Source organism: Convolutriloba macropyga, chromosome 6 (assembly GCF_964194025.1).
Source record: "Convolutriloba macropyga chromosome 6, txConMacr16.3, whole genome shotgun sequence".
In the NCBI taxonomy this organism is placed as follows: domain Eukaryota; kingdom Metazoa; phylum Xenacoelomorpha; order Acoela; family Convolutidae; genus Convolutriloba; species Convolutriloba macropyga.
Window position 1 is genome coordinate 49,321,401 of NC_134473.1, and position 144,179 is coordinate 49,465,579.

Genomic DNA, 144,179 nt, shown 5'->3' on the forward strand with positions numbered 1-144,179 from the left:
CGAGATCAATTAATAAGATTTTGCATTAAAAGAGATTCTGAGCATAACCAAATAACGCCGGGCAGGTTTTGAAAAGAGCAAAGGAAAGTCATTCTTTCACATATTTAATGACCACGTGCTTTGCTACTTGACCCTACTTCTCTTAACGAAAAGTAGGATCGATTCCGTTTGTGCCCCTCCCCCCGTTACACATAACGTGCCATTACATAGTAAATCATTATGTTAAAATATAGCATATAACATTGAGGGCGCAAACAAAACGCACTTACCAAGCTGGGGGAGTAATGTGTATACTGTAGCTGCAGTGGTAAGAGAGGAGAGATCATCGAAAAAGTTATTTTTTTATACAATTTTAAAAATTTTGATATCAGAAATAAAACATGAATCATTGTTTTAAATATTCTTTCCCAAATCATTAAAACCAAAATTGAATGAGAGCAAATGAAAACGAAACAAGAAAGAATCACATAAAAAGAACAACAGGACCGAAAAAGTAACCAATTTTTTTTTTCAGATAAATCAACGAGAATTTGCAATAAAAATTATTCTGCGCATAACCAAATAACGCCGGTCAAGTTTTGGTAAGAGCAAACCAAGCTCATCCCTTCATAGACTTCGACAAGTGAAGTTCTCTCAGCAGTTCATAGCAATTTAATGACCACATGCTTTGCTACTTGACCCTACTTCTCTTAACGAAAAGTAGGATCGATTCCGTTTGTGCCCCTCCCCCCGTTACACATCACGTGCCATTAAATAGTAAATCAACATGTTAAAATATAGTACATGCTATTGAGGGCGCATATAAAACGCACATACCAAGCTGGGGGAGTAATGTGTATACTGTAGCTGCAGTGGTAAAAGAGGAGAGATCATCGGAAAAAATGTTAACTTTTTATACAATTTTAAAAATTTTGATATCAGAATTAAAACATGAGAATTATTGTTTTAACTATTCTTTCCCATATCAGTTAAACAAAAATTGTATGAGAGCAATTGAAAACGACAAAACAAAGAATCACATGAAAAGAAAAACAGGTCCAAAAAATGTAACCGAATTTTGTTTTGAGATCAATTAATAAGATTTTGCATTAAAAGAGATTCTGAGCATAACCAAATAACGCCGGGCAGGTTTTGAAAAGAGCAAAGGAAAGTCATTCTTTCACATATTTAATGACCACGTGCTTTGCTACTTGACCCTACTTCTCTTAACGAAAAGTAGGATCGATTCCGTTTGTGCCCCTCCCCCCGTTACACATAACGTGCCATTACATAGTAAATCATTATGTTAAAATATAGCATATAACATTGAGGGCGCAAACAAAACGCACTTACCAAGCTGGGGGAGTAATGTGTATACTGTAGCTGCAGTGGTAAGAGAGGAGAGATCATCGAAAAAGTTATTTTTTTATACAATTTTAAAAATTTTGATATCAGAAATAAAACATGAAACATTGTTTTAAATATTCTTTCCCAAATCATTAAAACCAAAACTGTATGAGAGCAATTGAAAACGACAAAACAAAGAATCACATAAAAAGAACAACAGGTCCAAAAAATGTAACCGAATTTTGTTTCGAGATCAATCAACAAGATTTTGCATTAAAAGAGATTCTGAGCATAACCAAATAACGCGGGGCAAGTTTTGGTAAGAGAAAAGGAAGGTCATTCCTTCACAGATTTGATGACCACATGCTTTGCTACTTGACCCACTTCTAAACGAAAAGTCGGATCGATTCCGTTTGTGCCCCCCGTTAAAGATCACGTGCCATTACATAGTAAATCATTATAAATCATTAAAATCAGTATAAATATAATGCATGCTATTGGGGGCGCAAATAAGATGCACATGCTAAGCTGGGTGGAGTAATATGTATACTGTAGCTGCAGTGGTAAGAGAGGAGAGATCATTGGAAAGTGTTTGAAAATTTTGATATCAAAAAAGAACATGCTAAAATCACTGTCTTAACGATTCTTTCGCATAACGTTAAAACAAACTTCGTATTAGAGCAATTTAAACCGATAATACAAAGGAATCACATGAAGCATATGAAGCACATCAAGTTCAGTAATTTAACGACCACATGCTTTGCTACTTGACCCTACTTCTCTCAACGAGAAGTCGGATCATATCCGTTTGAGACGCCCCGTTACAAATCACTTGCCATTACATAGTAAATCATTGTAAAAATATAGTGCTTGCCATTGGGGGCGCAAAAAATGCACATACTAGGCTAGGGGGATTAATGTAAATACTGTAGCTGCAGTGGTAACAGAGGAGAGATCATGGGAAAAAGCGTTTATTTTTGATACATCTCGCAAAATTTTGATATCAAAAATAAAACATGCTGAAATCAGTTTTAACGATTTGTTCTCATAAATTCAGAACAAAAACGAATATAGCCAGCCGATTGCCGACAAATAGCCGCGATATACGCTTGTGGCCTTCCATGAATTGAAACAACTAAAGAAATAAGACTGACAGATCGACCAACAGCTTTTTAATAGACCACTAGAGCTTTTGGGTTAGATTGAGATTGTCATTTTTATGAGACACAACTGCTCTACAAGGAAAAAGCCCTAATGGAGCTTTTTCAAAATTAATATTTGATAGTAAACTCAAGACTCTATTACTCGGGAATTAAGGCATATAAGTTTCGCACTACTTAGATGCACACTATTGACCTTTAATTAGTAAATGTTCATAAAATTTAAAGTTCCATAAGTGAGTTCAGAAGTCAATTTTTTGAGTGAGGTAAGTCACGCAATCAACGTAACAGAAATGACGTCACGCAGACAAATTTTAACTGCAAAGCAGTAGAAGTCACTAAAGTCATTGAAAAAGTGAAGAAGGCCCCAAACGGAAAAGATACAAAAAATCATTGCTTAGAAACAACTGGTTACGAAAACAATTACATTTAAAAGACTAGCAGGACTTAAAAATTGCTAGAAACTCGATTTTCTCCAGTAACTATACTTCCTTGAGTAGTTTCCCATGTTCCCATATTTGAGTTCGCCTCTTTCAATTCTCCAACTTCCACTTAAACAGCCAGAAAAAAATCGCAAGTCAAGATTCAATTTGCATTCGCACAACAATACACATAAATTACAGTTTCAACATCTCGATTGATTTTGTCAAATAAAAGCACCAACGAAAGACGACTTCAATTTACATCTGGAAATATCTACAAAAATTATCATATATTATGATGAAAATATAATTATGATCACATCTATCAATACGTACCACAAAGGAAAGAAACAAGGACTCGCAACTTGAATCTTCTGTTTCTGACAAGATTTTCAACTAAACTACTGTGATTTAAACAAACGAATCGCGGGCATTTTTGATATACAGGGAATTTAAAAACTTGAGGTTCAAAATTTTCAAAGATAGAATTTTGGAAATTTCTGCTGAATATCCCAAGGCCTTTCCTTGTTCCCGCAAATAAATAATTCGAATAAGTGACAAAAAATAGAATGGCTATAGTGAACCAACCAGCTGTGTTACACCTTTTTATCTGCCACATATATCTTGGTACTCAAGAAGTAGCTGCTCTCAATGAAATTTCTGTGACAATGAGTTGCACAGAGACAGACCCCTGACCAAAAGAATCAGATTGTATAAATGAGTTGAACAACTGTTCATATATGGAGGTGCTGTTCATTGATTAGCCTGGTAATTGTCGTGAATTAATAATAGGTGGGCACGTCTTGTCCCGTGAGCAGTCTGAACATAGGCAGAGGCATTGTCTTCATGTGTAGTTGACCAACACTAGTCGCTAACATCTCAACTATCCTGTCATGGGGAATCGCCACCACACTTTGCCTGAAAAAGAAACAGTCGTTACCAATAAAGGCAGTGCATAACGTCGAGATCGATTACGCCAGGTTATATTTTCAAATGGTGATTTTTTTTATAAAATACTCGGTCAGATAGTGTCCCCTGTGAGAACCAATATCTATCATACGTCAAAGTAAAATAAACTTCACCGACTCAAAAATTTCTGCGGCATCTTATGTCGGCCTTGCGAAACCATAACACCAACCCTAGCTAGATACGTGTTACCTGCTGGATAAGTGTTACCTGCTAGATAAGTGTTACCTGCTAGATAAGTGTTACCTGTTGATTTCGATGATTCTGTGACCCACTCTGATGCCCCCTCTCTCTGCAATGCCCCCTCGCATAAGACTGCAGATGGTGCCGTTCTGGACACTGAAGCCCAATTGATACCTTAGACTTGGCCTTTTAATCAGCACTGTGGTCGTGGGCGGGCACTGCACTATCGTCAACCTAAAAGCACCAATTCACCCTGAACGCTCAAATTTATGTTCCCTTTCCGGTTCCCCAGTAAGCTCTCTCGTTGCTACGCGGCACATAAAACTCAATTACATGAAACGAGAAAAGATACTCTAGTTTTTTCAATTATCAAACCATATCAAACTAAAGTTCGAGATTCAACCACACGTTACAAAAACTTACAAACATGGCAATTGATTTTTACCGAGAAATTTGGAGTCCAGAAGAGTTTTCAAAAGTTGACATTGTTTGCATTCAAGAGGAAGTCACCGTGTCGTTACCAAGAAAGAAAATTTAAAAACATACCCGGCAGACTGTCGTAAAACAGCCACCATTGATTCCCATAACACCGATTGGGACCGAACGCACAGAAAAGCAATGATAAAAACTGATTGTTGTACAAAAAGATTTTAAAAGTGCAATCTAATTTGATCAAATTTTGCAGTTATGCATACTCTGTTTCTTAATGAGAGGATTCCGGAGCAAGTAACAACGCTAAACTCATTAGAGATGCTAACTAAGACTTGTAAGAGAACAAAATTAAAGTACGGGCATCTAAAATTGGGCTCGTGTTGATCACGTGATTATCCCGGTTTATTTTGATTTCTTTTTTTCGATATTAAATCTGTTTATTTCAAATTGATTTGCTCAGCAACTGCTGTTTAAAAGCACTTTGAACAGAATGAGCGAAGAATAAAACTAGCCCAGAGAAAAAAAATCACGAAAAATGTTGAACAAGCTGTGAAATAAGGTAAAGCGAAAAAAAAATTCTGTTCGACCAAGTAAAAAACGTAGCTGGAAGAATTCCGGAAGCACCTCGAAGCGTCGGAAATTTACAAACAAAACCATAGTTGTACCGGAAGCCTTTATCTTTTGTATTCCTGCAATTATTCTGTACCTCTCCAGATTTGATTTCAAAAATGGTTTAAAATTTATACCCCTGTCAACGACCGATTGCAGCAGAGAAAAAGCCGACGTGAAAAAATTACAACATGATTTAAAAACATACAAAAAAATGCAAATATTTAAATAATATGACAAAAGAAATCACTGAAAAATTGATGAGTTAAAATTTCTTAGTATAAGAAACAACTCTGGTAACGTAAAAACATAGCCGGCAGATTGCCGGAAAACAGCCGCGATAGACGCTTGTGGCGTTACATGAAATGAATTAACTATAGAAATAAAATAGACAGATCGACCACCAGTTCTTTACAAGACCACTAGACTTTTTGGGTTAGCTTCGGACTGTCATTTTTATGAGACACAAAAGCTCTATAAGGAGAAAGACGTAATAGGGCTTTTCAAAATTAGGATCTTTTCCGTTTGTGCCTCCTCAGCTTAGTGGGCGCATAATATTTGCACCCCACATATGCACCTGCAATATTTGGGAGGGGGGCACAAACGGAAAAGATCCCAAAATAAATATTCGAAATCAAAAACTCAAGACTCTAATATTCAAGAATTAGGGCATATGATTGCACTACTTAGATGCACACTATTGACCTTTAATAAATAAAGGTTCATAAAATTTAAAGCTTCATGAGTGAGCTCAGAAATCATTTTTTTGAGTGAGGTAAGTCATTGAAAAAGTCATTTCCAAGAAGTCACGGTAAGACGAAACAAAAATCTGTTAGACGAAGTAAAAAAACATAGCAGGAGAAGTCCTGAAATACAATTCAAAGAATTGAATGAAAAACTCAGACGTACTCTATTTGACCAGCAGATCCATTGAACAACGCCAGCCAGAACGCAAAAATCATCAAAGAATTGAAAAACTAAAAGAATCAAAACTAACAAAAACAAACTCATTGCTAAAACTCTCGAAGCTTTTAAAGCTAATGCAAAATTTTTTCCCTTTAAAAACACCTATTACAAAAATATGTTCAAAACCAATTTTTGATCCTGAAATCGGTCCAGTATTATATCTGCAAGACCAGAAAAATATTCATTGGCCTTTGAAGATCGGTTAACTCGAAAATGACCAAAAATTTAAGAAAACGAAATCAATTGCAAATTATTGAAATGTTGGTGAAAATTGTGATATAAATATCTTCAGAATCATTTCTGTGTCTCTAGAGGCTATCCAGTTACCCAATTCCAAGCTTTAAAAAATTCATTGGCTCATAGATCGATAGGCAATAACTTCAAACATTTCAAACTTCAAAAAATAGAAATTCGTTCTATTAAAATGTTGAAAGCCATTCAATTGCCCCCTAGCAACTCTTTAATAACATACTGTCAAAAGCTGGATGCGGTTACCTGGCTACTGAGGCAAGAAATAATTAAAATACAAATGTTATAAAAAAAACTTGAAAAAAATTGCAAATTCTATCAAAAAATTTCTAAAAGTCGAAAGGTTAAATTGTTGAAAACAAATCCATGGCAACTAAAAACTATGCAATAACTTTTTATCAGAACGTGGAATAGGTTTTCTTGCAAATGAGAATGGACGAATATCAAAAACTGACAAAAACTTTAGAAACATTAAAAAAATTGCAGATCTTATCAAAAAATGCTAAAATTCGAGACATTAAAAAGTGAAAAAGCATTCCATTGTTACTAGAAAATATGCAGTGCCCTATTAACAAACCTCAAAGGAGATTGCCTGGTCCCTGAAACTGGAAAAACTGAAAAAAAATGATGAAAATTTTCAAAAACCTGAAAAAAAATGCAAATTTGTTCAAAAAATTTGCTAAAATTTGTGATATTCAAAAGTTGAAAACTATTCCATGGCGACTAAAAACTTTTCAGTACTTATTATCAAACCCCTAATGAGGTTTTGTTGCCCCTGGGACTCAACTAACTTGAATGATGACAAAAAATACGTCAAAAAATTGAAAAATTTGCAACTTTTGTCAAAAAATGCTAAAATTCATGATGTCAAAAAGTTGAAAACCGTTCCATTACCACTACAAACTGTGCAGTAAACTATCATCAAAGCCTTTATCAAACCCTAGAGGAGGTTTCGTGACACTTAGGGCTAAAAAACTCAAAAAATTTTCAAAAAACCTGAAAAAAATTGCAAAAATTAGTGTCATTTTGTGTGTGTGTGTGTTTGTAGTACCACAATATATAGCTCATAAAATGGTCATAACAAGCAGTTTTGTCTCACTAAAGGCCTTCATCAGCTTTTAAAAACTTCAACCTAAGATTAATCAAACAAAAATCTGAACAAAACAAACACAAACAAAACACAAAAAACATGAAAAATTGCACCATTTTGAGCCGAAAAACTCCTAAAAATGACCTTTTAACCTAAATTAAGGCAATCCCAGCAGCTGCACCACTATACACACTTGAAGGACTACTAAAGCCCTTTTGGGCCTCTAATGAAACTTAATGCCCGCTGGGCTTTACCTGTTTATCCCGTTTTGAAAGATCAAAGTCATTGAAAAATGTGTGAACACATCTTAAAAAAAAACACAGCGCACCAATACAATTCAAATCCTTTGAATTGTAAAAAATTAGGAGCGCTATAATAGCTGCCTAGAATTGAGGACGCGGCTTTTAATGACCAAAATTAAAGTACGAACAAATAAAGATCGACTCATAAAAATTACCAGGCTAGAAAGCGTCAGGAAGTAAACTATGATAATTATTTATAAAATAAGAACTCCGCACTTAACTCTGCCACCCAAAAGACATCTCGAAAGCATAAGGCATCTGATATTCTCAGAAAGTGAACCAATTAATTTAAAAAACTTAAAATTAGGACTCACGAGAAATATTTTTTTTGTTTGGACAGAAACCGCCAAAATCGGATTATGATGATTGCAATATTAAAAAAACAAAAATCTCTCACGTCAAAAATAGGCATTCAATGCATGAATTATCAATGGCGCAGTAACATATCAACTGGTGTTTTTGGAAAAACAAAATTATGGAAATGAAGGAAAAAGGCTAAAAATTGACAACAAAATTGGAAATATTTGCCATTTTTCTTCTTGACAACCATTATTAGACTTTCGAAAACACTTTATTATGAATTCCAGCGGTTTAAATATGAATTTTTATTTTATTTAAAAACCAAACGAATGAAAAAAATTAGCCAAACGGACGAACAAATAGCTGAAAACTTTTATCTAATTACGCCATTCTCTCAAAAACAATCTTCAAAGTCGAAAAAGCATTCACTTAACGCACTGCATGAAAATTCTCGCTCAGAAAAAAGTTAACACGGCAATTTCACTCCCTCTTGCAGCCGAAACTAATAAATTTGTCTTGAAACAGCCACTTTTCACCTCAACAGATTCGATCAAAGAACTTTAAAATTTACTCCGCCGTCATAACGAGCAAAAATTTGAGCATTCACATGGTTGCAACAAGATAAAAAACACTCATCACATTCAGTAGCAAAACAAAGTCCAATAGATTTATAATACGAATAAATGACTAAACTCATTGAAAACTTGATATCAGAAAATTTTCACATTACTAAACCATTTGGTAACATTGGTAAAATGGCCAAAAATTCTTAGGGTAGGCTAAAAAACCTGATACCTAAATATTGCCATGAAATAAATCATGATACTAGTCTAAAGAATTAGAACATAACCGACTAACGTCGGGCAAATTGCTCTCAAACGACCGGCGAGTGGTTGGCTTTGTCAACAGCTAGCCACGGTTTAGTGACCTCAGGGTACTACATCTTTATCCCGTTTCTGAAGACGAAAGTCAAATGGGTCGGACGAAAAATCGGCCGAGCGAAAAATTGCATAAAAGACAAACAGGTTGATAAATTTGCTACAAATTGCCTTTGAGAGCAATTAACAATGGTTTGCTAAAAAAGTGTTTGTTAGATCAGTTATGATAAAAAACATTTCAATTATAACTCATTGATAATAGGGATCAGAGATGATGACATTACGCAAAGAAGATGATGACATTACGGAAGACATTAATATCTTAAGAACCAATTCATTGTCTCAAGAGACTATCGGGTATCCCTGTTTAAAGCCAGAATTTGTTTTACAGGCTCATAAAGATCCATACACTTCAAACACGATAAAAATTTTCCAAAAATTTGAAAAAATAGTTAATTTTATCCAACAATTACCAAAACTGGAGTCATAAAAAATTCGATTACCATTCCGTTAACTCTAGAAACTATGCAGCAGCTTATTATCAAGCCTTGGAGGAGGTTCGAGGGCCTCTGTTGCCGGAAAAAAATAAAACAGGAAAAATTGCAAATCTTATAAAAAAATTGCTTAAATTCACGATTATAAAATTATACATTCCATTACATCTCTAAACTATGCAGTAATATATTATCAAACCCTAGAGGAAGTTCCGCGGTCCTTGAGGCTAGAGAAACCTAAGAAATGTCAAAAAAAATTTGAAAAAACTCAATAAAATTGCAAGTTTTATAAAAATAAATTGCTGTAACTTGTGATATTAAAAAGATGAAAATTAATCCATGACCAACAAAAATTTTCCAGTAACTTATTATCAAACCCTAACGGAGGCTTTCTGACCTTAAGGTTTCAAAAAATCTGAAAAATGAGCGTAAATGTCAAAAATTTGAAAAAAAATGGCTAAAAGTATCAAAAATATGCTGAAATTCGTGATGTTAAAATCTTGCAAGACTTTCCATTTAATCTAAAAATTCTTCAGTAACGTATTTTCAAACTCTAGAGGAGGTTCCTTGGCTCTTGAGGCTCAAAAAATCTAAATAAACAAAAAAAATCAAAAAAAAAACTTGAAAAAAAGCAAGTTTTATCAAAAAATTGCTAAAATTTGTGACATTAAAAAGTTGACAAACTATTCCATGGCCATTAAAAAATTTTCAATAACTTATTATCAACCCCTTTAGGATGTTTGCTGGCCCCTGGGTCTGAAAAGACCTGAATATAGAAATGTCAAAAAATTTGAAAAAATTGCACGTTTTGTCAAAAAATTGCTAAAATTCGTGATGTTAAAATGTTGAAACCATTCCATTACCACTAGAAACAATGCAGTAACCTATTATCGAACCCCAGAGGAGGTTCTTTGACAAACATTTTCAAAAAGCTTGAAAAAAAAGCAAAAAATAACAGTGGGGGTCAACAGTGGGGGTGTCTTCAACCTCTAAGAATCGCCCTTGACACCTTAAGTATAAGTATAAGTCTCCTAAACACTTTTTGAGCTGAAACAGAGCTGAAAGGTTCTAAGAGCACTTAATGCCCGTTGGGCGCTACCAGTTTATCCCGTTTTTGAGGACGAAAAGTCAAAAGCGTCAGACGAAAAATCGGTCAAGCGAAAAATCGCATAAAAAAAGACCGACAGGACTAATATAATTGCTACAAACTTCGTTTGAGAGCAATTAAACACCGCAATTAATTCTGCGCGCCAAAAGACATTGTGAAATCGAAGTGAAAGCAGACTATATGCTTCGAAACTAAACTGAAATTTTACGAACTCAAGAAACCCTTTGTTTTGGCGTCACAGGAAATAAAACAAAAATAAGATATAATTCTCTTGTTGGATATCTTGGATAAACTGAAACCAAACTAATGAAAAAAAAAACAAAATAAAAAAAAACAGAAAAAGACTAACACAAATACAAAAAATTGTTTGTTACAAAAACCAAGGCCCCAAAATTTTTCGCGAAAAGTAACAGTCAGTCAGAAATTTTAAACGGAATTCCAGCAAAAAATGAAATGCTGAAAAATTAATTGAAATAAATTGAAAACAAAACAAATGCAAAAGTTTAAGAAACAGGCTAAAATCATTTTGTTTTGCCTAAAACTACTGACGAAGCCAAAAACGATAGATATTTGGATAATGCTAGAATGATAGTTGCTACCAATTGGAGAATACAGCCACATAAATACAGGAACATAAATAAGACTTCTTGATTTTTGAAAGTAAAACATCTCAAAGGAAAAATATTGCAGCAGAAAGACAAATACATTTCATTTTTTAGCAATCGATGCTTAGAAAAATACATAGCCATCTTCCTGTACAGATCGAAGAAATGAAAACAGTTCAAAAATTGTAAACATTGTAAAAATTTACAAAAAAGCAAAAATATTTTTAAAAAGCACCTAGGAAAATATTTGTACCGAAATTCAAAGACAGCCTGAAAAAATGACTCTATTGGTAATGATTAAAAAAAACGAAATGAAAACCCCATAAGGTGCAACAAAGAAAAACAGCAAAATTGGACAAAAACCGCCATAATCAGAATATCATGTATAGAAAATAATTAAAAAACAAAGACCTCACGTCAAACAGTGGCATTCAATGAATGAAGTACAAAAAGAAGTTGCCATATGCCCTGACTTTTGGAAAGTCCTCATTTAGATTAAAAATTGAAAAAAAATCAATGAAAAACGCAGAAAAATAAGATTAAAAAAGAAATATGTACCCATTTTCTCTTGAAACGCATTGTTAGGCAGTCAAAAACACTGTGCTATCAATTTCAGGGGGTTAAATATTAAACAAACATCGACTAAAATAAAAATTTCCACAAAAACCAAAATTACAGGCAAAAATGGGTCAATTGAACAAAAAACGCTGAAACGATTATCTAAAAACCATTCACTGAACGCACCGCATGATGAAAAACTTCTTTCGCTTAGCAGAAATCTGCTCACCAAGGCAGCTTTTCTGACGTTCGCTTTTACGTCAAAAAGCCGTATGAACAAAACTACAACCAGTTTGCACAAAAAAAGTTTGCGACAGTGTCGCAAAAAAAATTCGACAACATTTAAAAAAAAATATCCACAAAATGTTGAAATGCTATTTCCCGTCAATCACTCCCCAAATAAATTTTATTACTGCTCCTGTTCAGGCACTGTTCAGACACTAAAAACCCAACGACAGTCAGCAAAGTATTAAACAACAACAAATGCAAAGAACGGGAAAAACCCAAAAAAGAATAAAATTTTTGTATCATTTGTGAAAAGTGCCCTCTGTGACCTTCGATGGAACCATTTAGGGGCAAAATCTACTGAACAGATCCAAAACAAAGATGGTAGCGAGAACCGTAAAATGAGCAAAAATATTTAAACAAAGCCGGCAGATTGTCCGAAAATAGCCGCCCTTGACGCGCTACATCGAAATTGAAGAAAAAAGAAGAGATTGAATTTGACAAAATTATTTCCTAAGTTTCAAAAATTGTTCTAATTCAGTGTGCAGTTTCAGTTAGATTCTAAACCTATAAATACTTCAGCTTCTAAACTGATGGTTATTAAGCTTAATACTAATATCAGCTAGCAACCGCTCTAATGAACTTTGATAACCTTGACTTGACTGTAATCACTGCATTGCATAATTCAATGCCTAAAACAATTTAAAATCCATTCAGTTGAAACAGTCAGTGAGATAAGTCAGAAGTCAAACGCGAAAATCGTGACTTATGTAAAACGAAAAACGTGATGAAAAGGTCAAGCAAATTTAAAAAAAGGAGAGCGCCTAAACAATAGCCGTTGGAGAGGCTGACGGCGGCTACTAAAACCCCTTTGAAAAAACGGAAATCGTCCAAACTTAAAAATCAATAACAGTTATTCGCACAGCCAACCGAAACCACTAAAACAGCAAAATTGAACAACAGTAATCTCCAAATTCTATATAAATTTGAAAAAGAATTCAAAAACTGCTGAAAAACCGTATAACATCGCAAAACGTTTAAAATAGCTCAAAATCTGAAAAATCATTTTTTGATTCAGATGATCAAAACTGTCAAACGCACTATTACTAATTTGGGTAAACAATACGAAAACCTTTGACTGAGAAAATTAGAGTAGCTAAAAAAACTGCTTGAAAAATGCAGAACGTTAAAAAAAAATTCGCTCGCTCATCGAAAATTTTTTTGCACGTACTTTTCGCTCTCTCTCAAAAATATAGCATAAACAGAAAACCACTCTCTCTTCTCTCTGCTCTTCAGCAATTCGACCTCAATAAATTTTTTCACGCATTTTAGTTCCCGTTTCAAATCCGAATAAAATCACCGATCAAAAAAACATAGCCGGAAAAATTCCGGAAACGACTCGAAGATGTCTTTGCCAAAAAGCAGCCTGTTGAATAACTAATTTCTGATGGCTGTGTGCATCGCAGAAGAGAGAAGACTATGCTAATTGTAATAAAAAATAACTAAAAAGTAGTTTAAACCAAAAAAATCGAAAATTCAACTACATTTTAAATTTCTAAAGTACAATTACAAAAGGAAAACAATATTTCAAACAATCGAGACAACTCACACACGAAATCGGACAAGCCATTATAAGCCAAAAATATCCCTGCTTTTGAAATAAAGCGAAGAACGTTGTTGTGAAAATTCAAAGAAGAAAACTTTTCGGTACCAAAGTACCTGTATTTAATTTTCAATAGAGACAAGTCCCGAGCATTAAGCTTAAATTCAGCAACATGTCAAAAGCAATAAAAAAAATAATGGGTCAAAAATTGCTAAAAATGCCTTAAAACAAGAAAATTAGTTAAAAACCTTTAAATTAAAACTCATTTAATTACCAAAGGCCTTCGAAACGCTATCAAAACAACCTGGAAAATATAACTTTAGTCTAAGATAACCTTTTAGACAACAGCAGAAATTTCAAAAACAAAAAAAAATACAGCCTGAAAAAACCGCACGTGAACAAAAAAAAATGCTGGCTTCGCAAAAAATTTTTCACACCTACATTTCTCGCTGTTTTAAAAGAAGGCATGAACAAAAGAACCACTCTTTTTTCTCCGCTCTTCGAATTTGATCACTGAAACAACTGTTTCAAACTTTATTCACTCCCTGAACTTCCGGTTTTCTTGCTCGCTCACATATAAAACAAAAAACCATAAAGCCTCCTCGAGTCATAAAAAGACGCTCCACCAATACTCCTCTACGAGTCGCAAAAAAAACCTCAAGAAAACCAATACTCCTCATCCGGTCTAAAACAGGCGCGACAATAGCCGAGTCTCCTCTTGGAGTCTATAATGAGATGAGGGCGCCTATTAATCAAAGCAGTCAGTTAAGCAATGCTCACCTTACAGCCTGTTCAGACTTGAGTGACTTCAACTTGGTCTGGATGTTTGCCAGACTCAAACCCACAACACTAGTGCCATCAATTGCTAGCAGTTGGTCTCCTACGTTCAGCAAACCTGATCTGGCGGCGGGCCCAGTAGGACTCAAGTTGGCGATAACAAATGTTGGCACCACGGAACCCCAACCTGATTCAATGACGACTACGCCTGAAGTAAATTAGATTAGAAAATACTGTTTTGTTGGATAATTAAATAATCTTGGGTGACGGAGAGGAAATTGGTAAAATTCTAGCCTCATTTCGCGGGAGGCTTGAATCTAGTCTCAATCGCCACAATTGTTAAGAGCCCGATAGCTTGATCGAGCCTTTAAAAGAGGAATTTGGTTGCCAAGGTTTGCTAGCTAATGCAATAATGAAGATTCTTACACCTTGACTAGCACTAACAAGTTACTCCAATGAATGAATTATGAGCACCTGTGATTTCTCCCTTTTGCTTAAAGATGGTGACATCTTTAGAGGCCTCTTTGTTGGCAAACAGCATCAGATCCTCGCCCTTGAGTTCCTGTGAGTTGAGGACATCCAAGTATTCTAGCTCCAAAGATGACTCATCTTCGATACCATTCTCCTAAACAGTCGTACATTCTCACAGAGACGTACAACAACCAAACGAGTAAATTTTTAAACACTACATATGTAAATTCTATGGTACTTCTGAAATTTGCGATGTGAATCAGTTATGGTCGATATTTGTTATCGATTAGATTATTTTATCTACTAATATAATCTACTAACAAAAATAATGTGTCCATATCATTATTCCTGAGAAAATAGTGTAACTATTTCATATTTCCTTTGATCTTCCTCTTGTTTTTTCACAACGAAATAAAATGCAATTCTTAGAAACGCTGATTAACACGACAGGCATGTTAAACTGCTCAAACTGATCCACATCGTGACTCAAACTAATTCAAAACAAATTCATATAAAAAGCCAAAAGGTGAGACAACGGTGTTCAAAGAGCTCCTGACCTTGAGGAAGTCCAGGTAGGCAAGGTGGAATGACTGGCCGATGCTCTGTGCAATCAGTTGGGCCTTGTCACACTCCAGAATATGGCAAACTATCTTGTTCGGCTTCAGCGAAAAGCCCTCGGCGTCCTGTCAAAGTAAACTAATGCATAATCAATCTCAATTTTTGCAGTGAAATGTAGCTTCCAGTCGCGAGCTAACCACAACTTAATCTGTACACATAAACCGACAAATGTCGGAAGAATTGCTCTTGAACGACCGGTGAGGCAAAATTCATGGTCTTTAGCATAGATCAATTCTTCTTTATGGGTGCAAAAAAACCCACCGGTATTCGAACCAATGACCTCCCGATCCATGGCCACCCTCACTACCCACTGCGCTACGAGTCACTTACTGTACCTATGCTGCAACGGATTTTATATTAGCAACAAGCTTTACTTCGGAGCAATAGAGATCACTCAAAAATGATGAACAAAAGCGTCAAAAAGTCACTTGAGAAGTCAAAGAATGTTCTAAAAGAAAAGCGCAAAATTGCCAAGCGAAAAATTTGCATAAAAAAGACACACGTTTACAATAATTGCTATGAACTGCGGTCAAGAGCAATTAATAATGAGAGTTTCAATTCAAGAAGCCCAGCAACTGGGTGAACCAATTCGTCAGCGTTGAAAAAGATGCAAGATAGGTATTAGTAGTAAAGGAAAGTGACTAGAACCTCAACGGGGGGGGGGGGGGACGGACAATTTTTGCAATGCACATCTACAACGGGGTAGGACACTTTATAGGTTGCAAAAATTGTCCCCCTCCTTTTTTGACCAAAAATGGAAAACTTTTCGGTTGATTTTAACTTTGTTCAATTTGTTTACAAGCTTGACCCAGTTTTTGTTACGACTAACTGTTTGCTGCGGGGTCTGTTTGTTTGTTTAGAACAGTGATATAAATTAAGCACTGCTATGGCTTGGACAATTTTTGGAACGCCCGTCTACTACGGGGTGGGACACTTCCAAAAATTTTATAGATTGCAAAAATTGGCCCCCCCTTTTTTTGACCGAAAATGGAAAACTTTTCGGTTGATTATAACTTTGTTCAATTTGTTTACAAGCTTGACCCAGTTTTTGTTACGACTAACTGTTTGCTGCGGGGTCTGTTTGCTGCGGGGTCTGTTTGTTTGTTTAGAACAGTGATATAAATTAAGCACTGCTATTGCTAGCATTGCGATTACATGTTTTGTTTATCATAAAAGTATTCAGATCCAGTTTTTCATATTTGAGAATTTACCGCTAATGGGCGTCGACACTTGCAAAAATTTTTGAAAAATGGGGTCGAAAAATTTTTTTGCGTTTTTTTGGCTTTAATCAATGTAAAAATGTGTGAAACATGTTTTTTGATTAAAAAAAGTTGTCGGAAAAAATTTTTCAAATTTTGAAATTTTTGCCCTATAGGGGGGACAAAAACTTGTAAAAATTTTTGAAAAATGGGGTCAAAAAAATTTTTTTTGTGTTTTTGGTTTGAACCAATGCAAATAGTTGTGAAACACGTTTTATGAGTGATAAAAGTGGTCAGAAAAGATTTTTTTGGAAATCGAATTTTTGTCCTATAGGAGGACAAGAACTTTTGTCGGAAAAATTTTTTTCAAATATTTTTTTCTATAGGAGGACAAGAAATTTTTTGAGAAATAGGGTCCAAAATCTTTGTTGATTTTTTGTCTCTATTAGATGTGATACGGTGTTAATCATGTTTTGTGCATCAACCACACCCCAACCAACACGCCCAACCCACCAACACCCGACCAAACCCCAACCAACACGCCCAACCCACCAACACCCAACCACACCCCAACCAACATTCCCAACCCACGAAAACACACGTCCAATCCACCAACACACATGTCCAACCCACACGCGCCACCCACCTACACCAACCACACCCAAACACAACCTCCGATTCAAGTAAAATATTTCAACTCCAGTACATATATGCATACAAAAAAAATCACGTAAAAAGATTGAGCAGGAGATAGTTTTGATCTACTGACCTCTGGGTTATGGGCCCAGCGCGCTCCCCCTGCGCCATCCTGCTTTAAATATATATATATATATATATATATATATATATATAAAACACTCATATATAGCAACTTGCATACATCATACAAAACTGCATATATGCATATACAACATGCATACACATATACATACATACATACATACATACATACATACATACATACATACATACATACATACATAGATACATACATACATACATACATACATACATACATACATGCATACATACATACATACATAAATACATACATACATATACATACATACATACATACATACATACATACATACATACATACATACATACATACATACATACACAATGATAAAAAACCCAGAGTTGTACAAGAAAACAAGTTTTTACCTAAGTATGTACACAATTATGGTCATAATCACTTATGTCCATAAATGCATACATAAATTGGTGAAAACAACAGTAAGACAACGAACCTGTTAGTAGATGTATAAAATCATTAATGATATATCAATTGGAGAGTCATCAGATCATGCCCAAACTTGTTCAGGGTCACAAAACTTTCCAAAATAAATCGACCAATCGCAGTGCTTGATTTATTGTTCAAGTTGACAACCAATCAGAATTGAAAGATTTATAAACAAAAACTCTAAACGCTCACGTTCAGTAAACAGTAAATAATGAACACAATAGGAACAAAAGACATCAAGCTCATTCATGAGAAAGTTTTATCACTGAGAGGTAACATAAATTATACACACATATCTTATCGACAATTATATTTCGTAGCTGCTTGTTCTTTGTTAGATCCAGAAGTTGACGGAGAAATAGCACTTAAATTTAGACCCTATGGTGGTTTCATTGGAATTGATAATTCAAGACTAGGTCCTTTATTGAAACGGAGCAAAGTGCTACGACTTCATGCTGCATTACATGACGCCGCTGGATTTATAAAAGATTGCCGAAACGAAGGCCCTGGATATGTTTACGCTTTCCGTTACTCACCAGTAAACAATTGTCTTTTTGGACACCTGACAGGAATATTATTCATTCTATCAGTGAAAATTTTTCTTTCACAATTGTTTCGTGAGTTGGAATGCTAGAAAATTTTGGCAGCAAAACCTCAAATATTATTGTCCTCGATCTCGAAGGTTTCAAACTCAAGTCACTTGGATTCATTATAAAAGAACTCAGTTTGTGTTCCAGTTACAACGATACAATATTTTTCAAACCGCCGCTTAAATTCGCTGATTTACCCACACACGATAGACAAACTGTTATTTGGCTGACCAATAACCTACACGGTCTTGATTGGGACGAAGGTGATATACCTTACTGTGATTTGAAAACAATCTGTCTGAGTGTCAGTTTCCGATTCACACTAAAAAATTTTTTGCCAAAGGCATTGAAAAGTGTGAGCTCCTCAGTAAGCTTTTACAAAAAACTGTTTATAATCTGGAGGATCTAAATTGTGCCCGAATCTCAGAGATAATATCAGAAGAACAAGTTCCTTCCTGTTATCATCATTCAAACTTTCGTTCAACAAACGATCAATTATCAAATCACTGCGCGGAACGTAAAGCAAGAATTTTTTCACAGTGGACACAAAGTGATGCACAGAGAAGACACGGCCACCTTAACAACTTATCTGTCAGACAACTTGAAGATATTCACTTGCTTGACTCCACTTGACGATCAGCCGATTGTAATATTCAACAGAGTTCAGGATCCCTCTCCACCAATACAGAATAATTTTTCAAGTGATCAACAGAACCGAACGAACTATCTCAACAATAAGCCAAACACAGCACAACAACCGCGTTACAACCCGCTTTATAGCGCAGCAGCAAAACGTTATTTTGCAACCATTACTCTTTCTCCCGACGAGCTAGACAGCTTTAGGGCTTTCCTGCCCGTGATAGATAATTTCTATCACTTCCAACTGTACGTAAAAAATAAACAGAGCTCGAGAACATCGGAATCAGTTCAATTATGGCTATGAACAAAACAAACCCGAAGCCTATGCAGTCCCCCAAAGAGCAGCGAATCCCACGTTGGAAGCAATGGGCGGACAAAAAAGTTTCTCAATTTAGATTGAAAAAATCACCACCAGAACGTGAGCTATCACTTAATGAGATGCCGAATGATTTGCGGTTATATGTCTTGGAGCACCCCGAAGTTGAAAAAGTTTTCAATCAACCATCGTTCGAGGAAAATGACTCATCAACAGTTTGTTATAAACTAGAGATAAAAAGTCATATTAAAGGTTTCAATTTATTTGAGTTCTGGTACATGAAACAGTTGCCCAGTGAATAATTCAAAAAATTAACATTTTATATCATTCTTGTTTCAATTCACTTTTCAATTGATTTTTTTTTCTCCAATGAATCAAAGAGACGAGGCTGACCCCGGTATCAGTAATTTAGTATTTGATGTGAACAACAAAGAGAGGCCCCCATGGCGTTGTTGTTCAAATTCAACAGTACCAAGGTCCGAAGTAATATTTTTTGTTCAAGTTAGTATCATTGTCTTAATGATCATTCTTTGCTTCTCTATGCTCTTTCTATTATCAGAAAGCTGTGAAGAGAAATCAATTGGGATTGCTCTCTTATCGAGTTTAGTTGTCTACATTTTACCTAATCCCAAACTATGAACAAAATTATTCTTAGACATGACAGGGTATTCATGTCTATTGTAGGACCAAGTGGTTGTGGTAAAACAGATCTCTTATTTCGAATGCTAAAAGGTTCGACCTTTTATCCACGCTTTGAAAAAATTTATTATTTTTACAAAGAGTTCCAACCACTTTTCAAAGATATGCAACGAGTTTTACCGGGGATTGAGTTTCTAAAATACTCAGGCTTTGATATAACAAAAAATCTATCGCATTGTCTACTTATCTATGACGATTCATGTGAAGAAATCTTCAACGATAAAGAATTTGTAAAAATAGCTACCTCAGGACGTCATCGCAAATTACATGTTATATACGTCAAGCATAATTTCTGCCATCAAAGCAAATGGTCCAGAACCATTGATCTGAATACAACACACATAATATTATTCAAGTCGCTTCGTGACATTCAACAAATTGATTATCTTGGAAAACAGTTGAATTGTCTCCAACTGATAAAAGAAGCATACAAACTAGCAACTGCGGAGCCCTTTGGACATTTGATGATTGATCTCGACCCAAAAACCAGTCAGGTTTTACGTTTTTCGTCGCAACTAATTGGACCGGATCCTTCTATTTTTTACATTTCGTCCCCTGAAGCAGTCATTACAACATTTACAAATGAAAAAGAAACATTTGCTTATGCTCAAGCAATGGGCAAATAAGAGGAATGAGAACACGGCTCAAATAGAAATATTACATCAGGGCGATTTCATTTGGTTCTTGAGTGACTGTGTGATGAACGTACTCTCTGGAGTTACACCAATCAATAAAGTTGAATTAAAAAAATTCGAGAAGCCACTACGTAAACTTGCAGACAGGCGAGTTGAAAAAAGTGAGAGAATCAAAATTTTTCGATCAGATTCTGGAATTCGTCTAATTAAACTGCGTTACCTTGTATTGCTTTTCTGGAGCAAAATGCACACTGAAGAGTTTGTGCTAATTCCTTGTCAAATGTATGCGAATGAACAACCTCAAATTGCTCAACTTGTCAACAATAAAAATGTCCGAGAGAAAGCAAAACAAATATCACTGTTGCAAAGAAGCAAGTCTCCACCAGCACCTACTACCACGCAACAAGACACGCAACAGCAGACCGATAATATTTTGGAGAATATCAAAGATGAGTTGAATGAGACTAGAGGTGACAAAATTGATAAAAATTTCAACTGAAATCAGGGAGAGAGTTTTGAGAGATATTAAACACCTTGACAGAAAAAAGTTTGAAAAAGCGAGCATAATATTGGAAAAAATAAAGAGTCAGAATCTCTATCGCTTGATCAGACATCAAGACTAATGGTTAATAAGTCAAGCACGGGAATTCTTGTCGCAGATTTTCTTTACGATCTACAACAAACATCATCTAAGCTTTCACTTGAACATTACAAAGTCCTGACCTTTCTAGATATCAGTTCACAATTAACTTGTAATACATACGCAAAAAAATTTCTTGCCTTATCACTAAACGAAAAGTTACAGTTGTTTGAGGATGAACCAGAAAACGAAGAATCAGGAGTCTCGAGAACAGAAGAATCAAAAGCTTCTGGCGACGATGAAGGAAGCTTTGAAGATGCAAAAGACGAAATCCAACCGTTTAGCTCGTGGACAAATTACTTCCTCTCACGTTAAACAATTGAACAAATTATACACAAAAGGTAGTGCAGCTTTTGGTAGCATAGCTAATTTGAAGAAAGCCAGTGGTTTACCAAGATCCAAAGTGGTTCAATACCTTCAGTCGAAAGCCCCATACACAAAATACAGACAATTCAGGAAAACTTTTCCGAGACTAAAAGCTGTTGCATACAGAATAAACGAAATCTGGTCTGTCGATGTGGCGTATATGGATAAAATTGCCCAACACAACAACGGAGTCAAATATTTACTGGTGGCTGTTGATATTTTATCGCGATACTCTAGAGTGCAACCAATGAAGGCTTTATATGCAAAAGACGCTGTTGAAGCGTTCAAAAAAATGATCAAACAGAAAAAACCAGAAAGAGTTTGGACAGACAAGGGATCCGAGTTTAAAGGTGAATTCAAAAAATTTTGTGGAAAGAGGAGATTCATTTATATACAACCGAAAACGAAACCAAGTCGGCATTTGCTGAGAGGAATATTCGATCGCTCAAAAACATTATTCACAAATACCTGGAGGAAAATTGGACTTGGACTTATATTAAGCAATTGCCCCAGTTTGTAAATACTATAAACAGTCGTGTTAATCGTGTTACCCAACTTGCGCCTAATAAAACTTTCAAAAAACATGAACCGTTTCTAATATCCCTAGCAGTTAGCACAAAAAAGTACAAGCCAAAATACGAAGAAGGAGACCTGGTTCGGATTGCAAAGCCAGACGAAACATTTAGGAAAGGTTGTAAACAAAATTACACAGACGAAGTCTTCACAGTATTCAAGGTTGCCACCCTTAGTCCACCAACATACAACCTTATAGACGCAAACAACGTTATAATTGAAGGTAAATTTTATGAACCAGAATTAGTCCAAGTGAACGTCCTTCCTGTCGAAGACTAAACATGAGTATTAATAAAGAATTTACTATTGATTTGATATCGAATGCATCAATGGGAATTTTTACCAATAATACTATGGCCAAGTTTCGAAATCAACTCGCCCAACCATTACAGTTAGATGGAGATTGGCAAGTTGCCCTTGCTTCAATATCATTTCCATCAAACATAAACAATATAAACTCAGCCGAAATAGTTGCATATGTCAGTTCTGGCGCTGAACTTGATGCTTCACATAACCGCACTGGACAACTTCGAAGAATTCGCAAAGGTATATACAACAGTTCAGAAGAGCTTCTGGAAGAAATTTTTCGAATCGCTCAATTGAAAAACTTTGACTATGATTTTGACACTGTAACGCAAAAGTTAGTTTTGAAATTTGGGCCTAACGAAGGTTTGTCATTTGAATATGAAGAAGTCCCCAGTATTCTTGGTTTTAAAGGAATAAGAGATACTTCGAATCCTGGTTTTATTCACATTGGTTACAAGTCAGAAAAAGCAGGCAACACTTTGAACAGACATGTTGAAGATTTTCCAGTTGATATCACTTGCGGAGCACAGCTAATATTTGTATACATTGATATAATTGAACATCAAAACGTTGGTGATGTGAGAGCTCCGGTAATAAAAATCATTGAGTCTGAAAGACGTTTGAGAAACGGTAGCATAATTACAGTGACACCCATACACCATAAGTCTTACACAAATTTGGATTACAAGCCAATATTATCAAACAATATTCAGAACATCCAGGTAGAGTTGAGAAACGAAACTGGAAAACTAATTCCTTTTACTGGAACCGGAAAAGTTATAGTCATTTTAAAATTTCAAAAAATTATTCGATATGGAGACATACTACAGCAATCAAGCATCTCAATCAATGCCGCATTTTTCCGGACACTACAGACAAAGAGGCAGTGGTTTTGGAGCGCTTGCTGCAGGTATTGGAAGAGTTGCTCTGCCATTAGCACGCAAATTTCTCTGGCCCGCAGTGAAAAAGATTGGTCGTGATTTATTGGTTCAGGGAGCACCAGAGTTAGTAGAAGTTGCAACCAAAAGAAAGTCAGCAAAACAAGCACTGAAAAGTACAGTAGCCAAAACAGCTCGCAAACAAATAGGTGGATCACTTCAATCACGTATTGCATCAGGTCGTAAAATAATTAGACGAAAAAGACGACAATACACGAGACCTCGCTCAAACCAAAAACGAAAAATCTCAACCAGAAGAATCATTTCTCAAAAACCCCGTCCAAAAAGGAGTCGTCTGGATTTTTTCTCGCGAGTGAAAAATGCGAACTAATATTGTAATACCATCTGAAGCTACTCACAGTTCTCTAGACTTATTTGAAAAACCACCTTTGCTGGTAACATTTGATCAATCATTCGAGCAAAAAACAGGACCGCTTTATTCGCCCTCAGGATCATCATTGGAGTTTGAAGTTGTTGGTGATCGCAACAATTTTATTGACTTGCAAAAAATTTACCTGGAGATCAAGTGTCGAATACTTCAAACAGATGGAACGGATTTGCGCTACACAGCTGGTGATGCTAATGCCAGTGATCTTCCATATTTTGCTAATAATATCCTTCATTCACTTTTCGCCGACTTTACTGTTTCTGCAAATGGTATCAAAATTTCAACAGCTAATGGACACTATGCACACAAAAGTTTCATAGAAACTGAATTCTCTCACGGTACAGACGCAAAGAAAACCTGGCTAAAATGTCAGGGTTACGAGTATGAGGAAAACCCGGGCACTATTCCAACAGCAATATCAGATATAAGAAAAAGAACAGTGCGACAATCCGCACGCATAACGTTATATGGAAAGTTGGCGGTTGATTTCTTTTCATGTGAGAAACATTTGGTTAGTGGAGTTACCTTACGCATTTCAATGAGAAGATCTCAAGATGACTTTGCCGTCATTAGTGAGGACCCCGCGAAACTCTACAAGGTTAAAATAGATGAGGCTAATGTATTTGTCAGGAAAATGACGGTATCAGATAATGTTGTAGGTGCAATTGAGAAGACATTATTGAAAACTCCGGCAATTTACCGATACAATGAAGTAATTACCAAAACATTTTTGGCTACAACAGGCCAACAAAGCTGGAAACATGAGGATATTTTCACTAAAGAGCCAATCAGAAGAGTCATTGTTGCATTATGCGTTGGTACAGCATTCATCGGTACCAACACCGCTAATCCATTCCATTATCAAAAATTTGGTTTAAGAGAGATAACCATTTATCGAAATGGTTTTGCCACGGCTGGAACTCCAATGTCAACAACTGACAACAAGAGGTTGTACTACAATTCAATGAGTGCATTAGCCTATGTAGAAAATGGCCATGGAATACCTCTGAGTGAGTTCGCAAACCATTATATAATGGTATTTGATCTGACCAGCACTCAAGAGGCAACTCATGACTTCATTCATCCAGAGCTCACAAATTCATCATTGTCTGTCGAACTCAAGTTCGATGCAGCGTTAGCTCATAACGCTGAAATATTTTTTCTCGGGGAAAAAGCCTCTACGATCTACATTGACTCTGCAAGAAACGCATCTAAAAACGCTCTTCCCATGATCACATACTAATGGACGAAGATCAAATTCATCTTCAAGTGAAAAAGTGTAAACACCTCAAATTCAAATTCAGAGGGGTTTATGCTGCTGATAATTATCCTCTGAACTTGCAGACCAACACATTTATTATTGTTAATGCATCACGATCCAACTCTATTGGAACCACTAGGTAGTGCTAGCTAAACGATATGCATACCCAATAATATATTTTGCGGATCCATTGGCTCTACCATTGACTACCTGCAAGGATATTTTCAACCGTTTACAACAGTGTGAAGACTTGGAGATAATGATGGATGTCATGGAACATAGAAGAGACATTCAGTCTCCATTGCAATCCTCAGACTCCCAGCTTTGTGGTTTATTTTGCATATACATTGTTCATTATTTTTATAGTGAGAAATTTCCATTTATACCTGATGTAAATGAATTAGAGTTGCTAGCTTTTGTAAAACATATGAAGTAAAATTTAATTTAAATTTCAAACAACAACACTATTTGAATATCAATTTTTACAAAATTGAAAGGTTATGAAAGAGTTTGAGGATTCTCGCACAAAACTCCCATGGCCACTAAGCAGAATATCCATTATCCGATAAAGAGTTGAGGAGTGTTCACCTAGCATAAGCTGGCAAAATCGTTTTATAGTTACATCAGGGACTGTAGAAGAACGTTTGTTGGCCGTAATAGTACTAAAAGATTTCGCTGTTGCCTCACTCAACGGTGCTGGAAGTGGTTTCTGGTTCTTGGTAACTGAAGAAGAAGTTGATTTTGAAAGGTACTCAACAGCAATATGTAGTCGTGAAATTATTGCACCGCGTTTAACAAAGTCTTTTTGCGTAGGCTGAATAAGTAATTTGAAACAGTTAACGAGTCACGGTATCACCGCAGGTACATAAAGAGAATCGAATAAATTATCATCCTGCGAACCAAATTCATACATAACATGATAATGATTGGAGCCAAATGTACAACCTTCGATAACTGTTGCAGATGAATGATAACCATATGCATAATTTTCAATTGTTGTGTGTTCAAGTTTTGGTTCCGTCTCACAAATATTGTACTTGAAACGTTTTTGAAATTTCTTGAAATATTCGGGACTGTTCTCATACATTGCCTCAACCATAACGAACAAAAAAGAAAAAGCTAATGAACTAACTATGAATGCATAAACAATGACAGGAAGCAAAAAGGTTTAATATAAATTATTCCGATTCCTCATTGACTATTACAGATGTTTTTGGTATCTTCTTTTGGCGCTGAGTCGGTGTTTTGACAGCCCGTTTTGCTGGACGCTTCGAGTCATCAGTTGAATCCGGTTTTAGAAGTGAGTCGATCAAGCCAACTGGTTGATCAAGCATTTGTTCTAGTTTTTCTATGTTCTGACATATCAACCGAAACTCTGGCGCCGAAAGTGTAATTTTTTGATTGAAATCCCAGTCGGACCTGTTCACTATCACGTTTGAACAATTTCAAGGATAATTAGGTGCCAGTGGTATGATAATTCTTAACAGCAGCCCTAACAAGCCGTTTTTTATTGAGCGAGAGATCCAAATGAAAGTCACTGTACTCAGCATCCTTCGACAAAACATTACCCATAATGTTGCATATATTGAGACAAACTGTATCAAAGTAATCTGAAATGATGAATGACTAATAAGTTACTGTTTATTGGAATGTAAACAATTTCAAACCCCACGCCAACATGTCTAGACAAGATAACAGCTGAGCAAACAAACCCACCCACCCTAGCGTGTAAACAAATTTATACTCCTCTATATCAGCTATGACGTTTATACGAAATATGAAATTCAAGAGATCGGAAAAAATATACCCTGCTGAATCAAGACCCATTCAATGTCACAATTGTCCAAAACAATTTAAAAATTTCCGTTCACTAATGCAACATCGCCGGGCCAAGCATTATAAAGGCCATAGCGGAAAACAGTTTTACAAGTCCCGACCTTGAAATTTAAAAACTGACAAATTTTCATTAGCAATGGATAAATTAGGTCGCCTCCTCGAGTCTATTTATATTTCCCGAGAGCACCCCAATTCAACTTAGGTCAATATGACATAATTCTATTTATAGACATGACGGAATAATGATGAAATGATTAAGTCAAATAAACAAATCGGTCTGCAACAATTTTTTCAATCTTTCCGCCATTGTTCTCTCTTGTTGTTCAATATAAGTTTTGTGAAAATTCTTTAGTTCTTTGGCTCCTTATTACATTACTGCAAGTCTTTTGTTACTTAACCTTGTTCTAGAATTTGCTTTCATCCTGCTTTTCCATTCAGTTCCATACCATATAAAAACAAGTTTTCATTTCTCTTGTTCTCAGAATTGGTTTTAGACTCTGCTGTTAAGTCTTTATAAAACTTTCTTTCGAAAGAAAAACTGTTTGCTTTGTTACCGCTTAAATCCGGAAAATCAGTAAAAAACATCAATTGTTTATCCATCAACTGCAATATGGCTGCTGAATATTTAGAAATTGCAAAAACAAGTGAGCGAGGTACTAGAACCCTTGTGCGAATGTGTCACAACTTCAAAAAATATTGTCCTTGTGAAGGAAAGCTTTGATGACAAGACTCAATTATGGCACACAAAAAACAGCTTTATTGTTCCAGTTAAATACATTGAACCAATACTTGAATACACAAAACAAAACGATTTATTTCATCTTACAAAAACGCCAGAAAAATCACCAAGACAAGAAGAGTCTCCATATGCTCATCGATATTATGGATGTATTACTCCCATTCAAACAAAAAAGCAGGATGTCAAAAAATTGACAAAGCGAACAAGAAAACTTTTTGCAGACTACGATCATGAGTGCATTGAAATTTGGGAAAATTAACTAGGACAGCTAGAAGAAGTTGAGCAGATATCAGATTTTTGGAGTTTCGATCAATCTCAATCGCCTAGTGACATGAAAACTCCGGAAAAAAGTCTCCCTTTACTTTCCAATAACTTTTCGGATGACGTTAGCATCGAGGAAACTCCTCCGTTAAATCAGTGTTACGCTCCAGTCAAGAAGGTGATCAAGTTATCTCGGCTCTAAACAAAACAAACTTTCGTCAAACTCATTGTACATATTGAACTTTTTGTTTTTGGCTGATTACTGTGTTTCAACGTATGAACTTTGTGTTTACTTCTTTAAACTAGTTCTTAATTTAATTTTCACTAATGATTCATCTCAGCATCAAACATAGCATGAGTGTTTGGAAGAAGGAATTAAGCGTTGCAGAAAAATTCAGACATTGAACAAACAAGTGGATGAAAGATTGTATTAAACAAATAAACAAAAGTAAAAAGGGTAGAATTAAAACCAGCTGAAGCTTGGGTATTTTCATATCATGACAAAAAATCAGTAAACAATTTTCAGCAGATACTAGTACGCGATACTAGTGATAAAACAAAACTGGGGTAAACAAATAACCCCGCAGACTGACCTACCTGCACTGAGCAAACAAAAAGCAGGAAAGCAGTTAAACAGTTGAATCTCTGTTATTGGCACAACGGTCTGCGAGACTAGAGGCCCACTGTTTGCTCAGAAGTAGCTTTCAGTTGCAAATGTAAACAAAACGTTTGCCGAGCAGTAGCTTTCAGTTGCAAAAGTAAATAAACAATACGCGCACTCTGATTGGGTTAGAGAGTTGTGAAAATGTGTGACAACCCAATACTCGATTTTGTTTGCTTTTTGCCTTAACTTTACAAACACAACTATTTTCTTTAGCTTCTGATTCAAATATCTAAAATCTTTTGAAAAGTCAGGCATTGTCCCAAAATTTTTAGCCTTTGGCTAGTTTTCTTTCCTTGTTCCACAAACGTTTAAGTTTGAACTAACGAAAATGAATAGTGTCGATTGTAAAATCTGTCATCTAACACTCTCGGATAAGCGCAACCGGATAAAGGTTCGACGAAAACGCCTGAAAAGCAGCTTCCCTTACTGTCGAACAATTTTTCTGATGAAGAAGAGACTCCACCTCTAAGCAATTGTTATGCTCCATCAAAGAAGGTAATCAAACTGTCTCGCCTATAAAAAATTGTTACTTGCTCTACATTCTGTTGTTTTAATTTTGTTTTAATTTTGTATCGCTTTAAAATTAATTATTTCTCATGTATGCTTTTCATTGATCAAGTTCGAACATGATCTTTAACCAATTACGAGAAAGCAATGACAGCAAACCTTTTAAAATACACATCACGATAACTTTGCTAGCCAACACAAATTGTTTCAAGTAAACATTTGATTTGACTTTTGTTGGAAATTCTTTTAATCTGGCAATCAATAATTTATCAATAAGATTCTATTTTCTTTAACAATAAGGTTTTCAAATAGCGGAAATACTATGTTGATTAAACAGACGCTAAAACTTATCGCTTTATCTCTTGTCTAATTAACAATAATTTGGCAAACATGATAACCGTTTTATTATTGACATAAGAGTCTTAGCAACAATTTTAGTTTCGTTGTGTATGTAGAGCAAAGAAAACTGAGTCAATAAACAAATTGTAAACAAAACCACTTTCCAAAAGAATGACTCAACAGGAAATTGTAAATTGTGCTATACACAGTTTTGCATTTGCCTTTTGCGTATTCACTCGTATTAGTTTGTTTTAATTCCCTCAATTTCGGCTTGCTTTAAAACATAAATTTAGAAACTTTTACTCTAACATATTAAACGTTGTTTTAATGTCCTGCGCATCTTACTGACCAAACACAACTCAAAACGACTGACGGCACTAGCGGATTTTTTTTTATATCACAACTCAATTTAATTTTGAAACTAAGGAATATCAATGAGTACCGACACTTGTACTATTTGCAACAAAAAACTTTCGGACAAGCGTAGTCTCAGACGTCACAAACAAACAGTCCATAAACAGTACAAAGAAAATAATTCCTTTGTATGCCATGAATGTGGTTATGAAAGAAGTGGGGTTATTGAAATGGAAAATCACATGAGAGAAAAGCATCTCTCATTCAGACCCCGATATTGTCTTTATTGCAATAAACTTTTTGTTGGTGACTCTTCCTATGTGCAACACATGAATGAAGTTCATGGCTTACCAATATGGAACTCGGACGCAAAAATTGACACATCAGGTGAAATTTTTGCCACTGAGAAGGCTTTTGGTTGTGTTCTTAAAATATATGACATTTCGGTGGACAATAATGATATTGATTTGCTCAGCTTCATGCGCGGTAAACAAAACGAAATTGACAATGTCATTCGATTGAACACCCAAACTCAACCACAAAAAGTTAATTCTGTGCAACTGTAGAGCTTAAAAAACCAGTGGATGAAGAAACTTCACAAGCTGCAGTTGAACATATAACAATCTTTGCAAATTCGAAAGCCCAAAGCGTCGAGTTTCCTGGATTAAATAACGAATGTTTCTCTGAAATGACCGAGCAAATGATAATAGCGTTGAACAAATTTTCATCACATGGTAGCGGTTGGTCGATAAACCAAATCAAAAAGGTTGAAATGCGGCTTACGAAAACGAAACAAATCCGAGCATCCTCGAAGTAAATTTTGCTACCGAGTATTCAAAAACACCAAGACAAGAAACGGTTTTGTCACAGAAAAATTACGATCATCACAGTAGAGAATCACTAAAATTGCAAAAGTGGCTCAGGAAACGAATAAAGGAAGACAAACATATACAAACTCGTTGAAATACTCAAGGTTTAGCAAACACGATAACAAAGAATTACTCTAATTTTGACTTATGTTTCGTTATGTATTGACACTAATTGAAAACCAAGCCTTCGCTTTATTCATTTTTCATGAGGAAGGGTATGGGGTGCAAACTTGCAGTTATTATTTTGTATAAGAAAGTGCATACGCACAAAATTTGCATAAAGATGCTGAAATATTTTACTTAATGACATCTCATTGGCTCTGCCATTTAAAAACAAAAATTAGAGAACTGATGTGTTCACGTTTATTTGCGAAACACACAAATTGATGCACAAGATTGAGCGTGATATATAAAAGTTTATATATTCATATCTTTCAGTTATCAAGGAAGCAATTTATCTCCACCTGCAAGGTTGGTTCGTTCATGTTATTCCTCTTGGCTTTTTGCATATTTTTGTGCATATGTACGTTCATATAATCTAGAATATGACAGTACTTATGCACAAAATTTGCATAAAGAATAATTTTTAGGTCATTATTGTGGCTATGTAATATACAATTATTTTGCTTGATATGCAGTGATGGGTTTGGCGTGTGGGTTGAAGCTTGGTTGGGTGTTTGTGTGTGTGTGTTGGCTGGGCGTGTGGGTTGGGTGTTGGTGGGTTGGGCGTGTTGGTTGGGGTGTGGTCGGGTGTTGGTGGGTTGGGCGTGTTGGTTGGGGTGTGGTTGATGCACAAAACATGATTAACACCGTATCACATCTAATAGAGACAAAAAATCAACAAAGATTTTGGACCCTATTTCTCAAAAAATTTCTTGTCCTCCTATAGGACAAAAATTCGATTTTTTCAATTTTTGAAAATTTCAATTTTCAATTTTTTGAAAATTGAAATTTTTGAAAAAAAATTCAATATTTGAAAAAAATTTTTCCGACAACTTTTTTTTACTCAAAAAACATGCTTCACACAATTTCACATTGATTAAAGCCGAAAAAACGCAAAAAAATTTTTCGACCCCATTTTTCAAAAATTTTCACAAGTTCTGATCTCCTATAGGCCAAAAATTTCAAAATTTGAAAAATTTTTTCCGACAACTTTTTTTAATCAAAAAACATGTTTCACACATTTTTACATTGATTAAAGCCAAAAAAACGCAAAAAAATTTTTCGACCCCATTTTCAAAAATTTTTGCCCATTAAAAAAAGTGTCGACGCCCATTAGCGGTAAATTCTCAAATATGAAAAACTGGATCTGAATACTTTTATGATAAACAAAACATGTAATCGCAATGCTAGCAATAGCAGTGCTTAATTTATATCACTGTTCTAAACAAACAAACAGACCCCGCAGCAAACAGACCCCGCAGCAAACAGACCCCGCAGCAAACAGTTAGTCGTAACAAAAACTGGGTCAAGCTTGTAAACAAATTGAGCAAAGTTATAATCAACCGAAAAGTTTTCCATTTTCGGTCAAAAAAAGGGGGGACAATTTTTGCAATCTATAAAACTTTTGGAAGTGTCCCACCCCGTAGTAGACGGGCGTTCCAAAAATTGTCCAAGCCATTGCAGTGCTTAATTTATATCACTGTTCTAAACAAACAAACAGACCCCGCAGCAAACAGTTAGTCGTAACAAAAACTGGGTCAAGCTTGTAAACAAATTGAACAAAGTTAAAATCAACCGAAAAGTTTTCCATTTTTGTTTTCCAATTTTTCATCACATGGTAGCGGTTGGTCGATAAACCAAATCAAAAAGGTTGAAATGCGGCTTACGAAAACGAAACAAATCCGAGCATCCTCGAAGTAAATTTTGCTACCGAGTATTCAAAAACACCAAGACAAGAAATGGTTTTGTCACAGAAAAATTACGATCATCACAGTAGAGAATCACTAAAATTGCAAAAGTGGCTCAGGAAACGAATAACGGAAGACAAACATATACAAACTCGTTGAAATACTCAAGGTTTAGCAAACACGATAACAAAGAATTACTCTAATTTTGACTTATGTTTCGTTATGTATTGACACTAATTGAAAACCAAGCCTTCGCTTTATTCATTTTTCATGAGGAAGGGTATGGGGTGCAAACTTGCAGTTATTATTTTGTATAAGAAAGTGCATACGCACAAAATTTGCATAAAGATGCTGAAATATTTTACTTAATGACATCTCATTGGCTCTGCCATTTAAAAACAAAAATTAGAGAACTGATGTGTTCACGTTTATTTGCGAAACACACAAACTGATGCACAAGATTGAGCGTGATATATAAAAGTTTATATATTCATATCTTTCAGTTATCAAGGAAGCAATTTATCTCCACCTGCAAGGTTGGTTCGTTCATGTTATTCCTCTTGGCTTTTTGCATATTTTTGTGCATATGTACTTTCATATAATCTAGAATATGACAGTACTTATGCACAAAATTTGCATAAAGAATAATTTTTAGGTCATTATTGTGGCTATGTAATATACAATTATTTTGCTTGATATGCAGTGATGGGTTTGGCGTGTGGGTTGAAGCTTGGTTGGGTGTTTGTGTGTGTGTGTTGGCTGGGCGTGTGGGTTGGGTGTTGGTGGGTTGGGCGTGTTGGTTGGGGTGTGGTCGGGTGTTGGTGGGTTGGGCGTGTTGGTTGGGGTGTGGTTGATGCACAAAACATGATTAACACCGTATCACATCTAATAGAGACAAAAAATCAACAAAGATTTTGGACCCTATTTCTCAAAAAATTTCTTGTCCTCCTATAGGACAAAAATTCGATTTTTTCAATTTTTGAAAATTTCAATTTTCAATTTTTTGAAAATTGGAAATTTTTGAAAAAAATTTCAATATTTGAAAAAAATTTTTTCCGACAACTTTTTTTTACTCAAAAAACATGCTTTGCACAATTTCACATTGATTAAAGCCGAAAAAACGCAAAAAATTTTTTCGACCCCATTTTTCAAAAATTTTTACAAGTTCTGATCTCCTATAGGCCAAAAATTTCAAAATTTGAAAAATTTTTTCCGACAACTTTTTTTAATCAAAAAACATGTTTGACACATTTTTACATTGATTAAAGCCAAAAAAACGCAAAAAAATTTTTCGACCCCATTTTCAAAAATTTTTGCCAATTAAAAAAAGTGTCGACGCCCATTAGCGGTAAATTCTCAAATATGAAAAACTGGATCTGAATACTTTTATGATAAACAAAACATGTAATTGCAATGCTAGCAATAGCAGTGCTTAATTTATATCACTGTTCTAAACAAACAAACAGACCCCGCAGCAAACAGACCCCGCAGCAAACAGTTAGTCGTAACAAAAACTGGGTCAAGCTTGTAAACAAATTGAACAAAGTTATAATCAACCGAAAAGTTTTCCATTTTCGGTCAAAAAAAGGGGGGGCCAATTTTTGCAATCTATAAAATTTTTGGAAGTGTCCCACCCCGTAGTAGACGGGCGTTCCAAAAATTGTCCAAGCCATAGCAGTGCTTAATTTATATCACTGTTCTAAACAAACAAACAGACCCCGCAGCAAACAGTTAGTCGTAACAAAAACTGGGTCAAGCTTGTAAACAAATTGAACAAAGTTAAAATCAACCGAAAAGTTTTCCATTTTTGGTCAAAAAAGGAGGGGGACAATTTTTGCAACCTATAAAGTGTCCCACCCCGTTGTAGATGTGCATTGCAAAAATTGTCCGTCCCCCCGTTGAGGTTCTAGTCACTTTCCTTTACTACTGGTATTGCCCTCTTTCCAGATTAAAATCAATCAAGACTATTTTGTCAATTCAAAGACTCACGTTTTTTTGCAAAGGATTAAATGTTTTTTATCACAAAAGCAAAATATTTATGAATCCTGTCATAAAACTTTACCAAATCATCGGCATATTGGCTCTGATCGGTGTCTGATGAACTGTTTCCACTATGAGGGTGACCCTCAGGGTATCCATAGGCAGCAGAGGGCGAATCGCCACCTGCACCATTGGAGGCAGTCGATGATGAACTGGGGTGACCTCTGGAGTCCACTTGCGGAGGAGTTTTAGCTCCCGCGGCTTCAGATGACTGCTGATCGTGACTACTGGCTGATGAACTGGATTGATGATGTTCGGCTATTACAAAATAATTACAAAATCCGAAACACAGAAATGTTGAAACACCCACTGCAAGACAAACAAATTGACATAACTGCATGAAAATAGTCGGAGCCCAATTTAATTACTTGCCCAATTTCGATCATTAAAAAGTGAAACTATTTTTCCAGTGAAACTATTTCCGCGAATCCTTGTACGGGGCTACCAAAACTACGTTTGAGAAAAAACAACTATATGACTATCACAAAAAGCGCGCATCTTGTGAGCTGAGCAGGAAGGGAGAAAGAAATTAGACTAAATTGTAGAACAGAATGCCCGGCAAAGCAATGCATTTTAAACTTATTATTAGAAAAACATTAACAATGCATTAGAAAAATTAGCAAAAAAAATATATTTCCGAAGCCTTAATTTTACAATACTCCATTGAACAATTGTCATTTATGACCTTGACTGCATTTAGAGTAACCTGAACTGATCTTAAACAGTCATTTAAAAGAGAGCGTGTCATTTATGATTTAAAAACTTGACGCAATTCAGCCAAAACTCAGTGACAACGAGTAAGAAAAATGACAACGTATATAAAAGTAGCTGACGAGCGTAACAAAACCACTCTATTGGGCTTTGCAGCATGAAAAGAAGTAGAACGAAAGAAGCGCCAGATGATAAAACAAAGAAAAAATCAACTGGTTAAATTTATACGTTATGTAAATATCATTATTGTCTCACCAAAGATTTTTCCTGGGAATCTAAAAATAAAGCTAAATGCTTTTTTAGGATCAGCCTCGGTATGACTTAAACGCATTGAGAAGTAAAAATTTGAAAAATGCGGACATGATGAAACCACACATTGCATCTACGGCTAACTACGTGAGAGAAAAAAAGCATGAAAGCAACATATACAGAAAAACTTCATAGAAAAGTCAACTAAAACTGCAAAAAAGTCACTTCACTTTGGAAAATAACTTCCGAAGCGTTCACTTACATCAAGTCAGGTCTTTATTTCAGAACGTCTAAGGCAAAACATTTATCACAGGAATTCTATTACAAGCATAAGATAAACCAAATAAAAATATAGTCGCGATAAACATTAAATAAAACATCGGGCTATTTTTAAATATTATTTCAGTTCCGAGATTGATCGAAGAACCGGATTTTATTTTGGTTAACAAAAAATTATAGCGATCCAGTTCATGTTCTCCTTGCACATCGAACCAAAACAATTCCTTCAGATTTTTTCCAGCTCTACTTTCTCCCAGCATTGTTGCTTAAATTGACATAACCTGCATCGAAACTCGCATGTTCAAATTATACTAAAATCATGAAAAAATTAGAAATCGCCTTTCAAACTTTTCAAAAAAAAGTTATTAAAAGCAATAACAGCATACTAAGTAGATGCTTCCATTCTTGCAACTTAGACATGAATCACCACTTCTGAAGAACAAATTAGAAAACGTAAAAAGGACAACTTTTAAGAAAATTGGCAAAGTTCGAATCCACAAATGGCTCTAAAAAAATCTTTGTTAATACCACAAAATCATCAGCTAGTAGAAAACATATAAACCTATTTAAAGATAAGAAAGGGATCGCGGTGCAAAAGGAACAAACACAGCAACAATAAACATATCACTTATCTTGAACTCAAAACAAAAAGCCTCTAAGTAAAAAACCGTTAGCTACAAACTGGGCACATTAAATAGGTACAGCCTAGTCTCAATGGAAAATACATATCAAAACCCGAGACCAAGAGACTGTTTGGATTTCATCGGATATTCTAAAACAACTGTTATAAATAGAATTAGATGAGACCAATTATAACAAGGAGGCAACACTAAAACAACTCAAGCTATTCTGTTAACAAAATATGTCAAAGTGAAAAAAACATTTATCAATAAATTCAAAATATTCAATAAAATTATTTGAAAAACATTAGAGAGACAAGGAGACCAGTAATGAACGAAACTAAATGATTCAATTAGGTATACAGGAAAAACAAAAAAATATCTTCAAAAACTGGTATAATTTAAAATTCCAAATTTGTTTAAAATCTTGGATATAATCTTCAATTACATAACTCCATTGGAGCCTCATAACAGAGCCAAAAAGAGCTACCATTAATGACATCAAGAAATAGCAAAAAAGAACAACTAAAAACGGGTAAACCTAACAAATCAGCAATAATTTTTTGAAAACAAATGGCGCCGTTAAAAATTCTCAAAACAAAAAGGAACCATTAAAAATTTTCCTAAATCATACCTCACATATACGACACTAGTGATGGACAACAAAAAGTTTCAGAAACTGCATTTCTTTTGTTAAAGAATTTTTGCAATCAAGTGATTTTATTTTTAAGTTGTTGAAAACGTTATATAAAAATTCAAACTATTAAATAGCTTCAATTACATCAATATTAAGATCAAGAAACGTACAATTCTCAAGAGGGCGAAGACAATGTTTGAAAGAAGTACTGTCAAAGTTATTAAAAATACGATATGAATTCAAACCATTAAAGAGCTCCAATTATGCCTTATTACATAACCAGGGAGACCAGCCATTAATGAGTGTAAGAGCCACGAAACAAAGAAAAAAAACGCAATCCAAAATTTACAAATAATTTATTTAAAAAAATGTGATCTAAGCCATAAACGGTTAGCCGCCCTTTCAAAAATCGAGAATGCACCATTAGAACACTTTTTCTAGCCATGTCACACCGGCTAAAATATAGAGATTAAAACAGCTAGCAAAAGTCAAATAGCCGCACTTGGAAAGATTCTCTCTCATAAACCAAATACTTGTTCAAACGTTCTTAGCTCACTGCAGTTAAAAAGCAGTTAGAACAAATTTAACGCTTTCAAACTGCTCGTTTTTCGCTCCTTTTACTACTCCAGCGTGATTAAAATAACGGATCTTTTCCGTTTGTGCCCCCAGTACGTTATGCGCCCCCAGTTACAGAGCACGTGCCATTACATTGTAAATCATTATGTAAAAATATGGCACGTGCGTCTGGGGGTTGCAAATAATATGCTCCCACTAAAATGGGGGGCACAAACGAAAACGATCCAAAACAACTAATCTAATCTAATTTGACTTATCCAACAGAAGACGTTAAGAGATCTTAAAACAGCGCATTTCAATGGTAGAAAAAGGAGAGTGCATGGTAAAAAAAAGAATTGGTTGGATGGTAAAAAAGGCATTTCAATGGTAAAAAAGGAGTTGATTGGATGACAGCGGCTATTAAAAATAACACCAATTTCGGCGCTTTTTTCAGACTTTTAGTATTAAACAACTCCCAATTGAGTTCAGCTGCTTAAAATTATGCCAGAAAATCAGATCACACAAATCGAAACAGTCAAGAACGTAAAAGTCACTCAAAAAGTCAAAATGGTCAAGCAACAATTTTGAAAAGACGACGTTTACAACAATTGCTTCAAACTTCGTTTGAGAGCAATTAAAAAATCTAAATTTTAGTTTGGCATTGGACCATTACATAAAATCACTCTCATTTCATTGTGACACTAACAACGCTATAATAGTTTCTGTATATTATTTGAGAAAATTCAATCTGGTATAGTTTAAGCATTTCGGCTAGCGATTTTCTCTTAGAGCCATTAAGATTTCAAGTTTGCTAATAAAAATTTGGTATTCATTGGCTTCAATGACTTCTTGCATCAGCCACCTAAATTAGTCTTCCGTCTAGAAAATTACCTTTTGTTCATTTGTTCTTACCTTGGCTACTTGTGCTATTGTTATTGATGTTTTTGGTGTTGGTTGGAGTGTTGAAAGCTGGTATCCGTCTGGCCATGATGACGATGATATTTGCAATATCAGCAATGTATGATATGGTTCTCAGAGGATGCTCGATTATCGGCTCGTTACTAAAATCAGCAAAAAAATCAACTCCTTAAAATTGATGCATAACCACTGCCAAATAATTAACATCTTTAAATAATTACTCAATAAAACCTTTCATTTTTTCCAGGATGTTCCTGTTTGCGGCGAACAATACTTGACCTTTACTTTTCCACAAAAGCCTTATAGATAAAAACCTACCAGGTAGATTGATTCCCATGATCCCGATTATGATTGAAAAGAACATTCCCATGACCCCGATTATGATTGAAAAGAGCATTCCCATGACCCCGATTATGATTGAAAAGAACAGAAAAAAAATTGTTTTACAAAATAAATTAACAATGTGCGAGCTAATTCTATTTGTTTTTGTAGTAAGACACTTTCCTGTTTCTTAATGAGAGGATTCACGGATTAGTATGATTCTCAATAAGCAGTAGACCTGTTAAAACATACCCGGCAGATTGCCGGAAAATAGCCGCCGTTGATTCCAATAAGCATGATTGGGATTGAACGAATAGAATATATTGAAAAAAAAAGATTTTTGTACAAAAATATTTTTAAGTCCGATTTATTTTGATGACATTTCGTAGTTGAACATACTTCTGTTTCTTAGAGAGAGGCTACAGGTACTACTATCAATACCAATAAGCATTAGAGATGGTAACTAAGACTTATAGGAACGATGTTCAAATAGCGGGCATCTAAAATTGGGCTTTATGGGTTTATCCCGTTTCTACTTCTGACTTCAATTTTTTTTATACTGACTCTGTTCATTTTGAATTGCTTTGCTGAGCAACTGATATTCAAAATCACTTTTAGCAGAATGAGAGAAGAGAGAAACTAGCCTAGAGAAGTCAAAAAGATTTCACGCAAAATGTTGAAAAGGCGGCAAAATGAGGTAAAGCGAAACATTTTTTTATTCGACGAAGTAAAAAAAAAATAGGAGCGCTATAATAGCCGGCTGAGAAGATGAGGGCGGCTATTAATAAGACTAATTAGAACGAAGTTCAAATACAGGGAAGGTCATCTAAAACTGGGATTTATGGGTTTATCACGTTTCATTTCAGATTGATTTGCACTTTAAGGAGCGTTTAATAGCGCTTTTAGCAGAATGAGCATTAACCCGGAGAAATAAAAAAAGTGTTACGCAATATGTCAATAAGCTGCAAAATTGGTTAAAACGACACAAATTTTTGTGACACAAAACAAAACATAGCCGGAAAACTCCCAAATTAAGTAGCATTAAATTTAGGCTCAAGCCAGCGGCTCATAAAATGGAAACGGACCCGGTAGATTGCCGGAAAATAGCCTCCATTGATTCCCATAACACCGAATGGGACAGAAGGAACAAAAATGAAAAAAAAATTGATTGTTGTACAAAAACATTTTTAAAGTGCGAACAATTTCGATTGCATTTCGTAGTTATGCATACTCTCTGCATCCTTAATGAGAGTATGCAGAGGCTAGTATCAACGCTATACTCATTAGAGATGTTAACTAAGACTTATAAGAGAACAAAATTGAAGTAGCGGGCATCTAAAATTGGGCTCGGGTTTATCCCGTTTTATTTTGATTTCGTTTTTCGATACTGATGGGTGACTGAGGCGGGTCAACTGTTAAGACCAAGATCCGTCCCCTCACACCCTGTCTCCTCAAGCAGTTTCGGTGAATCCGATACTTAGAGACTAGTGAGGCGTAAGGTTCTAAAAAGAGCTGCTCGGCCATTTAATGCCCTCCGCGTGCTACCTGTTTATCCCGTTTTTGAGGACGAAAAGTCAAGTGGGTCAAACGAAACATACGGCAAAAAATCGCATGAAAAAAGACCACAGGACTAATATAACTACTACAATTACTACGTTTGAGAGCAATTAAACATACACGAATAACTTCGGGCGAAAGGCTCTCAAATCTGCAGGGGGTGGGGATTGTGGGTGTGAAGGGGGACTGATGCGGGGGAAGGGTTCAATGGTGGGAGTTCAAACAATTTCGGTGAATTGCATACTTAGAATATAGTAAGCCAAAGGGCTAAAGGAGCCTTTAATGACCTCCGGGCGTTACCTACTTGTCTCGTTCTTGAGGCCAAAAAGTCAAAATGGTCAAAAAAAATTTTTATAAAAAGACCGGTCTAAAATAATTGCTAAAAACTTCATTTGAGAGCACTTCACAAAATTAAGATTATGCGAAAAAGATGAAAAACGCAACTGAAAAACGCAACAAGCGATTGGCTTCGTCTGTAGCTAGCCACGGTTTATTGAGGCTAGCTTTAGCTTCATTCGACTCTGCAACATTTAGTTTTCTAGCCTTGTTAGTAATTAAATCAAATAAAAACCTGATATTTTAAAAATTGCAATATTTAAAAGAAAATCTTCCTAAATTTTGCAGTGAAAATGTTCAAAACAATTTTTTGTTTTTGGAGTTATCTCAAGCAACCCATCTGCAGGACTTGAAAAGATTCGTTGGCCAGTAATGATAGTTAAACTCAGAAGAGGACAGAAATATCTTGATAAAATTCAAGATATTTTATAACCCTTTCATTGTCTCAAGGGACTATCGAGTATCCCTATTTCTAGCTTTATATAGTTTAAATGGCTCATAAAGATCCATAAACTCGGAATACGATAATCCAAAATTTTTTAAAAAAATAAATTTTATCACAAAAATGCTAAAGCTGGAGTCATTAAATTATTGATAAGCATTCCAAAAACTTCAAAAACTATGCAACAGCTTGTCATCAAATCTTGGAGGAGGTCCCTAGGATCCTGGTGCCGGGAAAATGATAAACAAATTTAAAAAGATTCAAAAAACTTGTAAAAATTGCAAATATTTTTTAAAAATTGCGGATATTAAAATCTTGAAAAACCTTCCATGACATCTAGAAGCTATGCAGTAACCTACAATCCAATCAAGGAGGTTATGCGGCTCTTGATGCTGGAGAAACCTAAAAACCGACAAAAACATGCAAAAACATTGAAAAAAGCAAGTTTAAAAAAAATCGCTAAAATTTGTCACATTAAAAATTTGAAAGCTATTCCATGGCAAATAAAAATGTTTCATTAACTTATTACCAAACCTCTACAGACATTTTCTGGCCCCTGCATCTGGAAAGAACTAAATAATGAAAAATAAACTTCAAAATAAATAAAAAAAAATGGAAAAATGCACGTTTTGTCAAATAAAAAAATGCTAAAATTCGTAATGTTTAAATGTTGAAACCATTCAACTACCACTAGAAACTATGCAGTAACCCATTATAAAACCCTAGAGGAGGTTTCGTGACACCTAGGGCTGAAAGAAATAAAAATAACGACAAAATTTACCAAAAAAAATGTGAAAATTAGTATAAAATTGCGTGCTTTTAGCGATCGGTTGTTCGAACGCAGCAACAGGGGGGGGGGTACATCGGGGGACTGATGGGGAGTGAGGGGGGGCAACAGTGGGGTGGGGGGGCAAAGCGCGGTGGGGGGGTGTGTTGGGGTAACAGCGGGGGGGGGGGGGTCAACAGTCGGGTGTCTGAGAATCGGTTCTTAGGGGTCAACCTCTAAGAACCGGCCTTCACACCATAAAAATAAGTTTCCAAAAGAGATGAAACAGAGCTGAAAGGCTCTAAGAGCACTTAATTCCCGCTGGGCGCTATCTGTTTATCCCGTTTTTGAGGACGAAAAGTCAAACGCGTCAGACGAAGAATCGCTCAAGCAAAAATCTTAATAAAAAGACTGACAGGACTAATATAATTGCTACAAACTTCGTTTGAGAGCAATTAAATATTTATTTCTGAAAAAATCTCGCTCATTAAACATTCAAAGTGTCTCCTCATCGTAAATACACCCGCAGAAAAGTTCTTGATTAGCAATTTAACAAAACAATTAATTAAAAGCATAAACACAGAAACAGTCAGAATTTCAAAGATAAACCAGCCAACGCATGGCTAAAATTTAATCGTTATCACTTGATGAAAAAAAATCAAAATAGATATAAGTCAAATTAGAAGGTTACAAGAACACCTAATAAAGGCTAATTTTACGGCATCGTTTTTCCCAAAAGGATTAACATAGCCGGCAGATTGCCGGAATAGCTGCGAAAGAATAGACCTGCGTGTCATATAATAGAGATAGAAACAGATACCGAACTAAATTGAAAAAAAATCGACGCCGCTCAAAAAACTAGGTAACAAAACATTCAGCGATAAATTAATAAAGCTTGTTGAAATTCATTGCGCAGAAGCCTTTTATTAGGGACCTTTACTGCGCATATGAGTTCCTTTGACCTTAAACAAATTCAAATTAAACTTAAGTTTTTAAAGTGCAAAAGTCATTTTATTGAGTGAGGTAAGTCACGTATGATCAAAATTTAATCACGCAAATAACCTTAAAACTTTTGCTAAAGTGAGTGAGAAATGACGTCACGCGCGCAAATGCCGTTAGTGAGAGGAAGAAGTCATTCAGAAAATTTGACTTTTTCAGCTTTGCTGTGTGAACAAATGTAAAACGAAAAAAGAGCGTCAGACGACGAAACAAAAAACATAGCCGGAAGAATTCCGGAACCGACTCGAAGCGTCAAAACTTCACATACAAAACCGTAATTGCAGCGGAAGCCATAACCTTTTGCATCAAACCATTAACTCATTACCTTCCGAGGTCTGATCTAAACATTGGTGAAACTTAAACCACTGTTACCAAGAGAAACAAAATGCAGCAAAATTTTATAATATTGAAAACGTTTGGTAACGTTAAAAAAATCCGAAACAATTAAGATGGTCAAAATACTGATACGTTGAAAATGCTGACAAGGCTATCAATTGCCCCCAAATAAATCACGATTCTAATCTCAAAGATCGGGAAAGCAAACGGCAGATAATAATATTAGAAACTAAGTTAAATCTTATTAAAAAAGAATGCTCAAATTTAAGAATTAGAAAACTACTAATATTACACTTCTAATCACTGCAATTAAGACCAAAAACAACACATACTTCTTCCTTGTTGTACATGTGCTAGACAACATGATTTCATACTAATTCAAAAATTAAATTGATCATAGAAAAGACATAAGCAGCAGAACAATATTCAAAGACAAAAAATCGTTTAAATTAATACCAAGGCCGGAAGAAAAATGCAGTAAAAAGTAATAAGAGGACATTTTGGAAAAAGCGTGCTAGCAAACTCTCAGTACTGCCATATGTTGAATGAAATCAATTGCAAACCGAAGAAATGACGAAAATCTAAGAAAAGGCTGAAATCATTCAATTTTTTAACAACTGAAAAAATTAATAACGAAAAAAATGTATGTGCCACAACAAAGCTAGAATGTTACAAACTAGAACGTGAAGAATATGGGCACAATGTAAGGAACACCGTAACAGAAAGACATTCTTGATTTTTGAAAGTTAAAAATCAAATTATAAAAATCAAGAAAAACGAATACATTTCATTGTTCAGCATTCGAGACATAGAAAAGATAACTAGTCATCCGATACAAAGATCTATCTTCCTCAAGAGAACAAAAAAACAGGAAAAAATAGAATTCAAACATACGAAACATTGAAACATTTTGCAAAAAATGGTCAAAAAAACTTTTAAGACTGCATTTATGAAAAAGTTTTAACTGTTTTTCGAAACCTTAACGCTAAAAAATGATTGAACTTTTATTGAAACGACATTGAAACCCCTCATCTTGCACAAAAAGACTATTTCTAGTAAGTAAAACTAGAAGCCAAAAAACTGACAAAAATCGGAAAAAACTACCAAAATCGGATTAGCATATGTACAATTTTATAAAACAAAATTATATCGAGGTAGAAAGAGGCGTTTAGTATATGAATTTTCAAAAAGAAGTTGCCATATTAACTGATTTTTGACAAACAGACGGTTAAAAGATCCAAAATGACAACATTAATAGAAAAAAAAACAAAAATTAACTAAAAAATCAAGAAATATGTGCCAATTTTGAACTTGAAACGCAATCTTCAGGCTCCACAAAACACAATGGTATCAACTTCCGACGTTGACAATTCAATATAGCATCGAATAAAAATAATTTCTACAAAAAACCAAATTACGACCAAAAAAATTGGGCCATTTAGACGAAAAAACGGCTAAAAACGGTTACTTATAGGTGCCATTCAGTCAAAAATTACTTTTCAAAGTCAAAAAGTCATTCACTAAACGCAGCGCATGATCAAAAAACTTCTCTCGCTCAGAATAAATTAGTTCACACGGCAATTTTACTCACTTACGCTTTTAGGTTAAAACAGAGTCTGAACGAATAGTACTTCCGGTAAAAAAAACATAGCCGGAAGAATTCCGGAAGCGACTCGAAGCACCAAAACTTCACGAAAAGCTGAAGCCATTACCTTTTGTATTAAACCATTAAATCATTACCTCCCCGGGTCTGATCTAAAAATCGGTGAAATTTAAACCACTGTCCACAAGAGAAAGAAAATGCAGCAAAATTTTATTATTGAAAACGTTTGGTAACGTTAAAAAAATCCGAAATTTTTAGGATGGTCAAAAAACTGACAGCCTGACAAAGCTGACAGGGCCATCAATTTCCCTCAGATAATTAATGATTCTAATCTCAAAAAGATCGCGAAAGCAAACGGCAGATAAAAACTTTTCAAAAAAGACAGGAAAGTCAAAATTATTCAAAAAAGAGTGCTCTAAGAATCAGAGAACCACTACAATTAGATTTCTAATCACGACAATTAAGATAAAAATAATAAATGATTCTTCCTTGTTGCATATATGCTGGACAACATGATTTCATGCTAATTCAAAAATTAAATTAATCATAGAAAAACAAAAGCAACAGAATAATATTCAAAGGCAAAAAATCGTCGAATAACAATACCAAGCCCTGAAGAAAATTGCAATGAATAGTAATAAGTAGAAATGTTGGAAAAGACTTTCTAGCAAAGTCCCAGTACTGCCTTATTTTGAATTAAATCAATTGCAAACCGAAGAAAGCAAGATCTAAGAAAAAGCTGAATTCAGTCAATTTTTTAACAATTAAAATCAATATAACGAATATAAAAGTAGGTCCCAGGAAAAAACTAGAATGATACAAACAAGAATGTGAAGAATATGGACACAATGTTAGGAACACCGTAACAAAAAGACAAATTCTTGATTTTTGAAAGTTAAAAATCAAATTTAAAAAAATCAAGAAAAACGAGTACATTTCATTGATCAGCATTCGAGACATAGAAAAGACAACGAGTCATTCGAGACAAAAATCCAACTTGCTGAACAGAATAAAACAAGAAAAAGCAGAATTCAGGAATACAAAACAATGAAACATTTTGCAAAAAAGTGGCCAAAAAATATTTAAGACTGCATTTATGAAAAAAATTTATCTGTTTTTTCAAAAACTTAACACCAAAAAAATGATTCAATTTTTATTGAAACGAAATTAAAGTCCCTCATGTTCCCCAATATACTATTTCTAGTAATTAAAAGCAAAATACAAACAAAAAACTGAAAAAAATTGGCAAAAAACTACGAAAATCGGATTAGCAAATGTACAATTTTATGAAACAAAATTACATCGAGGTAGAAAGAGGCATTGAGTATATGAATTATCCAAGGGAAGTTGCCATATTAACTGATTTTTGACAAAAAACAGCTATAAGATCCAAAAATGAAGAAATTAATAGAAAAAAAAGCCAAAAATTAACTAAAAAATCAAGAAATATGTGCCAATTTCGCATTTGAAACGCAATTTCAGGCTATGCAAAATACTGTGCCATCAATTTCCGGGGTTTACATTTCAACATAGCATCAATTAAAAATTATTTCTACAAAAAACCAAATTACAAGCAAAAAAACTAGGCCACTTAGACGAAAAAACGGCTAAAAACGGTTAACTATATATGCCATTCAGTCAAAAACTACTTTTCAATGTCAAAAAAACATTCACTAAACGCAGCGCATGATCAAAAAACTTCTCTCGCTCAGAAAAAATTAGTTCACACTGCAATTTTACTCGCTTTTGCTTTTAGGTCAAAACATCGTCTGAACGAATAGTACTTCCGGTAAAAAAAAAAAAAACCTTAAGAAAACCAATACTCCTCTTCGAGTCGTAAAAAACCAAGAGCACCGCAATATAGCTACGCTCAGCTTACAGCTTCGCAGCTATAAAAAATGTTTTAACGTGAAAAAGAATACAAAGTGCTTTATAAAGCGCATAAAACGGCAAAATGACAAAATGGCTCAAAATTGCAGAAAAGTGTCCACTTCAGATAATCAGAAGCACCCAAACTTCCAATTACTCGTGATTCTATAAGACGAAAACCATTTTGCCTGAGAAAGTTACAATTCAAACTATAAATCTCCAATAATGCCAAACGTAAACAAATAAAATCTGCTTTGTTACAAATACATTTTACACTTACTTTTCTCGCTCTCACTAACAAAATGGGCAAACAGGAAACCACTCTTTGTTCACTGCTCTCCTATTTTTAATCAGCAATTTGACCCGAACATATTTTTGTGCAACATTGACCTTTACATGCAGTTTCAAATACACTCCAAAAATGAAACAACCAACTAACGTCCGGCGAACAGCTCTCTAACGGCTGGCGAGCGTTTGGCATTGTGAGTAGCGAGCTACGGTATAGGTATGCTAGTTTTAGCATAATTGAAGAGCGTGGGCTGAACACGCTTGGTTGTGACTGGAAGATGTGCAGGGAGTGGAGATGGTTTTTTTTTTGGGGGGGGGGGGGCTGAAGCACGGGGTGATAAAGCGGGGGGCGTAAAGTGGGGGATTAAAGGGGAGAACCAATCCTCATACCATGAATATATGTCTCCAAATCAGCGAATCGCAAACTAAGCCTAGTAACCTAAAAGGCTTCCAGATAAATTTATTCCCTCTGGCGTTACCTGTTTATCCCGTTTTGAGGACGAAAAGTTGAAAGGGTCAGACAACAATCAGTCCAGCGATATTTTACTTCAAATACCACAGGACTAATACAATTACTAGAAATTTGATCAATTAAAAATAGTAAATCCTAAAAGGACGCTCCACCAATACTCTTCGAGTCATAAAACTAGGCCCGCAATAATAGCCAGCTGAGAATATGAGGGCGGCTATTAATATAAACATAGCTGGCAGATTGCCAGAAAATAGCCGCAATAGCTTCGTAGATCTGCAGACTCAAAAAAACAGTAAAAGAGGCGGACCAAAAAAATTCGTCTTTTCATTGAAGGCTGATATGTTATATTTTGATTAAAAATCTGTATAAGTTTTTGCTGCCTCTATTAGCTGATCTCAAATAACCTTCATTTAGAGTGAAACACACCCATTTGACCTTATCTCTTTGAATTAAAGTAAATAAAAGTCAATTTCAAAGTGAGGAAGTCATTTTTGAGAGTGAGGTAAGTCAAGTGTGACCAAAAATTTAATCACGCGCATGAACAAAAAACTCGCTCCACTAAGAGCGAAAAATGACGTCACACATGCAATTCAGTTGAAATTGCATGAACGAATGAACAAAAAGTGGCTGTGACGTCATATGGTCGTAACAAAAATCATGACGACGAAAAAAAAAACCAAGAGAAGGCCAATAATAGCCCCAGCTATCGCTGTGCGGCTATTAAACATAAACGACTAACGTCGGGCGAATTGCTCTCAAACAACCGGCGAGCAGTTGACTTCGTCAGTAACTAGCCAATGTTTAGCGAGGTTAGCTTTAGGCTGATTGAAGGGGCCTGAGATTAGGGCAATAGACGATGACATCACGCCACATAACAGCCGCATCAACAAAAGAGTTAAGGAGAGAGAAAATGCGAGATTAAACGTGAGCGAGAAACAGAAGGAAAGACACGCCAGCCAACAGAGAGAGAGAGAGAGAGAGAGAGAGCTATGAACTTTTCCATAGTGAGATTCGACTCTACAACTTCAAGTTTTCTAGCTTTGTTAGTAACTAAATCATAGAGAAAATGAAAGCGCAAATTTCAAAATAAAAGTTTCCACATTTCACAGTAAAGAAAATTTTCAAATCTGTCTTTTATCTCCGGGGTTATGTCAAGTAACACATCTGCAAGACTTGAAAAGCTTCGGTGGCCAGTAATGATCGTTAAACTCAGAAAAGGACAAAAATAATCACAAATTTTAAAAACAATTGCAAATTTTAACAAAATCTTGCAAAAACTCATGATATTAATTGCTTCAGAACACCAATCCATTGCCTCAAGAGACTAACCAGTATCTATATTTCAAGCCTTAAACAGTTTCACTGGCTCATAAAGATCCATACACTTGGAACACTCATTTTTCAAATTTAATTTTGTAAAAAAAAACTGTTAAATGTCGAGTCATTAAAATAACAATATTCATTCCATTAACTCTAGCAACTAAGCCTCCGCTAACTACCAAACCTCGGAAAGGTTTTTTTGTGTCTCTTGAAGCTGAAAAAACCTAAATAAAATGACAAACCATTTCAAGAACATGAGGATTGCCAAAACTCTTTAAAAAATGCTAAAACTCGTGAAATCTTAAAACCTTTAAAAACACTCCATTGCATCTAGAAACTACACAATTTCTTATTATCAATATCTAGAGGAGTTTTCTTGGCCGTTGAGGCTAGATAAACCTATAAAATCACAAAAATTGCCAAAAACTGGAAAAAATTGCAAGTTTTAAAAAAATCGATAAAAATTATATTAAAAGTTGAAAACTATTCTATGGCCAATAAAAAATTTTCAGTAGCCTATCCTCAAGGCTTAGAGGAGGTTTTTGGGTACCTGAGGCTGGAAAAACTTAGAACATGACAATAAATTTCAAAAAATTTGAAGAAAAAATTAAAGTTTTATCAAACAATTGCTAAAATTCGTGATGTTAAAACGTTCAAAAGCATTCCATTACCACTAGAAACTATGAAGTCAACTATTATCAAATTCTGAAGGAGGTTTTCTGAACCCTGAGGCTCAAAAACCTTGAATAAGGACAGTAAATGTTAAAAAATTTAAAAATGCAATTTTTGGCACAAAAAATGCTAAAATTCGTGATATTAGAATCTTGAAAAAAACCATTACGTCTGGAAACTATACAGTAGCCTATTACCAAACCCTAGAGGCGGCTCCTGAGCTCTTTAGTCAGGACAAACCTAAAAAATGACCAATTTTCAAAAACATTGAAAAAATTTGCAAGTTTTGTCAAAAAAAATGCAAAAACGCGATGTTTAAGTGTTGAAACCATTGTCACCATTAGAAACTATGCAGCAACCTATTATCAAATTATAGAGTCAATTCCTTGACATCTAGGCCTCAGAAAACTGAAAAAATGACAAAAAGTTTCAAGTTCGAAAAAATTACAAACGTAGCCGGCAGATTGCCGGAAAATAGCCACGATAGACGCTTGGGGCCTTCCATGAATTGAAACAACTTAAGAGATTAGATAAACATATCGACCACCAGTCCTTTAAAAGACCACTGGACTTTTTTGGTTTAGCTTTGGACTGTCATTTTTATGAGACACATAAGCTCTATAAGGAGAAAGACGTAATAGGGCTTTTCAAAATTATGATCTTTTCAGTTTGTGCCCCCTCAGCTTAGTGGGCGCGTATTATTTACACGCCTCAGATGCACGTGCAATATTTTTTACATAAGGACTTACTATGTAATGGCACGTGCTCTGTAACTTTTAGGCGCATAACGTACTGGGTGGGGGCACAAACGGAGAAGATCCCAAAATTAATATTCGAAATCAAAAACTCAGGACTCTAATAATCAAGAATTAGGGCATATATGTTTGGCACTACTTAGATGCACAGCATTGACCTTTAACAAGTAAATGTTCATAAAATTTAAAGTTCCATAAGTGAGTTCAGAAGTCATTTTTTTAGTGAGGTCAGGGTAAGACGAAACAAAAATCTGTTAGACGAAGTAACAAAAAATTAGGAGCGCTATAATAGCCGCCTTGAATTGAGGACGCGGCGATTAAAAATTAAAATAAATTTGCGTTTTTAGCGAGCGGTTGTTTGTCAGTAGCTAGCCGGGGGGTGCAGTGGGGTGCTTATGGGGGTGGCAACAGTCGGGCGGAGAGGGCAACAGCGATGTGAGGGGGGGTGGGGGCAATAGTGGGGGGGGGGGGTGGTCAACGGTTGGGGGGGTGGTCAACGGTTGGGGGGGGGTCTTCAACCTCTACGAACCGCTCTTCACACCATAAGTATAAGACTCCAAAACGGTTTGAGCTGAAACAGAGCTGGAAGGCTCTAAGAGCACTTAATGCCCGCTGGTCGCTACCTGTTTATCCGTTTTTGAGGACGAAAAGTCAAAAGCGTCAGACGAAAACTCGGTCAAGTGAAAAATCGCATAGAAAAAGACTTCGTTTGAGAGCAATTAAAAACATAACCGACTAACGTCGGGCGAATTGCTCTCAAACGACCGGCGAGCGGTTGACTTTGTCAGTAGCTAGCCAAGTTTTATTGAAGCTAGCGCTAGCTTGACTCGACCCTTAAACTTTTGGTTTTCTAGCTTTGTTAGTAAACAAATCAAATAGAAAACTGATATTTAAAAAAAATCGCAAATATTGCAAAATTTAAATAAAAAAGCTTCCAGATTTTGCAGTGAAAATGTTCACAATTATTTTTTCTCTCCTGAGTTATGTCAAGTAACCCATCTGCAAGACTAGAAAAAAATCGCTGGCCAGTAATGATAGTTAAACTGAGAAAAAGACAAAAAAACTCAAAAATTTTTGAAAACAATGGCAAATTTTAACAAAATCTTGCCAAAATTCAACACATTAAAATCTTCAAAAACAATCCGTTGTTTTAAGAGACTATCCAAACTCACTATTTCAAGCTTTAAATAGTTTTAATGGCTCAAAAACATCCATAAACTTGGAACATGATAATAATTTTTGGAAAACTTAAAAAATTATAATTTATCAAAAAAGTGCTAAAGCTGGAGTCATTAAAAAATTGATAACAATTCCATGAATCTAGAAATTATGCCACAGCTGTTCATGAAGCTTTGGAGCAGGTCCCTAGGATCCTGGTGCCGGAAAAAAATGATAAAAAAGTCAAAGATTCAAAAAAATTAAAATTGGAAATAATTTTAAAAATTGCTGATCTTAAAATCTTGAAAACCCATCCACTACATCTAGAAGCTATGCAGTAACCTATGCTCAAACTCTAGAGGAGGTTTTGTGTTTATGTGGCTGTTGAGGTTGGAGAAACCAAGAAAATGACAAAAAATTTCAAAAAACTTGAAAATTAGAAGTTGAAAAATACTGCTAAAATTTGTGATAAAAGTATCAACTTATCCATGACCAACATACATTTTTTCGTAACTCATTATCAAACCCTAACGGAGAATTTTTGTTAGCCTGAAAAACCTGAATAAATGACAATAATGGCAAATAAACTGACAATAGCGATAATAAACTGACAATAAATTCAAAAAATGCTGAAATACGTGGTGCTGAAATCTGGAAACACATTTCATTACATTTAGAAGTTATACAGTAACTACTTTTGAACCCTAGAGGAGGTTTCTCGAGTCTTGAGGCTGGAGAAACCTAAAAACCAACAAAAACCTGAAAAAATTGCAAAATTTAAAAAAATTGATAAAAATTGTCATATTAAAAAACTGAAAGCTATTCCAAGGCAAATAAAATTGTTTGAGTAACTTAACTTATTATCAAATCTCTAAGGACGTTTTCTGGCCCCTGCGTCCGGAAAGAAGTGGATAATAAAATATAAACTTCGAAAAAATTGGAAAAATTTGCCCGTTTTGTCAAAAAAAAGGCTAAAATTCGGGATGTTAAAATGTTGAAACCATTCCACTACCACTAGAAACTATGCAGTAACGTAATATAAAACCCTTGAGAAGGTTTCTTGACACCTAGGGCTTAAAAAACGCAAAAAATTACAAAAATTTTTAAAAAACTTGAAAAAATTTGTGAAAATTAGTATAAAATTGCGTGTTTTTAGCGATCGGTTGTTCGTCAGTAGCCACGGCAGGCGCGCGGGGGGGGGGGGGGGGGAAGGGTGTACACGGGGGGTCCGATGGTGAGGGGGGCGTGCAACAGTGGGGTGGGGGCAACAGCGCCGTGGGGGGGGGGTGGGGGCAATAGGGGGGGTTCAACAGTGGGGGTGTCGTCAACCTCTAAGAACAGCCCTTCACAACATAAGTATTAAGTCTCCCAAACAGTTTGAGCTGAAACAGAGCTGAAAGGCTCTAAGAGCTCTTATGCCCGCTGGGCGCTACCTATTTATCCCGTTTTTGAGGACGAAAAGTCAAAAGCGTCAGACGAAAAATCGGTCAAGCGAAAAATCGCATAAAAAAAAGACCGACAGGACTAATATAATTGCTACAAACTTCGTTTGAGAGCAATTAAAAACAATGAACCGCTTAGCTGACGCCCCGAGTTATATGAGGATAATGAGATTTTGTTCAATTAAAAATTTTCATTAGAACAACAATTTTTTTAACCGGGAACTGAATTGGCAGAGTTAAGAAGCGAGCATGCTTTACTGAGAGAGTGAGTTTAGTGGTATGATGTACCTATCCATGTTGACTAATGCCAATTTGTCGGTGGATATATGGAGATAGACTTCGACTGATGGCTGGAACTCCCCGTCTGGGGCCTTGATTCGAGTGACTGCCTCGTGTGCCTGCTGCATCCGCAGGGTCCGATTCGGTCTGCATCAACAACGAAACTCAGTCATATAACCAATCCAATGCCTATGCTTTAAGGCAGCTTACTTATTATTGGATTGTCAATTATGAGATTGGGATACATGTTTCCCTTTATTTACATCTGCATTTTTTTCTGACAAAATACCAAGTGACATCAGATTAAGATTTCTCACTCATAGGGCATTCGGTAGTTGAATTATGACTCGATAAATTATATCTAACATCATTTATAATTTATGCATTGGTACAAAAGAGCTCTATGTGTCAACTATGGCAGCAACCTGGATGTTGATATGAGCTGAGTGGATCCCAGGTATGCGCACTTGTATCTGATGCCCTCATAGAGCGAGTCAGGGTTAACTGGTCCAGGGGCTCTTCCCCCATAGGCAGTAAGTCTCTTGCCCTGGAAACAATTCTTAGGCAACTCCCCAATGTGTTTGTCTACAGAATTCAAAGCTTTCTCATCTGCTTTGAGCAACTTGTGACCCTCTTCGTGATCTACTGAAACAGAGAAATGAAATCTGAAAAGCTATTTTTAAATATTGAACATAACCAACAAACATCGGGCGATTGCTCTCGAACGACCCGCGAGCAGTTGGCTTGGGTAGTAGCCAGCTGGGGTTCAGGAAAGGTAGCAGTAGTGAGTGGGGTGGGGGGTCAAGCGAGGAGCGCTGAACGAGAGGGGGTCGAAATCGCCAGATGGAGTAGAGTGGACGGGGGAGCGTTAGGGGGTGACTGGGGGGGGGGGGGGGGGGGGGGTGACTACAGGCGGTAAACTTAGATCAAGAACCTCACTTCACAACATGAAATTGTCTCCTCAAAACAGTTTCGGTGATTTTCATACTACTAAGGGAGCTACTGGCATTTGATGCCCTCCGGGCTTTACCTCTTTATCCGGTCTTCGAGGACGAAAGTCAAAAGGATTACACGAAAAATTAGTCAAGCAAGAACTTGCATGAAAGACCACAAGACTAATATAATTAAGACAAGATTCGTTAGAGAGCAATTAATAATTGTCAAACGCCGATATTGATGAAAACCGAGGAGCAATCAGTTAATTTTTGCGTCAACCTCAGCACTAACAAAAAGTAGCAATATCGCAAAAAACAAAACGTTTACTGGAAGATATAACTACAGTAATATAACAACAGCAGACCTCTACCACTAGATTCCACATTGAGCAAAAGAGTATACACACTCAGTTCACTCGAAACAACTCATGTATAGAAAAAGATGCAGATGACGTATTTAATGAGAACGGTTGTAGCTTTAAGCAAAAACAATGATACGCCTCCTTAAATTAACTGGTTTTAGCTTGAGTACTGAAAATAATCCTGCCCAAATTTGCCTCATCCCTTTCAAAATTGAGCAATCATGAACCGAATAACGTCGGAAGAATTGCTCTCGTTCGGTCACAATCACTTTAAATCAGCAGCAAATCCAATTGAGGGGGCCTTAAAAATTTCAAAAAGTATTCAGTACCTATTAGATCTAAAATATTCATTAAAAAGGCAACAAGAACCAGACCTAAAATTAGCCGGCAAATAGCCGGAAAATAGCCGCCGTTAACAACACTGACCGACGTTGGAATTGAAATAGTAGGAAACCAAAAAAAATGATAGCCTATTTTGTTTTTGAAGTGTCAAATAGTGTTCTATTTTGGTTGGATGTTTGAATACATTCGATAAACATGGTGAATTCAGCCTCTATATAGGAGGACAATAAACTTATTTCAAATACCCCTTAGCGTCCGAAATCATACACGACGATTATTTCAAGCACGATATCACATCTTAAAACAATAAATCTTAATGCCGAGTCTTTATTGGTTTATCCAGTTTATTTTGATTTCACTTTTTGACCTTAAAACTATTCGCGTAAAATTGCCCAACGAATTCTACATTCAATTCAGTTCAGCCACCCAAATACCAAAAATCTGTTTAAACACCGATTTCTCACTTCACTTGAAAAGCACTTTGAAAAAAATACACGCCCTACGACTAATCAAAGCACTCTGAAAAAATTACACGCCCTACGACTAATCGCTTTTAGCTCCTCTTAGTACAACAGCGAGACTAAAATCACTATCCAATTCGACTTCCCATTGACAAAGAACAAAAAGTCTGAACATATCGTAAAAATATAGCCCGAAAACTCCGGAATCAACTCGAAGTAAAATATAAAATACACACTAACGAACCACTAACTGCTAAAACTATTCACTTCATTATACCATTCAATTTGAAACCAAGTTATCAGGGGAAGACAAACTATCAAAAAATTTTCTGAGAAACATTTGCGTCTTTAAAAGCATTATATATAAAAGATAGTCTGTCTGGTACTATTCAATTGCATTCAACAAATGACTATGAAATGATGTGAAAAATTAACCAACGATACATCACGAAAAAGGAGAAACACCGGATAGAAAGAAAAGAAAACAATTGAAGGACTAAATCTATAAATCTGTAAAGTGTTTTAGTAATATTTTCTAAAAATTGTTCTCAAAAAGTCTCAAAAATCGTTTAAAAAACAATTCCCGATTAATTCAGCGCTTAAACGACAGCCAAGGCACCTGAAATCACTCAAAAATATGAAACTACAAAACTGGAAAATTGATTTACTTCTTCTATAAACAATTGTGCTATCAAACTTTTCATTGTTTTCACGTAGTAACAATAAGCCTACCAACAACCCTAATTCAAAAAAATAAAAATGAAACATTATGAAATGCAGAAAAGTGTTAGTAAAAAACATCAAAAACAGAAAAATTAAGCTAAAACATTAAATTTAGCCCATTTTAATCAATTAATAGAACTAAATTGATATTAACGAAATTAAAAGGCCACTTAGATCAACCAGACTATTTTGAATCTCTGGACACAAAAAACATGAAAAACTACAAAATTGCTTATAAAAAGGTCAAGCATATAAAACTCTAATACATTATTGAGATGGTCAAAGTTCTCCCAAACTTACAGCTATCTATCAACAAAAAGACGCTCCACCAATATTCCTCTTCGAATCGCAAGAAAAAACAGCACACCAATATAATTCAAATTATTTGAATTGTACAAAAAATAGGCCAGCTATAATGGCCGGCTCAGAAGATGAGGGCGGCTAATAATAAGTATAAATTAATAATTCAATACTACTCAAATAAAAGCGCCCAGCTGAACAACTTAAATGGTGGTACTCAAATTCGGTAATCTCTCTTCACTATTAATTGAACTTTGCTTTCAAAAAAATTTAGTGAATGTAAAGTTTTTGTTTGCAATCGGTCACACGTTACGCTCAACAATTGAATTAAATCAAATACCGAAGACGCAACCGAATAAGTGAATAGACCGACGTCACACACGCACAAAAAGCTAAGAGCCAACGACAGTAATTTTCAATTTGTGAATCTACGAGGGCTTTCATAGAGAATTTCTGCCCTTAGTTCTAATTAAAATTAAATTAATTCAGTTTGAGCCGACAACTTACCCATGTGACCTTTACATTTCTGGCCTTTAAATTGCACTGAGGAACAGCAGCAAGCCATGTCATTGTCGTTTCCTGTGTAATATGCATTATAACTATGGCAGCGACAAAACTCCGACTTGCTAAATCTCTTCTGGTGCGATTCGATAATTTTACTGAAAAGCAAATTGGAAAACAAACTCATGTTTGACATACTCGCACTATTTTCGTGATCCAGGCCGTAAAACGCCGATGGCGCGTTGGAATTCTGGGTGTCATAACAAGCTCCCTCTTCGAACTTTTCTGGGCTACTCAAATCAGGTTCCGGGGTCGATATGGAATTGGAACGGGACATTGAACCATTAGGGGGAAAACAGGCATAACTTTGCGTGGAAACTGACTTGGATCTAGTTTGTTTAGAGGCGTCAAAATCAGGGAAAGTCTGTTTTGCCTCGGGAGAGTTAATAGCGTAAATTGATTTACCTTCAACTTGCGGCAATTTTGGGACTACAGTACTGCGCCGCTCAGTTTTATTTAGGTTCTGTTGTTCTGTCACTTTAGTCATTATAAACAATTCGGGAAAGCTCAAACGTGTGCTTGGTAAAATACAACATTTAATAACATTGACTATTCATGCTAGTTGAGAACGGCACACAAATGGAAAATTCAGACAGAGAAAAAAAACGTGATAGAATTGATCATTAAAGTCGGGGCAAGTGAGAAAAACGAAATTAGCTTCAAATTGATTTATTTGCAAGCGGCGTCAGAAACAACAAACTGGGCTACCTACTTCATAGCTGCTACTATTTGCCCAGCACGATTACCTTTTTAGGGTTTATGCAACCAATGTCCGCTCAAATAAAGAACGTTATCAAATGTGGGGTCAATTAATGCAAGGCGCGTAACACATATTAGCCCTGCGGGTAATTCAAAAAGGCGTCACTTCTGAACATTGGCTTCAAAGTAGGGCGTACATTTAATCCCACGAAGAAAGAGCGCACCAATTTTAGGAACTATAAAAATGGTAATTTAGCACGTATGTAAAAAGTGTAAAACAGCGATGCTTTGCTTGAATGCTGTAAACAACACATCAACGGTCGTAATTAGTCGAAAACACGCGATAGGAACATTAATCTTGAGAGCAATAAAGGTGTCTTAGATGGTCAACACTAAACAAGTAGGTCGTGAGAGTGCCAAAATCAAAATGCCCTGCCTTTCAATTCTTAATTTGATTGCAACTCCGTGCTACAGAGTAGAACAGTTGGTTATAACTCATAACTGATATTATTAACTATCTAACACTGCAGGTATTGAACCACTTTGACGTAACTTGAGGGTAGCTGAAAGCGTGTTGAGGTAAAGCATTATGAACTGAATGAAAGGTAATATCCATTTCAAATGGTTAGTTGGGCTATGCTTCAATTCACTTAGCTATGTTAACATATGATAAAGAAAACAAATAACATTCGGGTACACAGTTACTATGCCACCACTGCGAGTCAGGTTGGTCCCAAAATAAGTTTAAATAAGCTAGAACAGGGTAAAGACAGAAAGACACACAGAATGTCACTACTGGAATGCAGGTACAGATACAACTGCTCCGGATAACATGCCTACATAACGCACTTCCTTCTCTAATCAGTACGCTTTCCCTTTCCTTTTCGATTCTGTTAAGCACTAATTAGTCAATATACAATCGGAATTGCGCAATTTGTTATAGCTTTTGATCAAATAATTATAGTTATTGACTTCTGATCAACCCATTCAGTTGGTTGTTCACAAAATATGGACCGAATTATTTCATAGAAAACAATAACGAAAATTGAAAAAATTTGAAAAAAATTCGCAATCCTTCAAAAAATGAGAAGATTAAGAGAGAAGGTACGCGGACATCAAAACCACGAATCTCAAAGCAAGAAGCAAAACCAGCCCACTTCAAAGAAATCCTCATTTGAATAAATAACACAAATTCAATGAACAAAAAAGCACCCATTTATGCTAACGACAGCAAAAATAGATTTCATTGCCACGAGACATTTAAATAAATACTATCGCTCGATTTGGTTTGATTTTGGTTAGCAAAGCAAACAGGATATATGAGAGAATACAGACTATCCAATGACAAAGTGTAGGTTACTTGTCTTTTTCAGCCCACTTTCCCTCAAATTCAATTTTCTAGAACAGTCTGCCGAAAAGACGCTTGGTCTCAATTCAACAAACATTTCAAAAATTTGTATCTTGAAAACTGCTTCAAAAAACGAAGGCTGACTTTTGCGATCAGTAATATGAATTAACTTCATAAGATCAAGCCGAGTACGAAACGTGACGTCGAAGAGGAGCTTATGCATATTGATCACGTTAATAATGCAAACAATATTGCGCGACAAAGCACATTTCTCTTTGAAGATACATGTCAATCGATGTTCATGCCTTCCCAATATAATACTTAATCCTTATAAGTGTTGTACAATTATCTTCCGCATACATTATGGCATAGAAGCCAAATCAGATATTGATAAAACAGAGGTCTTGAGAAATTGTTAAAAAGTGTAGCCTAAACAAATTGTAGGACAGATCTAACTCCGTAAGTATAGTGAAAACAATCTCATCACTAGAAACAACGTGTCACAACAAAACTCATTTGAACCAACAAAAAAGGATTACAACTAAACGGACCGTCAAAAATGGGTTACAATCAAAAGCGATTAAGAAAATGCGATAAGAGCGAAGTTTCCTTCCGTACTATAAGCTAGAAAACAAACCGAATGCCGTCGCAGACAAATTTCGAACGGCAGGAAAGAAGATGGCTTTAGTTGTAACGTAAGCTCAGGGAAGCTGACCGAAATGGGCGGAGATAAAAAGGTGGTGGGAGATCTTCCAAGCTTCACAAAGTTGGCCTTCACGATATGAATACTTCCCTCAAACGTTACTTATCCACTTCTCTTCATCGTGCTCACCCCCATACTAAGGCTCTAAGAGAGCACATCATCAATTTATGACATCAGGCTTAACCAATTTTCCTGAACAAAAAATGTCGAGCAAAAGTTTTGAAGTACACTTTTCAGTTGGCTCTGAGTAGCAAAATGCCATCAATTGAGCTCAACTGATAAAAATTGTGAATTGAGATCAAATTAGATATCGAAAATTGAGAACCTCACAAAATAATTTCAGGTATGAATTCCTGCTGAAATATCTGGAATATAGTGACATTAATGCGTATACACAAATATAGCAACATGCTGCATGATTCCCGGACGCTTATTGCCGCAAAACAAAAACATTGCCGAGTCCAAACAAAAATCAGGCAGAAAATGATCAAACTTTTGAAAATTCCAGAACACAAGATTCCTGACGCACTAAAAATCACAGTGAACAAAGTTGTGACCACATTTGTTTTTTTTTCAAAGACTTCTGGAAAGCATGCTTTTAAAAACTAAAAAAAAAAACTTACTTTTAATAAGAACGAAGTAGCAAAACAAAAATTATGACACCTCACACAACATAAGTTTGTCACATTCAAAACAGAGCACACTGAAAAGTTCAGTTTCAAAATCAGTTTTTATAGCGTAACAAGACAGCGCGCGTGGGACTGTAGCACAGAATGTTCCAACATAAGTCCCCAATTTTGCCAAAAATTTTTCTTTGTTCTGCGAGTTCTTTTGACTATCAGCTTAACCAAGCTCAAATTGAAGTAAATTTTTGGAGCAACCTTGATTACAAACATTCTACAATATGAAAACTGAACAAAATCACAACACTCATTTTGATATGACCTTAACATCTAAAAACCACATGAATTGTCAATTTGCAACAAAGCAGCTCCTCAGAAAATTGAAGTTCAACAAAATCAATCAGTCGCAGAGAAATCTTAAACAAACATAGAGAGTAATTTGCAAAAAAAGTGAAGCAAAAAGTTAACATGCTAGAAGTAGCAGAAATAAACGACTTATTTTTCTTATCTACGTGTTAAAAATTAGAGACTTGCCCGACTAATAAAATCTTAATCAATTTGTTAGAATCAAGATCCAGTTGAAAACCAAATATACAGATATCATAAGAAATTTGGACAATCTCTAATGTTGATCAATTTTCATCAATCGAAATAAACAAAAAGATTTGCTATTCAATATTTACATGACAAACTGACGAAAACATATAATTTTTTTGCATTATTGTAAAAGAACACTAAAACTTTTTGTACGTAAATTACCTCATACAGGTAGATTCTTTATTTTGATCTATTGATCAACTTTGAAGCATCTGGAGAATGTACATTTTGAAGTCAACCAAGAATTTGGGAATACGGTAAGTGTTGTTAATTCAGCCTCGCTTTTTCCTAAAATGGCAATTTGTTGTGTTCTGTTAAAACCTCCCCATATATGGTCAATTGGCATAATCAGAATTGCATAAAACCCCGTAGTTACACGGTCTTTTGTAGCAATTGAGAAAAAATCAAAAAACATTACTTTTCCTATTACTTGAATGAAAACACAGAAACGACTGTTATAGAAATTCCAACAAAGCTGGCTTTCAATCAAAATCACCTTAATTGATAAACGTAAAAATAAGAGTCAAGTTAATTCTGAATTAAGTAGTTCGAAAAAGAATTTTTGACGTTCTTTCCTTAAGTGGTTGCCTTTCGTGTTATCTGTTTTTGAATGTCCGGTAAGGAGCAAATTCAGTTATTTCATTTCATTACGTACAAAAAATGATGGAAGAATACAAGGAGTTACAATGTTAAGCGCAAACATTTACAAAAAACTTAAGTTTTAAAAATTTTCCGTATGTGAGTGTTGTTTTTCAAGCAATACACGCGTGATATTTTTGTTCACTTCAAAAAAGCGGTCAACCGAAAAACAAGAGCTCTTAAATACAAAAGTGACTTGAAGCATCAGGAACAGTCAACAGAATATAAACTTAAGAAATCATTTTTCTCACCATTAGTTTTTCTCGTCTCAAGAAATCCATATTTCGTCTATTTAGTGGAAAACCAAAAATAATCAAATGAAGAAATAGAGGTCGAATTGAGGTGTAGCGTAAGTGTCCATAGAATCTCACAAAAAGCTATTTAAAAAAACTTTTGAGCTTTCTCTTTCTTAACTCTTAAAGTTAAATAACCATTTTCCCGTACTTTCTCCGTCAAATTGAATGTTCTATGATATAGGCCTCAATTTGCACGCTAAAGAATTTCTTTTACAAGCCAGATAACTTCCAAAGAGAAAAGAATTTTCAAACTTTATTTCGTTGTTTTCTTTTTCTTTAAAAATTGTTTTCTGTAGTGTTCTTGTACAAAGGAGTTTCATGGTTGTTGATTTGGTTACAGCCTCTGGCAAAATGAAACAGGCCGAGCTGATTGACAAAAGCGATCCACTACTGATTTCCATAAACGCTATTGGGATTGAAATAACCGGAAATGAAATTAATTTTTGTACAAAAATTTTGAAGCGCGTACTAATTCGACGTCATTCCGTTGTCAGACTGCCCGTTATTTAATGACTTAATGAGGGAATACAGTGGCTAGTATCAAAATCCATAAGCATTAGAGATGTTATTAAGGACTTATGAGAACAAAATTTGTAGCGGGCATATAAAATTGGGCATTATTCTGGATTTCGTTTTTATGACTCCCTTAATTTCAAATTCCTTTGCTGAGCAACTGATGCTGAAAAGCGCTTTCAGCAGGATACGTGACGAATCAAACTAGCCTAGCGAAGTTTAAAAAATATCACAAAAATTGTTCAACAAGCTCTGTGTTACGGTAAAGCCAAACAAATTTTCGAATTTTAAAAATTGATAAATTTTTGAATTTTAAAAGATGCGGGCGGCTACTATTTAACGTAACTTATTATAAGGCAATATATAGCTTTAAAGTTCATATAAGACTGAGGAAAACAAGGCGGCTCGGTAATGTGCGATGGCATATAAGGTTCCGACCACACCCATCCACAATTTTGGCATAATTGTCTACCAAATGATGAACAGATAGAAAAACACAAAAATTATTTTTTTTGGAATCCCAAAAAACTCAAAAAAGCACAAGTATTTTTCAAAAAAAAAATTGTGTATGAACGATAAGATAGCCTTCAAAGCAAATAACTCAGAGGAGCAAAAATTGATGCAATTGATTGCTGTGATATGCCAATATTAAGAAAGCGAGTCAAGTTGAACAGCAAAATCAAACAACAACAACAACAAACATTAATTACATCAAAAAGTTTATGTCCGTTTTGAAAAAAAGAAATTTAATAACAAAGTTAACATACCATCAGATAAAGTAAAAACTAAACAAAATAACTTATAAATCACCAGAAAATATATGGGACCAGTCCATAAAAAGTTTTGGTAACAATTAGACAAAAAAGAACAAAAACAAAAAAGCTAAAAAATTCGCTTTTTTTAAACAATTAAAATCAAATTAATAAAAAACATTAGAAACCAAAAAAAAATATCCCAAAGGTTTACAATTACCAATTCTACTATAGAGGAATTAGAGGCATTAGGAACTGTCCTTATTCCTTTTTTTTTAGCGGCTAAAAAGAACAACAACAAACAAAAATTCAATTGAAACTTAACAGAAAACGCTGTCCAAACCGTCAAGCCATATTTTGGCCCTCAAAAATTTTTCGATTGCGCCTTCTTCAAACAGCGACAAAGCAGTATATGGCCATTCATTAGTAAGACTAGGTAACAAGTTGACAAAAAAGCGAAACGTAAAAGTATGTAATAGTTTTGATTTTTTTTTCGAAGCAAAATTACATCCAAAGTCATGAAAGACATTAATTACAAAAAGAAGTATTTAAATACGGTCACTTATTCATCCACAGGAAGCCATGAGACCTGTAAATATCCAGATTTTTTCTTGCGTGTAAGAAAACAACGTCAAGTATGACAAAAACTAAATTAATTTACTTTTTTTTTTGTGAAAAACCGGTGTCGAAGCCAGTAAGAACATAACGAACACGGAAAAAATAGATTTTGGGACATCAATCCCCTTTGACACCTTCCCTTGTCACCCATAATGTCATATTTGACCTGTAATTAACTAACAAGATCAGGTAACAAAAAGAAATTTAAAAATAACAAAATTGCGAAGTAAAAATGTTTTTTTTTAGTTTTGTTAAACAATTTTTTTTCTAAGTCATGGAAGCCATCAGCTACGTACTAATATCAGGAGATCTGCTCATCAATTTGTCCATGAAAAACCGATGAAACCTATCCATTTACAGAAAATTTCATACGACCCAAACGACAAAGAAAAAATGACAGTTAAAGACAAAATTTCAATTAATTTCTTCAAGAAAGAGGTGTCGGTGCTGTCAAAACGGTAATCTAAGTTGTCAGGATTTTAATAAGTGCAATTATGATATATTTTGAACGCTTATAAGGTGATATGAGAACTGTCAATAATGTGATAAGGTGACAAAACTAGAAAACGTGAAAAACTGGCAAATATCTTAAAACAAAAAAACTGAAATCTAGTAGTATCAAATCCAGAAAAGAATAACTTCAGGCTTAGAACCACAACCGAGAATAAACTTCAAATCAGTACAATGAAGAAGTATTCTTTCTTTGCTGACACTAAGCTAGAAGTTGAACAAATTAAGAAAAAAATAGAGGAAAAGTTAATTAAGCCATTATTTATTTGAAAATCAATTATTTTTAATGGTCGAAATGACCCTAAATTTTCAAGTAAAAATTTAAATGCATTAGCGTGGAGCTCCTTAGAAAGCCAAATAGACCTCCCACTCCTGCGCTTTGATTTGATATGTTCTGTTCCTTTTTATTTAAAAAAACGTCTTTTTTTTAAAAAAAAAGACCGACTGATTGCAATCCGACTTCTTTTTGGATTGTAACAGTCCAAGATTGGCCCAAAACTAGCCCTGCTAATGCTTATTGTCCGTTAGGAACAATTGATTTTTCGAATGTTGTAGATATAGATAATTTGTTCGTTGAAAACTCAAAAATAAATTCTGCATTTCTGAAAACCAACGAGTAAAGTTAGCAAAAAACGGCGAAGTTTTAATTACAGAGCACCCTCAACGGACGCCGAAGTAGGAATAGCCCCTTTCTGAGTCTACAAAGATTGTATGAGTATTGTTTGGGGCTGTACTGCAGGCAAATTTAATCAAAGTGGATTAAAGTAGCTTATTTCGTGCCGTTTTTTTATGAAAAAGGCTGAATTTTGTAATTTTTATCCAGAATTTTTTTTCCAAAAAATAAATCAAAACAATCAACAATGCTTGTTTGTCTTTAAAAATATAGTCAACGACACTATTCTCAAAAATTTTATTAAATTTTAGCAAAATTGACGAAAATTTAGGCGAAAATTCCGGAAAAAGTGAATAAAAACAACGTGAATTCACTCTACTTTTCTCATAAGTTTAAACCTCGATAACTCCCTGTAGAAAACGAAAATTTAAAAAATCTTTTTAATTCCATATTCTACGCTGGACGAGCTTTCTAATGATACCAGTCTCAACTCTCTACGATGAATATATCGATCGGCGAAAATTCACGGAACAAAAAAAAACCCATTTGAGTATATAGTTCCTCCCCCCTCAAGAGGGTCGGAACAAAAATGTTTTTATGCATTTTCTTTTCAATAAATTTTTTTCATCTTTTCATCTATTTAATTTTTCAACTCGCATGTTCCACTCGCATCTATCAAACTAAAAAATTAAAATCTATATATGGGCACCTAGGAGTAGAAAGAGCTCGCGAAAGTTAAAAGAGAGTTTTTTGTATTTTGAATGCTGAATTTTCATCAGGAAAACTTCTTTTTTGTTTTGTTTTCAAACAAATTTGCATAATTGAAGATGATGACAGTTACATAATTTAATGGCAAATTTTCAAGCAATTATCTAAACATAATTTTCAAATTTCCCCCAACACCCATCCCAAAAACACTTCTCTTCCTTTTCCTGTTTCTCTAACTTTTTTAATTAAAAAAATCCTCTTTTCTAACTTGCAATAAATAAACTTTGTAAACAATTGAAAATTTGAGTGAAGAAAAAAGCTGGCCTTGCATATAAACGCCTCCATTTTGAAAAAAAGTTGGAACAACAAGCAGAGAGAGGGAGAGAGAGAGAGAGAGAGTCATTCTATCTTCTTGAAAATTAAATCAATTTTTCTAAACATCATTGACAAAACATCGTTTTTCGTTAAAAGAAATTTGTGAAAATTTAAACGAAAACTTCAATATATGCAGTATCTTAAACTGATCAGCAGCAGTTGTATCAAATCTATGCCTGAAAGAAGTTAACAAGGGGTAAAGATTTGCGTAAAAACAATACTGATTTATGTGACTGAATTTTTTAGATCCAACTCTTTTTTTTCTTGATATACATACATTTCCGCCAACTTATTTAATTCCGCAATTAGTATATATCAAAAAATGTTTATTGTGATCAGCAGGACGTTCGGATGAACAAACGAAACCCGATAATGAGTTTTGAGATAATGCAAAAATGCAAAATTGGGCTAGAGCACGTAGCTAACAAGAGTTCAAAGCAGCTGCGTCAATCTGCCTTTACAACAAAGGAAAGACTCAGAACCAGCCAGAAATCATATCTGTGTCAATCATGAATCAATCATGAGCAGTCGAAAAAACACTAAGCGAGTAGCCATACAAGCACTCCTCGAATCGAACACATGAGAACTCCGAGGACACATGTAACTCCACTCAGGTATTTTAGTGCTATTAAAAAATGTCATGCATAAGGAAAATGAATGCAATCAAAAGACAAACAAAATCCAAGCAAAACTTTCATCCAAACAGCGTCCACAATTTTTTTAAGTATCCTCAAATTTAGCTATACTAAAACTCCTAGAAGAAATAAACCGACTAATGTCAGACAAATTGCTCTCGAATGACAGACGGGCAAATTAATTCAGGGGGTGTAGTGTTTCTTTATGAGTGCAAAAACATCTCACCAGGGAGAGATTCGAATCTCCGACCTCCAACTTACTCAACAATCATTAACCATTCGGCTATCTGACACTTGTGCTTTCCTACGCTACAATCGCTTTATATCGTTTAAATCATAAAATAATGATCACTCTTATGCAACAGTTTTCAACTTGTAGCAACTACTCGTCTTGTGGTACCACCAGCTGGCGAGAAATCAGATTTTTTTTAAAAAAAAACAATCGGTTCATTATATTTTTGTTGACCCTTGGTCGAGCTAGCCAAAAAAAATTCGAATGGTCGCATACATTTAATACTTTTTGATTTCCTGTCTGCACACTCCTGGGTAGTCCTGTTACAAACAAATTGGTAGAACTACTTGGGAATTAAAGGGTTTTCTTTTTCATATTAGCAATAAACTTTACTTCGGAGTGAGAGCAATCGATATCACTCAAAAATGAAAAAGCTTAGTGAAAATATCACTTGAGAAAATGTCAAAGAATGTTCTAGAACAAAAGCGCAAAAAAGGTCAAACAAAATTTTTGCATTGAAAAGACACATGTTTACAATAATTGCTTCAAACTTCGTTCGACAGCAATTATTAACAACATCAATTCAAATCCTTTAACATTCTTGGCCACCAGCTCCAAAAACAACCGGCTAGCACCTAATGGCTAAGAACTCGGTTAGAGGAGAGGCAGGAAATTTTGAGTTTTGGTAGTGATAAATATCACCCTGCAGTTCACTGACCTAAAGAATGTCACAGAAAATTTTCCAATTCGCAACATTAAAGATAAATCGAAGAGGTACAAATTTGACTGCAACAAAGAAAATAAAGTAGACCAAACGCAAGAAAGAAAATCTAAAAGGTAAACACAGCGGTCTATTTCATTTCAAAAAAACTTTTAATCACAACAAGAAAGCACACCGCTCCGCTGCAGCTGTCAAAGATAGTCAACACAACTTGTTTGTAACTCTCAATACGAAGAAAGAAATCACTGTTAGGATTAAAGTGAATGAAGAGTGAAAAGAAGCAAACTGATTAAAGAGGACAGTGTATATATATGGATTAATTTTCATATCGATTTGAGGTAAAATTCAGGCCTCGAGAGACAACAGGAGCCCGTACCACCATCTGAGCACCTATAATAAAAAGCAAAGCCAGGCCAAATTAAAATCTGCACCACGTTCATAAACACATAATGCAAGCGCTACATTACAACACACGCATACACAGTTCTACTTCGCGTAATGAAGTCTTGTAGCCGTAAAAGCAGGAACGAAATGAGGAAAAATAAATTAATTAAAACTAAACGAGGCAGGGTAAATTTGGAAACTTGACCAAATTCTATGACAAGGGAGATAAGTGCCGTTTCAAAATACCATCTCAAAGTACCTATACGTGAGAATATTATATCCATTATTTTCACACGCCTGCAATATACTGTGATCGAAGGCAGAATTGAAACAGTCAGGAGCTTGAAAAGGTGTATTTATTTTGAATATTTAACTGTTTATTTGGCTCAGAAATACCATAAATTTTGTTCACAAATTTGACAGCCAGACTGTTAGTGTTGGCGCCAAAATCCGTCCCCATAAACACCCAAAAAACCAATTGTAAAGTAATCAGCGCTTCCTAATAGGCAATACAATTCCACAATTTCCCTTATTTAACCAGATATTGGAAGAGATATATTTTGTAGCTGGGAAAGAATTTGTATTTGAAGGTTGAATTTTGAATTTAGAAAAACGAGGAGCGGAAACAGAAAGGTAATTAAATGACGATAACATTTCAATTAGGAATAGCATCAAAAGTAGAATTACTGTCTGACACATATATTACACAAATCCGCATATAAATAACAAAATCCCAAAGCTACCTACAGAGGGGAGGCGCCTTGATACTCGTGATTTCTTTCACGTCTTCAATTACGCTTTTAAAAACCACAAAAATGTCCTGAAGGGAAGGAGTGTAAATAAAACAAAACAAAGCGGGGTCGAATTATGGAGAAACAAACAAAATAAATCCGAGATGGGAGTAACTAAGCTACAGGAATCCCTGTTCAGTAAATGTCGCAAGCACGTTAGAGAAGAGAAGATCGCTTAATCCCATTAATACGGTCCTCTCAAGGTACACGAAATCAGGTTTGCCTTACGGGTTCTCTACATCAGGTAGTCACAGAATTGATTGCAAATAAGCGCTTTCACTCTTCTCCATTTTATCCATTCTTTCCTACTTATAACCAGTAATAATCCCCTGGGAGGAATTAAGAATTACTTGAACACAAAACCAGGACACGCTCCAGATAGATGGGTACTAAAAATTCCTTGCTTACACTTCGAGAGCCAGGGAAAGACAATGGAAAAATGACAGGGACTTGTTACAGTTTCAAACAAAGGGAAGCTCCCCGGGCAGCTAAGGGGGAAAGAGACTATCAAAACTGTGACAGCAATAATGTACTCCACAAGGACCGCAGACGGATTGGATTAAAATTTATTTCCAAAAAGAGCTGAAGAGCTCTGAACTTTTTGCACCACGCGGGAAGAGATGATGAACAACAAAGAGTGAAATGAAATAAAACAAAAAAAAAACAAGAAAGCGAGCCAGAATTGAAGAGATAGAAATGATGCACAGACTTCTTTTTATAGCACTGGTATATCAATAAGGTGACATACATGTATAAGCATTATACATTTCACAGAGCAAATAACAGCTCATCTAAAGAACATAGCCCGCACAGGAGTTCCACTGCAGACAGAAAGTAATACCTTATTAACTATATAGAGCTCCTTTAATAAATTTTAAATAGACCTCATATCGCTCTTGCTTTTATTACGGCACAGCCGTCATCTTCAACGTCCCCTTTTATTTACAAAAAAAGGTTCCCCCTCAGGAAAATCATGCGGAACTATTCATTCTTAAGGGTCTAACTTCTAGGCTAAAAGATAAACCCGTTTTCTCATGACCGTAAAAAGGACACTGATATCATAATTACATGACTTAGTTCAATATAATGTTTCATATTTTTCGTTCAACACTGAATTCCATCATAGGGCCACATCGAGCAGTCAGGATTTAATCTTCCCATTTATTTATAGGTCTTCACTTGAATAGTCAAAGCGTGATGTTAGGGGGTCTGAGCGGGCGCAACTATTGTGAATATTGACCCCTACTGGGTCCGAACCAGCATCTCTTAAGTACAAGCTTAGTTTGTCAACCATTACACCGAATGGTCTTAACCTCTCGATCTTGGGCATCTCTTATAACTCACTCTCTCGTTCTTTCTTGTTCTTCGCGTATCATTTCTCGAGGCAAGCATACATCGAACAAGTAGAACTTCTTGTCAGTCGTATCTTATGAACAAATTACATTAAGATTTCAGGCACGCGATAAATTTAATAATAATTCAAACCAACATTGACAGAACAGCCAAACAGCAAAGGTTGACGGTCCGTTCCAAAAAAAAACACGTTAAATATTGCTCTAGCGCTTAGGCTGTGCTAAGTTGGTTATCTATCTGCCGACTAAATGAAATTGATAAGGACTGTCGGCTGGGACCCTACAGTATTTTTTGTTGGAATTTATTGCCTCATCTTCATGCAAGAATTTCCTATATTTCCTATCACCTTCCTTTTATGCATTTTCATTCAAAGCTTAAGAAGACTTCAAACCATTTACTAACAAAAATCAACTTTTACCCAAGTTAACAAAACAAAATGACTATGAAATACATCAATTGTTAATCAATATACCGGAAATTACCAAACAGAATTGATTGCAGCGTAGCACATAGAAAGCAACAAATAGAGAACTGAGCAGAAGTTGCCGATTCAATTTATGAGAATAAGATTAATTACACAAAAATCAATTAGCTTAAATCACACCACTAGAGAAGTTCGTTTTTATCAAACACCTCAGATAAATAACTTATTAACTAATATTTCGTGATGAGCTCTGAACATAAATCTTAACATCTTGGAAAAATGAGAGACACTTACCGAAAAAAATTGGTTCCAAAAACGAGCTCAGCAGAAAAGCACGCCTTTAGGGCGGCTGAATGCCTTCTGGCTTTACCAATCGATCCCTTTTGAAATCATCACTAGAAGCTCAAAAGGTGAATACAACAAAAGCTCAACGTCTCTTTGAAATATAAAATAACTCAAACCAAGAAAATAACTACACGGATTTTTGATGCTATAATATGCTAACAAAAAAACGTTCTGGCTCATGAAATCAGATCAAACTTGCACGTGAAATCAGATCAATTTTGAGGAAAATATTAACAGCGCCCTGATTTTGACAAAACAGAATTTTGTACAGAAAAACTGATATAAGTTTCAAAAATTATTTATTAGCATGTACTTCGCTTAAAAGCTGGCCAACACGTGTCAAACACCTTATAAACCGAAAATGTCTTTCAGATACGGATGAGCACTTTTATGGGACAATTCGACTTCCAGTCACCAACCTGGAAAAGTAAATTTCAAGACTTTCACGTTTCACACTATGGTGAGAAATTATATTACAAAACAACCGGCAACTTAAGACTGCCATACGTAGCTGCAAAATTCTTGCTTGCCATATAAAACCGATAGCAAACAAACCGAAACGAGTCGAAGTAGTTATCGATATAGCTTCAAAGAGGAAAAGTTCCGCGATAAATTTATGTCTTTGATTTAATTACGCAGACGCCCTTTTATTAGAAACTTTTATCACACAAAAGTTAAAATAAAGAAACAATTTTCTTTGACCGTAAAAAATTTGAAGAGCAAAAAATGATATTGTTGAGAGAGGTTAGTTAAGTCACGTATGATCGATATCTAGTTAAGCAAATGTCAACACGGAGGCTCGGTAATGTGCGATCGCACATAAGGTTCCGACCCCGCTCATCTACAATTTTGGCATAATTGTGTACAATTTTGGCATAATTGTGTTGGCATAATTTTGGCAAAAGAGTGTATGAACGAAAAGATAGCCTCCAATGCAAATAACTAGTAGAGTAAAAAATGATGCACTAGATTGATGAGATAAGCCAATATTAACAAAGCGAGTTAAAACGAACAGCAAAATCGAAAAGCAACAAACATTAATTACATCAAAAACTTTACGTCCGTTTCAAAAACAAAACTTAATAACGAAGTCAACATATCGTCAAATAAAACTGAAACTAAAAAAGATAACTTAAAAATCACCAGAAAAGATATGTGACCAGTTCATAAAAAGGTTGGGTAAAAATTAGACGAAAAGAACAAAATAAGTAAAGTTTAAAAATTCGCCTATTTTTTTAAACAATTAACTTCAAAGTAAAGAAAACCATTACAAATCAAGTAAAATACCCCAAAAGTTAGTTTTCGATTACCAATGCATCTACAGAAGGGCCTTAAGACCTGTCTTTATTCAATTTTTTATGCGGCTAAAAAGAACAAAGACTATCAAAAATTCAACTAAAACTTGCCAGAAAACGCTGTTGAAGCCGTATATCCATATTTTGGCCCTCAAAATATGTTCAAATGCGCCCACTTCAAACACCGATAATGTAGTATGTGACGTTTCACTAATGAGACTAGGTCACTAGTAGACAAATAAAAGAAAAAAAAGGGCAAAATTAAATAATGCTTTTGATTTTTCGAAACAAAATTACTTCCAAAGTCACGAAACCCATTAAAAACAAAAGAAATAATTAAGTAGGTTCGTTTATTCGTCCAAAGGAAGCCCTTGAGACCTGAAATTATCCAGAATGTCTTGCGTATACAAAAAAGTCAAATATGAACAAAATCAAACTAATTTACTTTTTTGTGAAAAACCGGTGTCGAAGCCAGTAAGGTCATCACAACTTCTTTAAAAATTATAAGAATTTGTGACACCAAAGCCTTTTGACACCTTCCCTTGACACCAGTAATGTCATATTTGACCTGTAAATAGCAAGACTAGCTGACAAAAAGACAATAAAAAACAAAATTCCGAAAAGTTTTTTTTTTATTTCGGAAAACAATTGTTTTCAAAGTCATCAAAGCCATCATCTATCTACTAATATCCGAATATCGGCTCTTCTATTCTTCTATGAAAAGCCAATGGAACCTGTCATGATACAGGAAAATTCATACGACTAAAATGACAAAGTAAAAATGACAGTTAAAGACAAAATTAAAAAGTTCAATTAAATTCTTCAAGAAAGAAGTGTCGAAGCCGTTAAAACGATAATCTAAATCTTTCAAGATTTTAATATGTTCAATTTTGCTTTATTTAATTGTCCATATTTGAAAACAAAAAATCTAAAATCTAGTAGTATCAAAGCCAGTAAACAATAACTCAAGGCTTGAAACCGCAATAGAGATTACTTTTTAAATCAGCTGAAACAAGAAGCATTCTTTCTTTGCTGACAATAAGCTGCAAGTTGACGAAATTAAAAAAAAATGAGGAAAAAGTTCATTAAGCCATTATTTATTTGAAAATCAAATATTCTTAAAAGTCTAAACGGCAAAAAAGCTTTCAAGTAACAAAACTAGATACAAAAATTTGAAGCTAATTAGGAAGCGAATTGGACCCATCACCAGTGAGTTTTGATTTGAAATGTTATTTATTTAAAATATAAAAAAGATCGATTTTTTTAGTAAGACCGTCTGATTACAATCCGAATTATTTTTGGACTGTAACAGTCCAAAATTGGTTTAAAACTAGCTCTGCTAATGCACTTTGTACACTAAGAATACTTAATTTTTCGAATGTTATAGACATAGATATTTTGTTAGTTAAAAAGTCAAAATAAAAAGCTGCGTTTTTAAAAATCATTAAGTTAGCAAAAAACGGCAGTTTTAATCACATAGCACTCGTGGTGTCTAGGGCTGTACTTCCGGCAACTTTAATCAAAACGGACTTAAGCGGCTTATTTCGTGCTGTTTTTGATGAAAAAGGCTGATTTTTGAAATATTTAGCCAGAATTTTTGACAAAAAAACTAAATAAGCACTATCAACAATTCTTTTTTGTCTTTCAAAATAAAATCAACAGCACTTCTTAAAAAATTTTAACTTTTAGCAAAATTGACAAAAATTGAGGCAAAAATTCCGGAAAATGTGAATAAAAACAACGGAATTCACTCTACTTTTCTCAGAAGTTTAAACCTCGATAACGCCCTGTAAAAAACGAAACTGAAAAAATCTTTTTAATTCAATATTCTACGCTGGACCAGCTTTCTAATGATACCAGTCTCTTAAATAAAGTTGCTGTGTCATTCAAAAAGTTGACTAGTTTAGTTATTCAGCGTGAACAAATGCAAAAAACACACGTTAAAAAAGCATAGCAGGATAAGTCCTGAATTAAAAATCTCAGAATTGAACGACTAAAAGACTCGACAAGAAGTATCCGTTTCTACAGTTAAGAAAACTAATACAGACACAAGCAAGTTTATATAAACAAGGCCAGCAGATTGCCGGAAAATAGCAGCCATTAAATCCACTGACCGACGTTGGAATCCAAACAGTTTGAGAAAATTCTTTAAAAATTGACGACAGTAATTTTTTTCCAAGTGTCAAAAGGTGTTCTAATTTGTTCCACAGCTTCATTAGATACATTAAACATTGTTGCCGCTGACTTAGATGACAAAAAGCTTTAAACTAATACAAATTAGCAGTATACCCTACAGAACGCTGACAACCTAATGCACCAAGTCTTTAAACATTGTATTAGTGCCCGAGCTTCATTGCTTTATCCCAAATCGCTTTTTGATTGATTTCGCTTTTCGATCTTGAGCCTATTCGCGTACACTTGCCGAACGAATTCTAAATTCAATTCAAATCAGCCACCCAAATACCAAAAATCTGTTTAAAGACCATTTTCTCCCTTCACTTTAAAAGCAGCTTGAAAAAAATTACACGCCCTACGACTAATCGCTTTTTGCTCCTCTTAGTACAACAGCGAGACTAAAATCACTACTCCAATTTGACTTCCCATTGACAAAGGACAAAAACTGCTGACATATCTTTTAAAAAAATATAGCCCGAAGACTCCGGAATCAACTCGAAGTAAAACATAACATACACATTAACCAACCACTAACTGCTAAAACTTTTCACTTCATTATACCATTCAATTTGAAACCAAACTATCACGGAAAGTCAAAGCTCAAAAAAGTGAACATAAATTTGCAGCTTGAATTCTTTTCAGTTGAAATTGTGAGTGAGGTAAGTCGGAAGCGGAATGTGAAGAGTGGTGCCATATGTAAGACGAAAAAAAAGTTAAAGCAAATTATAAAAAGAACGCCTAAATAATAGGCGTTGAGAGGCTGAAGGCGGCTATTTAACATAACCGCCTCACGTTGAGCTCTCAAAGGACTGGCGAATTGTTGGCTTAGTCAGTACCTAGCTATGGTTGAGAGAGTCACGGTTCTGCTTAAGTGAAAAAGCGTGGGCTGCGCGCAGCAGCGGGGGTTGAGTGAGTTGGATTTTGAACAAATTCGATTCCACTAAATCAGAGAGCCAGTCAGATCTGTCATAAACGAGAAATGCAGATCAACAAACACTACAACAAAAAACATAGCCGGCAGATAGTCGGAAAAAAGCCACAGTCGGCGCGCTTGATGCACATCGGGATTGCAGCAAAAAAAAGACAAAGAGAAATTGACTAAATTTTTTCAATTTTTTTTCCAGTGTCAAGTGTTCTAATTTGGCGTGCAGTTTCAGTTGGATTCTAAAACTATGCTTGAATCACCTTCTAAAATAAAAACTATTACGCTTAATACCAATATCAGCTAGCAAACGCTCTGATGAAATTTGATAATCTGAAAATATTTTTATATTTAGATGTTAAAAATAGATGGCAATATAAGAAACTTGCAGAATTGAGGTAGGAATAGATCATAATTTAGCTAAAGACCTCGTTCTTATTTTGCCCGTTAATAGCCGCCGTCATTCTCTCAACGGCTATTATTTAGGCGCTCTTTTTTAAAATTCGCTGTACCTTTTGATCACGTTTTTCGTTCTACAGAAGCCACGAACTACTTTCACGTTTGACTTCTGACTTACCTCACTCACTGTTTTAACTGAATGGTTTATTAATTCCATTCGCTTAATGAATTACGCAAGATTATGAATACAGTCAAGGTCAAACGACCAAAATCAAAAGAGACGGGATAAACCGATGAAGCCCGGTCATTAAGTCATTGGGAATTAGGTTATCAAAGTTCATTAATGACAGGGCTTTATCGGTTTATGCCGTCTCTTTTGATTTTGCACGTTTAACCTTGACTGTAGTCACAACCTTGGGTAATTAATTGAGTGAATGGATTCAAACAAAAATTCAGTTGAAACAGTGATTGAGGTAAGTCAGAAGTAAAACCTGAAAGTCGTGACTTATGTAAACGAAAAACGTGATCAAATGGTAAAAAGAATTTTTAAAAAGGCGAGCGCCTAAATAGCAGCCGTTGAGAGGCTGACGGCAGTTATTAATAGGCAAAAAAGTCTCAGCTAAATTATGATCTATTCCTACCTCAATTCTGCAAGTTTGATCCATTCCTACCTCAATTATTCTGATCATTCCTACCTGCCCAATTTTTGTGATAAGCTTATTAAATATTCTAAACTTTGCACCCGGGAGGCTATTTTTATTTGTTTTAGATCTTGATTGTTTTTACTTACTGAGTGATAAGAGGCCGGACATCGTTTGGGTAGCTGCGTTTATTCCAGCGGAAGAAATTGTATCTGGGACAAACATTTCGATTCGAATTTTTCTAGCTTTTGGCTTGAGGTTTCTCCGCATCTGCTTGATTTATGCATTTAGCCTAAGTTATTCGAAGAACTTATTCCTCTGCACGTTGCATAGTTTTCAGCTCAAACATTTGGCGTGGGAGCTCTCCGCATCTGTTTGACTGACCTTGCAATAGATTTAATCAAATTTGTGCATTATTTATCAAAGTTACTCTGTGTACACCAAACCCTCTGTAGCGTGCTACATCGAGGCCCTTGTGCGCGAACTCCTTGGATCCCCAGTTTTATTATTCCCCTTACAAATGGCACCCCAACACCGCCATCACCCCCTGTACGGCTTTGAAATTTGTGTACAGCGATGCAGTGCCCAAGTTGGAACTCAATGCGCTAAATATAAAAACGTTTGTCAACCTTGCGTGTCTAGGCCTTACGAACAGTTCAAAAATTAGTGGATTGATTCTTTCATCACGCAGTAAGTGTTCGCCAACTTTCGCTGCGAATGTTTCGATGCTCTTATCCTGGAGGGTTTCTTTAGTTCGAAATGAAATAGCTACGATGTAAAAGCCTGATTTTCCTTTTCTTAGAGCAGCAAAAACGGGGCTCATGAGATCCCGACATGAAAGCACGTCGAGTTATCGAAGTGCATCAGGTACCAAAAAACCAAAAGTCGACAATTTGATTGCAGAAACAACACAGCGAAAGCTAAGACCTAAAGAATTAAAGACTGGTACCAATACGAACTCATCGGTAAAATCGGGCGCAAAAAGACCTCCAAAGCGCGGTCATAACTATGTCGGAAGACTTAGCCAACATATCTATGCCACAGAAATGGAAGAATACTGTGAAACAAACGGCATTGAACTCCTTACTATTCGTCAAATTTCAAGAGCGGAATCACAGCTCAAGTAATTTCATTGTGTTTCTAAGTTTGAAGATAAAGTCCAGTCAACGGAATTTGAGCCTGAAAATATTACCGTATCAAGGTTCTATCTCAACGAGCCATATCGTGAATGGCTGAAAAGCGTTAAAAAAGATGACTAGAATTTAGCTTTTCTGACAACTATGAAAAGCGAATGTTTAACTGCTTCTTACATTATGCTCGCTCTGTGAGAAACAAAAAAAAACTAAATGCTTCATTGCAAATAAATGAGATAGATATTGGAATATGTGACAAATCATGGATTAGAAACAACATGGATGCTAATTTCCTCTTGCAACAATGTTGCTCCTCTGGTTTTAAGTTTCACAGTGCACCACGACTGAATAAAGAGGAGGAGGAACTTGTTTATTCTACAGATCAAACAATCAGTTAGAGAATTTTGAAAGTCAATTGTCAGAGCTCTTCGAATGCTGCTGCGCAACCTTGAAAACTCAGGCAACTATTTTTTGCTTAATCACCTTAAACAAAGTGACTGGAGGAAGTGTCAAGTTGTTTATCGATAATTTTACTAAATTTCTGGAAGATAAAAAGTTACGTCTTGAGAGAATTCTTCTCTTAGGCATATTCAACATTCCCTTGAATGTCAACAATTAATCTTCACGGCCCTCGACTCCTTTCACGGAAGAATTGGGTCTTATCCACGTCAAAAGCCAAACTCACAAATCCGGTGGTCTTCTCGATCATGTTTTATCGTCAGGTGACATTCATGTTAATGTAAAATCGAACACTTTTCTGACTCAATCTGATCATTCCCTAATTTGTTTTTTGATAAGTAATTGGAAACTTTGCAAACCCAAGCGTCAAATTTTTTTACCGAAATTGGAAATTATTTAGGCCTGACTTGTATCTTAACTTGCTGTTAAGTAGTTTCAGCATAGAGCAAACTTCCAGTGTTGATAAAGCCTGGATTGACTATCGGCCTGCAGAGGAAAATATATTAAATGATCAATTACCGCTTAAGGTACACGTCAAAAGTACGCGTTATTGAAAACCCTACTTTCTAAAGAGGAGCAGATAATACTAAAATTTGAAAATAAGGAAATTCTTGCTACAGATTTTATTTTTTTCATTTCCAATTTGGGAATATTATCGCATCAATTTAGCCATCTGAGACTCCAGAGATCCTCCCGTTGACAAATAAACAACTTTGCGCCTTCACTGTTATCCCTGATCGTTTTGAAGAAGCTACTTACGGCTTCAACGACTAGTACATCAACGCTGGATAGGATTCCGACGTCTTTCCCTAATGAATTGTCTTCTGTAGTATTGAACCTTATCAATTATTCTTTGGGAAAAGCTCTTAAACAAGCAATTGTTAAAGCTCACATTAAAAACGTTAATCTTGATCCGAGGATTTAGCAAACTATAGACCAATATCAAACCTCAGTTATATATCAAAGTTAATAGAAAGATTAGCTCTTGAACAACCTACCAACCACCTCGAGAGCAATGCCTTCTTCTGTGCTTTTCAAAGTGCCTATAGAAAGTTCTATTTAGGAGAAAGCGTGCTACTAAAAGTCACCAACATCTTTCTGAAGTTAGAGCTAAAAAGAGCAATTTTCACATTGGACTTGATCTATCGGCAGCCTTTGATACATTGGATCATGATATACTTCAATCAATTTTTTATGTTAGCGTTGGCTTCCGAGGTTCTAATCTCTGTTTCCTTAAAAGGTATCTGAGTGGTCGATCTCAGAAAGTATTAATAAAAGACGAGTGGTCTTCAGAACAGGAAATAAAAACTGGGGTACCACAAGGATCGCTTCTAGGCCCCCTACTTTGCTCCAGTTATTTGCAGCCATTACAGCTCATATTTAAACAGCTAAAAATAAAATATCACGTCTATGCGGATGATACCGTTACCTACTTTGTTTATGAGGAAACGGTGACTCAGGAGAAGTTTGATCTGATTATTAGCACCTTACAGAAATGGTTTTGTGGCGCCAAACTGAAAGTGAATACCAGTAAAACAGAATTTATGAAAGTAGTGCGAAATAATTCTTTCAATGCCGATCTAAAACTCCCTATGGATTTCAAATTTTCGAATCAAGTGAAATTCCTTGGCTTCATTTTGGATGACAAACTTTTATTTTCAAAGCAAATCAGCTCAGTTACTTCTGCTTGCTACTATATGTTAGGGAAGATCTATTCTATCAAAGACACAGTTGATAGCGATGTCCTAATAGAGTTGGAAAGAGTTATGATTATTTCGCGGCTTGATTACTGCAACTCAATTTGTTACGGATTACCTGCTGTACTTCATGCGAAGTTACAACGGATAATGAATTGTGCATGCAGGCTGATATTTCGACTGTCACCCGGACTACCAACTTCAAGATTCATCAAGCAGCTACATTGGTTATTTGTGCAGAGACGTGTGCTGTTCAAAATTTAACTTTTTGGTCATCGCCTAATTCATCACCCTCAACGATTTCGAGGGTATCTCAGCTCTCTCGTGTCTGGCAATAAAGTTACAGCATGCCCGTATATTTACACCCTTCAAACTTTGTTCACTAAAACTAACTTCGGAAAAGGTCTTTCAGCCGTGCAATTCCGCATGATTGGAACAGACTGCCATTTGAATTGAAGCTAATACCAGATGAGCTTAATTATAGGAAGAAACCGAAAACTTTTTTATTCTGATTGTTTTATATTGAAGCACTTTTGAGTATCTAAATAGTGCCTAAAACGCATCTACATGAGTAATCATTTAAGTTTTGCTAGGTAATTATATCTCAAGCTAGTATTTGAGTAGCGAACCTGATAATTGGCGCAGTCTAATATTTTTCCAAATGTCCAAAGATACTCCAACTGTGTTCTGCAGTTTCATTATATTCGATACAGATTATTAATTTTGTCTCTCAATTGGAGAAAAAGAAGCTTAATACTAATATCAGTTAGCAGTAAACTATAAGAAACTTCGATAATTTAACGCGCTCAGTCTTGTGTTAGCATCTGGGTTCAAATGACTTATCTCGTTTGGCTTTATTCTGCCACTAGACCTCAAACGTATTTGAGTAAATTTACCGAATTTACAATTCAGCTGAACCGTTAGTGAGGTAAATGTGGAAGTCAGAAGTCAAACCTGAAAGTCATGACTTAAAAATGAAAAAGGTGATTGAAAGATAAAATGACCTAAAAACCAAAACACAAACCGTCAAGCTCTGAACTAAAATCTAAAAACTCCGCGAGAATTGACTTCTTGGGACTAAGCGACAAGACTAGAAAAGCAACAAAAAACGGTCAATACTCAAAAGATCCATAAATACGAAAAAAGGTTCAAAAGATATCAAAACCAACGCTATCATCTCAAGTCGTTTGATTCGGATGTATCTATACAGCAACCGATGACACTTCTCATTAATGAGACTAAATGATTAGAGAACCCAAATGAACAAAATACGGGGCAAAAATTTTGTCCAAGTCAAAGAACGCAATAGCTATGATACTAAACAATTACTTCGATTATATTCACACTCAATAGCAACCGGTGAGACCTGCTATTAATAAGATTCAATCAAAAGGCAACAAAAAGTACAACAGAAACGTCAAACTTAAAAACTCGCTGGAACTTTTGAAAAAAAAAATTGAAAAAGAAGTCAAGAAAAACACTAAATAAGCTCCAACTAATAATTAGACTAATTTAGACATCATTCACAAACGTCGAGGACTATCATTAATGAGCCTAGGTGATAGAATAACAGAAAATGAAAAAAGTGGTGAAAAGTAGTTAAAACCTCTAAATATCAATGAGAAAACATGTCTTCCATCACGCCTCATCAGTGTGCTAATGAGACCAATCATTAATGACACTTAGAAACAGGACAAAAACTACAAAATAAGGGAAAAACATCTCTGATATTCTATTGAAACCAAATCTGTCTATGTCATATAAATCATTCACTGACCTTTGATGACTTCAAAAAACAAATTCGCATTGTTCGAACAAATTTATAACCTTTTGAAACCAATAGTTGAAAAAATCAGAAAACGAAGGCCTTTGAAGTCAACATGAAGCACTGGGAAAAAATTGCTTTCAAAATCGGCAAACTTGATTGAACACCAGGGTCTCACCTGACTTTAAAAGAAACCTGAACAAATTCCGCTTCCAACTTACTCCATTTTTCGCTTCCTTTACTGCTCCAGCATAACAAAAATCACAACTCTAACTTAATTTCCCATTGACATCAAAAAATCATTTATAAGAACAGATCATCAAAAAACAAGACTTCCGGAAACAATTTAAAAACAAAAACAACCCCATCGAACAACCAAATCTTACTTAAATCACTTACGAGTATTTAATGAGAATATTTAAAGTCAATTCAAGAAAAAATAAGCTCAAACTTGAACTAGGAAAATGGATTTTTTAAAAAATTACGAGGGCACATAAGGTCGAACAAAAGATTCGTTAAGAACTTAAGAGAAATAAAAAGCTCGCAGAACAATAGGCAAATCATAATAGGCACAAACGCATGTCTAGTAAAGGTGCTAAAACACTCTTTCACATGTTTTATTCTAATAAGTCGCAAACAGGATGTAAGTAACTGTATTCACATAACGTCAAGGCAAAAACACTTCAGAATGCCTCGGCAAATCTAGTTATATTTGTTAGCAGGTCTTAGTCTAGGTCACCAATTTAAACTAATCCGTTCAAAAAAACCGAATTTGTTAGGCTAAGCGAACTCTTTTGAGTCATTTTGGAAGTTATTTTTAGTGGGAAATCGGCTTTGGTATTTCTGAGAAATAATACGTGTTGCATTTAGAACGGAAAATCTAAGCGAAAGTTTTGATATAATACGCACAAAAATTCTCTATCTAATGATATAATTTATTCATTTCAATTTACTCGGTAACATCCTCCGGCCCGGAAGGAGATGTTGGGAGGATTGGTACAAGCTTAACGAGTGGGCGGACGACCGATCCGGACGACATGCGTACGAAGGCGGAGCGGGCGACGCTGTCGGAGCCGTAACGGAGTTCTTCAATCCGAGCAGTTGAATAGTAACCCCTAGGGTTGCTTTCTTCAACAATCCAAACTAAATTACCGACCTTGAGGTGCTCCTCGGCAGGCGTCTGCCACATAGATCTACGGTTCAGCGCAGGTACATACTCCTTAAGCCAACGTACCCAAATTGCATTGGCGCAGGACTGCGCACGGGCGTACCGCTTACGATGATCGAACTCGTCGACGCCAACGATAGACGGAATTCTGGTTGCTTGGTCACCGAGTAGAAAATGGTTAGGTTTTATTGCGCCTAGGTCAGACGGGTCGGCGCTTACGGGCGTTAATGGACGTGAGTTTAGTGCGTATTCGACCAGACAAAAAGTAGTGTTCAACACCTCATCAGTGAGGCGACGCGTACCGAGAATAGTGTACAGTACTCTTTTAAAACAACGAACTAACCTATCCCAGATGACACATTGGTGTGGCGCACTGGGTGGATTGAACCTCCACTTAATGCCCTTATGTGCAAGTTCGGCAGCAATGTTAAGCGTATTCTATTTTTCCACACATTCACGGAGCTCCTTCTCCGCTCCAATGAAGTTCGTACCATTATCCGACCAAATCATAGCAGGAGCACACCGACGCGAGACAAACCGCTCCACTCCCAATACACAGGAACTAGTATCCATGGACGGGACAACTTCAACATGGACAGCACGAGTAGTGAGACAAGCGAAGAGAAATCCCCACCTCTTCTCGGTAGTCCGACGAACTGTGACGTAGAATGGGTCGAAGTAATCAACCCCGGTGTTGGTAAAGGGAGGATACTGGTATGCGAGTCTCTCCTTTGGAAGGTCTGCCATTATAGGTTGAATGGTTGTTGCACGGAACTTTATACACAAGACGCAGTTTGATTCGACAGAACGCAGTGTGGAACGTAGTGAAAGGATGGCATAACGTTCCTGTACCTTTGACCGTAAGTAATCGATGCCATGATGATGGTTCTTCAAATGAGTGTGCCGCAGAAACAGTTTAACAAAAGTATGACGCGCATCCATCACGATAGGATGCCTAGTGTCAAAGTCAATTTCCACTAGTCGTCGGAGTCGACCAGAAGAACGGATGAGACCATGAGGCCCAATAAACGGAGTAAACTGAGCAATGCGGCTGCTCTTCTTAACGGATTTGTTGTCAAGAAGATCCGTTCTTTCAGTATTAAAGGGCTCTCCTTGAACCAGGTACTGGAGATGACGCTCGGCTTCGTCAAGCTAAACAGGGTCCGCTATGATGCCGTCTACGGTGCGGTAACTTTCATGAGATGGTAAAAGACGGAGCACATATGCTGTGACACCTTGGAGTTTTTGATAAGAACTGAACTTATCAAACGGGATTAGATTAGTGCTTTGTTCCTTAGGGGGCTTGGTTACGGATGCGGCAAAAGATGAGATGAAGTCATCATCTTGTTCCTTGGTTACAACGCCGAGCTTGATGTTATCAACCACGTCAGTATTTGGTATAAAAGGGAATTGCTTAGTTCTCAAGAAGTCAGGACCCCTCACCCAGCTACTTGATTGCAAAACTTCAGCGGACATACCACGCGTGCCAGCATCTGCCGGATTATCACAAGTGGCGACGTGGTTCCATTGGTCAACGCTGGTGTTCTCCAGGATTTCACTAACACGATTTGCAATGAAGATGGGGTGTTTGTTTGTTGAGTTTATCCACTGCAAGACGATGGTACTATCTGTCCACATAATTACTTTATCCAGAGCAACCGTTAATGCTCGACAGATTTCCCATTTTAAACGGGCAGCGAGGAGAGCGGCTTGTAATTCCAACTTAGGAACCGTCATTAACTTCAAGGTGCTACACGGGCCTTGCCTAGGACAAACGCCAGCTCTGTTCTACTCTCCCCGGTAGTGCAAGTTACTTGAGCTCTAAGAAAACCTACTGCACTGAATACGTCTTGCGAGCTATCACCAAACATGTGGAGTTCAAGATGTTGGAATGGTCCTGAAAAGTAACTTCTTGGTATAGTGATCTCAGCTAACCGCGGCAGTTCAACATACCAGGCAAGGAACCTGTCAACTGTAACTTTAGGTACCTCGTCGTCCTAACTTTGTCCATTGACACGCCAAATGTCTTTCAATATTAACCGAGCACCAACAGTAAACGGTGCGACAAGACCAATTGTGTCGTAGACCTTGACACAAGACTTAAGACCAAGCCGTGTGTTAAACTTTTCGTGATGGTGCTGAGTATCGTTGTTGTGATCCCACTTAAGCCCAAGCACGTGCATTGATTCCTCCTTGGATGAAACGATGACCTTCGGTTCAGTGGATTGAGCAGACCCATCAATTCAGTCAGCCAGATCTGGTACATTGCTTACAAACTTAGTAAGCTTGAACCCAACTAGATGGAGATGTACCAATTCCTTCGACCTAATGAGGGCCCTCTCGGGGGATTCCACTGAGTCTAAGTAACCGTCCATGTAGAAGTTCTCAAGGATGGCTTTCGCAGCTTCTGGATACTGCTTAGCATTATCACTTGCCGTGCGTTAAGTGCGTAGTTGCCGCAGGTGGGTGAATCTTTTGCCCCAAAGATGTGGCGTGTATACTGGTGTTCCACAACATTTGATGTGGGGTCCTCCAGCCACAAAAAGCGCAATGATGGCTGATCACATGGTAACACTCCAACTTGGAGGAACATTCCCTCGATGTCGGCGGATACGGCAAATGGATGTTGTCTGAACCGTAGGAGTACATAGATTAGGTTTCGCAGTAAGTCAAGTCCGGTGAGTAATGACTTGTTAAGAGATGCGCCATGGAACTTAGCTGCTCCGTTTAGTACCCTACGGACCTTGCCCGGCTTGTTCGGGTTAACAACCGGATGGTGTGGTAGGTAACACTCTCGTTCCGAGCGACTTTCCACCTTATGAGCATCTTTGACCCTTACTACGTAGCCCTCGTCTAAGTCCTCTTTGATGGTATTCGAGTACTTTTGCCTTAAAGTCTGATCTTTCGTTAGCCGCTTTTCCAAAGATTTTAATTGATATGAGAAATAATTGCGATGAGAAATAATAGTTGGGCAGTTCTATGTTGTCTTCAGCCCATAGCATTCCTACATCGTACCTTTTTCCATTATGCACGGTGGTGTTTCCAAGAATATCATGCGCACGCGCATCCGAGGCGGATCGTGGGTCTACTTGCTTAAGTGCGCCGTACGACTTCATGTCGTACCAAAATTTTACCCAACTAGCGAGTTCAAAATCCAGCTCCATATTTGCTTTAAAACAAGTCGAGACTAAACCTGAAGACGACGGTAGAGGGCCGCTTAGAACCCAACCTATGGGTAAGCGAAAAGCGAAGGGCGAGCACTTCTCGTCGGCAGCGAAGTATTCTAACGGGCGGATGGCATGATACACATCCTGTCCAAGTATCATCTCAATGTTTCCATAGCAATATGTAACTGGGTCTAGAACTGCTAGGTGCGGGTATGTTTCCTGAAGTGCTTTAATGTTGATGACATCGGCGCCTACATACAAATCTTCCTTTACGTAAGAGCATACTTTAAATGGTTCAAATGCTTGGTTGTCGCGTGGTGTTACAATTAGTTCAACTAACTTAGTGTCTACAACCTCCTCGGTATGTATACCCTTGACTGTTAGTTTCGATGCTGTACCGTGCAAACCAAGTCTATTTGCAAGATCATTGGACACCCAAGAGTTACTGCAAGCGGTATCGCACAAAACTAAAGCCGTGGTATCTTTACCAGAAGAGCTCTTCAACTGTAATTCAGTCACCTGAAGGAGGCCTTTCACATTACTCACAGATGACAAAGTAGTGGTCTTACTCGATGATTGGACACTAGTCAGTTTACTTTGATTTGCGTCAGCATTAGAATTACTATTGTTGTTTGAAGGGGATTTTGATGGATAAACCCTCTCAGCTCCATGAAGTAGTGTATTATGGGAGCTGTTGCAACCGTCCTTCCTGCATTTCCTGGGATTTGGGCATTGCCTGAACATATGCTTTTCTCTCAAACATGAGAAACAGTTTTGCTTCCGTCACTACCTTTGCTCGCTGAGTGGGAGACTTTTCTTTAAATACCCTACACTCCCAGATGCGGTGGTTACCTTTACACACAACGCAGCGAGGGGTTGGAGGTGTTGCCGATGTTGAGGCTGGTCTCTGTGTGCCCTTAGATTGCATATTAGCAGCAAAAACTCTTGAGCCAACTTTGGTCTTTACTACTGAGTTGGTGTTATCCTCAGTTCTTGCCTTTGATGAAGTTTGCTTCATTAGTCGTGTGCCTCGGCCTTCTCCTTAAACCAATCGTTGAAGTCAAGGAGTGTTGGCTTAACCCAAAGTTTCTTCACTGTGAAGAGTGACCGAGACTCTTTTAGATTGCACAGCCGTGTTAAGAAGTGAGGCGCTCTTAAGGTCCGAGTCATATGAAAGTCATTTAAAGACCCCAACAAGACTTGAAATTGTTGCAGAATAGTTTATAATGTAATCACTATTGTGCATCTTTAGCGGAGGAAAAGAGCTGAGTTTGTCTAAGTGTGCACTGACTACTGCCTGTGGTTGGCCAAATTTCCGTTCGAGTGTCTTAAGTGCGTCCTTTTACATTACACCACAGTATGCGAACTCAGCGATGGCGGTTTTAGCTTTTCCAGTTACAAGAGTTTTTAAGTATGTTAACTTGACATCATCAGTCAAGGACTGTGCGTCTATGGTGCTTTTAAATTGTCCTAATCATTCGTGCCACTGCAGGGGATCACCATTGTACTGTGACAACTTCAACTCGGGCAGTTGATCGTTCTTCTTACAAGTAATTGCGTCCGCCAACTGCTTTATCAAATCCGCGGAGTTCAAAGAAGGAGCCGAAGGTGTGGGATGCGGCGGGCCACCCCAACACAAGGGGTTCGGAACGGTAGCTCCATACGTTGGCGGAATGATCAGAGTGAAAGGTGGGCGCGGTACCTGGGAAGAACTAAATGGAATCGCTTGCATGAAGTCTGATGTTACGTAATTTTGAGCGCCTGCTGCTGCTTGTACATGAGAGGAGCGGAGCGATGTAGTGATATGAGGGTTGATTAACGGGGCCAGTTGTACGGTGTATAAGTTTGCAGATGTACGTACAAGTGGTACTGCATTAGATGGGACTAATGGCGGAAAACACCAGACATTTGGATCCGGAGGAGCAGGAGGTACGTTGGTTATAGGGACAAAATTTTGATGCTGGAACCTCTTTTGTGGGGGCGGTGGATGAATTAATTGAGGTACAAAAACGCTTGCGGAGGAAATGAATGGTGCAGGCGGAGAATGGGTTAACAGATTGACATTATTCGCCACGGGGTTGGTGGCGTGTAGTGGGACTGCTTGTGGCGGCGAAGGAGGAAAGCGGAATTCTGGTGGGATTTACGGGAAATGCGGAAGTACGGGGTTTAAAACGGGGATGGAGGGGCTGGTACATTTATGCGTGCTTGTTGCGGATTAAGTGGTGGCGGAGCATTAACGAGTATATTTAAAGGTGGTGAACGCGGAGGGCTGACTAAATTCAACTGTCCCAGCATGCTCGAACTGCGAGGGAATTGATGATCTAACTGTAAACAATCGAAGCGCATTGTTGCTTGAGACAGTTGTCGGGCTGTGTTTGGGGCGTTTAGTTGAGTTGGCAAACCAAAGTTTATTGGTGGTGATGGAGGCGTATATTGAGGCTTTCGCTGCTCTTGCATGATGTTTGCAACATGTGCATCATTGGTTACATTGGTTGATGTTGGCCTCAACTTGACCATATGTATTGAGATTGAAGTGTGAGTTTGGAAGTTGAGTTGAAGAAGGTCGTTGGACAATTGCTTGGTTGGATTGGGCGATGGAACCAGAAAAGTGCAAACTCGGTTCGTTTGCAACATCTGCCATGTTCCCGGCCGGTGACGAATTAACCCAATCTTGAACAAGTTTCTTGCTCTTGACTGAACTTCTTTCCGTAAAGAGCCCACTCATTTTGCCTGTACCAAACCCGTCTGCTGATCATTTTGTCATCAGCTCAATTTCCTCAAGGGCCTTGCGATGATCCTCCTCAAGCTCCTCAATTTCCAATTCCCGCAATTTCGTTTGTTCTTCAATTTCAAGACGCTGTCTAGCAATGCGAAGCTTTGCCTCATGTTGTTTCTCAAGTTCCTCTTTTTTGAGTCTTGATAGTTCTAGGTCTCGTTGACGCTAACTTGAACTTTTTGAGGAAGTCATATGTGAACCTGATCTTGAATGGTGAGAGGTATACAGCTCTGCTGTCTCTTTGTCATGGACCGAATTGATATACCCCCGAGCACCAGCAACGAACTCATCAGTTTTCTTTGTTACAATCTCTAACCATTTTTCAAGGTTCTTACAGGCAGCATCTGGATCTTCAGTCTTTTGTGCCAGATAAAAGAGCTCTTCATTCTTATCAACTACTCTAGTAAAAGCGTCCTTGCACTTCACAATCAGACGTTCGATCTAACTTTCCTGTCTTGCTTATCCACAGCATTAATAATTTCACCATAGATGTTACTAAGTTCAGCCTCTAATTTTGCCCTCGCACTATAAAGTTTGTTGAATTTGTCCTGCAATGTTGTCATGATCTTATCAAAACAGGAACCAAAAGTTAATTTGGTACTATTCCAAAGTACACAAACACATACAACAGCACAACACAAATGGGTTGAACCGAACCCTAGTGTGACGGTTTGCCTAGCAAACCGCCAAAGAGCAAAGTTATTCGTCGAGTACAATAGTACGCGGCGAAAGAAAGAAAGAAAGAAATGTGAGCGCTGAAGGCGCGACACGGGACAGAACGGGAGACGGGAAGAGTTGCCGAACGAGTAACGCACGACGCAAAGGGAAACCAGACGGACGAACGGGGAGCGTCGGGCGAACAGCGCGCGACAAAGCGGGAAAATGGCACGGGCGGGGCGGAAACGTTGTGCGGACGGCGCGCGACGAAACGGGAAAACGATGATACGGACGAGAAAGAAACGTCGACCGGGTAGCGCGCGACGGGACGGGAAGCCGGGATAGCACGGGAGGGAGACGGTAAACCACAAGCAAGGAGGCGGGAAGATTGATGCTAGCAGACCACAGCAACAAACTCAACCAAACAAACTAGCCGTAACTCCAGAAGAAACTTACGTAACACCCTAGAAAAAGGGAGAGAAGCTACTGCCAGGTAAAGTAGCACAAAACATTATGGTGCTTTATGTACGGCATCAAAACATCAAATAATTTACGGCAACGAAGTAGTATAACCAAAAGTCGAAAAGGTCAGGAAATTTACTAGCCGTAACTCCAGAACAAACTTAAGCCACACCCTAGCAAACCACCATACACAGACAACAAAAGTGCATACCACCAAAATTAATAAAGCTACAACAAATTGCTAGCAAACAAGTGTGGTGAAAGTCACGAAACAAACCAGCCGTAACTCCAGAATGAACTTAAGTCACACCCTAGCTAGCAACGAGACTAACCAACCAACCAGCATACTAGCAGAAAAAAAATTTACTACAGCAAAAACTCAACATACTACATCATACAACAGATCAACGGGGAATAGAAAGAAACACGGCGACACGGAAACAAAAGGACGGAAACTGAAAAATGAAACCAGATAACCTGCGGAAAACGGACGGTAGTGAATAACTCAAAAAATGGGGAGAGCGAAACGTTTAGTAATGCGCTATTGGCGAGAACCAACCACAAACTAACCCGTAACTCGTGAGTAAACTAAGTCACACCGCCAGTCAGCGGGTAGACTCCCACAACAACGCAAGACTAAGTGACATTCAGGTTATCAAAGGCTTGAGTGAGTTCCGCCTCCTCGAACGCATGACATGACGGGTGCGAAGCGTTTTACGACGGCGCTTAGAGAGCGTTTTCGGTCGGGAGCGTGTTATCAAGGACCGGAGGATGTTCTTATGTGCTAACACTATAGTGAGTGTTTTCAGCTCAAACGCAGGCCTTTGGTGTAATGCTCTGTACTCTTTAAGTAAACTAGGATCTTTCTGTTTACGTTTAGACACAATGTCTTTCACTATGTGGATGGTAACTAAAGTACTACGCTCGAGCTAATCGTAAATATCAGGAGTTCCCTCTCTGGGGCAATATACAATAGCTTCTATGCGCTCCTGATACTCTTCAAGCACTGCAATAAGCTGCGGAGTTGTTAAAGGCTTATTGTTGTTACTGCGATGACGGGACAACGAATTGTTCACCACATCATGCCATATAACGAGCCTCTTTTTATCACGGAAGAAATGACTCAATTGGAACTGAGCAGTTTTTCGTACTTTCACCGCGTTAGGATTGAAACTCAGACCCGGTAATGCGTAAATTCCTTTTTTATAATGGTCTTGTAACGCTTGAGGCAAAGTTTTTATGGCGTGATGCAGTGAACTGGCAGCTAATATAAAAACCATATAGTGTTTTTTACAACATAACTGATGTGAATTTTTCACAGACTCCCAAACTTGATGTTAAATGCACAATTATCACGACTTTCCAAGAATGAGCGATTATTTTGAAAAAAAATCTGAGTTTTTCCAAATTTGAAAAACTTGGAAATTAGAAAAACCAAATTGTTCTTTTTTTCTTTTCAATTGACACCTTTATGCAATTATTGCATCCCGGATTAATAACCTTTTCTCTATTAATTTCTAAGGAATGTTTTCACAATTGGTCAATTTTTTAAAACTTTTTTTGCTTCGCTTTTATGTCAAGAACAGTAAAAAACACCGCTATTGATTTCTGGATTTTGAAAAAAATTTGTCAAAATCGTTTCTTGCTCTTGACTGAACTTCTTTCCGTAAAGAGCCCACTCATTTTGCCTGTACCAAACCCGTCTGCTGATCATTTTGTCATCAGCTCAATTTCCTCAAGGGCCTTGCGATGATCCTCCTCAAGCTCCTCAATTTCCAATTCCCGCAATTTCGTTTGTTCTTCAATTTCAAGACGCTGTCTAGCAATGCGAAGCTTTGCCTCATGTTGTTTCTCAAGTTCCTCTTTTTTGAGTCTTGATAGTTCTAGGTCTCGTTGACGCTAACTTGAACTTTTTGAGGAAGTCATATGTGAACCTGATCTTGAATGGTGAGAGGTATACAGCTCTGCTGTCTCTTTGTCATGGACCGAATTGATATACCCCCGAGCACCAGCAACGAACTCATCAGTTTTCTTTGTTACAATCTCTAACCATTTTTCAAGGTTCTTACAGGCAGCATCTGGATCTTCAGTCTTTTGTGCCAGATCAAAGAGCTCTTCATTCTTATCAACTACTCTAGTAAAAGCGTCCTTGCACTTCACAATCAGACGTTCGATCTAACTTTCCTGTCTTGCTTATCCACAGCATTAATAATTTCACCATAGATGTTACTAAGTTCAGCCTCTAATTTTGCCCTCGCACTATAAAGTTTGTTGAATTTGTCCTGCAATGTTGTCATGATCTTATCAAAACAGGAACCAAAAGTTAATTTGGTACTATTCCAAAGTACACAAACACATACAACAGCACAACACAAATGGGTTGAACCGAACCCTAGTGTGACGGTTTGCCTAGCAAACCGCCAAAGAGCAAAGTTATTCGTCGAGTACAATAGTACGCGGCGAAAGAAAGAAAGAAAGAAATGTGAGCGCTGAAGGCGCGACACGGGACAGAACGGGAGACGGGAAGAGTTGCCGAACGAGTAACGCACGACGCAAAGGGAAACCAGACGGACGAACGGGGAGCGTCGGGCGAACAGCGCGCGACAAAGCGGGAAAATGGCACGGGCGGGGCGGAAACGTTGTGCGGACGGCGCGCGACGAAACGGGAAAACGATGATACGGACGAGAAAGAAACGTCGACCGGGTAGCGCGCGACGGGACGGGAAGCCGGGATAGCACGGGAGGGAGACGGTAAACCACAAGCAAGGAGGCGGGAAGATTGATGCTAGCAGACCACAGCAACAAACTCAACCAAACAAACTAGCCGTAACTCCAGAAGAAACTTACGTAACACCCTAGAAAAAGGGAGAGAAGCTACTGCCAGGTAAAGTAGCACAAAACATTATGGTGCTTAAACAAACTAGCCGTAACTCCAGAAGAAACTTACGTAACACCCTAGAAAAAGGGAGAGAAGCTACTGCCAGGTAAAGTAGCACAAAACATTATGGTGCTTTATGTACGGCATCAAAACATCAAATAATTTACGGCAACGAAGTAGTATAACCAAAAGTCGAAAAGGTCAGGAAATTTACTAGCCGTAACTCCAGAACAAACTTAAGCCACACCCTAGCAAACCACCATACACAGACAACAAAAGTGCATACCACCAAAATTAATAAAGCTACAACAAATTGCTAGCAAACAAGTGTGGTGAAAGTCACGAAACAAACCAGCCGTAACTCCAGAATGAACTTAAGTCACACCCTAGCTAGCAACGAGACTAACCAACCAACCAGCATACTAGCAGAAAAAAAATTTACTACAGCAAAAACTCAACATACTACATCATACAACAGATCAACGGGGAATAGAAAGAAACACGGCGACACGGAAACAAAAGGACGGAAACTGAAAAATGAAACCAGATAACCTGCGGAAAACGGACGGTAGTGAATAACTCAAAAAATGGGGAGAGCGAAACGTTTAGTAATGCGCTATTGGCGAGAACCAACCACAAACTAACCCGTAACTCGTGAGTAAACTAAGTCACACCGCCAGTCAGCGGGTAGACTCCCACAACAACGCAAGACTAAGTGACATTCAGGTTATCAAAGGCTTGAGTGAGTTCCGCCTCCTCGAACGCATGACATGACGGGTGCGAAGCGTTTTACGACGGCGCTTAGAGAGCGTTTTCGGTCGGGAGCGTGTTATCAAGGACCGGAGGATGTTCTTATGTGCTAACACTATAGTGAGTGTTTTCAGCTCAAACGCAGGCCTTTGGTGTAATGCTCTGTACTCTTTAAGTAAACTAGGATCTTTCTGTTTACGTTTAGACACAATGTCTTTCACTATGTGGATGGTAACTAAAGTACTACGCTCGAGCTAATCGTAAATATCAGGAGTTCCCTCTCTGGGGCAATATACAATAGCTTCTATGCGCTCCTGATACTCTTCAAGCACTGCAATAAGCTGCGGAGTTGTTAAAGGCTTATTGTTGTTACTGCGATGACGGGACAACGAATTGTTCACCACATCATGCCATATAACGAGCCTCTTTTTATCACGGAAGAAATGACTCAATTGGAACTGAGCAGTTTTTCGTACTTTCACCGCGTTAGGATTGAAACTCAGACCCGGTAATGCGTAAATTCCTATTTTATAATGGTCTTGTATTGCTTGAGGCAAAGTTTTTATGGCGTGATGCAGTGAACTGGCAGCTAATATAAAAACCATATAGTGTTTTTTACAACATAACTGATGTGAATTTTTCACAGACTCCCAAACTTGATGTTAAATGCACAATTATCACGACTTTCCAAGAATGAGCGATTATTTTTAAAAAAAATCTGAGTTTTTCCAAATTTGAAAAACTTGGAAATTAGAAAAACCAAATTGTTCTTTTTTTCTTTTCAATTGACACCTTTATGCAATTATTGCATCCCGGATTAATAACCTTTTTTCTATTAATTTCTAAGGAATGTTTTCACAATTGGTCAATTTTTTTAAACTTTTTTTGCTTCGCTTTTATGTCAAGAACTGTAAAAAACACCGCTATTGATTTCTGGATTTTGAAAAAAAATTGTCAAAATCGTATTTTTTTTCAAAAAAAACTCTAAGGGGTGGGTTTTTTGGTGATCAGAGAAAATAACCTGAAAAAAATGGGTATAAGTCCGTTCAAACTAAGGGAGCAAGCTAGATTTGCCGGGTTGAGTTAATTTAATGCATCAATCAAAGTTTTTTTTTCTCAACATGAACTTTTCTTGGAGGAGTCTTAGTTTTTTTGAAATTCCGTTGTTCCTTCACTATGAGCAGCTGTGTTATACTGGTGACTACTTCAAAATCTGATCAGGGCTCCACTCATTGTCCAAATTAGGGTAAAGTTAGTTTTGTAATCTGATCTCCCCCAAGTCCTCTTCTGTAACCAGGGGTTGTGCTCTTAGTTGTCGTGTTTTAGACACAGACATCTTTTTGACGTAAACTCTGATCTGGTTTCAAAACTAAAACGGTTCATCAATCGAGAAAACATCTTTCAGCAGTAATTCTTAATTTTTAGTATTGAAGCTATCATAGGGCTGGATAATTTTGTTGTTAAAGAAACTATCCCGAACTAGCAAATCTGTACCGCCATCTAGTCGTCAGAATAAATCGTTGTAACTGCGGGATTATAACGGTGATCTATGTTCAGTTACGTGTACACTTGATGTCGAAATTCAATATTCAATATTGATCAAAACACTTCAGCGAAAGCGCGAAAATGATATTTCAAATAAGGACGTGGCACCAGAATAAAGGTATAAAACACTCTTTCACATGTTCAATTCTTATAAGTCGCAAACAGGATGTAAGTAACTGTATTCACACAACGTCAAGGCAAAAACACTTCAGAATGCCTCGGCAAATCTAGTTATATTTGTTAGCAGGTCTTAGTCTAGGTCACCAATTTAAACTAATCCGTTCAAAAAAACCGAATTTGTTAGGCTAAGCGAACTCTTTTGAGTCATTTTCGAAGTTATTCTTAGTGGGAAATCGGCTTTGGTATTTCTGAGAAATAATACGTATGTTGCATTTAGAACGGAAAATCGAAGCGAAAGTTTTGATATAATACGCACAAAAATTCTCTATCAATGATATAATTTATTCATTTCAATTTACTCGGTAACATCTAGTAACACAGAAAAAAAACAAGTGCAAAGAAGAAAAATAGCTTAATATTTTATATTTTTTTGTCATATTTCTCAACAAAGAAACTAAAACCATCAAAACTACTCTATTGTATTTGAGTACTCTAAAAACTAAAAGCTCGGAAAACTCCGAAAACTACGAGCGTATTTTCAAATGCTACTTAATGCAATAACACAAAATAATAAGCGTAAAATTCGCCTAATAATCAGCCAAATAGCTGAATAACGTCCAAATTCGCATAAAACTCATTATTTACCAGACACCTAGAAAACATTATCAAGAGAACCCTAAAAGTAATAAAATATCTTTATTGAATAACCTCTTAAAAAATAAATCAAAGCTTTTGCTCGCTTGCAGAAATTTTTACAGCTCAATATCTCGCATTCGAAAACAGCCATAAGAACAAAACCACTCTTTTCGCTCCACTCTTCAAATTTGTTCAACACCACAACCACTCCAATTTTTTTCATTTGTTTCAACTCAGGCTTCACAATTGACTCCAATTAAAATGATTAAAAAGACACTTCTCCAATAATTATCTTCGAGTCGCAAAAAAGACAGCGCGCCCATACAATCCAAATCATTTGGACTGTAAAAAGGAGACCACCTAAATAATAACCGTTGAGAGGCTGATATCGGCTATTTAACAAAACCAACTAACGCCGGGCCAATTGCTCTCAAACGACAGGCGAGCAGTTGTCTTCGGTAGTAGGCTTTAAGGGACGCTAGCAATAGGGAGGTGGTGAGTGGAGTGGGGAGTATCAAGCGTTGGAGGTTGGGAGGACTGAACGAGAGGGAGTCCAAATCAACAGGTGGAGGGTATGCACGAGGGGTGTGTTGTGTAGGGGGGGGGGGGGGAACTGTTGCGGTGAGACGGCGGTGTGACAGGCGGGGTGGGTGGAGCTCTTTCAGACTTTGAGAGCTGCCCTTCCCACCATCAATTTGTCTCGTAATGCTTCGGTGAATTGGATATTGGAACACTCAGAGACTAGTGAGCGTTAGGTTCCAAGAGACTTAATACCTGCCGGGCTTTACCTGTTTATCCCGTATTTGAGGACGAAACGTCAAAAGGGTCAGACAAAAAATTGGACAAAAAATTGCATAAAAAGACCATAGGTCTATTATAATTGCTACAATCTCCGTTTGAGAGCAATTAATTACTATTACGCTTTAAATTTTGCGCACTAAAAAGTACTGCAGCCAACTGCGTAAGGGTACAAAAAATTCTACTTAGAAAAAGTGCAGAAGGTTCTACTTTTTGCATACTAAAATGACCATACTTCAAGAAGCATCTGTTCCAAAACAATGCAACAATTTCTGTAGTTAATTAGAAGCATTTTACCTTAGATGGTAGACCAAGAGATTAGACAAAAATTACAAATATAAACCGACTAATGTCGGAAGAATTGCTCTCGAACGACAGGCGGGTGGAAAAACATTCTCCCCTGCCGGGATTCTAACCACTGACCTCCCGCTCCATAACCAGATGCATTGCCAACTCGGCTATCAAGCCCTTGTTTTTTCATTGCTGCATTCGGATTTATATTAGCAACACGATTTAGTGAGAACAATAGAGATCACTCAAAAATGAAGAGCGAAAGCGTGGAAAATGTCACTCGAGAAGTCAAAGAATGTTCTAGGAGAATAGCGCAAAATAGTCAAGCGAAAAATTTGCATAAAAAAGACCAACACGTTTACAAAAATTGCTATGAACTTCGTTCAAGAGCAATTAACAACGATTTCATTTTTTTTAACTACATCAAAAGAGACTGCTGAAAAGAGGCATTTCTTGGAAAACCAAAAAATTAGATCACATTGATCTATTATTGGATAGTTGAATAATGTGTATGTAAATTTTGATCGTATTGTTTCATTAAGGGACACAAAAATCACTTGCCTCTAAGCTAGCATGCTTTGTTTCCAATCATCATTTAAAACAGAAATATTTTGATTCCAAACTGCGCATATTTCTGTTGAACTGAGCTGTAAACTCGCTAGCCATTTACTTCATAATTACATCCTGATATTGCTCACATTTCCCTATCAAAAATAGATGCCATGATATCAATTCTTCCCTTTTTTAGTCAGTCACTGAAAAACGAATGGATTCTGATGCAAACAACAGCGTATGTATTGAATAATTTACAACAAATGCTGGCCAATATTAAATAGTTCATATCTGCCATTATTCCAACTCCATCGTGTGAACAGCAGTGGGGGGGGGGGGGCAACACACACACACGAGGGAGTTATTCTAACCAATTTCGAACGATCATTATATTTCAAAATAGAATAGTATCATTAATAATTAAGAATGTTGAGCCCGCAGTTATTCAATTGGAGATCCTTCACATCTTCGCTGTTTTGCATATATTAGTGTACTGATTTTTTTTCCAATTTTCAGGTATTTTAGGTCAATTTTGTTCCATCTAAACAAAGTTCCAGTATCCTATCTAATCATCCATTCCTTTCTCGGCCAAAATTGGACGATTTTAAAAATTTGATATGTACTTTGCTGCAGCTTCTAAACAGTTTTCGTCTGCTAAGATTAAACTGGAAAACATTTTGACAATATAATATTCTCTTGTCTGTGACAACTGCAAATTTATGGAGCACAGCTCAATTGCGCTTTAGATCCACACGAGTTTGTCAAACTTATTTGATCTTTTAGTTGAATAGACGGTTCATCACTTAAGTAACAAAACACGGAGTCTCGTTATATAAAAGAGGTTCACACCTCTTTTTATTTCACACCAAGTTTGAGTTTTTATATAATTGGTACAATTAATATTCAAAATTAGAGAATGAGGCTTTTGGAATCGAATTTAAGAATAAAGAACAAAAAAAGGAATACGTACGGTTAGGGAAAAGAGCTATGGGGTGAAAAAATTCATTTTGCGGCTATTGATGACGTTCCTCCTCTATTCATGGGGCTGCTATCGATGGGAAAATAGCTTAAGTCATGCAAACTCAAAGTCAAGGGCGAAAAAAAACAATCGAAAAGCGAAAAGTCAAATAGGAGAGACCTAAAATTAAAGTAGGCGCCAACTTCAGAATGCAAAAAAAAATCGACAAATATCTATTAATTGATCAATGTACCCCCAAAATTTAATGCAAATATTTATACACTGTTGGCTTCAGCAGTACTGCTGCGGGTTAGAGACGCCAGCTGAAAAATGATTGGGAGAGGGGCGAGCGGGAGTCGAGCGTACAGGGTTAGCTGGCGGTCAAGCAAGCCGATAGGCAAGCCAGCCAAATTTTGAAAATGAGGTCGAGTAAGACGAAAAATTAAGATAACCGTATTTTAAGTTGTACCAAGCGGGCCGTTGGGCACGCTTCGCCGCAATAACCGGCCCACTGCGGCTTCTGGATTACATCTCACAGCGGGTGAGAGGCATGACCTTGGACAGCGGCCCGCTGAGGCCCGTAACCAATAGATGTCTAAAAATTGACATTTTTGTTTCTTTGGTGAATTGGAATATATATAATAATATTATGGGCAGGCTTGATTTTAACGGTTAACAATGAATTATTTCTGATAGATTACAAAAATATTGCACAAGTTTCGGCTATTTTTATGTCGGCTTACTTTTACTTCGGCTTGCTTTCCGTTCACCGCAGGGTTACGCGTGGAATGAGGTGGAGGAGGGTGGATGATGGGGGGGGGGGGGGTCAAACTCTTAATATTTTCATTTAATCGCATACTTAGAGAAAAGCAAGGCGTTAAGAATTGCACTGAAATAATGCACTCCGGGCTTCAGCTGTTTATCCAATTTTTGAGTAGGGAAATTAAAATGGACAGACGAACAAAACTATCAGATGAACAGTCATCAGTACAAAAAAAAACTGCATAAAAAGACCAGTAGAACCAAGATTTTTCATGAAGTTAGCAAGAGCGATTCCAACTGATTCAAAATAAACTGATAACAATATCAATAATCGCTTCTGAACCAAGATTTCATTAATTTATTTTAGAAGCTTATTTTAGAAAATTATAATTGCTACATACTTCATTTGAGAGCAATTAATAAAACTGTACTCAATTCAGTTCACCAGCTCAAAAGTGACTAATAAAGCTATTTAAATTACATAAAAATGGGAATCATTTAAAAAGTGGGTCAACCGAAATAAAAAACCTATAAACTGGAGATCCACTAAATTATACAATTTTAGTATAAGCAGAAATATTTATATATGTCGAGAACCTGTCCTCTGGTCAGCTCATTTCATTTTTACATCGCTTTTAACAAATTTTTTAAATTGTTAATAATCATCTGATCAACTCTTTTGTGGGTAATGCCCCATACCTCACTTAGACACAGGGTTATATGTAAGTTGTAAGAGAGTACCTCTTACCTACATGCTTCAGGATGTTCAAAATAGGAATACCGTTCTTGTGTGACATTTTGACCTTCCAGAACCCTCAAGTTTTTGAGATATGGCCATTTTTGTGATTTTTGCATCTTCAACCGGACTTTCTCTTATTTTACGACACAACAGGGTCTGACAATATCACTGTAACTCTTGGTGCAGTTAAGAAAAAAATTCTTGCGAACTCCTCAAATTTTGTGTTTCAGGGTGGGTGTTTTGTAGGTCCTAGGGCCTCGTAGCCTGTACTCTCTGGGTTAGAGAGTACCAGCAATTTTCCTTAATTTGTTTAATTTACTAACTTCAAAATTTTTGATACTGTGTATTTATTTATCTTAGAGAAAAAATTCATTCTTTCTTTCATAATTCATTCCTCGTTATATATTTTGATAACCATTCCTCAAGATGCAGTGTACACTCTATCATTTATTTCCACTAACCATTGTAAATGAATGTAATGGAAAAAAAGCAGTTTTTTAAAGTAACATACTCAAAAGATCAAACTATTGACGCTAATTATAAGGATGGGTGAAAAATCTAAAAATTGCTGGAAGTTCAATAGAATGTCAGCTAGAAAATATGCTGAACAACTATATTCCAGATTTTGTTAAATATTCAAAATTTTAGTGTTTTCGATTTCCATTTCATTGCACTTAAGATAAAGTAAAAAGAATTAAAAGTCATCAATTCAATTGCATAAATGTGCATACATTCTAATTGTTCTCCTCCTTAGTGGGAATAGATGGTTAAGGCAAATAACTTTTTTGCGAATAGTAATGCGTTACATATCAACTGTGTATCATACAAGGTAAGGAGGTTTTTCTCTTTAATCCACCAAGCACCGTTTATGGTCACAGCTGCAAATTATCATTATCAATATTATTAATAGGCCTACAAATAGCCCGTACACAAGTGGGAATGTATGTATGTGTAAATTAAATGCCCATCACGACTGGAGAGGGCACAGACTAGATCCAAGTTTTGTCAAGCAAACATCAAAATTATGCCATGAAAGTTTATAAAATATGGGGCGAAAATTCACATTTTCAATTTGTGTGCAGGGTTAACAAATAATTAGAAAACTTGATCTCTTTCCTGGTAGCATCTTCCTTCCTTCCTGCCTTACAAAGTAGGCCAAAATGAGTTTTAAAAATGACCGTTATACACTATAAACTGTCTGCTTGCCAGTTGATTTGCTAGAGTGACGGCAGAACTTAAAATTTTCAGGAATCAATGTTCTTTTTACCTCGCATCTCATTTTCATGGTTTCACTTCATAGTTTTATGGATATGAATTCTCTCATGGGGTGGGGTGGGCGGAAATAATGGATTTTTGATTCATTATGTGCTATTATTACATGAATACCTTCACTGCAGTCAACAACCATCAACTGTGCAATCGATTTTCAGCACTTTTCTTAACATCAGGCATGCATTGTGTAGAAAAAGCGAAGCAATTTAACGCATCGAGGGATGAATTATAAAAGCAGCATGAGAACGTGAGGAAAATGGGGTTGGGAAGTCCTCACAGTTAATTGGATGGAAGAACGAGTGCTAATGCAGGAGCCTTTCTCCTCCCCTTTTCCTTCATTTCACGCATTGAAGCAGGGAGGAGAGAGTATAGAAAAAGCGTAATGAGCAGGAAATAAGGCTAAAATAGTCCAATACTACTCTGTGTAATATTCTCATTTATCCCAATCAATGCAAAAACGTTCTCAGGAAGCGAATTAGCTTTCTGCAATTTTAAGAACTAGAAATAATTTGCAGCAAAGAGTTGAGTTGAAAGCAACTAATGATATAGAGAAGACCTTTTAATTTATCAGATAGAAGTATAAACTTATCCAACCATTTGAATAAAAGGTTTTGCACAATTATTGTTCCAGCATTTTTTCAATGGTCACATTTTCTTCAGGAAAAACTATATTCAAGAATGTGCAAGCAATGGATTATTTTCACTTATTATCAACAACTATATTGGTTTTTATGCAGTTATTAGAAAACAGTGAAATTTTATAAAAACTACAAAAAAACTACTTAAAATACAAGAGACAATAAAAATTATATACTATTTTTTTTTTACTTTTCTCGAATTCTTTTTCCCAATATTACCAAAGTTAGTTGTATATGTTGTTGTAGCTCAATAGGTTCTGCATATAGTCAAACCAGATAAAAAATTCACTCAATACCGGAACAGAAAGGAAAAAAAGGGACGCTAAACATTTTGATTAAAAAAGTAAAGTTACATTATTCGTGCTTTCCTTACAGCTTATGACCTTATCAGACCTCTTTGCTAACTTATTTATTTTGATTTGTCAGATACCGTTACAAAGTCAAAGAATGTGAAATGCTTGATGAACAACGCAAACTATTTCAAACACATTTTCTAGAAAACAAAAAAAATTGACTTTTTGGCGTCTATTTTCTTGGCGCCAGTAGATTCTCGACCACTCCATTGGACATTTCAGCCACGAAAACAACACTGATGATTAGACGGGGAAACGATAAAAGACATAAATCATTTGAAGTAAAAAAAACATTAAAATTTCTTCCAATTTTCTTAAAACAATTTAATTTTTAAACTGTTTGAGCCCTTACGCCAGATTGGAACGCATATCGGACACTGCACACTCAAACAAGAAAACATAGATTCATCAGAAAGACAGTAAAAAGCCTGATGTCAACTTTATTGACACTATCTTCAGTTTAGTGTTATCCATAAGCCCAGGAACGTTCGATTTTAAGTTCTCCATTGGCCTTCAATTGATGAAAGTTTGATATTAATGAAAGGGTATTAAAGACACCTTCATATTAAACTTTTTAAAAAAAAAAGAAACAAACAAGTGAGTTAAAAAATTATTCCGAACCATTATACCGAAAACTTTTATTCCGATATACTTTATTCAATATATCGGCGCATATTTTGCCGCCTAAAATAATGCCGTATCACCCTTAAATAAAGCCGCCTGAAATAATAAAGGTTTAATTTTACTAGCAATCTGGGGAAAAGCACGAGGAAGCTTACTTATTATTCAACTTTATGAATCAATTTTTCTGAAACAAATAATCCTGATTTCTTGCGCTCTCCAACTGCCTTTACACTAGCAAAAGAGGTCATTTTTAGTAAACCAAGTAGAAGACAATTTTTCCCAAAAAACTCTGGACGAAATTTAATCAGACCCTGCCTTCAGACCCTGCCTCAAGTCAACAGATCGTGAAGAGAGAAGACATTACTTCCTTAGCCGTGTTGCCACTGACCTTGATATAAATATTTTGAAGGAGTACTGTGAAGACAAGAACCTAACTGTTCTTGGATGCCGTGATCTGCCCTCAAAAAGGAAAGATATGAAATCCTTCCACATTGTTATTCCCGCAGCTCAAAATTCAATTGCCGAAGATCCTGACACATGGCCCTAGGATATAATTTTACGCCGTTACTTCTTGAATGAAGAAGCGAGAACACGGCTGAAATCAATTGAATTGAAAATCAGCCAGAATTACCCACCAATGTGCCTTTGGGAATGCTCGCTCAATACGTAAAAAAACAGACCTAATTTATTCTTACTTGGATGCCAACGAGACAATGTTTCTGGCAATAACTGAAACATGGCTCTCTGATGAGTGCTCTATTTATGCTGATTTAGCTAAACCTCCGAACTACAATTTTTTGAATATGAATCGGAACTTTCTATCCAAACTCAGTCAAAATGGTACTGCTTGGGAAATCAATTAATGAAGTTTGGGAGTTTTGTGTTACAAAAGTTACCTTGGAGAAAGTAGACATGTGCATCGTTATAGTATATCTCAGCTCTAGTGCATCGTTTTCAATTTTTCTTGAGTAGTCTTTTAGTTTCTCGTTACCTGTTACAGTTCGAGCTGTGCCTTATACTTGGTGATTTTACTTGGTAAAAGCGTAGTTCTGGTCCCACTTATGTCAAGGGAAATGAACTCGCCTTGGTATTTTCAAATCAATTCTTTCACTTTTGCGCAAGTAGATAAATCGCTTGGTTGTGATCTTTTTTGTGTCACTTTCGCAAATAACTTATCTCTGACTATTGAGCCTCTGTGCATCAAACAACAAAAAGAAATATGGATGTGGGATAGATCGGAATATCATTCAATATTTGACCTAATAATTTTGGATACTAATGAAATAGCTCAATCAGATTTTATACTTCAGTCAAACTGCCTAAAAAAGATCGTCAACAAATTGTTTCATACATTTCAAAATTTTTCCATCTGCAGACAGGAAGAGTTTGTCGATTGTAAACAGAAAAATATTCATGAAGGAAGACCCAGATTTTTTATGCTGATTATGAAAGAGAAAAGAAGTTGAAAAGAAGGCTGGAGCGCGTTGCCAAAAATTGTCTTAGTGATGAAAAACGCTTCGCAAATCGCACGCAGGTTTCTCATTATAGATCTATATTGTCTCAGAAGCGTAACAATTTTTATTTAACAAATTTTCATCAAAATGCCCGAAAATGCTTTACTACAGCATGAAAGAGTTAATGAACTATACTGTAGAAAAGCTGCCATTTTACTCTTGTCCTGAACAGATGGCGAATAGGTTCAATGATTTCTTAAGTGACAAAGTGAAGAACATAGTTAATAATTTACCGAGACACACCTCTGAATTACACGCTGAAACATGCATTGAGTTTTTATGGTCAGAACATTTACCAATAACCCACCAAAATCTTCCTGAAATTTGCAAAGATCTTTCAAACTCCGTTACACCAGCTGACACGATTCCTGCAAAATACCTAAAACTGTTTATTAGCTGTAATGTACAGTTTTTTACGGATTTGGTAAACTGCGTACTTGCATCGGGAGTTTTTCCGAAGTTTTGAAAAATGGAATTACTCGGCCTCTATTAAAAACTGGTATGGACAAAGAACTTATGAGTAGCTACCGCCCCATCACGAATCTGCCTTCCATCTCGAAAGTTATCGGAAAACTAGTCCTTTCAAAGTTAAATGAACATCTAACGTCAAACAATCTATGGACTAACAATCAGTCTGCTTATCGCAAAGGATTTTCCATGGAAACTGGCCTCCTTTATTGTTCGCATGAGATTTACTCAAAAATTGACGCTGGTCAGTTTTTGTATGTTATCTCTTCAGATTTTTCGGCTGCCTTTGATACAATTGATTATCAGTTATTGTTGATAATTCTGGAGAAAAAAGTTGGCCTGACTGGCACTGAAACGCTTTTACGAGTCATGGTGGATGGGGAACACTCGAGCAAAATTTCAGTTGGAACAGGAGCGCCACAGGGATCCGTCCTTGGTCCAATACTGTTTAGTCTTTACCTACTAACTCTATTCGATCTTCTTATTATTGATAGTGTACCTTACCACTTTCATGCTGATGACCCGCAGCTCTTCTTTAAACGTTCACTCGATGAGAGTACTTTTCCCCATTTTTAAAAAGATTAAAGAATTATGCTCCCAGCTTCATTTGAGTTTAAATAAGAAAACCATAATAACTACAAGTCAACTACAAGTCAACACGGTATGCAAGCTATGTTATCTAGAGCTGAGGAAATTGTACACCCTCAGAAGTTTCTTAGTTTCGAGCAAAACAAAATGTTTGTTACGAGTTTCATTCTCTCCAGAATCGACTACTGCAATTCCTTATTTCTTAAATTTTAAAAAAAACCTTGTTGGTAAACTTCAAAGTGTTCAAAATGCTGCCACCAGATTCGCCGCAGATTCGGAATCGCCGCAGCTTTACGTCATCCAACGGACTTCTGAAGAAATTGCACTGGCTACCCTTCCAGCAACGAATAAGGTTTAAGTCGTGCTGTATAATGTTTCGCGTTTTTTACAATTGGAACTGTGCATATAACCTATTGAAATTGTTTACAAGAAATACATCCTCTGTGAACCCTTCACGCAGGAAAAAGTTCATCGTGCCAAGATACAGAACAGAATTGGGAAGAAAATCTTTCTCTTATCAAGGCGCTGTATTGTGGAACTCGCTTCCTTCTTTTGTGACTGACATCAATGATTTTGCAAATTTCAAAAGTGCTCTCAAGACGTTCCTCTTCTGTCAATCCTTCTGAATTTCTCCCCACTCTTGAGTTCAAGAAAGTGGTTAAACAAATCAACATCATAAAAAGCAAACTCAGCGTTCTCCATTACTGGTGATTATTGTCTTCAAAACCTATCAAATCCAGTTGTGCCCAGTATGTCACATAGGTTCTAAAGAATGAGATGGTTGATGTACAAAAATATTACTTCATTTAGAGAAAAGTGAAATGTTAAGCTTCATAAATTTTTGATTTATCACACAAACATTATGTCTTTGAACTTTTTACGTTTGAATAAATTGTGGTTTTCCATAGTTGCCTGAGTGGAGAATACGTGAAGTTAAAAAGATCCCTTAGATCCTGATCAAATCTAAATGTTGAAGACTAACATAGACCATAGCCGAAATCAGAGCAAAATCTTTAAAAAAGAAAAATGTCTATCAATAATTTACGCTTATCGAGAAGATCGTGTCCAATCTCCTCATTTGTTTGCTTGATATCAGCATTTAGTTCTGAAAATTGATGTCTTAGTTTATTTAAGCTGCAATTTTTAGCGATAGAGTACTTTTGTTGAACGTGATTAGTTGCTTTTCAAAATAAAAATGCTTATGGTTTTAGATTAAAACATGTTCAAATTAACGGTTCTGAACGGAAGCTGATTCTTCAACATGAAAAGGAAATGTACTCATGGTTTCTTCGGAACATTTTGCAATCTTTCAATGCTGAAAAACATTGATAAAAAGAAACTTTTCATCTCAGAATAGAGAAAACTTTTTGAGAACATTGAGAGGTTGGATTGAGAGGTTACGCAAAGTCTCGCAGGAGCCATATTGTTGCATATACAATCTAAGCGTCATAATAGAACCAATTTCGAGGTCTTTTCAGAAGTTAAACTTGGTATAAAAATTTAATTTAAAATAAGAGCTATCTCTCTAACGAGGATTGATTAACGAGAAAATACTTGACAACATCTTAAAAAACATAGCCGGCATATTGCCGGAGAATAGCCGCGATAGACGCTTGTGGCCTTCCATGGACTGAAACAACCAAAGAAATAAGAGATAGATCGACCACCAGTCCTTTAATAGACCACTAGGGATAGATTCGGACTGTCAATTTTATGACACATACGGTCATTTTTTGAGTGAGGTAAGTCACGCAATTGGACTAAAAGCAGAAATGACGTCACGCACACAAATTTTACCTGCAAAGCAATAGAAGTTAGTGAAAAAGTCAATTCCAAGAAGTCATTTCCAAGAAGTCAGGTCGTAAGAATCATCGATGGAGACGACGAATTAAAAAACATAGCAGGACAAGTCCTGACGTACAATTCAAAGAATTTTCATTGACTAAACAGAAAACTAGACCTAGAACGGACTATGAATGGATTGGAAAAACCATTTAGAAAAAAAATCCGATCTAAAAAATCGAAAAAACAGTAAAAATCAAAGTGAAATTGCCGCATGTGAACAAAAAACCACTAGCGAGAAAGCGACTTTTTGTTCAAACACCGTTTTCTCACTCTACTTTAAATTTGGAAAGAAAAAATTTCACGCCGCAAAACCACTCGGTTTTTCGCTCCACTTCCTGTTTCGGCGTGACCAAAATCACTACTCCAATTTGACTTCAAAAATCATGAAAATGTGTGAACAGATCTTAAAAAAAAGACAGCGCCCCAATACAATTCAAATTCTTTGAATTGTAAAAAACCACGATGTCCCCAATAATAGCCGCTATCGCTTCGCGGCTATTAATAATGAAATAAGTTGAAGCAACAAATCTTACAATTGAATATGAATATAAATAACAGAGGAGTTGACGATTAAAAAATAAAGCTGCGTAAAAACGGTGTAATTAATTAACTAATAAATTAAAAAGCAACATGTGAAACAAATATCATTCCACTTGGTTTCTTTAAAAATAAAGATTTCTATTTATCCCGAAAGGTCACGAGTTCTCAGAATGACTCCGAGTAGCATAGTATAGTATTTGAAAAGGCACAATGTGGGCCAGCAAAAGCCAACAGGATTGTCACTTTTAGATTAATAGATCTAACCAAGTCACATTAAAAAATGATTGATAATCATTTCAAAAAGTGAACATAATCAAGATCAAATTACCGTTCAGTAGTTGTTCTCATGTTCTCAGATGGCTGATTTCCATTTCATTCTATAAAATTCTACCAATAGGTTGAAAAATAACCCCCAATTAAATATTGAAGGTACTAAAGGTCATTAGACCCATTTTGCTTCTAATAAAAACTAAACTAATAAAAACTCAGCACTATTTTTAAGTGTACCTTACTTCACTTTCAACAAAAATTTAACGCTACTGTGCGAAATAAGTGTAGTAGTGAACTGCCGCCACTTGAGTTCAACTGCTGACACAAAATTGGTTTTCCAAAATATATTCAATTGAGAAAGGCTAATTGTCAGAAAATAGCCGCAGTAGCTTTGTAGATCTGTCATCACAAAAGGATAGTAACAGAAACAGAAGACAAAATAAAACTTTTTATTCAAAGCTTAAGACGTTAGATAACTTATTGATGCTGCTCCATTGATGCTCTATTCGCTGCTCTCAAAAAACTTTCAATTCGAGCGATACAAACTCACTTGACCTTCTCTCTTTGAAAAAAGTCAATTTCAGAGTGAGGAAGTCATTTTTGAGAGTGAGGTAAGTCACGTGTGATGAATATCTTTCACGCGAATGAGCAAAAAACTCGCTCAACTAAGATTGAAAAATGGCTTCACGCACGCAATTGAAAAAGCGTGAACGAATGAAAAATTCAATAAAAAATTATTTATCAATAATTCCATTAAAAAATTAGCTGAAAATGGAGTCAAAGTTGACCAAAATCGCACCGCACTAAAAAACAATGAGATGTATTTCTTGAATGACATCGCCACAAGAAAAACAGAAAAAGCATGAGTAATAAATCAACTATCAGTTTTTGAACAGAATGTGTCACAATTATCAAAACGAATGCAATGAACTCAGGCAACAAATTCGATTTAGATTTCTCTAACGACAATCGAATTTGTTGCATGAGCGCACAATTAAACCTGTCATAAATGAGACCAAATAAAGACGACAAAAAATAAATTAATTTTCGAAAAAAAACTGGCTTATTGTATTTTGAACATAAACAGCATAAAAGTCACCGAAAGCATTAGCAACCAACTGAAGGAATTCTTCAATAAAATATATCTTCATTACCTGTCGTTAATGAGCAAGACTGATAAGTACAACTAATACAAGCAAAACTCAAAAATTCAAATTTTTGGAAAGCGAACAGCGTATTGTTCGTAGATAGCGATATCTCTAAACAGATACAATTAACCCGATTGATTTAGGCATTCTTAGCGACTGATGAGACCCGTCATTAATGAAACTAAGAGATAAGACAACAAAGTAACAATAAAAAATGGCAGAACGCAAAAATCAACATTATTTCCTGAAAACAATTAGGAACCTATGAGACCTGTCCATAATGCGATTAGATGAAAAGACAACAAAAAGTTCAATAAATACAAGAGAAACTCAAAAAACAAAATCTTTGAGAACAAATATTGCCAAAGTCATGAAAACCACTAGCCATGGACTCGCGTCATTGATTAGAGTAATTTATTTCATTAATGTGTGATTAGCAGCAAATAAGATCTGTCATTAATGCTACTAGGGGATAGGACATGAGTAATATCTAAAAAAGTGTCAAAATCATAAAAATGTATAGCTGTTTATTGATGAATTCAAGCAATTGCAAATAGGCACAATTAGACACACATTTGCATCATATTAATAGCATTCAAGAGAAGATACACTGAAAATAGAAGTCAAATTGACGCACGTGAAGACTCCTCTGAAAAACTGAAAATTTGTTCAAACAATTTTTCACTCCACTTTAGAGAGCTTGGCAAAAAAAATTCGCTCCAATTACAAATTCAGCGAGACTCCAATCACCAGTAAAGTGAGCAAAAAAAGTGGGGAAAAGAGCACACCAGTAAAATCCATAATTTGGACAGTCAAGTATATGTCAGTAAAGTAAAGCAAGACTGCGCTCCAATACAACAAAAATTCTTTGAATTACAATAAATTTAATTAATTAATTAATATAAAAAATTATAAGTGGAAAATTATTTATTCGCAAAAAACGGTGGTAGTAAAAAAATGAAAAACAAAGCCTGATGATATTTCTTTTAAAAAATCTATAAGTTGAGAAATCGAAACCTTATTCTCGACTAACTGAGAGATACCATTTGCATTTTATTTGAATCAATCATTAACAAAATGATAGAAAAAAAAACGATAAATATATAGAATGCTGAGGTCTTAACTCCCATCAATTGTTCGATATTCTCATTCTATTGACAGTACCCATAGAAAATTTCAACCTAAAAAATAAGGTTAAAACAATTATCAAAAAAGTCACAAACATCAGGAAAAATAGTCAGAAAAAATTCAGAAGTAGACAAAAACAGGCTGAGTTCAAAAGTAAACAAAAATTTCAAAAATAGACAATTGACAATTTATCGAATTTTCTACGACAGAAACAAACTATTGATTCCAATCGAACCAAAAGATAATCCAAGCTGTCGTAAATCATGAATGCAGCATAAAAAGTTGGCGTAAACTGTGAAAGCTCTTAGAAAAAATATTAAAACCTCTACAGAATGTCAAACGGTAAAATGTCAAAAATAGCTCAAAATTGCAACTACAAATCTCAACATTCCAAAAGATAAAATTTCTTGTTAAAATAAGTGCGAATGGCAATTCGTGCTGAAAAAATCCAGTTTTAAGAAAACGGGTTCAGGAATTCTGCACGCCTGCTTTTCTCGCTCTCTCAGAGAATGAATAAAAACCACTAATTTTCTTCTTTTGACTTTTGCTCAACAGATTGACATAAATAATTTTTTTCATGTGTGGCATTACCTTTTACATCCTGATTCAGTGATTTTAAACGATTAAAAAAACGGAAGATCACCATAACTCCCGAGTTGTAAAAACCCACGAGAAGGCCAATAATAGCTCACTATCTCAGCTATTAAAAACGAATCAGAACAATTTCTCTGGAGTTCGAGCATAAATTTTAAGATTTCTATTTCAAGCAGCCGTTGTGGACCTTTCGTTGACGTTTCAGCTTTTAACAATGTGCAGTTACTTGATTACAATAGAAGGGAAAAGCAGCTATCCCTTACGCTAGTAGTCTGATCTACATCCGAAATTGAGAAAACTAAAATGATTGCTCACCAGATATTCTACGGGAAATTTGATAAACTCCATCCGAAAAAATGAAAATATGTCAGAAAACAGATCTGAATATTCTATTCATTTTCTGACCATTTCTACTACGATTAAAAATGAGAAAATTCATCAATTTGATCTATTATATTGCGTTACTTCATTCAAAAATCACAACAAATCTCACGAAGCATCCGTTGTGTTGTACTCTTTTATTCAGATATAAGTAAACTCAATAGCGATTGATACAACTGAATTGAAAATTGATTCCTTGAAATGAACATGCTGAAAAACATATTCCCCGTAAAAATATGCTTTTTAAATTAAATAATAGGTCCTGACTTGCTATCTTCGTTCTGTTTCGAATGAGCAAACTGCGTGGAAAAAAATTCTCAGACTTGGCATGTTTTATTTATAAATTTGTTCTAACTTTGTTTGAAGTTTGTTGTCGAAATTTGATAACTTACAAACATTTAAAAATAAAAACATTTCGAGAAATTTTTCTGAAAAAATGGGAGCACTATTCGAATGAAATGAAATACAGTCCAATGGGATGCTCTTTATTCCGTACAAAGCACATTTAACAGTTACATAAATTTCTAACCATTTCCTTGATCTCAGATCTCGCTTAAAAAAATATGTCACTTTGAAGTGTACGCAACTCCGATGCTTATTTCAAAATGATCTTAAGTCCGACAGCAGCTAGCATTTGGTTCAAAATATGTCAAATTTTAGTTCTGCGGATTCTGCTGCGAGAGTCGAACTCTGTCGAGATTGCTTATTCCATAGGCTTGTCTCACACTTGTCACTAAACGCACCATTATTGGGTATAACATGAAATAGCTCATGAAATCTCCTTTCAAGACCACAGTTAACCGTACTCAATTTAGCTAACACTGTTCAAAACTCGAGACATAATTAAAAGATAATTAACTAATCTTTATTGAATGAATAACTAATTAGGTTACTAAGCCAATAAACGTTCAAATAAAAAACCGATTACAAACAACCATTCAAAAAAATGCCACATTTAAATTCCAGCACGAAGAACAAGTTTCGTTAAGGTCTGTCGACATGCATGTAAGAAAAACCAACAGAGTTCAAATTATTTATGCAGAAAATTGAAATGGAACATCACCAGACCCGAACAATTACATATCTTTAATGTATAAATTAACACACTTCGCATTAACTATGTTTTGCCAGACGAACTTATTTCGACTGAAAATTTAGCGTGAAAAAATTAATCAAAATGTGATTAACTTACCCTCGTCATCACTAGCATTTGCTTTGCTCTCTCTTCCTGCCGTGGGACCCTTCTTCCTATCACGCTTTGATTTTACAGCACAAGAAGTCCCACTGCTGGCTGCAGATTTTCCACTTTTTGCAAAAATAGATACATCGTCGGGACTCGAACCTCCGCTCGAGTTATTCGCACCTGTCCCGTCGCTCGGATCTGACGCTGTACTGAGACTTCCCGCTAAACGTTGCTTCCCATTCGGATCATCTGTGGATTCTGCAGACATGTCCTCGCTTTGACTTGGGGGCTGAGATTGAGACATTTGGTGTTCGTTATAACAAACGTTTGCTACATGTACAGAGTTCTGATGCGGTGCACCAATCATTGTAGACTTCAAAGGCGCTTCGTAGTACACAGGCTCGTTAGGAACTGGTGCAAGACGGGGGTCCGAGTTATAATAATTAGTATTTATAAATTTATTACCACCGGTAGTCTCAGCTTGTGCGCAAGTGGGTAAAGCGCAATGCGGGGGTATTAAAGCTGGGTTATGAGATAATGGTAAATTTGGATCAAAACTTTTGTTCGAGAATTTGCGGGGGTCGTTAGGAGATTGTAAAATTTGTTGGGGATTCATTTGAAAAGCAGAAGCAAGGATGGAGTGGTTTGGCGGAATGTTGTGAGGGGTGGGGATGTTGGGGGCTGGTGTTCCTGGTAGATGGTAATACTGGTGGGGGGTGGCGGCCGAATGATGCTGCTGGTGGTGTACATTGTTGCTGTAAATCTGTGTATTGTAAGAGGCATTATTATTCGGGCGCATCATTTCCATTTCAGGGTTGAAAGCGTGCGGCTGAGATTCATAAATGGAGTTATTGGAGCTTAAAAATTGTGCTGGGATGTTTCCTCTAATACTACTAGTAGCTCCGCCACTGCTTGGAGTAACTTTGTTATTACTGCTACCCCCAACAGGGCGAAATTGTGGGTAAATGTGGGGTCCCTTTTTGCCACTGGCTGTACCGGCTACAAAACCCCCAGCCGCATTACTTGGGATAATATTTCTTTGGCAGCACCCACATAATGGAGTAGGCAATTGGGGTAGAGGAGGCTGACTGGGAGTCGGTAATGAAGCTGTAATATTATACCCGGGTTCAGGGCTATAACTGTGGGTTAATGTATTCTGGGCAATTTCAGGGGGCACTTTTTGCACGTCAGTTTGTTGAACTGAAGGAGCAATCTGTCGACTTTGACAGTCTTCATAATTATGACTATTGTTACAGCCAGGTACACTCCATGTGTTTCCTGCGGCCGTACTGCTGCCATTGGTGGTATAGTAATAAGAGTTGTTATTCAAATTACCACCAACGCCAGCAGCAGCAGTAGTACTAGAAGAACAAACAGGGTTTGAATTGTCAGAGCAGCTTACAGGATTGTGTTGATTGTGGTGGTACTTAGATAAAGGCACCACTGAATTAACGTCTGCACGCTTTTGTTCTACAGAATTTTGTTGCTCAGCAGACAAGAAATTATTCTCAGTCATGTAACTATCGCAAGCAGCCTTTCTATTACTGATGGTGCTACCACTGTTAGGATCTGTAGCAGATATCCGCTGTGTATTGTAAACACACTTTTCATTTGGGTCTATATCGCTACTTATATTGCCAAGCATTGTGGTGGGGCTGTTGTTGTTGTCTTGGTTAATAGCATAAGACGCAGAAATAGACGATGATAATGATTGATTTAATCCGTTGGGCGCATTTTGAGACGCGCTACAGTAAGCGTAGGAGGAGGAAGGAAAGTTGTTCAGTTGTTGTTCATGTGAAGTAATAAGAATTTGTTCACTGCTAGTCTTTTCACAGTGTGAACAATGTTTACAATGGGGCCGCAAAGTGGCCTTTGAGTTCTCTCTTCCCCTAATCTTGTCACTTTCAGATGCACTCGTAGCAGAGCCGCCAGAAGAAGGAAGGTGGTTAGAGGGGTTATGGTTGCCTCCTGAAGAAACAACACTCGTCAACTTAACTCCGCCCAGCCTGAGCTTAGTTAATGAAAAAAAGACCGCGTGTACACATTCGCACATTTAGCTTGAAGGTAATCAAAACATACCAAAATAACTACCGCATTATTACCAACTTCATCATAGGATCATTCAACTCTGTAAGCTAATTAACTGGCATAGTGCACAACTTGATGTCAAATAATTCAAAAGAAAAAATAGCTCAAAGGCGCAAATTACTTGCAATGACAGCAATAATACATAAAAGGAAGACCAATGTTCGCCACAAGGACTCTCTTTCAACTAAATATAGCGATTGCCAAAGGCAGCTAGCTCTGATAAGTAGTAAATTTCCTCCACCTTTCATCAATTCAAGCCCTGCCCTGCGGATAAACGACCTGTTTAGCGTTCAAATAAAAAGTTAATCAGATTAAACTTACCATCAGAGAAGATGTGTACTGATTTGGTGCATTCATCATTTTCTGCTGGAAGATTGGAGTCACTTAGTAAGCAGTAAGAAGCGTTATTTTCAACAGTACTAATATTTGAAAAGCATGTATCGCTTTCAATGACGTCTGATGTAGTCATTGGGCGATTGGAAGGAGCATTTGCTGGTCCAATTCTAGCTATATCGGAATTTTTAAAGGCTGAGTTGACTTCAAAGCCATTTGCATCGTTCCATTCCTTTTCACTGACAAACATTGTATCTGTCCTCCCACTGCTTTTGATTGCATTTACCTCTATTTTATTCCCCTGTTTTGTATTGTAACTCAATTTCAGGCCAGCTATTTCCTTTGCAGGTGGAGCTAAATTTTCGCCGCTTGCTTGTAAATGAGCTGCCATTTCATACTTTTGTGTTTTCCCACCAGAAGTATCAACAGAATTGCTGGCGCTTCTATTATATATTGCAGTAATAGGTAACGAACTAGGTGTAACAGCTTCAGGCGAATCCGGTTCTTCGACTATGAAGTTCTGATTGACGTCGGAATCGCAATGACTGAAAATAACCTCGCCGTTTGTTGCTGTTTCATCATCTGAAACACTTTCAATGGAAACCTCGTAACTTAAGCCAGGTTCCCAGGAATTGTGCGAAAAATTTTGCAACTCCAATTTATTTAGCGGCAGCTCTTTATCAGAATTAATTTCAGATTCCTCCTGAGGTTCATCATTTTCAGCTTCTTGACTCGCATTTGTCTCGGAACTCTCCGATTCCTCCCTGATTCTGATATCCGGGCGAATCTTTGCTGATAAATCTGGACCCGAAAGGGTACTGATGACTGACAGCGCCTGTTCACTCATTTCTACGGCATCATTTCATCTGAATTTTAATAACATTTAGTGTAATAGATTTAAAGCATTTTCAGAGATTAACCATTCTATATTTATTCCCTTACGTTTAGTTTGTAAGTAGTTTAAATGAAACATCATATCATAAAAAAACCTTCCGCTATTTGTCTCTTTTAAATTCATTTTTAATGCTTTATAATTTGACTACTGTGAGGATTTATAGATATCTAAGCCCTTTTCTGTCATTCCCCCCAGCCTTATATGGCACGTCTATTTGCACCCCTACCTATCTGTATTTTTGGTCTTTAGAGATCTCTTATTTTAGTCATAATAAATTGCCGGTACCGGTAGACGAATGGATGAATTTTTGTTTCCAGTAGTCAAAAAAATTAGTGCCATAAAGCTATTCCTGTGAAAAACGCAATTTTTAAAGCACGAATTAATATTTGTCTTCTTGCATTATAAGCAAACTTCAATAACCCTATACTTCATAAGTTCGAAACTTCGTTGCATAATTAAATTTTAAATGCCGTTTGTATATAATTGCATATGTAAGTGTACGAAATGCAACCAATATGATATAACATGTATAAGTGGGAGGTGCAAATGGACGTGGAGGGGGGATAAAATTTAAAAGAGCTGATATTTACACTTACGAGGTGAATTCCTGCCCCCCGAATTGACCCACAACTTTAGGAGAGGGGCTTTCTTTTAATTGACCTTTTTTAAAAAAACACCTTGAACCCCTACCCCGACCTTCTAAGACCAGCTGCACTTGAATCTATGCCCCATTCCTAAGTTATACTAAGATGGCCCATTCCGTGACAACGACGACCGAGGCGAAAAAATGTTTACGGACCATATACATGCTTTTGTGAGATCTTTTCAGTTATTCAGTTTATACTATAATATCCGTGCACTTTATGCTGTTACGGTTTTGGTTGGGCGTTTCTAAAACACTTTAGTTCTCGGGTGTAAGCTGAAGATGTTCAAAGTCAAAACCTTTATTTAATTTGCGCACTAAGAATATTCAGCGAACGTTAAACAGATAAACGAAATTAAGCTTTAAAGAATAAATTTATGAGAAGAGTTGTTACAGAGGTGAATATGAAGGAGATTCTTTGCTTAAGAGAAAAGTAGCCGCCGAATGTATGAGCTGAGGTTCTTAACCATGGTCGTTGATGGTGGTCATACCAATGCTTAATTTATCTTGGTTTTTTTTTACCATTTTCTCTGCACGGTTTGGGATTTTCTAATGGTTATTCTTACCCGAATGGGTCCCTGTTGGTTGATCTAACAGATAACAGGTTTACCTGCTTGGCGAATGCCGTTAAGTTCGAAATCCGTGATGATTCACATCATAATTAATGAAGCTTTTCCCTTTGTTCTTTCAAAATCTAGTTTACTCTTAATTAAATAGTTTCAGGAAGCGATTGATAAGACCGGATACAGAAAGTGCAGAACCCAAACGCTTGCGTGAGGGATTTTAGAGGCCGGCATTTATGGTATATATTATTGGAGCAAGCTCTCTGAACAATACTATCAAGTGCATTACCTATCAGAGACGACGAGCATTATTCGGAAGGAGCTACAGTATTGGCGGGTTAAGTTTCAATCGAAACGCAAGGAATCCGCTGAAGATTTTGCAAAATCTTCTAGAAGGCAGGGGTGTACTAGCCAGGAAATCGAAGATCGTTACCTGTCACGACGTGATAAGCAAAACAATCACGAAGCATCGCAGTAACAACAACACCGCGTCGAGCGTAGAGGACTTGTTAGAAACATTGAGGAAATACCGAGACCGAATCGAGGCGATTGTGTACACGCGACCAGAAGGTAACATCGACATCTTTCCCGAATTACTGAAAACCCCGATCACAGTGTTGAAAGCCCAGAGCAACCTTGTCTCGCACCGAAAAAGTAAGGACACCAAGGTCCTTGAAGACCTCAGACAGATCCAACCCTCTGTCGAACTTGAAGCCCGCCTTCTATCCACCACTTGGAGAAACAGAGACGACTTGACAAGACTCTACAAACGAAAGAAAGGGAAGAAGACCAAAACAGACAAGGAGGAGGAACGCGAGCAGAAGCAAGCAGAGAGGCCCAAGAAGAAGAAGAAGTCGAAAAAAGAGCGTGAGCGTGCAAAACGAAAACAGCAGACACTTCACTGAGGTAAGCCTTTTCTTTGAGTGACTCCGTGACCTTTACTGGTTGGGAGTGGCTCAATTTAGATAGTGACTCCGTGACCTTTACTGGTTGGGAGTGGCTCAATAATTAGGATCGTTAAATACTGCAGTGACTTTGCGACCTTCATTGGTTGGGAGTGGCTTAAGCAGTATTTATATCATTACTCAGATAGTGACTCCGTGACATTAATTGGTTGGGAGTGGCTAGAGTTTTGAAGTCCTAAGTGTGTGTCTTCTAAGAAATAAAGATAAGTGAGATGGCTGAGAAAACAAGAACAATGTCAGTTAAGATTCCTTGCGGCGAATGTAAAACTGAGTGCAAAGACGGATCGATACAATGTTTCAAATGTGACGAATGGTATCACGCTGGGGAATGCTTTGGAATTGCAACTAACATTCTACGGGCCCTGCCGAAATCAACAGGGCTAATATGGCTGTGCAAAACTTGCAACGAGCCCGGATGGAGAGCAATCAGAGAGGGAGTTCAAGATCAGGATCAGGATTCCATTCGAGGAAAACTAGAAACAATAGAAAAACAGCTAACAGAAAACCAAACATCAACTCAGGAGGTGCAACGGAAGAGGCAAGAGAGTTTTGAAGCCCAACTCAAGAAGATTGAAACAAGCTTCGAAACGAAAATAAGTGAGTTAATGACAAAACAAGAGGAGATGCCAACTGTGACAAGAAATGCTTGGACAGAAGCACCGTCAAATCAGCCAGCACGCAGCATGAAGAAAATAATGAAGGAGACTATTGCTCAACAAGACCGTAAAAAGGAAGACCTGGAGAAGCGCGAGAGCAACCTGGTGCTTTTCAATGTGCCTGAAAGCAAGAAACAGAACGCGAAGGAGCGTGAGGACGACGATCTTGAAAAATTTAACGACTTTTGTGTCGAAGGCCTCAAAATACCCGCAGATCGCCTGCCGGCAGTGGAGAAAGCCATCCGGCTTGGAAAAGCGAGTACTGAGGAGAACGTAAGACCAAGACCTATGAAACTAATCCTTACGAGCAGAGATGAAAAAGCTCAAATTTTTCGATCAATGAGGAATTTGAAACAGTGCCAGATTGAGGAATACACTAGTATAAGTGTATCCCACGATGACTCTAAAGAAGCCAGGGAAAACATCCGGGCTTTGACAGAAGAAGCTAAACGGAAAGATGGAGATGAAGCTGAAAATTTCCGCTAAACCGTGACAGGCAGCGCAGCACAACTAAAGATTCAGCGACGCCGCAAGCCAGAGCACCCACAAGCTGAGGAGCTCTGACTAGGTACCGCTTACAAAGTATTACTCTTCAATGTGCGTAGTCTGTTAGACTTGAAGAAAAGACTCCGACTTGTTGACTTCATCCATCGACATTCTTACGACATAATACTCCTGACTGAAACCTGGCTGACGCCAGATTTCAGGAATAGTGAACTCTTTCTTCCAGACAACAAACTTGTGAGAGCAGACCGCAGAGCCGTAAGAGATATATCAGCACACGGTGGAGTTCTGATTGCAATTAGAAATGAAATAAAGCACACAGAAATAGATATTAGCAGCCTTCCCCCGAGCATCCAAACATCGCTAAAAATTGTTAAAATCGAGACTAACAAACCGTGCTGGATCGCAGTTTTATACAATCCCCCAAAAGGTAGTAAGTACCAGATCCCGCTAGAGCATATCGAAGACATGTTCTCTTTCTTGAAACGCCATTGTATTGTAGATCTTATTCTAACAGGAGATTTCAACATGCCCGAAACTGATTGGGGAGCCTATCAATCATCCAATGACTATGAAAATAAAGTTATCAACCTGGTCGTTGAAAGCAACCTGAAACAATGCGTAGACTTTAAAACCACCGCATCATCATGCTTGGATCTAGTATTCACATCGACGGACTCCTTGATCAACAGTGTTGCACCTGCACACCTTGACATGTTTTCTGACCACCACCCAGTTGAGGTGAACCTGGCGATAAGGGAGAGGATAAGCAGGAGACTACATCGCGAGTACTATAGCTACTGCAAATGCAGTTTTGATTCTGTTATTACCGAGATGAAAGCAAACCCTTTCCAGCGTTATTGCTATAGCAATATCGACGTCAATACGAGTCTTTGGTACAAATGGTTATTCGAGCTGATTGACAGGCACATCCCAAAAAGAACGAAGAAACGGCAAAACTATCCGCCGTGGATCACCCAGGAAACTTCTCATCATCTTAACCAACTGGCGAGAGAGCGAAGGAAAATTGCCAAGAAAGGTTCTCAGCAATCAATGAATTTATTACTACTGTCGCAAATTTGCGAAAGAATGCAAGACGAAAATCGAGCTGAGTATGAGAAATCTCTCCTCGCCACGAGAAACAAGCAGAAAATATTCAAGTACTTGAAAAGTTTGAAGAGAGACAACTTGCCACCCATGATTCAATCAGAAGCCACTAACTGTGAAGCAAGATCGGATGAAGAAAAAGCGAAACTCTTCAATTCATATTTCGCTTCTGTTGTAACAGATGATGATTACGAGTACTTCGAACCTCCAAGTGGACATCGCTTTGGCAGCATCCAGCTGGAATCCAGTGAAGCGGAGATCAGGGCTGAGCTGGAGCGATTAGACCCAAACAAAAGCCGCGGAAACGATGAAATCCCACCAGTATTCCTGAAGAAAACTTTCAACGTTGTAGTCTCATCGTTGAAAAATCTGTTTGCGAACATCAAGCGACTAAAGAAGTTTTGGTCGGAATGGAAAATTGGCATCGTATCACCCATATTCAAAGACAATGATAGAAAAGAAGTATCCAACTACCGTCCTGTGACACTGCTGAACATAGTCTCAAAACTATTCCAGAATTTCATGTTTCGAGCACTGATGAAAGCCTTCGGAGCAGAGATAAGTAATTACCAATACGGATTCCGAATGAAACGTTCTGTTGTTGCTCAATTACTCTACAGCTTGACCCAAATCTACAAAATGATTGGATCTGCACATTCCGTGAACTTTCTTGTCCTATTTGACTTTTCGAAAGCCTTCGATAAGATCAAACACAGCCAGCTCCTACGGAAAATACTACAACTTGATTTGTCTGAGGGAGTATTTGAATTAGTACGTGACTACTTAAGCGGTAGAACCCAAAAAGTTAAAATCAACAATGTTGAAAGCGAACCCCTCGTGATCACAGCAGGCGTCCCCCAAGGATCTGTCCTTGGCCCGCTCCTATTCTTGATATACATAAACGACCTTCCCAATGTTGTTTTTTCATCACTTGCCCTGCTCTTTGCAGATGATCTCAAGGTGATATTCAACGGAGATGACACCTCAGTACAGAAGCTACTTGAGGACATAAATAACTTACACTATTGGAGTGCTCAAAATCATCTGTTGTTCAATAGTAAGAAATGCTCTGTAACCGAAATCAAAGTTGGAAATCGACCAAAGACTCTGAACCAGATGCAGTTCATGCTTGGTAATAACCCGATTGAAAGTAAGGACCTCGTTAAAGATGTTGGTCTGCTTGTAAATTGGCATCTAAACTGTGGAGACCATGCTAAACACCGAGTCGGCAAAGCAGTGAAGTCACTGTTCCTTCTGCGACGAAACACTTCTATGGCTTTACCACAGGAATCAAAAGTACACTTGTATAGAACCATTCTTTCACCAATCCTGCTCTTCTCATCGGAATGCTGGGAACTTAGAAAATCTGAATACCAGATCATGGAATCCTTCCACAAGAAAGCAATGTGATGGATCTGCGGGAGTATTGACTACAAGGACGCTATTTTAAAATCGAATCTACTACCACCACTTTATTTTAAGGAATTGAAAGATCTGTTGATGTTTAGTAGCCTTCTGAGCGGCAAGTATGATGTGGAATTCTCAGAAATCCCAGTTGTTGGAGAGAACAGAAGGAAAAGAGTGGCACTCCCAGAGGCCAAATATGAGGTTCAGAGATTGAACTTCTGGTACAGAACGGGGTTCCGAGTGAACGTCATCCAGAAAGTGATGGACTTCTTCTGTGAGCGGCAACTGAAGAGGAAACTCATTGAATACATGTGGAGCTATTTGGAAAGGAACTGGAATGAACAGAATCCTTGCACATGGACATTCATTTGTATCTTTGAAAACTGTCGTGCACAACCTAGAACCTAACAGCGGGAATAACATCCCAGTGGCATATCCACGAAGTCATAATAATAATAATAATAATAATAATAATAATAATAATAATAATAATAATAATAATAATAATAATAATAATAATAATAATAATAATAATAATATAATAATAATAATAATTACAACATGTTTCTGTTGCCAATATTTTTGAATTTTCGAATGGCGTCCGTATTTTGTAATTTACAAGCACGTCATACTTTCTGTACTTGGGGTTACTACACCGTCTCCCCCTTAAAAAATGAGTGCTCCACTCACTCAGAAGCTTTTGGATGTATTCTGTTTCGGCCTCCCCAGTGTTTTTTTTATGACCCGCTGATACAAATTATATGTTGTTATATAGCAGAAAACTATGAAACAAAAGAGCAAGTGCGCCTGGGGTTACAAAAAATTTATAGTCACGAAGCTGGGGGTGAGGGGGGAAACAGAATAGATCCAAGCTTTTTTATGGGTCCATATTTGAGTTCAAATAGTGTCTGTTTTTTCTTTTCCCTATTTATCATAAATGCTCCGCTTTTTCTCGTCCTCCATAATATTTTTCGCCTGCAAAATATTCTTGCGAAGGTAATCCGGACCACACTTGTCCGGACAACGCCGCAAAAATTACGTTATGAAGTGTTTCAGAATTGTGGTGGTAGGTACCCCCTGAGGCAGGAACATATGGATTTAGAGGACGTCATATTGAACCAATATGATATTAAATAGTTTCATATATTGTATGCAAAATATGACAAGGACAAAGTCAACCAGTAGTGGTTCTGACGTAACATGTTCACATTGCTCCTCAACAGTTGATGAAACTACAAATTCTATTGGGTGCGACAAATGTGGTTGCTGGTACACCACACATGCACAAAGATTCCAACTGAAGCGTTGACATACATGTTCACCGAAGGCGTCTTCTGGTTTTGCAATGAGTGCACTAAAGCCGTGAAGAAGCTTGTGAGATTGAAGACAACCACAGAGATGGAATTCAAGGAAAACATAAACAACAGTCTACAGGAAATCAAATCGACACTGTCAGACCTGAAAGCTAAGTCAACTACCCCTTTATTTCGTCCCCAACCAAACTTGCTTAATGTCAACAATGAAACCTCTTTAAAGATAGATACCAGTTTGGAAATCAAAATTTCGGGTATACCAGAATTTTCCTCGCAACCAAATTCAAAATATTTGGATCTTATGCAGCATGAGATTAAAGAGACTCAGCGAATCATTGATTTTCTTGGAGAAAATGAAAACACAGTTTTGATTATCAGACGATTAGGTAAATTTACCAAATCAAGTTCTAAACCAAGATCGCTGTTAGTGACTTTCAAAAATTCCTCGACGATAAGAAAATTGATTGCAAACGCTCATGAAATTAAGTACTTTAATCAAAACAATGGAACAAAGATCTTTGTTAGCAAGTTTCTCACCAAGGAAGAGCAGATCAAGGAGAAGGAATGTCTGATCAAATGGTATAAACTGATTAACGAAGAAGGATACCTGCGCAACAAATTTCGAATCTTCAATCAGAAACTCTTCTATGATGGGACTGAAATTGAGGTTTGTCAATGGTGACTAAAGGTTAAACAGGAGTCCGAGGAATATCTCGAGTCATTTGTATTCAACATACGTAGTATAATCAATTGAGATAAACGAACTAAACTTGCTAACTACGTAAATTCGAGAAGCGTAGACTTCTTCATGCTTACAGACTCTTGGCTTCATTGCTCATTTCACAATAACGAACTCTTTCTTCACAATTATGCAATATTTCGATCAGAAAGAAAAGCTGATAACAACACATCGAAACACGGAGATGTTTCGATTGCTATCAAGAATGCTTTTGTCTCCAGATAAATTCCTCTTCATACAAACGTTGATGGAGGCGTCCTAGCATGTTCTTACATTTTTAGTTCTCGGGATATTTTACTTGTGTGTTTTTATGCCCCACCGAACTCATCATGTCCCAGTCCTTACGCTATATCACCTCAAGATCATTATCTACTGTTTGAGGAAATTTTACACTGTCAAAGTCCTTCTATTCAACAATTGTGTATGGTGATTTCAATTTGCCGGAAATTGATTGGCACGATTACTCAGCTAAGAACTCAGATACACAGAAATTTGTTGACCTAATAAGCTTTTACAGCATTCAGCAAATTATTGATTTCCGTACTGCAGCCTCAGGTATCCTCGATCGCGTCTTACTAAACCCAAAAACAGAAATTATATGCTGCAAGAAAATTAATCAGGACATTAGTTTGTTATCGAATCATGATGCAATTACCCTTAAAGTTAGAGTCCGAAACCTAAGATCCTCATATCTAAGGGAAACAAAATCAAAGATAGTTTACAGCTTCTGTAAGGCTAGATTTGATGAAATGAATAAACAGATAACTGAATTACTTTTTCATGGATTTTGTTGGAGTAATATTAATGTTCTGCTTGAAGAGTGGTACGATTGGATTAGACCCATATTATTTGAAAACATTCCGAAAAGGACAATGCATTGATATCAATTATCACCGTGAATTAAACCGCCTACGTCAAACGCCATTAAGCGCCTTGAAACGGCTAGAAGGAACAATGCAAACAATATAAAGAAAATAGCAATGCTAGAGGGCATTGCTGAAACGATGATTGAAGAAGATAAATCAGAGTTTGAATCAAATTTTGCAGCATCACTATCCACTGAAAAACTTTTCAAATACTACAGAAATTTCAATTTGACCGCGATTCCAAACTCTGTCTCCTTTAAGAACGAAATAGTCCATGATCCTGTTCGTCAATGCTCTCTTTTCTCACAATGTTTTGCTTCAATTTTCAAAATTTCTTCCATCTTCGTGCCAAACAACTCGCCTCCGTTGCTACCTTTATTTACAGATTTTGACATTTCCCAATAAATGATTGAAAAGATATGTGAAAATTTAGATGTTCACAAAGCAAAAGATCCGGACGAAATTCCTGCAATTGTATACAAAAGATGTTTGAGGGCAGTCAGTAAATCCCTAAACCAAGTTTTCTACAAAATAAAACAAATTGTGTTTTTACAGGTAGCTGGAAAAACTCAATAGTCGTTCCCACCTACAAAAAAGGTTGTAAGTCTGATGTCGAGAATTATAGTTAGGTTTCTCTTCTTACAATTGCATCTAAAATTTTTGAACGTTGTTTGTTTACATGTCTTTACCGGCACTTAGAACCAATTTTCCATCAAGCTCATTATGGATTTCAAAAAAGTTTTATTTGCGTCGTTCAACTATTAGTTTATCTAGAATCTATCTATAAATCAGTTGATTCAAAAGAAAGTATTGATACAATTTGTACAGACTATAAGAAAGCGTTTGATAACGTCGATCACGGTATTTTCTTAACAAAACTATTCAATCTTGGTGTCCGCGGGAAAATTATCAAATTATTGATCTTATTTAATCGGAAGGACGCAAAGAGTTAGAATCAACAGTCATTTTTCTGAAAGCGTTAAGGTTACAAGTGGAGTTCCGCAAGGATCTCTTCTGGCATCTCTCTTATTCGTAATCTACGTCAACGAATTACCAGAAACTTGCAGAGCTGTTGTTCCTCTCCTCTGTGCCAACGACGCTAAATTCATATCAGTTAACAAGCCCAGTCTTATCTGTCAAATGGATCTTACTAGAGTGATGAAACGGAGTGAACAACACAAACTTCTCTTAAACGTTGAAAAATGCTCCCATATCTCAATATCTAATACCAAGCATCACTTCAGTTTCTCCGTAACCTTGATAGAAAGAGTACACATACAGAAAGATTTAGGAGTTTATAAAACAAGGGATCTCAAGTGCGATATCGACATAAAGAAGTCCGCTAGCAAAGCGCTCGGAGCTCTGTTCATGTTAAAAAGAAGCTCACCACGCCCAACTCCGTCAGCTAAATTAAAATTAAACTTGTACAAATCTATGGTATTGCCTGTTTTGTTATACGGAAGTGTTTGTTGGGTTGCTAATGTAACAAACACAAAAGAACTCGAAAGTGTTCAGAAAAAGAGTTTGAAATGGATCAACAACACGAGCAATAACAATTTTAAAGAACTACTTTATTTTAGTCGTATCTTACCGCTTTCTTTATATCTACAATTACAGGATTTACTTTTTCTTTCAAAATCTCTTACGGGTCAATTCAACTTTAACATTGACCAATTTTGTCTGCATGAGGAACACAACACGCTCATTACGTAGTGACAACGATCTGAAATTCGACCATTCCAAACCACGTCTTGAAATTTGCCAGCAAAGCTTCTACTATTGAAATTGGGCTCTTGTGAATAGACTTCCACAGAGTTTACAATTTGGAAATGCAGCGGGTTTGAAAAATCGACTACTCAATTTTCTGTGGCATCATTTTGAAACGAGTTACAATGAACTCGTCATCGACACGTGGAAAATTTAACAGCAACCACGGACAAAGAAAAGGGACACGGTCCCCGCGCCCGACGACTTCGAACGGCCAATTCTTTACTACTACTACTACTACTACTACTACTACTACTACTACTACTACTACTACTACTACTACTACTACTACTACTACTACTACTACTACTACTACTACTACTACTACTACTACTACTACTACTACTACTACTACTACTACTACTACTACTGTTTCAACACTTTAATTCCAAATATGAAATAAAGGCACGGTTGGCAACAAATACAAATACAAATACAAATACAAACAAAACAAGAAGAGTTATTTGTTTGGTTATTCTGTGAAGTGCTGTACGACGAAATTGTTGAAGGCATTCTTTGACCCGGTTGCTGCTTTCTCCTGCAATCTGGTGAACGATACTTTGTTTCGTACACAGTCTCCTTCGATTTGACTCATCCACGTTTTCCGTTGCCCCCCAGGAGCGCGTCTGGCAAGGGCGTATTGATCGGGCGGGTCCCAATCGAAGGCACTGCGGGCTAATCTTCCTGGTTCCATTCTCTGGATGTGACCGTACCATTTTATCCGTTTGAGCATGATCATCGTGGATAGTTGGGGCATTCGCGATCTTGACATAATTTCATCGTTCGTTGCTTTCTCCAGATATGACACACGTAGAATTCTCCGAAGACAACCACAGTGGAAACTCTCAAGTTTTCTCTCCATTAATTTCGAAAGAGTCCAAGTCTCTGAGCTGTACAGCACGGCTGATAAAACGAGTGCTTTGTACAAATTGCACTTGAGGTGCACGCTGAGCTGCTTGCTCTTCCAGAGATTTTGAAAGTTAGCAAACCGTTGTCTACCTTCTGCAAGTTTGCAATTGACTTCCTGGTGGTCTCCATGCTTGAGGCTGACATATGATCCGAGATACTTGAACGCTTCTATGTTTTCAAACTCGTTTCCGATAACATCTTGTACTTTGCAGGAAAACACGCGTGTGGCAGCTGCTTTAGGTTTGCCACAGTATCTCGATTAGTGAACTTTTCGGCCATTGACTGTTTTGAACTTCCTTTCACACTTGTCACAGGTGAGGCTCGCCTCTAGTTGCTCGAACTTTGACTTGTCGACGACATTCTTTGACAAACCGGCTTTGCAGAATCTTGTTTGGTGCACTTTGCGTCCGGTAACTGTACTGAATTGCCTCTGACAGTTCTGACATCTTAAAGACTCTTCATCAGCCACCGCTGACCCACTCTCATTTTCTAGCGACTCTAAATCCGCTACTGCAGATTGTTGTTGTGAAGCTACCAACGCTGGCTTAGCCTCCGCTAAGCTTTTCAATCTGAGCTTCCGGCCATCTTGTGTTTCGAACCAGCCCGCTTTCTTTTTCGTTCCCAGCAGCACCTCCGTGCCGATGGTTAGTCGTGACTGGCTAGATGTCTCTGCCAGGAGTCCTAGTTTGCCTTTATGTGTTCCAGTGAGTATCTCCACGTTACTACTACTACTACTACTACTACTACTACTACTACTACTACTACTACTACTACTACTACTACTACTACTAATACTACTACTACTACTACTACTACTACTACTACTACTGTTTCAACACTTTAATTCCAAATATGAAATAAAGGCACGGTTGGCAACAAATACAAATACAAATACAAATACAAACAAAACAAGAAGAGTTATTTGTTTGGTTATTCTGTGAAGTGCTGTACGACGAAATTGTTGAAGGCATTCTTTGACCCGGTTGCTGCTTTCTCCTGCAATCTGGTGAACGATACTTTGTTTCGTACACAGTCTCCTTCGATTTGACTCATCCACGTTTTCCGTTGCCCCCCAGGAGCGCGTCTGGCATGGGCGTATTGATCGGGCGGGTCCCAATCGAAGGCACTGCGGGCTAATCTTCCTGGTTCCATTCTCTGGATGTGACCGTACCATTTTATCCGTTTGAGCATGATCATCGTGGATAGTTGGGGCATTCGCGATCTTGACATAATTTCATCGTTCGTTGCTTTCTCCAGATAGGACACACGTAGAATTCTCCGAAGACAGCCACAGTGGAAACTCTCAAGTTTTCTCTCCATTAATTTCGAAAGAGTCCAAGTCTCTGAGCTGTACAGCACGGCTGATAAAACGAGTGCTTTGTACAAATTGCACTTGAGGTGCACGCTGAGCTGCTTGCTCTTCCAGAGATTTTGGAAGTTAGCAAACCGTTGTCTACCTTCTGCAAGTTTGCAATTGACTTCCTGGAGGTCTCCATGCTTGAGGCTGACATATGATCCGAGATACTTGAACGCTTCTATGTTTTCAAACTCGTTTCCGATAACATCTTGTACTTTGCAGGAAAACACGCGTGTGGCAGCTGCTTTAGGTTTGCCACAGTATCTCGATTGGTGAACTTTTCGGCCATTGACTGTTGTGAACTTCCTTTCACACTTGTCACAGGTGAGGCTCGCCTCTAGTTGCTCGAACTTTGACTTGTCGACGACATTCTTTGACAAACCGGCTTTGCAGAATCTTGTTTGGTGCACTTTGCGTCCGGTAACTGTACTGAATTGCCGCTGACAGTTCTGACATCTTAAAGACTCTTGATCAGCCACCGCTGACCCACTCTCATTTTCTAGCGACTCTAAATCCGCTACTGCAGATTGTTGTTGTGAAGCTACCAACGCTGGCTTAGCCTCCGCTAAGCTTTTCAATCTGAGCTTCCGGCCATCTTGTGTTTCGAACCAGCCCGCTTTCTTTTTCGTTCCCAGCAGCACCTCCGTGCCGATGGTTAGTCGTGACTGGCTAGATGTCTCTGCCAGGAGTCCTAGTTTGCCTTTATGTGTTCCAGTGAGTATCTCCACGTTCTGTTGGATACTAGGCACTGCAACAACATTTGGGCTGTCGCATTTTACGCCCATATTCTTTGTTTTGGCCACATTAATCTTCAGACCAGCGGCTTCCGCTAGGGCCTCGATTCGATGTAGGTTTTCTTGCACCTCACTGTCTGAGACCCCCACGAGAGCAACATCATCAGCAAAATCTAAGTCAGCCACCAATCTCCCAATGTCTAATCCTCCATGCACCGAGTTAGCTAAAATGTAGTTGATGACAAGGCCGAATAGGATTGGGGACCACACATCACCCTGCCTAACGCCTGTTCTGACATCAAATAAGCGTCCCTTCTCACCTTCGGCTTTGACTCGACATTTGAATCCATCATAGCTGTTTCTTATGATGTTTATCACTTTTTGCGGCAGACCATAGTGTTTCATTATCTGGTACATCTGCTCACGATCGACAGAATCGAATGCCGCTCGAAAGTCTATGAAACAAAAGCTAATATCCAATTGAAACGCCATTGATTTCTCTATTATTTGACGCAGGGCAAAGAGTTGATCGGCGCATCCTCTGCTTTTTCTGAAGCCGCACTGCTCTTCCCTTAAGACGCGATCCACTGAATCTTTGCATCGATTGAGAGTAACGGAAGCGAACACTTTGCCTGGTACTGACAATAGAGAGATCCCTCGGTGGTTCGAACACTCTGACCTCTTTCCTTTACTCTTGTATAATGGGACAATTTCTGCTACCTTCCAGTCATCGGGCAGAACTTCCGTCGACCAACATTTATCTATGATGTCCCAGAGCCACTCGACAATACCCTTGTGTGCTTTCAACATCTCACAGGAAATGTTATCGGGTCCACTTGCCTTGCCATTCTTCAACCTGCGGACAGCTTCAAGCACTTCTTCAAATCGAATTGGGCTCAGGTCAATCGGCAAGCTTTCAGCTGCTTCTTCGGGATCCAATCTCGTACTGCAACTGAATGTTGAGGGATTCAGGAGTTGACTAAAATGTTCCGTCCAGCGTTCAAGTCGTTCCTCTTTCGTCCGTAAGTTGACGCCAGTGCTTGAAACTAATTTGGTCAACTGGGGCCTCCAGTTTCGGCAAATCTGCTGTGATGCCCCAAAAACCTCCTTTAAGTTGCCTCTGTCCGCGAAGCTCTGCACTTCTTGGCCTTTGCGTTCAAGCCATGCCCGTTTGTCTGCACGTAGAGCTTTTCTGACTTCCTTACAGCAGTTTGTGAACTCTAACAGCGCCTCCGCGCTGCTGTGTTTCTTTAACTGTAGACCGGCTCGTTTCCGGATAAGTTCCAGAGAATCTGGAGAAATCCAAGGTTTGTTCACTCGCTTGTCCGGAAGGAGGCATTTCACTGCTGCTTGGTTCAGGGCTTTTCGAAAATTGTCCCAAGACTGCTCTGTATTCTCGAAATCGCCGCTCTTATCAAGATGTAACTTGACCTCCTGCGTGAATAAGTCACGCGTTGTTTCATCTTGCAGCTTTGCAGAACTGATTCTGGGCGTGAAGCATGACTTTTTAGACAAAAGTTTCATAGATACTTCCGCAATGACCAGTTCGTGATCGGTAATTGTGGTTTTCCCTCTTCTGGACCTCACATTCGTCAGACATCCTCTGTATCTCTCTGCAAACAGAATGTGATCCAGCATCTTTTTTCGACAACTCGGATCGGGAGGGTTGAAGGTGTACCGATGCACTTGTCGATGCTGGAACCATGTACCACCTACGAGCAATTTGTGTGAAGTGCAAAATGATAACAACTTTTCAGAGTTTTCATTTTCTTCACCCATTCCAAACGGGCCTCTGCAGCTCATGGTGTCATTCAACTGGTGTCCAGGCTCTGCATTGAGGTCACCGATGACACAAATACGCTCCCTATGTTTGAAACTGGAAACTATGTCTGAAAGTTGACTCCAAAACAAATCCTTCTCTTGGAGACTAGCTTCATTCGTAGGTGCGTAGCAGACAACAACAGCTAGATTGGCTCTCCTCTGAGCCGCGAACTTGACGTAGCAAATACGTTCACTTAGAGCCACTTGTTCTACGATGCTGTTTATCAATGACTTCTTTACAGCAACGCCCACTCCTCCTTGTCTCGACTTTACACCAGACAACCACGAGTCAGACAGGTAGAGCTTGTGGTCTCCGAGATCAATTTCTTGCTCCTGCAATCTCGTCTCCTGCACTCCCAGAATATCCAACTTGTATCGCGCCAGATCCATTTTCAAAGCCTCTAGAGATCCGGCTTGGGTCAGTGTTCTGACGTTTAAAGTTGCAATTCTGAGTTGGTTCCTCGGGAGATTCTTAGCACCCCTTACCCGGGACTCGGGGCCATGGTTGATTGTACTCATCGCTTTGGTGTTTGAAGGCTGAGATACGACTAGTTGCGCCACAAACTAGAAGACCAGTGCCTCGTTAGCTCGACCATGTGAGCGTAGAGCCGCAGCACATGACCTACCCCCAGGGGACACCACGTGGAGGTGAGGTTGGATTTTGTCCCCCACTACTACTACTACTACTACTACTACTACTACTACTACTACTACTACTACTACTACTACTACTACTACTACTACTACTACTACTACTACTATTACTACTACTACTACTACTACTACTACTACTACTACTACTACTACTACTACTACTACTACTACTACTACTACTACTACTACTACTACTACTACTACTACTACTACTAAACCTATACTTCTACTTCATAAATTTGAAACTTCGCTGCATAATTAAATTGTAAAGGCCGTTTGTATATAATTGCATATGTAAGTGTACGAAATACAACCAATATGATATAACATCTATAAGTGGGAGGTGCAAAAGGACGTGGGGTATAAAATTTAAAAGAGCTGATATTTACACTTACGAGTTGAATTCTTGCCCCCGAATTGGAGAGGGGCTTTCTTTTAATTGACCCCTTTTTTAAAAAAACACTTTGAACCCCTACCCCGACGACCTTCTAAGACCAGCTGCACTTGAATCTATGCCCCATTCCTATGTTATACTAAGATGGCCCATTCCGTGACAACGGCGACCGAGGCGAAAAAATGTTTACGGACCATATACATGCTTTTGTGAGATCTTTTCAGTAATTCAGTTTACACTATAATATCCGTGCACTTTACGCTGTTACGGTTTTGGTTGGGCGTTTCTAAAACAGTTTAGTTCTCGGGTGTAAGTTGAAGATGTTCAAAGTGAAAACTTTTATTAAATTTGCGCACTACGAACATTCAGCGAACGTTAAACAGATAAACGAAATTAAGGTTTAAAGAATAAATTTATGAGAAGAGTTGTTACAGAGGTGAATATGAAGGAGATTCATTGCTTAAGAAACAAGTAGCCGACTTTATGAGTTGAGGTTTTTAACCATGGTCGTTGACGGTTGTCATACCAATGATTTATTTATCTTGGTTTTTCCTACCATTTTCTCTGCACGGTTTGGGATTTTCTCATGGTTATTCTTACCCGAATGGGTCCTTGTTGGTTGATCTAACAGATGACAGGTTTCTCTTCTTGGCGAATGCCGTTAATTTTGAAATCCATGATGAATCACATCATAATTCATGAAACTTTTCCCTTTGTTTATTTAAAATCTAGTTTACTCTTAATTACATTATAATTCCGTTGCTAATATTGTTGAATTTTCGAATGGCGTCAGTTTTTTTTTAATTTACAAGCACGTCATATTTTCTGTACTTGGGGTTACTACACTGTCTCCCCCTTAAAAAATGAGTGTTCCACTCACTCAGAAGCTTTTGGGTGTATTCTGTTTCGGCCTCCCCAGTGTTTTTTATGACCCGCCATTACAAATTATTTGTTGTTATATAGCACAAAACTTTTGAAAGAAAAGCAGGTGCGCCTGGGTGTTACAAAAAATTTATGGTCACGAAGCTCGTTGGTGAGGGGGGCAAAACAGAATAGATCCAAGCTTTTTTATGGGTCCATATTTGAGTTCAAATAGTTTCTGTTTTTTTCTACTCCCTATTTATCATAAATACTCCGCTCTTTCTCGTCCTCCAAAATATTTTTCGCCTAGAAAATAAGAGCCTGTTAAGAGGCTGAAGCTGTGTCAACGGTGCTACATATCATTTAGTGGACTTCACTCCGACAATCCGATAAAACTTGTGCCTGACTATTGACTTCACTTCTTAGAGTTCGGGTGGACAAAAGTAGTGGTCGCCAGTTTTTGGTTCTGCCAATTGTACATATTGCAAAGTACAATTAATCCAATGTGTCACATTCAATTTCGGCTACTATGAGGACAGATTTGACCTTCCTTGCTTTTACAACTACGAGGTTTGTGTCGCGGTCACACAGTTCAACTGTGGCAATTTTAGTTCAAATTCTGTTCTCTTGAAATTTGTTTGAAATGATGAGAATACCCTAATTCCTCCATTCGATTATTAGATTGCGGTGCAAGTATAAGATTGGTGCCATGACGTAGCATATCGATTGGCAAGAACACACGCTTGACACAAATGTTAATTTTTAACCCAATTAAAAAGTCATCACAAATCTGGTGAAAACCCCGGCCACATGCCAGGTATGTTTCACTTTATTACGAAAGTAATTAAAAATTAATAGTTCTCGCCTTTTGTTCCCGTATCTAAAGTCCATGTTGAATTACTTTAAGGTCCAATGTTCATGTAAGACCCCTTGTCTAAAGAAAACTTCTCTTTCTGTTATTGTTTATCTCGAGTGTCTTAACCTTTGGCTTGTCTTACTAATCTGAAAGTCATCATCATTGAACAGCCCTTCATTGGTGCAGTACTTGACTAATTGCGTTAACTTTGTGATCGGGCATCTTATTGGGCTTATCAATCAGTTCTAGTTGTCGGCCAAATATAATCCACGACCCGTTCTGCCACTCAAGTGCCTTCGCGTTAAAGGTGTTGCACTTCGCTATTAAAAAAAAGTTTTATAGAACACTTTCGAAATGGGGTCCACGTATCCTATCCCTTCTGAACTGTTGTCAAAAGACACCCTTATTGGTGGTTCCTTGGTACTAAAAGAATTTTCTATGACACGGACGACAACTTTAGCGCACTTTTGGACATAAAAAGTCCTCCCGCTCTTTCGGCGTGCAATCCCAAAGCGTTTTGTTGGTCTAAAAAAGAACTTGGTGAGAGTTTACTTTTATTGGTGTAGTTAAATCATAGCTCTCTGCAGTTTTTCTATGTGAAAATTTAATAGCTCTATTTATTTCAAATTTTCGAACATAACTAAAAAATAGAACAAAAAGAGTTGATCAAGCTATGTGTCCCTGAGATCTGTCTCAGACATATCTGTTGCTGAAACATTACGTTCCTCGAGTTTCGTTTGGTGTAACATAAGTTTTTGTGGTTGGCTTCAAAAAATTGAAAATTGTCTGCCTGTTTGGTCTTGCTTTTTACCTGAACTGATAAGATTTTTTTCCATCTACATTGCTTGTCAAATACTTATTGTTTCCAGCGTTGACTTTCTTTGCTATTGTCGACTTCAAAAATTTAACTATCGCAGACAAATTGCGTTTTGGTTTTCGGTTATATATAAATATGTATATACATATATATATACATATATATATATATATATATATATATATATATATAAATATATTTATATATATATATATATATATATATATATATATTTATATATACATATATATAAATATTTTGTACTGAGCATAACTCAAATGTATACTTTGATGTAGCAAAGATTGCTCTTGTTTTAGAGGGTCTTTGAAATATAAGTTCCTTCAGTATTATCCCTTGTTTGGATGAACCAAATTCCCATGAATAATTCAGCATTTATCAAGGTGTTACTTTTTTGTTTTTCAGTTTTTGGATTGATCCAGTCCATGGGCTAGACATAGTTCACAAATTTCTCATATTTGACTTTGATGAATTTTTTTGAAATCATCTGAACAAACTCTGAGTCGCTTCCGCCATTAACCATACCGTTAAGTATGTCTTTAAGAGCACTGATTTCCAATTCCCCGAGTTCCGGTAACAACATTTTGAGTCCTTGCCACAGTTGTTGGCAGACTGATTCTATTAAAGGATAAAACGTACGAATTAATCGTTTTTTCACGTTGTAATGTCATACCAAACAATTTTTTAGCGCAGTTACAGTATATGCGGCTCTGTAGATAAAGTATTTTCTTTATTCACAAACTTCTCAGAGTTGATGAGTCCTCCTCGGATAACCTGCTTCTCCTTGATACGTGACGTTTCGCATTTTGTCCGTTCGGACATGGCAAACTTTTGAGTCTGCTGAATGTTCTTAAAGTCATAGCCCACATTCTTTAAGGATTGTGAAAAAACTTAATTGCTAAACAGTTAGAGAAGTTTCAAGTTCAGCTGCACGTTCCAATGTGAGATCCACGCCCTCTGATTTTGCCGTATCACATTTTTAAAAAAACATGTCATTACGAAAATTTTCCTCTGAATCGATATTCTTGAATAAAAAATAGGTCTTTCAATTCCCGATGCTCTTGGGGTTTAATATCGTCGTTCAGTAACATTCTGCGAAAGAGAAGCCGTGCTTCTGTTTAGAAATTCTTCGCCTTCACTTCTTTCGGTTTTTTCCACCCGGCTATCCCGCTTGAGCAGTTTGGCTACTTTCAGTGCAGGTATCTCCGTGCTTCGGCTCTTGTTTTTTGTGTTAGTAGTCACTGATTCTTTTGTACTGCAACCCCTTGGTGTTTCAAAAATTTTCAGCTTCACTGTCTCATTGTGAGTTTCAATACTAGGGTTAATTTGACTATTATTCGATTCAAAAATAACTTTCCTTCTTTCTATGTCATTCAATTTTGGCGTGAATACTTCAATTTCCAGATAACCTTAGTCCTCTGAAAGGTCATTTTGTGGAATTTTTGGTTCCTTTTTGCCTTGTTATTTTCTTTTTTATCAGTGGTAGCACTTCTACTGTTGAAAAGTTTGAATCGATTGTAGTAGACCTTATGTTGTTTTTTAGTTTTCACATCTTAAATAACAAAGTTAAGATCGGTGATTATTTCACATTTTATTTGTGTTCTAAAGTAAAAAGATTTAAACGCATTTTTTTCTGGCCAGTGTTTATCGTGCGGTTGAACACCATGAATAAATCACCTATTCCTTACTATGGTCCAAAGTGCTACGGTCATAGTAGGTTTTTTGTCTTTCTTGCTCCACGCCCATACTTTCCCATACCAGTTCATGGCACGTTTGTAGTTCGTCTTTCAAGCAACCAACATGATCACTCAAGGTTGGATAGGATTGGGTTTGTATTGATTGATGCATGCAATCAATTGACAGAGCGCATGATTGTCCAAAAAGGAGTTAAAAATTGCTGTATTTGGTCACAGAGTGAATTGATTATCTGTACGCCATCATTACTAGCAGAAGATAATCGCACCAGGTGTTTTGATGTTCAACCACACATTTTGTAAGGCCTTCTTCAATTTTACGATTAGTACGCTTAATCATTGCGTTTACTTGAGGACGATATGATGTTGTTGATGTCCTTTTCATTCCCAGCTCTTTACACATTTTCTTTTAAAGATTCGACATAAAGTTACTGCGCTTGTCACTATGGAGTTTTACCAGACGACCAGATCTTGAGATCCAAAAAGGCATAGCTACCGTTGAAGGCTCTTGATTGCTCATGGAATTGCTTCATTCCATTTTGTAAACTGATCTCAATGAACAAGAACTTTTTGTTTGCACTTGACTTAGGTAAAGGTCCGATAATGTCCAAGGCAATTTGCCAAAAGGTTGGCTTGGTTTACAAGTTGTCCGGCTGTATATGTGTTTCTGGTGTAGCGACATCTTGTGAAAGCATACTTTGCAAGAATTTACCCACTCATAAACAACTTTTCTCATTCCTAGCAGGTAGAATTGTACTTGAACCCGATCAAATGTCTTTGCCATACCAAAAAGTCCACATTGTTCATGAAGAAAAGATAAATTTCAATTAAAATTAATCTTTGAATAACTATAAGTGTGAAGTTGTTAAAGTTGCCAATACTTTTAACTCTCTTCGATAACTCATTTTCCATTCGTAAATTTCTGTAATCATTCCAATATTTCCAAAATACCCTGGAGGCTCCTTCCTTCTTTGAGGGCATTTCCCGTTCTCAATCCTTTCTCTAAGTACAATAATTTTGGCTGCATTTTTCTGATGTTCAAGATGTTATTTCACAAATTTCTCTAGTCTAATGGACCGATTATTTTCGTCATTCGTGCTTACCTGGTTGAATTTATTGCCATCTCCGACTTCTGTATCCGTCTGTTGGGACTCTCGAAAAACTTTTGTCCCAGAAGATAATTTCTGAAATGATCTATCATAAAAAATTCTCGTTTTGTCGCAACCTGATCATTTTTGCTTGTGTATGCATTAATTCTTTCAACCATTGTTGTCTTTGTAAAAAATGTGCCCGAAGGCCAACAAAGAGGTGTCAGTGTTTAACGCCCAGAGTGTCATTCCAACCGTGTCATTCGGATAACCCAAAATCCGTTTTTTCGAAGTGCTTGTTTTAAATGTTCAACTGCTGATTCACACTCTTTGGAGCGAGAAAAATGTTCTTTTATGTTTAAGAGCTCATAAAGCGGCTTTGCAAAATCTTTCCAAAATCTTTTAAAAATCTTTTGTAAAACCAACTAGTCCAAAAAAATTCTCAATTCTTTTTTTAATCTTAGTCTTTTCAATTGTCTGACTGCCGCTAATTTCTCCGGATCACATTCCACGCCTTTATTTGATACCGGGTGTCCTAAAAAAGTTACATTTTGAGCATTTTATTTTCATACCAACATCTCTAAGTCGACAAAGTCGGAGATCTAGATGGTTGAGATGCTCCTCAGATGTCGTCCAGGTATACTAAAGGCATTTCATAAGAAAGTCCCGCCATGATGAGCTCGATTACTATTTGGAAAGCTCCTGTGGGTGACGCAAAACCCATGGGAAGTCTCTTCCACCAGTAGAGTCCCATTGGAGATACAAAAAGTGTCACGCTCTGTGACTTTTCACCCAGCGGCACTTAAAAATATCCCGATTTCAAATCGATATCGGAAAAGTAACAATTTCCTTCTAGAGAGCCAATAATGTCATTTGCTCTTGGTCGCAGCCCTTTGGTCTTTTCGATTTGTTTGTTCAAACCTCGTTAATCTGCATGTAGTCTGTAGCTGCCATCTTTTTTCGCACAAATATTGATGCCCAATACGAATGGGTTGGTTCAATTAGCTTTGCATCCTCTACATCTTCGACAATTTTTTTCATTGCTTTCTTTTGACGAACGCTCATGCTCCAGTAACTTCTTCTGAACAGCTATTCATCTTTGTGGAGTTTGATTTGGTGTTTCATTTTGTCACAATATCCTAAGTCATTCGCGTTTCGGGAAAAACTTGTTAGTGTCTCATGAACAATTCTTGTACTATTACTTTCTGCTGGTTATTTAGAGTAGATAATTCCAAATTTGCTTGTTTTCCCACTCGAAAGGCTTCCATTGTTTTTGGCTTGTTTTGATTTATAAAAATTTCGTTGACAACTAAGTTCTGTTTTTTTTCGAGATAGCTTCCTACATTAGTGTTTTTATTCACGGTTACTGGTTTGTCCGTTAGATTTAAGACTTTTATCAAACCAGAACCATCTTCTAATGATCTCTTACAGGCGGATAAAAGCAAGCGAAATCCAGTCTTCAATTCAAAAACTTCAATCGCTTCCACTAATCCTTCCAGTTTTGGACTTTCTTCTTCGTTTTCATCAACTAATCTAAACCTCATTAGACATAAGTTTTCACTCTCTATATAAGTGTTTTCTCCCGCTATTGCAAAAAATTGAACACCTTGCGTTTTTTCTGTGAAGCGGAATTAACACTTTACAATGACTGCTATATAATTCCTTTTCGCGTAAATTGAATACAAATTTATTGGTTCTCAGAAAACTATTTGGTAGCAGACATTCCATAGCTTCGACTGCTGTTTTCACAAATTTTGTTCAATATCCAATAGTCTTGGTTGTAACTGTACCAACAGCATTACTCTTCCTATTATTTTCACAGCTGAGTTATTGGCTGTTAACATTCGTTTCGTGTATGTTTGCACAATTGGCGTTTTTCAGAGTTTTTCTTATGTGGACCAACTCAAAAACAATATACTGCTTCCACTGTCTTTGAATCCAACGCATCTGTTCCTATAAAGTATGATTTCTGCGGTTAGAGTTTTAATTGTATTTCTCAAAAAACTCTAGTAACATTACAATTCTCACTGGTGTTTTTGAAAAAGCAGTTTTGTTTCAAGTTTTGGGAACTTCCACAAATGAAACAATTTCGACAGCTCCTTGACATGTATCCTTCTTGATCACGGGCTCTGCACTTTAAACCCTACCTGTTTTTTCTCCTCAACGGCTCATCTCTTCCCAAAGATCTGTCTCTGTGACTAGTCAGAAAACGCCAACTATCGCTCATTCCGCAATCTTGTTGTTGTCCTCTATCCATTCTGTTGTCAACCCAGGTCCCTGAGAACTGCTTCGTACCGTCAATTAATTTCAACGGTTTTCACGCTGTTTGTCATCTACTGACAATTGGCTCTTCAGCTTGGTAACGACCTCCACTAAATGTTTTGTCTCATCCCGTCTAATAATCGCAACCTTTGTTGTTTGCTCTTCCTCTTCGATTATAGTAACAGTTTTCAGATGCAACGCTTGTTCGTTCAAAACTGTTTCTATTTTCATATACTTGTTATCGATTTGCTTCCTGACCTCTAACCTCAATGACTATGATTAATTCACTCTAGAAATCCTCTCAGAACCAGACGATCTCTGATATTTTGCGACTTCTTAGGATAAGCCTTAAAAGCCAACTGCTTTAAATTTCCAAGAAAGTCTGTCAGTTTTTCTCCTCAATGCTGTACGTGGCGAGCTAGACATCCCTGGAAAACGAAATATTTAACCATCCTTGTTTTCCCTGGTAGCTTGCAGTAAAATGCGACAGAACTCCATGGCACATTTTTGAAGCCTAGGTGCAAAATAAAAAAGCCGTTAATCAATTTGGCCGGCTGGATCTCTTTCTGTTGTTATCCACTTTTGTAATTCCGCTAGTAGTTTAATGTGCGTCACGTAGCTTTCCAAGTCGTATGAACCCGTGATCGCTTCCGACAATAGCACTCTTGATGTCGAGCATTTGGCCATTCTAGCGTTGCTGCATTACTTGAATTTTACCCTTTTTCATAGTTTTTTTTGTTTTTTTGATATATTTTAGATATTTTTGGCCTAAAATAGAAAAACGACCGGAGTGGTGCGCACATAATTTTATCAAAAACAACAACAACTGTGTAAATTTGTTATTTCTACGCACTTGATATCTTGTACTCTTTCCCAAATGGAAGTTCTCGTTTCCAAAAACGACTAATTGATAGCTCCCACACGAGTGAAATTTCACTAAGGTTTCCGATGGGAAACTGATAATCGCAGAAATATGGTACTAGTCAAGTATGCGAGAACAATAAATAGCTGATTGGAATAATGATTTGTAGTCCAAAATCTTGCTTTTCAGATATTATTTCAATTGCCGAGTTTTTTTATTTTTTCTGATAAAGTGTTTCTCTTGTTTGTCTTCTTACCGCAAAATTTTTGAAGCATTCAATTTTTTTAGTTGATTTTAAATCTCTGTCGCCAGTAAAATATCCGTTATTTTTATACTGATACGGTTTTTTAGGGGGTTTCTAAAGCACTCTACTTCTCGGGTGTAAGCACAGATTTTATTCCAATTGCGCACTAGGACTATTCAACAAGAGTTTTTACAAAAGATGAACATTGAGGAGCTTTATTGTTTAAGAGAAAAGAAGTTGAATTGATGAGTTGATGTTTTAATTATGGTCATTGGTTGTGGTCATATCAATGGTTAATTTATCTTGGATTATTTTTTACCATTTTCTCTAATCGGTTTGGAATTTTCTCAAGATTTTTCTCACCCGCATGAATCCCTGTAAGTTAAATCAAAGATGACAGGTTTATCTGCTTAATATCTCGTTAAAATTCCTTGATGTATCCCGACAACTCCAAAATCCGTGATGACTCCCTTCATAAATTCTGATGATTTTCCTTTTGTCTGTTTTTATCCGGTTCGCTCTTGATTTCAATCGGTTTCTGTTGTTGTTAATAATTGTGAGATTTTCAATGTTGTCTGTCTTTTACAATTTGCAAGCATTCCATGCGTTCTGTTCTTAGGGGTTACTAAACTATCTAATTTGTATTTCAATTCTGTTTGATTTTCCACTTAGTAACTATATGTGGAAAACGTAGAGATGTGCCTTGGACAAAACAATGGCATCGAACATGCTACCGATACACTCAGTCTAAGTTTTTTTGAGGATAGTCCTGAACCGACCCATTTGATTGATGCCAAAACGCTTTCAATAGCTGGAATAGAGATCTGGCTCTTAAAACATCAGAAAACTATGTCCCTTAATTTAAACTGCAGTCAAAAATTCTTATAGTACCCCATCAAACGTTTTCATTGATAAAAAGAAGTCAATTCTCAAGAAGGTACAAGACAAGGTGATCCATAACTATGGCAATGTTCGGAGTAAATATACTTACTCCCATTAACACTCTTGGAGATCAAATTTTGTCTCATAAATGGTACACAAATGACGATAATGTGGCCGGTAGACTTCAATCAATGTTACGTAAACTCAATGAAAATGGAGGTGCATTTGTCTATAATGTGACTAAATATCAGTTTGTTCAGAAGGTTAGAAAACTTTTCGGGATTAGATGCTGATGTAATTGAAATTCATCTAGTTCTGTGTTGTTATTAAGTCTGATAAAAAAAAATCAACAATTTTTCGACAAGAAAGTCACTGAACTACTCTAACATGTTTAAGAAACTCACCAGACCCACTAAGGTGTCCCTCAGAATGTGTACAAATCATTTGCACTTGGACTGCTACATAAATTTGTTTTTATTGCTAGGATTAATACAAACACGGAAAATTTGGAAAGAAGCCGAAAAACAAAAATGACTTGTACCCACCCAGTAAGTTATGCCTCACCAATTACAGAGCACGTGTCATTACAATGCAAACCATATGTATAAAACATTAGCAAGTGCATCTATGAGGAAAAATTAAGTCAATTACAAAGTTGAATCAGCAACTGGAAATGATTTGTCTGGAACTGCATTCAAGCCCAAAAGTTGATTGATATGTTATTGTATAAGTATCTTGATACCTTTGTAACAACTTGATCTGTGTCCCGAATTATCTGTAATTGTGGTCAACAATTGAATATCGTGAAAATACGCTATTAGATAAGAGAGCTCGGGTCGTTTCCGTTTCTGCCCCCATCTTAGTAGTAGTGGTAATAGTAGTAGTAGTAGTAGTAGTAGTAGTAGTAGTAGTAGTAGTAGTAGTAGTAGTAGTAGTAGTAGTAGTAGTAGTAGTAAAAGTAGTAGTAGTAGTAGTAGTAGTAGTAGTAGTAGTAGTAGTAGTAGTAGTAGTAGTAATAATAGTAGTAGTAGTAGTAGTAGTAGTAGTAGTAGTAGTAGTAGTAGTAGTAGTAGTAGTAGTAGTAGTAGTAGTAGTAGTAGTAGTAGTAGTAGTAGTAGTATAGTAGTAGTAGTAGTAGTAGTAGTAGTAGTAGTAGTAGTAGTAGTAGTAGTAGTAGTAGTAGTATTAGTAGTAGTAGTAGTAGTAGTAGTAGTAGTAGTAGTAGTAGTAGTAGTAGTAGTAGTAGTAGTAGTAGTAGTAGTAGTAGTAGTAGTAGTAGTAGTAGTAGTAGCAGTATTAGTAGTAGTAAAATAGTAGTAGTAGTAGTAGTAGTAGTAGTAGTAGTAGTAGTAGTAGTAGTATTAGTAGTAGTAGTAGTAGTAGTAGTAGTAGTAGTAGTAGTAGTAGTAGTAGTAGTAGTAATAGTAGTAGTAGTAGTAGTAGTAGTAGTAGTAGTAGTAGTAGCCTTTTCTGAATTTGGGCAATTTCTTCGACCATTTTCAGAATAGCCGTGAAAAACATTTTACCCAAATTAAGAAGACCATTTTACCAAAAACTTCCGCCTCCCAAATTCAGAAGAGGGTTGCCCAAATTCAGAAATGGATTTTTTGACCAATTTCGGAATTGGCCCGGTGCCCATTTTCCTACTCCACTCCTACTACTCCTTGGAATTTGGGTAAGTGTTATGGGGATGATGGCCGAATCAGAAATTGGGCTAAAAAGGGTTGTGATTTGTCTGGTATTTGTGAGGTTGAGGTGTTTCGTTACATTAGCGTTTCATGCATTTGGCGATTTGTAAAGTTACTCTTTTCACAAAAGTTTTCGAAAAACTTTTCGTTGAGATCCTTTTTTGAAGAACTGTTTGCACTATGTCACTGTTTTATCTCAAACATTTTGGCTTTCCAGGAAAACAAATAGACTTGCGAAAATATTTGCTAACCGCCAGTTTCCTCCAAATGTCAAATTTTTGCTTCGAAACTCAGTTTCCCTTGATAAATTGCCTATTTTTAGAACAAATTATTTGCAAAAAACATAAAAAAAAAATCCCCAGTGGGCCATTTGGCCCCCTGGGGATTTTTTTTTGACCCCTCATCTCAAACCTCTTTTGCGTGCGTCATTTTGCGCTAATAAAAAATTCCAGGCGTATTACGGAAAGACAGCCGTATTTCGTTTTGACGTGGAGAGCCGTGAAAAAAACATTGTTCCTATTCAAATAAAACAACGTTTTTTGCGTTGTTTTGGAAGTTCCGGCTGCAATTGGATTTGTCTGGTATTTGTGAGTTTCAAGTGTTTTATTACATTAGTGTTTCATGCATTTGGCGATTTGTAAAGTTACTCTTTTCACAAAAGTTTTCGAAAAATTTTTCGATGAGATCCTTTTTTGAAGAACTGTTTCCACTATATCACTGTTTTATCTCAAACATTTTGGCTTTCCAGGAAAACGAATGGCCTTGAGAGAAGATCGGCTAACCGCCAGTTTCCTCCAAATGTCAATTTTTTGCACCGAAACTCAGTTTCACTTGATAAATTGCCTACTTTTAGAAAAAAATGATTTGCAAAAAACTTTAAAAAAATCCCCAGTGGGCCATTTGGCCCACTGGGGATTCTTTTTGACCCCTCATCCCAAACCTCTTTTGCGTGCGTCATTTTGCGCTAATAAAAAATTCCAGGCGTATTACGGAAAGACAGCCGTATTTCATTTTGACGTGGAGAGCCGTGAAAAAAACATTGTTCCTATTCAAATAAAACAACGTTTTTTGCGTTGTTTTGGAAGTTCCGGCTGCAATTGGATTTGTCTGGTATTTGTGAGTTTCAAGTGTTTTATTACATTAGCGTTTCATGCATT

The 144,179-nt window shown here is 36.9% G+C and overlaps 1 protein-coding gene across 2 annotated transcripts; it reads right to left on the reverse strand.

Moving 5' to 3' along the window:
- Positions 1-3,057: 3,057 nt before the first annotated feature.
- On the reverse strand, positions 3,058-115,318 carry LOC142341728 (uncharacterized). 2 transcript variants are annotated; one of them, XM_075392896.1, is made up of 11 exons: positions 114,445-115,318; positions 112,045-114,003; positions 53,607-53,823; positions 53,191-53,328; positions 38,561-38,709; positions 34,620-34,855; positions 15,282-15,407; positions 14,728-14,878; positions 14,257-14,461; positions 4,121-4,291; positions 3,058-3,826 (listed from the first exon to the last, which is right to left on the reverse strand). In XM_075392896.1, exons 1-11 carry the CDS (start codon positions 115,301-115,303, stop codon positions 3,691-3,693), a joined length of 4,347 nt encoding a protein of 1,448 aa, XP_075249011.1. In that variant the 5' UTR covers positions 115,304-115,318; the 3' UTR covers positions 3,058-3,690. The 2 variants fall into 2 exon arrangements, with proteins under 2 accessions (XP_075249011.1, XP_075249010.1); XM_075392895.1 differs by having other exon boundaries at positions 53,607-53,826.
- Between the last annotated feature and the right edge of the window lie 28,861 nt (positions 115,319-144,179).

Coding starts and splice junctions, on each gene's coding strand:
- LOC142341728 (XM_075392895.1), bottom strand. CDS start 115,303: ATGAGTGAACAGGCGCTGTCAGTCATCAGTACCCTTTCGGGTCCAGAT. Junction 34,856..38,560: donor CAATAGCACAAGTAGCCAAG/GTAAGAACAAAT, acceptor ATTTTGTAATAG/CCGAACATCATCAATCCAGT. Junction 15,408..34,619: donor GCCAATATGCCGATGATTTG/GTAAAGTTTTAT, acceptor TTACTTTGACAG/GACGCCGAGGGCTTTTCGCT.